Source organism: Culicoides brevitarsis, chromosome 1, assembly GCF_036172545.1.
Source record: "Culicoides brevitarsis isolate CSIRO-B50_1 chromosome 1, AGI_CSIRO_Cbre_v1, whole genome shotgun sequence".
Lineage (NCBI taxonomy): Eukaryota > Metazoa > Arthropoda > Insecta > Diptera > Ceratopogonidae > Culicoides > Culicoides brevitarsis.
This window is the reverse complement of record NC_087085.1, coordinates 29131232-29246372: the sequence shown is the minus strand read 5'-3', so window position 1 is coordinate 29246372 and position 115141 is coordinate 29131232. Positions and strand designations below refer to the sequence as shown.

General features: G+C 26.4%; 3 protein-coding genes across 8 annotated transcripts; 1 reads left to right on the top strand and 2 right to left on the bottom strand.

Annotated features, from left to right (window-relative positions):
- Nucleotides 1–45875: 45875 nt before the first annotated feature.
- LOC134835247 (transforming growth factor-beta-induced protein ig-h3) lies at nt 45876–58991 on the top strand. 2 transcript variants are annotated; one of them, XM_063850129.1, is made up of 9 exons: nt 45876–46297; nt 47828–47898; nt 48126–48342; nt 54322–54486; nt 54631–54898; nt 55653–56169; nt 56600–57192; nt 57255–57380; nt 58264–58991. In XM_063850129.1, exons 1-9 carry the CDS (start codon nt 46230–46232, stop codon nt 58732–58734), a joined length of 2496 nt encoding a protein of 831 aa, XP_063706199.1. In that variant the 5' UTR covers nt 45876–46229; the 3' UTR covers nt 58735–58991. The 2 variants fall into 2 exon arrangements, with proteins under 2 accessions (XP_063706199.1, XP_063706191.1); XM_063850121.1 differs by having other exon boundaries at nt 47696–47898.
- Nucleotides 58992–59548: 557 nt separating this feature from the next.
- Nucleotides 59549–60920, bottom strand: LOC134836781 (uncharacterized). Its single transcript, XM_063851998.1, has 2 exons — nt 60704–60920; nt 59549–60646 (listed from the first exon to the last, which is right to left on the bottom strand). The coding sequence occupies exons 1-2, from the start codon at nt 60844–60846 to the stop codon at nt 59731–59733; spliced, it is 1059 nt and encodes a 352-aa protein (XP_063708068.1). The 5' UTR covers nt 60847–60920; the 3' UTR covers nt 59549–59730.
- A 3873-nt stretch (nt 60921–64793) lies between these two features.
- On the bottom strand, nt 64794–113967 carry LOC134827584 (serine/threonine-protein kinase SIK2). Of its 5 annotated transcripts, none has more exons than XM_063840300.1 (15): nt 113290–113967; nt 102393–103177; nt 84833–84949; nt 83305–83368; nt 81082–81197; nt 80840–81010; nt 78960–79083; nt 72040–72272; nt 71778–71983; nt 70510–70915; nt 69870–70181; nt 67581–67977; nt 66867–67124; nt 66635–66806; nt 64794–66019 (listed from the first exon to the last, which is right to left on the bottom strand). In XM_063840300.1, the coding sequence occupies exons 2-15, from the start codon at nt 102657–102659 to the stop codon at nt 65134–65136; spliced, it is 3729 nt and encodes a 1242-aa protein (XP_063696370.1). In that variant the 5' UTR covers nt 102660–103177; nt 113290–113967; the 3' UTR covers nt 64794–65133. The 5 variants fall into 5 exon arrangements, with proteins under 5 accessions (XP_063696370.1, XP_063696371.1, XP_063696369.1 ...); XM_063840301.1 differs by having other exon boundaries at nt 113627–113967; XM_063840299.1 differs by having other exon boundaries at nt 113631–113967.
- Nucleotides 113968–115141: the final 1174 nt, after the last annotated feature.

The following is a 115141-nucleotide window of genomic DNA, read 5'->3' as shown; positions in this document are numbered from 1 at the left end:
CAAGGATTTCCTGGTTGACGAGTTTCTGTTTTAGCTTTCGAAAAGCCAATCAAAAAAGTATAGAAAAGTAAAATTAGCTCGAAACGAAATTTCATTTTGCTTCAATTTAATTTAACAGACTGAAAAATTTTATCAAAAATTATAAAAAGTGTAGTAAAAAAGTGAAAAATTAAATTAAACCGATTATTTTTGTTTAAAATTGAAAATAAGAAAAATGGCGGACCTGTAAACTTCGTTCTACATGTCAAAATTTTTTTTTTTCATTTTTCAAAAAATATAATTTATTTTTTTTAAATTTTTTTAAATTAATTATTTCATTTTTAATTTAATGACAATATTTTCTCATGCAATCCTGACATTCCACGGTGTCGTACATGCAAATGGCGACACAAGCAAAACACGGCAATGATTGACGACTTTCAGATTTTTCTTCCTCAGAGTCATCGGAATGAACTTGTCCAATGACTTTTTGTGGCAATTTCACATCTTTGCAATATTGAACGATCAACTTCAAGCATAAATTAAAATCACGTAAACAAACGTTAAAAGAAGCTCTGCATTCCATGTCATCGCCGGGATTTTTACCAATTAGCTGCAGTGGACGTTGCTTATTTTTTCCTGGTTTGGCATTCGAAATTCCGATTAAAAAGGTACAAAAAAGGAAAATTACTCCGAAATGGAACCTCATGTTGGTTCACGATTATTTTACAAACTGAGAGATTTTATAGGAAATATTTTGAATTTTATTGAGCAAGTGGAAAATTTAATTTAAGCGATAAAATTTTGATAAAAATATTAAAATAAAAAAAATCATAAATATTTCAACCAAATATTTTAATGTGATTTAATTATTTATTTTTAATTAAAAAATTAATTTAATTTAATAAACAATAAAATAAATCACAACCTTTGTTTAAAAATTTTTTAATTGTTTTATTTGAAAAAAAAAATATTTATTAATTAATTAATTTTTATTAAATTTTTTATTAGAATTCATAATTTTTGCTTGTTTTATAATATTTCTCAAACAATACTTTTCGATACAATCCAGGCATGCTTCTTCACTATGTGTGGCACATGTTAAAATACATGCTGCACAAGGAAAAAATTGTTTGCAATTTTTTTCAGCAATTATTTCTTCTGAATCAGACGACTCCTCGTCAGTACCAAAGACCATGAAAGTGCAAAAAATTAAAATTATTACTGTTTGAAATTTCATTTTGATTTAATTCAGCTAAATATTTCCATCAACTGAAAAAATTTTAAAGAGTTAAAAATTTTGAATACAAATTCAGGAAATCATTTTTAATTGATTAGTAGCATTTTAATCGATTTGTAACAATTTTTAAAAATTTAAAAAAAAAATATATTTTATAAAATACATTGAAAATTCTTATTTAATATAAAAAAATAAAAATAAATAATTTAAAATTATTATTAAAAAAAAAATTCGACAGAAAAAATAAAATTTGATCAAAAATTATTCCAAAAATTAATTAATTTTTTGTTAAATATTTATTTTATAATTTTTTCTCATTTTATAAAAAAAAACTTTTTCATCAGTCATCACTGTAATATTCATCAGAATCAGCAATTCGACTTCTTCTTCCTGTTTTGTGATTTGGTTTACAATATTGATTCATGCATTCGTCACATCTCTCTCTGCTAATCACACAAGCTGTCCATGCACATCTCGTACACTCCCAGGAAGGAATATCTGCACTTTCAGTAACTTTTCCAACCAAAAACGTGCAAAAAAGAACAAAAATCAAGGTTTGAAGTTGCATATTTAGGAAAATTTCTGATATCGACTAAACTGAATTTTATTTGAAAATCAATAATTTTCTGTGAAACCGGATTAAATTAATTGATTTGCAAAATATTTCCTTTGAAACGTGAATAATAAATGTTACAATTAAATTAATTGCGAATTTACGGTTAAATCAAGAGAATTCTCAGAATCTGGTGATATTATAAAATAACTGAAAATCACACAATTCAATAAATTTACAAAATGAAATTAATTTTGACAATTTTGATTGTTTTTGGTATTTTTTGTTTAATTACATCTCTTTCAGGTGAGAATTTTTCGTAAATATTATGATAAAAAATTAAAAAATTTAATTAAAATATTTTGCAGATGTAAGCAAAAGGCGTGCAAAACCATGTCGAAAATGTTTAAAGCCATGCATGCCAATGGAATTTGAGAAAAATACAACTTGTCGAACATGCTTGGAGAAGAACTGTCCATGGATGGTACATAAACCAAAATGATTTTTATTACGTCAATTATTGAAAAATATTTTTGAAAACAAAATGAATTAATTTAATTCACTTTATGCATGAATTTTACTTCCTGACATAATTTTTAATCAATATTTTCTGCTTTTATTAAGCAATAAATGAAAAAAAAATATTTTAAAAATTTATTTAAAAAATATATATTTAAAGTTGAGATAAGGAGTCACTTTTAAGATTTAAATATTTAAAAATATTAAAATCTTATTGAAAATTTTGTTCATCGTTGTACATTTTTTTCTCGAAACTGCTAGAGCACGTAAGAATTTTATTTATAAACAGTTAAAAGAAATATTTTAGAATTTAAATTAAGAATTTAGAATTAAATTTTGAAATTTAAATATTTATTTTTTTTTAATATGTAATATTTTTTAATATTTTATTTTTTATTAAAAAAATATTTTTTTTATTAATAAAAAATCAATTAAATTTACAAATTTGTTTGATTTTATTTCCTGATAAAATTTTTAAATCAATTATTTATGCATTAATTTGAATTATTGACGAAATTCATTAAATTTATAATATAAATAAAAGAAATTCTCGTGAAATATAAACAACAATATTGAAAACGAATAATTTGGTCCGAAATAAAAAATGAAATTTTTTATAATTTTACTTTTCATTGGAATTTTTTCCATGACAACTGCTTTGATGCGTAAGATTTTTTTTTATTTTTTAATAAAATAAATTCTGTTTTTAAGACTTTTTGGTAGTAACACAAGCTGACAGATGTGATCCATGTGTTTGGACTTGCCTAACAGATATAATGGGCGATAGTGGTGATTCTGCTTGTTGGAGATGCATTGAAAAAAATTGTCCAGAGGTCATTCATGGATAAATTTTATGTTTTGACACGAATAAATATTTAAATATATTTTTAAAATAATTTTTATATCAATTTTAAAAATATAAGTAATTTTTTTCAAGGTTCAAAAATGTTTTGAAAATCAATTTTTTACACTTTGATTAATTTTTTTAAAAATTTTTTCAATAAAATAAATTTCTTAGTACAAAAATTCATCATTTTATATTGGAATATTGTCTTGAAAAAAAAATGAAATTTTTCGGTGCAATTATTTCAATTATCGCAACTTTTATAGTTGTACACTGTTATGTTATTCCACGTAAGTATTTTTTTTTAAATAAAACTAAAAAAAAAAATAAAAAATTTTCCTTGAAGTACCAACATTTGGAACCACACCATTACCAAGAGATAAAACTTGTGAGCCTTGCAAACAGTGTACTGAGCCACCATTTTCCGAAGAATGCTTAGATTGTTTCGCTAAACATTGTCCAATGCTCATAGAGCCACGCAAAGCTTGAAAATTCATTAAAGGTCAAATGAAGGTCAAAACTTAATCAGCTTAGAAAATCGATTAAAGGTTCAATATTTTAATTTTTTCGCTTTTATCAAATAAAAATCGAAATAAATTTTCAATTCAATTAAAGTCATTTTGACTAAATCTATCAAAAATGAAGTTAAGTTTTACAATTTTTTCCATAGCTTTCATTTCAAGCCTTCAAATTTTTCCATCAAACTCTCTGTTGTTAGAATCCAACTCAACCATCGAAGGAGAATGTCCCGATATGCCAAAAGAGTGCGTTGAAAACCCCTCCAGATGTACAACTTACAAATATTTCTACTGCGGTTACATCATAGGAAGCCAAAAGCTGCTAAGAGCTGACAAGGATTGTCCAGAATGTACTAAATTTTGCTCAGAAGAGCCCGATTTCTATTGCATGATGTGTAAAGAACTATACGATTGCATAAAAGTTTAGAAAAAGAGAGAGATGATCTGTTCTTACGATTATTTATCTTGATGCGATAAAACACAACGTCAGATCATTCAAAAGACATCCATCTCTCAAACTGCGACAGAAAGAGAGAGAGTAAATAAAAGACATTTTCAACAAATATGTAAAGAGCTTGAAATAACGATAAAATTTACATAAACTGCAATAAAGTATGTCACTATTGTCTTTCTTTCAAACCTACTTCCTAAAGCAGTAGCTGATCAGGGGCGAAGAAAAATTTTTATTTTTATCAAAATTAATTTTTGTAAAAATAATTAAATTAAATTAAAATACGAGATTAACCACGTGACCATTTTATCGTGATGTTTTAAATATCTTGAAATATTGATTTTAAAAAAAATCACGTGGTTAGAGAAAAGTCACGTGGTCAAAATTAGTTAATTGTTCAAAAGCAATCAAGTAGTTTAAAAAAAATTAATTAGTTAAAAATAATCACGTGGTTGCAAAAGATCAAAAGCTATTAAATTGGTTGACTTGGATAACTTTGCTTAGCCAAGTGATAATTTTTGATCTTTTTAAACCACGTGACTCCTTTCAACAATTTATTTCTTCTTCAATAATTGATTATTTTTTAACATTTAACTAATTTTGACCACGTGACTTCCTTTAACAATGTGATCTTAATAACCACGTGACTTTTTATAACCATGTGACTTTATTTAACCACGTGACTTCCTTTACCCACTTGACTTCCTTTAACCACGTGACTTCCTTTAACCACGTGACTTCATTTAACCACGTGACTTCCTTTAACCACGTGACTCCCTTTAACCACGTGACTTCCTTTAACCACGTGACTTTTCCGTAATATACAACTTAAAAGCCCTCTTAAAGTTACATCCCTGAATCAAAACATCGTTATTTGTTTTATTTTGAAACCGAAAAACGATTGTAAAACACACACAGAGGCTGAAACGATTCCTTTTGTGAAATATGTCGTCTTTCATTTATCTCCATATTTACACTCTTGCTTGCCAGATTTGTGTGTCAGCGTCATTTCAAATGCAACATTATCACAGTTTTTGTCCTCTCATTGACAGTCGTTATCGTTGAAAATCCCATAAAACACAAACACACAACAGACATGAATTTAATATAGTTTAGGGATAAAATTTTGTTGTAATCTTCGGCACTAAATTTCGAGGCACTCCTGGCTTATTGTCTAGTTTTTGTGACAAAACTCGTGAAAGACATCAATTCAAATGTGCCGTCATTAAAATTATAATGAGATAGCTTTCATTTTGACTCTCTTTAGAGCTCTTCGTATCACATTGTTTTATTATCTTTTGATTCTTGTCCCTTTTTTCTCTCCATTTTCCAACAGCAATATTAGTCGTGTAATGGTTTTGTGACGCTTTTAACTGTTATATTTATTTGCTCAAAAGTTTTCGGAATCTTTATTGCTTGTTCTTACGACATCAGCTTTCCATTTTGTGATGTGCGTGCGAATTAAAATCTAATGGCGAAAACTTTTAATAAAAAAAAACAGCAAAAAGGGGATTTACGTGAACAAAGAAAGTCAAAAGTGCGATTTGTTTGAAGGTCGTTCTAGGTAGTTAGCGTTCGGGCACAAAAACTTATTGGAAATGCATTAAAAACTTATTGGAGGAGGAAACAAAGAAAAAAAAATAAAAGAAAATACATTACACTCATTAAATTAGCACACCAACAACATCTGCCATTGGTCCCCTCCCCGATTGTTTCTTCGACTTTACTCGCAGGACACCACAAATAAATTTTTCCTTCCTTCCTTGTGTGTGTTTGTGTCTCCCATTCACTTTATTTCATTTTATGCTAATGGAAATTAATTAGTTTTGGAAAATAAAGCTCGCTCTTGTTCATTGTCTTTGTCGTTTTCGCTCTCGTTGCCCATTCCAGATATTGCCTATAATTATTTGCGTCTTTTGTAGTTTCGTTTTGGCTTGTCTGTTCCTTTTTTTCTGCGTTTTTTAAATATTTAAAAAAAAAATAAAAAAATATTTCTTTTGTCCGTGATTTTTTCAAAAAATATTTAATTAATTATTTTAATAATTTTAAAAATTAAATTTTGCTGTTGATAAAGGGACTTTTTTTTAATTTATATCATAAAATAAATTTGGAAATAAATTTAAAAATAATTTTAAAAAAATTTTAAAAAATAATTTTTATTCTGAAAATATATTTTCTTTAAATTTGTAAGAATTTTGGATTTTTTTTACTTTTTTGTGTAAAATATTTTTAAATATTTTTTTTAAATTTCGACACAAACTTTTTATTATTTTTTCAAGGAATTATAAAAAATTGTGTTTGATTCAGTATGAAACAAATTTAAAATAAATAAATAAAATAGTTAAATCAAAGTAAAATATTAAAAATTAAATTTACTTTTATGATAAAAATTTTTTTGATTATTTTTTTTTCAAAAATTTTTTTAATTTAAAAAATAGTACTAACTAAAATAAATTAATAAAAAAAATAATTATGTCGAAATTTTTGAAAAAAATATTTAAAAATAATTTATTCCAAAAAAGTTAAAAAATCTAAAACTCTTACAAATTTAAAAAATATTTTTTTTTTTAAAAAATAGAATAATTAAAATTTTTTTAAATTTAAAAAATTAATTTTTTTAAAAATTTTTTGAACAAAAATATTCAAAATTCTAAATTTTTTTTTTAAATATTTTATTTAAAAAAAATCAAAATTTCTTACAAATTTGAAAAAAAAAATTTTTTTTAATAAATTATATTTTATTTTCATATTTTTTAAATTTAAAAAATTAATCAAATAAATTTATGTCAAAATTCTAAAAAATATGTTTAAATAATTTATTCAAAATATAATAATTTATTTAAAAAAAAATCAAAATTTCTTACAAATTTAAAAAAAATATTTTTTTTTAAATAATTTTTTTTTTAATTAATCAAATAAATTAGGCCAAAATTGATGAAAATTCCTAAAAAAGCGCTTTATTTGTAAAATTCACGTCATTCTTCAAAATTATTTGTCTTATTTTCACATCGTCTTTCATTGTCAGACATTTTATTATTCAAGGGACAAGTCAAGCCATAATTTACATAATGAGCTGACGACTACTGATGACGAACGCCTGCCTTTTTTTTATTTTATTGCAAACGAACGATCGAGTCGCGAAAAAATCTAACAAAAAAAATGAAACATGACTATCATAATTGCCTTTTTTTCCCTAATTGATTTTTTTTTAAATTTATTCTTTTTTTTTAACAAAAGTTTTCAAAGTCACGTCAAAACAAGCAGCACGTCCTCAATTGGCGTCTCATTATTGATGACAATACTTCGCTGGAATTTTTTAATAAATTTTGCTCCCCCAGTCTCCCCTGCATTTCCGCAACTCCAGTGACACTGCGACAACCACACCTATTCCCATAATTCACATGGCAAGACATGCACTTAGACGTTAAATTACTTAAAAGTGACACAATTTACAACGTAATTATCAAAATATTTTAACGGAAAATATTTTTGCGCACACGACGACGACACTAATTGTTTTTCCTTGTTCGTTCGTTTTTTTTTTTGTAGCAGGAGACAAATTTTTGCCACAAAATGTCAACACAGACTATTGTACGTCGCTGTAAAAGTGAAATATGGCAAATTCATTCGTCTTGTGTGTGCGATGTTGATGATGATGATAAAATAACTGTTAAAGACAAAAAGCTCCTCCGTTTTTTCTCTCTGCCATCTTCCTGGTTGGCTTGTCACACGATAACCTTAACCACATCCGAAAACATTAACTTTTCCACATTTTAAGCACACACACTGTAACAATTCGCACAACTCACTCAACATCTGCTTTCGGAGGCATATCATAAACGGAATGACATGCTCGTCGTTCGTTCCTTGTTGGAGCCTAGTTTTTATTTCGTGTAAGTAAGTAAAATTTTATGCATCACATATTATGTGGTATCATCCCTTATGCTGTTTTTCCATCCAAATAACCCGAAATTTCAAGCCTAATAAAGAAACGAGTTGTACGGAGGAGGCACCAACTCGACAAGGAAGACGAAATATATTCAAAACCTATTATTATTAAGGGGTAAGAGGCTAGAAAATGACACAAAATGATACAACAAGCTATTTAATAAATTATAAAGTTTTACACCACAAGTACCATTAGATAGACTCGGTTCTGCTTTTCTACTCCTCCGCACGTTGCTAGAGAGGTTAGCATATCAATTATAAAATGATTAAGGGGATTCTTGTATTTTGAGGAATTTTATCATCATCTCGTGTTTTTGTTTGAGTGATTTAAGACTTTAAGTTGTTCCGCGAAATTTGAGGGATTCTCGATAACAAGATATTTTTAGATGTGGATAATTTTCTGTGGAAATTCTCGTTGACTCAATTTGGAATATTAAAAAAAATTTTTTTTTTTTTAATTAATTAAACTATTAAAACTGAATTTAAAAAAAAATAATTAATAAAATATCAAGTACAAATCTATGAAAAAAAAATTTTTTAAATAAAACTGGCAAATTTTTTATAAAAAATATAATAAAAATGTTCAAGTACAAATCTAAAAAAAAAATAATATTTTTATATAATAAAAAACAGGAAAAAATCAAATTTTAAATTAATTTAATTAAAACTTTTACATATTATTTTTTTAAATTAAATTAAATTAATATTTCATAAATTATTAAATTAAAAAAAAATTATTTAATTTGTTTTTTTATTATTTTTTTTTTTTTTAAATTTTTTTTTAAATATTATTTTAAAAAATTATTTGAATTCCCAAATAATTCCCAAAGCTTTTTTTTAATTATATTTTTTTAATTTATTTTTATTATTAAAAATAATAATTTTTAGCATTTTAAGACTAAAAAAATAATAAACTGAAAAAAACTGTTTAGGATATCCTAAAAAATATAATTGTTTTTTATAAAAAAAATATAAAAATATTTTTTTTTATTTTATATTTTTTTAATATTTTTTTTAAATATTATTTTAAAAAATTATTTGAATTCCCAAATAATTCCCAAAGCTTTAATTTTTAATTATTTTTTTTTTTTCATTTATTTAATATATTAAAATATTAATATTAAAAATAATAATTTTAAATAGCATTTGAATAAGACTAAAAAAATAATAAACTGAAAAAAACTGTTTAGGATATCCTAAAAAAAAATAATTGTTCAAAAAAATTTATAAAAAAAATACAAAAAAATTTTTTTTTTTTTAGAATTTGATATTAAAACAAAAATTTTAAATAATAAATTTCCTAATTATTTTACATTAATTTATAACTTTATTTAATTTAATTCAATAAATAATTCTAAAATTAGTAATTTATTTTTTTTTTATTAATTTAATTTAAACTATTAAATCAATATTATTTTTTAAAACAAATTTTATTTATTTTCAGCCAAGAATTTAAAATTTAATGAGTTTAATTTTCTTTAAAAATCAATAATTCTAAAAATAGTAAATTTAAAAAATTTTCCCATCATTATTTATCATCATTAGTTAAAAATTTTCCTTCGATCATAACCCTTGACACGCACACATACCAAACAAAAAAAAATCAACCCAGTAGCTGCCAACCAACCGACACGTATAGATTGGAAAAAGCCATAAATGATTAAAATTTTAACTCGATCGGAAAATGAATATGATTATTAGCTAATAAAATAATCGATAGACCAATTTACGTGCTTTTACCACAATTTAGAGGTATTTACTAAGCCATTATTATTCCTTATACCGTCGAATCGAATCCAAAAGTATTTATTTCCATAAATAGGCTAAATAATTATTATTGAGCATTCAGTGCTCGGCGTTTGGTTTTTTGTACTAATCAACAGGTAATAAACGCCTACCCTACAGCTTTTTTGGCCAAAAAATATTCGATGGCATGGCAAAGCAGTCAGTTAGTTAAGCATAATAATAATAATGTAAAAGGTTGGCATGCCGTGTCCCAAGTGTTTTCCTAAATAATAATAAAATTTCGAAGAGTGCTGGTCGTGAAAATGATGACGACTACGACGACGAATGGCGAGGTATATGAAAAAAGGTACGTTCGGAATAATTTCGTAATAAATAAAGTGAGTAATGAGCTGCCTCTCGACGTTGCTCCACGATTTGTTCGTTACGTTTTATTAAGTAAGTATTTATTGATGTATTATCGCATGCAGCAAGAGGTTTTTTGTATTTGAGCCATAATTCACAAATGTATGGTGCGAAATAGTAATTATTTAATCTCAACAAAATGTCACTTAATACGGAGAAGTCGATGTGAGGTTGTGATTGCGAGAAAATACATAAAGAGGAATTAACAAGGTTTGACGTAGAAATAAAGGTGAAATAATGAATGGAATTTGTTATTGCTGGGGACGGTGCTCGTAAAAATTGCTTTTTGAACAAAATTCGTTCTACTGAAATTTTAAAAAAAAATCTAATTTAAATTTGACTGATTTCTAAAGAAAAAAACTTAAATTCTGGTTGTTTTGATCAAAAATCTTAATAGTACCTAAATCTTAATATTTTTTAATTAATTCTTTTAATTTTATTTTTTTTTTAATTTTTTTAATATTATTTTTTTTTTTTTGTTAAAATTTCAATTAAAAATTATTTTAATTACATTTTTTATATTAATTAAATTATTTTTAATTTTAATAATTTTTTAAATTTAAATTTTATTTTATTTTTTTTTTTTTTTTTGAATTTATTAAAATTTTTTCAATTTACCTAATTTATTTTTTTTTTTGTTGAAATTTCAATTAAGGCCCAATTTCCATTTTTAACGAATTTTTTCTCAGCCTAAATGATATTTTAATTTAATTTTTTTTATTTTAACTGAATTATTTTTAATCTTAATAATTTTTTTGAATTTTAATTTTAATTAATTTTTTTTTTTTGTTAAAATTTCAAAAATCAAATAATAAAAAATCAAAAGTAAACTTAAAAATTCGATTTTTAAAAAAAAGAACAAAAAAATTTAATAAATCTGATGAAAAAATAAATTTTTCAATTTAATTTCATATAAGAATAATTTTCCCGCGCAAATTTGTTTATAAATCTTTCGACCCAGGTGACATTTCAAATTATTTCAACTGATATTTACTTACGATCTTTTCCAATATGGCGTCGATTGGCGCCTTTTTTATACAAAGTTGTTATTTAATGGATAGAAACTCACCTAAAAAGAGAAAAAAATAAATAAAACTTTAATATTATAATTTAATTTTATTATTTTAAAAAATTAAATTTAAAATTACTTTTCGCAGCACAGTCAAAAAAAAAATAAGTTGTAAAAAGAAATCCACGTGGCGCAAAAAAAAACCTCAAAAAGGAAATTTTCATCAACAAGCAATAAAAGGCCAAGTCACACGCAGACTTGATGCGGCATTTATGTCGTAATTTATTTAAATCCTTTTTTCTTTGCTTTTCTCCTTCATTGAGGAACAAAATAAATTCAGCAGTACACGAAGAAAGAAAAACTGGCGAAACTTTAATAACCACTCTAAAAATGAAATTTTCGACCCTGACACTGTTTCCCTTTAATTTTCGCTTCATTTTTGTTCCATTCAAATACTACGGCAGTTGGTCAGCAACAGTCAAATTATAACTACACCCCCTTCGCATATAAATAAAGAATCATGCGATAAGACACGGTGATAGCTATTTTTCATACTAATTCGTAATAATATTGTTATTACGTGGCGAGCGAGCTCTGCAGGAATAAATTACAGCTGGGAAAATTACGAAAAATGCTACAATTTTCGTCAATTTTGATTTAAATCCGTTTTAGCCTTGCTTTCACATGCGACGACTTGAAACGGAGTCCGGATGGATATACGAAGGAAAAAAATTTGTTTCAAGTCAATCACAGACAAGTTGTTTTTATTCGTCTATTTATTTATTTATTTTTACTTTGCAATCAATTTGACTGTCGTTGAAAGAAATTTGTACACAAAAAAGGTCGATATTGAAATGACTTTTTCAATTGAACTACAAAAATAACGCAAAGAAGGTACACAAAAAAAATCTAAAGGTCAATCAGATTGATTTTTTTTGTGCTTTTAATTTTTTATGTCTCAAGAACGTCGAAATAGTCACAGACGACTGTTAACTTTCTCAAGCCTCGCCTCGAAAAAAAAGCAAAAACATTCATTAAAGTGTTGTTGACACGTGCATGATTTTGATTTTTGTTTTTTTTTCTGTGAATGGCAATTTGCCTTTGGTGTGGTCAGTTAGTTGATTAGGTTTATGGATTATTAGAAAGAGAACAAAAATAGGAATAAACAAGAAATAATTGATGGCAATTATTTTGGACAGACAAAAGTAGCGGACCGCATAAGTTATGAAAATAACGAGAAAATTGGTGGGAAATGAAATGAAGGAAATTGGATAATGACGCGAATAAAATGGGTCTAAATGAGGTGCTTGATTGACGAGAATTGTATAAATGGTATCCGCTGTTTTTCAAGTTATTACGCCAGTGATGAAAAGCTTATTACATTAATTGTTGAGGAAATTAAAGAACAATTTTTGAGTAATTAGAAAATTAGACGCAATTTTTAAGTGGCGTTGTTTAGAATTTACAAGGGCGCCCTCTAGATGTTTGATCCACGAATTAAAAAATTAAGATCATGATTGGATGAATTTGAAAAATTGAAACTAGTCTTTGAATACTTTTAGAATTTTTTGTTAATAAGAAAAATTTAAATAATTTACGTCAAAAAAAAAATATAGCGCCCTCTACTCATCAAAGAAACTTTGATAAAAAAAATTAATTTAAATTTTTCGATTTTTTTTTTTTTAATTTATTTAATTAATGTTTAAGATTTTTATTTTTAACTTTAAAAAATAAAAAAGAAATAGATAAAAATATAAAAAAAATTCAAATCTCTTAATGAAAAAATCAAAAAAAAAAATATTTTGATATTTATTATTATTTTTTTTACCTTTTATTTTTCAAAAGCGCCCTCTACATTTTTTTTTATTAAATTAATATTTATTAAAAAATATTAAAAATTTTTACGAACCTTCACTTATACATTTTATATTAATTTACTAGAATTATTTTAAAAAAATATAGCGCCCTCTATGATTTTTACTTTTTAAAAATTGTCTAAAAATTTACAAACTTTTTTTTTGATCATTCATAAAATTAAAAATTATAACAAAATTAGTTTCAAAGCTTTATAGAACATCGTTGCAAAAAATTATGAATGCTCCTTATAAAAAAGCGCCATCTACAAATTTTTGCGCCCAATCCACAAACTATTTAAGATCGATCTAAATTTATTCCAGAACCGAATTTCTGTTTCAAAAGACAAAATATTCCTTCTAATAACTGATTTTAATCTCCTTTCATTTTACAAGAAAACGCTTTCATCTCTCCTTTTGCGTTTCATAAAAATCCTCCTAACTGCTTCTTTCCTTTCCATTCAACCAACCAAACAAAACAATCTAAACACAAGACAACATCACTCAACACAAAAGACTAAAAATCAAGATTCTTATCACATATTCCATACTTACTCAGTAGATATTAATAAATTTCCTGCTAATGGAAGTAAACTCCTCTTTATCATCTAAAATTACTCTTTGAATTTGAACAAATGGCAACAAAAGGACCTCATCATATGTCACACATCGATCGTATCAAAGAAATGGACAGACTTGAAACTAAATCTATCTTTTCCGTTCCTCACAAAATCGTTTTCGAGACCGGCTGACTTTGAACAATGGATTTTTCTCATGGACACGTAACAGTTCGGACAAGGACCCAGACAGCAAGGGAACGTGTCGTCATCGTCGTCGTCGTCTTGGTCCAAGGATTGAATGGCACTCGTCTTCGGTTTCCTTTTTTTTGTATTTCTTACAAATTGACATAAATATCAAGAAATGCTCCGAGAGATAGAAAGATATTAAAATTCAGCATGATATAAAATATAAATAAAGGTATAAAATTGAATGTATGAATTATTTAGAAAGTGGAGAGGAAACGTTTTTTGCATGCGTCAGATGCGAAAAAAGACGAAAAATAGAATACGTGTCTCTCTCCTTTTTTTGTGCCGTCTGTAAAAACTGTTGTAAGGGTAACGTACGCATCATGCAAAAGACGAAGACGAAGAAAAAGGTGAATGAAAAGAGCAAGCAATTCAATGAATTAAAGATGACGAATGAGACGTTTGTGTTATTACTTTTTATTTTGTTTACAAATGGATCCTTTCTCGAGGATTATCCCTCGTCTATTGTAAATTTGTATTTCTTGTATAAGATTATTTAGTTAAGTGTTTTTGTATTGCATACCTAAGTATATCAAAAAACTGTAAAAAAAAATCCTTAAAAATTTGAACAGATTGCCTCTCTCATCATCTTCATTTCCGACCAATATGACGCTAACACCCCGGATTGTCGAACTGCGTTTCAAGAACAAATGCTAATAATAATCAATCTCCTTGAAAAGTTATTTCTCCTTTTTTTTCGTTCATTCATTCAATCATCATTGATTCGATTTGAATTGAGATCCGAATAAAAGTGGCAGCAGGAGGAGTGTCTAATATCAAAATAAAATTAAATTTTTCACAAAATGAGTTTCGAGGGTGAGACTGTTAAATAACGAGGAATTACGTCACAATATTTATTTATTTTTAAACGACGACGCAAAATTTTGTGTGTCACTCAACGAACGAGGTGAGGAAGTTATCAGCAATGACAACAGTCGAAAATGAAAAAGCCGAAAATAAAAGATTCAAACTTATCTGCAATCTCTTTCAGGAATCTGACAGTGAATGGAAGAGAAAAAAATTTCTGTGGAAAATTTAAAATTTTAAACAGAAGTTGGAAAGAAGACGCTGTTTAAAAGTAACTAAAGCGCCATCTACAAAATTTTGACGTCGAAGTCACGAAGTTTTTGATCTGATTTTTAAAAGATTTTATTTTAAATAAATAAATAAAAACTTTGTAAAAATCAGATCAGAAGCTTCTTGAATTTGACGTCAATATTTGTAGATGGCGCTTAATTAACTTTTTTTCAGAATAAATAAAGATTTGTTGCAACTTTCACGTGCTTATTACGAATTTTTTTCAGAAATTAGGAGAAGTCAGTTTTTGTATTTTTTTCAAACAGAATATCAAAAACTTCATGGATTTTACGTAGAGGGCGCTTATGTAGTTTTCAATCATTGCTTCTTCAGATTTACTTTGTAAATTGGAATTAAAATAAGTTGTTCTGTTAAAAAAATACTACAAAAGCGCCCTCTACAAAATTTAACGTCTAATCCACGAATTTTTTTGATCTAAAATTTTTCTCATTATCATACGAAAAAACGAAAAATGCGATTCATGAAACGTGACTTGACGCGAAGGACAAAAGAGCAATTTCGCAAGCGTGACATATACAAAATCAGGCGGCGTCCGCATAAAAAGCACCCATGAGCATCATTCACAATCTAAAATGAGTTTTAAATTATTTAATAGTTCATCTTTCATTCTTTTTCCTTTTATTTCTCTTTCATTTTTGTATTTTTCAAGGTATTCCCTAAACATTTTTTTTTTGTGAGAGGCATACATGAGCGCACGTCTCTTATCACGATCAAGATGTCCTCATTTTTCATTGTATGTGATGTTCGTCGAGATTGCCAAGGTACATATACGGCAAATGTCTCAGATGGATTTTAACTTTTTTTTTGTGCCTCTCTAAAATAAGAAATATGAAAATAAAATAAATTTCTTCTTCGAATGCAGATCTCTGATTTAACGAGATCATCTTGAATATGAAATATCATCGAAACATATACACAAATAAAAATAAAATAAATATTCTCGAAAACAAAATATGATTACCTCCTTTTTCTGATTTTATTTTTATTTATGGCGTATCTTTCAGAAGCAATTTCCCACAAAAATATTTATAAAATTTATGGATTTCTACACACCCCAATTGTGTACGTTCGTAGATGCTCGAGAAGAGAAATTGTGGCTTTGAACGGAAACGAACAAACAATAGATTGCAGAAAAAAGGTAGACTCCACTCCAATATTTTATATGAATTTTTTTCCCTAAATTGCACTTATTATTGATATTGGAAATTTTTTATTCAGCTCCATGTGTGCTTTTATATTTGTGGTAAAAGACACCGAGATTTTTCTTTCTAATCCCGCACGTGAAGTCCTTACGATAAAGACGACTTTTAATAATAAAAACGGGAAAATTCCTTCATGTAAAGAGAGACGCATCGGTATTTGATGTTTTTTTCGGGAGTATCTCCGGTATGTTTAGTAAAAGGTACTCCACTTTCCGCTTTTATTAAATATTTCATGAAACTTTTGTCAGAAAATGTGCAATATTTCCCTTTTTCTTCTTCCTTTCGACATTTTGTTAAGTAAATTCAAGTGAAAAATAACAAAAGGAACAAAATCCATCGGGAAAACCGAGTAAAAGCGCATCATTGTCATTTGAATCCGGAGATAACAAACGCAAATGGCAACAAATAATAATAAAATTGAATGTTCAATATGCGTAAAATGTTGATAAAGGTTGACATGGCCTGTAAAAAAGTCACAAAATTCCATCCATATATGCAAACATAAATATTTCGCGAGATTTGATGACGAGATCAAAGCAAAATTTGAGGTTATGATTTACACACGTGTGCATTTCCGGTGTAATGATAAAAAATTTACGAGATCAATTTCGTGCGAATAAGGGGAGAAAAAACGCGTTAAAAGTCATTTACTCGTGTAATGAAATAACTTTTCAAAATAAAGTTCGTTTCCTCAGTTTTTTTGCATAATCCACTGTCGTAAATTACACGCATCATTATCCTCTTCGTCGTTACTTAAAACAACAAAACAAGAAAAAAAGCGACGGACAGCTACCTGATAATCCGACATAGGTACCTACGAAAAAAAAAAATGGAAATCACAAGGAATCTCATTACCATCAATTTATGCTGCTAAATCCGCATCAAAAGCCGTTAAAGTTAAACAACTCGAACGTAAATGGCACAGCATGAGGTCCCACACACCGTTTTATTTCTTTATTTTTTGTTGGTTTTTTTCTTTCGTTCGGGGTGGACTATCAGTTTGCGATACACATCAGAATTACAATATGCCGAAACAATATGCTGTGGAATTTTTCGAAAGGGACTGGAGAGTGGAGTTATTTTTAAGAGTAGTATTTTTTTCATATTTTCTGTTAAAGAGGTGAATTCTTGATGTAAGCTGATTAAATTTCATCTTGAGCTCATTCATCATCTCTCAAGTAGTTAAAAGGTACTTGTGTTAATTGTTCTTGCTCTCTGTTTCTCTCTCTCTCTATCTGGTAGTGTTGGGTAAGCGATTGAAATAGGACAAATAGTGGAAATGGGTCTGTCTGAGTGGTAAATTAGCAGAGTTTGTAAGTTGTTGAGATTTGAAGTGATTCTTCATTTAAATAAGGTTAAATCCTTGGATTTTATTTTTAAATTTAAAAAATACATTTTAGATAATTTAATTTTTCATAAAACTTTCAATCAATGATATTTTTAATAAAATGTAAAAATAAAAATTAATTAAAAAATAATTAAAAAAAAAATTAATAAAAAAAATTGAAATAAAATTATAATAAATTATTATAATTTAAAAAAATTTTTATAAAATTACAATTATTATAATTTAAAATAAAAATATTTTTTATTTTTTTTTCAAAAAATTAAAAAAAAAAATAATTAATTAAATGAAAATAAAAAAAAAAAATTTTGGGCGGATTTTAATCAATTTCTGCACTTCATTATATTTTTTTAGCTCAAATTAGAACTAAAATTTCATTTTAAAATTAGTTCAGTAATAGTTATTATTTATTTATTTTTTTTTTTTTTTGAATGATATTAAAAAATTATTTTCAAAAAAAATTGATATACCTATTATTTTTTTTCAAAAAGGAATTTTTTTAATTTTTCAAAACATTTTTTTATTTGAATTTAATTTTAAAATTTTATTTAAATTAAAAAACGGTATTTTTAAAAAATTTGAAAAAAGTAAAAATTAATTTTAAATTTTTATATTAAATTTTAAATTTTTTTAAAATTATTTTTTCAAAAAAAAATAGAAAAATTAGCAAAAATTAGACAAAAATAAATGTAATGGACTCCATTGTATTTTTTAGCAGGATTTAAAACTAGAATTTCATTTAAAATTAGTTTAGTAAGTTACATGCGGTATTAATTTTGATAAAAAAAATAATAGTCATGTATTATTTATTTTAATTATTTTTTTTGTTGCATGATATTAAAAATATTTTCGAAAAAAATAGAAATCATATATTTTGGAAGGATATATTTTTTGAAAATTTTTTTTCTTTGAATTTCCTTAAAAATTGATTTTAAATAAATTAAATAAAAAAAAAAAATTAAATATTATTTTTTTTTTAAATTAAAAAAGTGATTTTTTTTTTGCACAAACAAATTTTAAAATTATTAAAAATAGATAAACTTTTAATCAAACGTTTAATTATATTTTTCCATTTTTTTTGTTAGGGATTTTTTTGAAAAACTTGAAAATTTAAATTATTTTTGGTCTAATGAAAGTCTCAAAAATACTGAAAAAAATTTTTCACTGAACAAAAAACTTGAGTAATTGAGTAACTTGAGTATTACTAATTTTTCAACAATATTTTAGACTTAACCACAGCTTAATAAATCAAAACATTATGACATGTTCACCCATTCTGTCAAAAAATGCGCTTTAATCCTTTAACTTTCCCCTTTTTCTAAGTTTTTTAATATCCAAACCTATCAACGATAATGCCCGACAATTGTTTTTTTTTTATATTTTTTTGTTGTTGTTTATAAATACTTTATTTTAATCGGCTTACTTCATTTCTCATTATCATCTGACTTTTTTTTATTTAAAAAACATGAAACATGATACGCTTGTTATTTAAAAAAAAAGTTAATTCGAATCCTTGAAACGAGTAATTTTCTACTATTTTTTCTATTAAAACAAATTAAAAATCTTAACAAAAACAAAGCAATTAGCGAATGTTTTTATCATAATTTTTTTTCTCTTATTTTCAGAAATAAATCCCAGAATTTTTTCCTGCGCAAAAAAAAAAATCTCGTTGTTCGAAAAAAAAAATTAAATGATCTTCGTGCTCTTTGATGATGACCCCTCAGATTTAATATTTTTTCATGAAAATCATAATCACAATAATAACGGTAGGTACTTGGGAACAAAAAAAAATAACTTTGTAATATATTTAATTTTTTTTTCGTCTCTCTTGTCGAAACATCGAGGAGCGAGAAATATAACGAACGTAATTATCCTTATAAAAACTTTATCCTGACACACATTCACACAACTTGCTTCCCTCCGAAAAAAATTTTTTTTTACATTATTTTGTAATCATCAGCAATAATGCGTTCTTTCTTGATTGACTTTTTTTGCTCTGTGTCGTACCATCGTTTATCTGCTGGCACTGCTGATGGTGTGACGATGATGATGATCGCTCGTTCGTTCCATCATACACAAAAATATGCCACATAAAATAAATAGATATGATAAAACTTTTGTGAACACAGAGAAAAAAATTTGCAACCCAGGGATTATGATGTCAATAGTCGTCCTCTATAATAATAATATAGACATCAATTCGATACAAAAAAAAATCTAGGGTGAAAATTTTTGCGCTCAACGAAAGTAGTTTAAATAAAAGTTAAAAGGAAATAATTTATCCAAAACTCTCGATCCAATTATAATTATGTGAAGTGACAACATTCGATAACTTTTATTTTATTTCATTTTTTGCGACCCTAATATCAATTTGTATCACAAAAAAAAATATAAAAATAAAATTAAGAAATGATTTATTATTGACTCAAATAAAATTGACACTTATGTAATGGATTAGGGAGTTGAGCCCCTTGATGAGCGTTTCACAAAAAAAACGTCAAACGGTTCCTTTGTTGTCACATTGCTGCTTGCTATGCTGATTGAACGCCTTTTATTCTGAATATTTATTTATATAAGTTTTATTGTTCCACAAAAATCCCATTTCTTTGCTACAAACAGAGAGAAAGAAATAAAAAAAATAATATCTTGATTCCCTACTTTTCGTTCCTGATGCTTTTCAACAATCGTCTTGTTATTTTATAATTTTCTTTGTGATATTTTTAAATAATAGCTGTACAATGGAGAGTGGTGAATGGACTTTCTTTCCGTTTTTTAACGCATTTTTAAGAATTTTTAATAAAAATACTGTTTTATGTTTGTCCGATATTGAACTAAAATTTATTTTTTATTTTTAAAAAATTTATTTTTATTTTTTATGTTTTTTATTATAAAAAAAAAACAAAAAAATATTAAAAATAAAAAATTAAATTAAAATTAATTTAAAATAAAAATTAATTAAAATTAAAAATTGTCAATATTTTTAAAAAAATTAAAGAAAATATTAATAAATTTATATAAAAAAATAATCAAATATAAAAAATTATTTAAAAAAAATTCAATTTTAAGTCAAAAGTCAAAAATTTATAAAAAAATTCGATTTTTAAGAATTTGTTTTCGTTTTTTTTTTTTCATAAAATTTATATGCTTTAAAGTTGCAAAATAACTTTGAAAAAAAAGTTATTTTAAAATTGTCCAAATAATTTTGACACCTAAATTTATGAAAAAATTCAATAAAATCTTGTATGTATTATTTTTTTTATTTTATTAGAAGCATTTTTTGCTCAAAATTATATTTAAATTGTAAAATATAAAGAATTTAGTAGAAAAAAATTAATTTTAATTAAATTAATTAATTTAAAAAAAAAATTAAAATTTTTAAAAATTAGAAATTTAATTTAATTAAAAAAATTAATTATTTTTATTCATTAATTTTTAACTTTATTTTAATAAATTTGTCTTATCCTTTAAAATTAATAAAATTTAATTTTAATATTTAAAAAAAATTAATCATCATTTTCTCATTAATTCATGAAAAAACTTTGATTTTTTTTTTTAATTATTTACCTAAATAAAAATTTATTATTTTTCTTTCAATAATTTTTTTTAAAATTAATTTAATTTAAAATTTTTCTTAATTTAATAATTAATAAAAAAAATATTTAATTTAAATTTTCATTCAAAAATGTTTATTTAAAAAAATAAATTGACAAAAAATATTTCAAAATACGCTTTTGTCATTAAAATTTAAAATCAAGACAAAACTTTATCCTTATTTTTAAATAAAATGTAAGATTTATTCATCTTACCTGTGGTGATTTCAACCACTGCTGTCTCCGTTCCTCTTTTTCTCACACAATTGTACAACACACAAAAAATACAAAAACGTCCCCATTACATGCATGCATGAACTGAGCTAAAGAATCACAACAATGAGGGTTACGATGGACACACAAACGATAAATAAGACATCTAAAAAAAATTCCTTTCAATTGAATTTATGCTTATTTTGTTTTGGTTTGAATTTTCTTCCTCTTTCCTTTACTTTTTTTTCTGTCAGGGGTCAAACGCTTTGACATCGGTAAGATGTTGTAAATCCCTTTGAATTAAGATCTTTTCTTGTTTCTTTGCTTTTTACGCCAGAGAGCTCGGGACGGCAACAATGACTTGTTGTTTTATTTGCTAAATTTCTTGGGACACGATGTTTTGTGTACCGAAAAAAGGGTAATAATAATAGTAGTGGAGTCAAATTATGTTACTATTGTCACGGAATAAAGTGGAAAAAATTGCTAAATTGTCCGTCAAAAGTGAATTGAGTGTGACAAAATTCGTGTTAATGCCAAAACAAAATTGAAGTTTGTGAATTATTTTGCGGCTTGAAGACACAAATGACCTTCAAATCCGCAAAAATCCTCGACTAGACGCGGTTAAATTAACTTCATTACAGTCTGAAACTTTTATTGAGACGAAAACAAAAAAAAATCTGGCTTCCAAATTAAATGAAAAAAGAAAAGTTTTATCGTACAATTACAGAAATTACGAGAAAACAAAACAAAGCGAAGAGGACAAAACCCAATTTTATGCGTAAAATATTTTTTTCTCTTTTTTTTTTTTTTGCAAAAATCATGTTATTTGTTAAAAAGAATAGCGAAGCAGAAAATTCATATAAAAAAACGTCAAACAATAAAGTAAAATGTCTGTCTACTGCCTTGTCTAAACTGAGTTTTGAATGTGAGCGGAACGCATAGCGAAAGAGCGACATTTATTATTATTACTTAAATTTCGCATTTTTTTGTTCTTCTACTTTTTTTCTGTGCGAACATAGTAAATTATTGTGGATTGTAGTAAATTTTATGGAAATGATTTTTTCTTTAACAACTTTTTTTTCTGTTTTTTTTTCTACCTTTTTTTTGTAATAATGTAAAGCGAGCCTGGCATGATATTTGCGTAAACTAAAAGCATTGATGTATTTGCTGTGTGTGAGTTTGTGTGTTATCGTCATCACAACAACAACAACGCCGAGTCAGGCAGAAATATTACCCTTTTTTATTAGAAATTCGTTCGTAGCGTGCGATTTTTTGTGTTGAAACGAAGCATATACACCTGTGCGATGTATTCAAACTCAGATGGGGAGGAAATTGGACTGATTTAGTGATATGACTTTTTTAAAGACATTTTTGAACGCACTTTGGAACAATGAACATTAAGGCAGTAGTAACTGATAGCGTTGGTTGCTTTTAAGGTTTTTTTTGATTGCTGAAAAGGTTTTTTTTTCTGTATCGTAGGAGCTTTGGAGGGGAGTTCGTGAATTATTTTTAATGGAAAGTTTGCTGAAATTTTATTTTTTTAGACTTTTTTTTTAGAAAAAAAAATTATTTCAATATTAAGTTATATTTTTTAAAAGATTTTGAATTTTAATTAAATTTTAAGCAAATTTATTTATATTTTTTTGAATATTTTTAAGTTTCTAAAAATTAAAAAGTTATTTAAAAGTTAGTTAAAAATTGTTTAAAATATTACTAAAAAAACTAAAAAAATTTTTATAATAAAATAATTACATATTAAAAAAATAAAGAAAATAAATCAAATGAAAAAATACAAAAATAATCAGAAAAATAGTTAAAGTATTAATTTTTAATTTTTTTTTACCGTTTTTAATAATTTTTTGTATTAGAAAAATTATAATTTCTTTTTTGATGAAAATTTACAAATTAAAATTTGAAATTTAAAAAAAATAAATTTTAAAATTAAAAAAAATTTATTTAAAAAAAAATAAACTTTTGAATTTAATTTAATTAATTGAACTTAATTAAAATGTAATTTTTGACTTAAAAATTTTCTATCAAAATTAAAAAAAAAAATTAAAAAAAAATTAAAAATTTAATTAATTTTCAATTTTTAAATTTTAATAGTTTTTTAAAAATTTAATTAAAAAAATTTCTTTTGTAATTTGCCAAAAATTTTTAAACTTTCAAAAAAGTTTAAAATTTTTTAAAAAATTACAAAAAAAAATTTTTTTTGTTTTTAAAATGTTAAAATAAAAAATTTTAAATGTCTTTAAAAATAATTGAATATTAACATAAAAATGTATGGAAAAATTATTAAAATATTTTTTTATTTTTATTTACTTTTTAACTTTAGTTTTATTTTTTGAAATTGTTTTTTAAAAATTTATTTTAGATGAAAAAAATTAAAAATTTAATTCAATTTTTTTTATTAAAATAATTTTTTTAAACTAAATTTAATTTAATTAATTAATTTAGATTTTTTTAGTTTTTATTTTTTTAATTTTAATTTAATTAAATTTTTAATTTAATTTAATTTTTTTAATTTTAATAAATTTTAATGTTTAATATTTTAATTTAAATAAAAAAATTAAATTAAGTTATTTTGTTTTAATTTTCCAATATATTTTTTTCTTTTTAGATAAACAAAAATAAAGACAAAAAATTTTGGAAAACTAACTTGACAATATTAACTTTTCATGAAATTGCACCCTGATGAATTACTTTCAGACCCATTTCAGTCTCTGCGGAACTAAAAAAATGCAGTAAAACTCCCCCAACTTTCATTTCCAATTTTTTGTCGCATAAAATCCACTATAGCTAGATAACTGCGTGGGTGACACACTCTAAATATCTGTGTCATAAAAAAATCCCCACTATATCAGATATGCGGCATTACAAGGGATAATATGTGCAAATACATACACTCGACACACCGGCGAACAAAAAAAGCTCACATATCAACATAATTTCCAAACATAACAAGTAACATGCGTTCCTCATTTCAGTATATTAAGGCAGAGTTACAGTAATAATAATAAAAACAATTTTACCCCTTTTTGCTCCACACTCCTCCAGTTGTCGTAAAAAAAAATTCTACGATAACGCGAACGAACAAACGATGAAATGCATGCATAATTTGTGTAAAAAATATTTACCTTTCCTCCTTTCTCGGCTTTCTCGTCTTTTTGTCACTCACATGCATGTTTTATTACATGACGTTTTTTTTTGTGACTTCTTGCTAGCAAAGAACAATTGTTCCATGCGTTAACAAATGTACATATTTTGTGCCGGATAAATACCATTTTATTATCATACCTCCGCATCGCGGCGCACAAAAGGTGCTTGACAACAAACGAGAGTTACCGTCGTCGTCGTCGTATAAATAATAAGCAAACATAAGTAAAAGTGGAAAAGTGAATAATAAATGTTTTTTTCGGAAATAAAATATACGACACACGTTCATCATCAACGACGACGAATAAAACAAGCAAAAAAAAAAGACAGAGGGACTTTTACTGACAAAATGAATGATAGATGAAGCGTTTTTCAAGTACGCGGATTGTAGGTGATGAGACATGCTCGAGCAACGTCAGCAGAATTCTTTGAACGTTTTATTGTTATTATGATTAAAACAAAAGTTACGACATGACTCACTAGAAAAAAAAACAAGCGCAATAAGGAAACAATTGAAAGATTGCATTTCATCAAGGTAATGAACTTTTAGCTTGATTGAGATGCAGAACATTTTTTTTGCTTTTTTTTTATTGAAATTTCAATGTTGTCTGTCCGTCTGTCCTTTTGTCACTATGTCCTGCTTTTAGTTCCATATTGAGTAACCAGATGGCGTTATTACTCTTTTTAGCTTAGATAGTTCCCATTGAGACAAAATGACCTTTTTTAAGGCTCTGGGGTCTTGAAAATAAGGCCCTCAAATTTTTCCATGGAAATTTTATGAAATTTTTATTTTTTTTTAAAATAATTTTTTTTATTTTATTTTTTTTTTTATTTTTTCAAAAAAAAAAATCGGAATTTCTCCATGTAAAAGTTTGAGGGCCTTATTTTCAAGACCCTAGGGCTAGGGCCTTAAAAAAGGTTATTTCATCCAACTGGGTTCACAATTTGGTTTGAATACTTTAAATGTGCATTGGGACAAAAATTCAGAATATTTACTGGGGCAAATTTTTAGAATGTTAATTGGAATGAAAACTCTGAATAGAAAGTTACAGAAATTTTTTTAAGCTTTAAAGAATTTCATGAAACCATCCCGAAGCTTCTAGAAATATTTTGAAACTTTTCCAAAAATTCATTAAATATCTAAAAACTTCTTAAGGTGTTTTTTGTTCAAAAAAATGCATATCTTAAATTGTTTTTAAGCGAAGTTTTAAAGCAACTCATCCTGTTATTTTTAAAACCAAACCGTCAATTTTCTTGCTAAATCTTTCTTTTCAAAGCAATCAAACAAAATAACATTGCAAAAGTTACAAACAAACAACACCAGACAAAAAAACACATGTAGGTAGAGTGAGAACGGTAAGAAAAAAACACGCAAACACTGTAAAGATTCCCATCATTTCCTTTTTTTTCATTTCTTTATCATCATTTTCACAGAAATAAGTCAACAGTAAGACAAACATTGCATTACTGACATACCTTTTTGCTCGTTCAGTGTTTTCTTTCTGCCTTTGCCTTAGTTTGGTTTTTGTGTGACGAGAGGAGGTAGTCAGTAGAAATAGAAAACGCAAAAAAAAATAACAGAGGAATGGCAAACAACAACTTTGTTTCACATGCAAGCTTTGCACGGTTTTAGCTGAAAAGTGAATGTTCTAACGTGAATGCTCGAACATTTTATTTGTGTTGACATGGTTTTGGATTTCTGAAAGGATTTCACGATGACAAAGAAGTGAACGCTCAAAGTCTGTCTGTGGTTTTTAAAGTGATCAGTTAAATTATGAAAAACCACGTGACCACATTTTGAAGTCACATGATAAATTTTCCAAAAGTCACGTGACCAATTTCTGAAGAGATACCATGAAATCAATTTCAGAAAAGCTATAAAATCTATCCAAATTGATGTCATGGACTTTTAAAAATTGGTCACGTGGTTTTTCAAAAATTTATAACGAATTTTGTTTTAAATTTGGTCACGTGGTTGTTCAAAGTTGGTCAAGTGGATTCTTTTAAATTAGAAAATTCCAATTGATTAATTTAGAAGAATCCACTTGACCAGCTTGGAAAAACCACGTGATATATTCTCTCAAACCACGTGATCAAATTTGAAAAATAAATGATTAATTTCAAAATTGGTCACGTGGTTTTTCAAAAATTTATCACGAAATTTGTTTTAAATTGAGTCACGTGGTTATTCAAAGTTAGTCAAGTGAATTCTAATTAATTGATTAATTTAAAAAAAATCCACTTGATCAATTATGAAGAATCCACGTGGCATATTCTTTCAAACCACGTGATCACATTTAAAAATAAATGATCAATTTTCTAAGATGAAATTGTAAATCTTTCAAAATTGATCACGTGGTTTTTTAAAATCAAATTTTAATTTCTTTAATTGAATCTCATCACAAATCTATTGAATCTTTTTAAATACGCTTAAGCCTTTTCCAATCTTAGAATATGTCACCCAATAGTTTCCTTTTACGCCCCGCTCTCCGTTCAAACGGAAAAACTTCTTGTTCGCATTTTCCGTGAATTCCTTTATTTGTGTTTTTTTTTGCTTCGTCTGTTCAAACATGTCGCAAAACCGACGAAAACAAAAAAAAATACAAGAATCCAATGATAAGCAGTTAGCAAACAGGTGTAGTTGTAAGGGAAAACAATTTTCTGAATGAATAATGAATTAGTTGTATAAAAGCACACAGTCAGCCAGACTCTCTTCGTGCCTCGTTCGTTCGTCGTTCGTTCCACAGACAAAGACAATAAAACATTTTCTTGTACTTTTTTTTTTTTGCTTTATTAGGATACTCTCTGGCTTTGCTTTTATTCATGCAGCACGATGAAGAAAATAGCAACGTTGTTTTCTTTTTTTTTATATTTTTCCACGTAAATCAGAGCAAAACTTTGAAAATTTATATCGCTCACACTATACGGAGAAAAAGTGATAAATTGCCGTTGATTTTTACACAGAAATAAAACGAGATCCCTGACGTAGTTTTTATTTTATTTTATTTACACAACGCCAGAAAAGTTCAGACAATTTAACGTGTCATTGAGTTTCAATCCAATTTAGGCAAAATTTTCAACATTTGAACTTTTTGTTAAATAATTTAATTGAATATCCAGAGAGAGAGGATGGCATTGGATTGAAAAGTCATTTAAGGTGCCAAAGTGCAATTTGCCAAGACATTTGTTAATTTAATCAGGAGAATTTCGTTCATACTTGGCAATTTTCTTACAAAGTTGTAGTTGCAACTCAGAGAATTCAGGTCAAGTGTTTTCCTTACAAGGCAAAGCAAGAAAATATGTAGGACAGATAGACATCAAAACCAGCAATTACATTCATCATCATCTCCTTTGAAGAATATTTTGAAGCATGAAATAGCTCATAAAATATACAAACAATACACACGAGCCTTTGTCTGTTGCATTCTATTACAATGCTTGGTAACCTTGGCAGGAACAAAAAAAAAACAGACAAACAAAATTGCCTGAGGCTCCACTTTTGCCCATTACGTGCCGCATGCCATCCTTGCATGACATTGCATTTATTTCACAGCCCTTATGTGTGTGAAAGGCAGGGATGGATTGGGTAAATACGCGTTTTAGGCAAAATTGTAAGTCTAGATCGTTAAGCCATTGAAAGGAGTCAGTTTAGTACAGTGGTTAGCGTATCTGGCTGATGAGCGTAAGGTCGTTGGTTCGAGACTCGAAATCATGAAAAACTTTTCTAACTCCAATCGTGCTCAAAATTTACTGAGATCTTTTAGAAACCCTTGCGGACGTCTCGATATTGCATTTTTAGTGAGAACGAGTATGTCAAAGAGGTACTTGAATATACCCAAATGCACTGAAAATGTCTAAAATCCGTTTGGTTCGTTCTAGAATTTTAAATTTAGGTTTTTTGGACTAGTTTAGGCCTAACTAATACAAAACCATCAAAAAATCTCATGCCATTTTTTTTCGATGAATTGCTGATATCGGGTGATGTGGGACCTTCTGGAAGAGCTGAGTGAATTTTGAGGGCGCCTGCTTGGGATGACAGGTAAAAAGCTAAGACCCATTCCTTGACGTTTACTGAGAAAGCTTACGATTTCAAAGTATGAAGCACAATAGGACTATTTAGAGACCACGGTGCGAGCCATACTAGACTAGGTCTACCCTAAGCCATTGAATTGTGGATTTGAATAATTGGTTGAGTTTTGCTAATCCTCCGAAGGTATTTGGAATTCTTCAACGATATGTGTCATTGTTTGAATCTCGCTGCATTCGCATAAAGAGAAAAAAATCTGTAACGTCAGCAATTGGTTTCGTTCATTAATTTCTCGGAACATAGCAAATAAGAACGTTGCAATTAGAAAGTTTTATGCATTCGAAGAATTCCAATCGATTTTCCATCAGATTTCAACTCAAAGTTTTGAAGATCATCGTGTTCATTCCAAAGTGGTTTCCTTGAATTTAATTTTATCAAACGTACATCTGAAAGTTCTTCGAATTGCAAATAATTTTTTTATTGGATGATTTCGCCAGGACGTCAAATCAAATTTTAATGTTCCTAAAATTAAAACCTCTACGAATTTTAATTTCATTTAGGATCAAAAGTAATTTTTTGACTTAAGAATACTTAAAGTTTCTTAATTTTAAGTATAAGTCAAAAAATTATTTTTGACTCAAAATAAAATTTAAATTCATTCATTCAAAATATTTTGAATAGAAATTAGTTTTAAAGAGTCTTATTTAAAAGTAATTTTATTTTTTGAATTTTTGACGAAATTTTTTTTTTGAAAATCTAACTCAATTTTTTAAAAATTTAAAAATCAATATTTTATTTTTTTTCGATTTTTTTCAGCATTTAGGTATTATTTTTTTTTTTTTTTTTTTTTAAAATAATTAAAAAATTTATTAAATTTAAGTCCTGATTAAATAAATATTGTATTGTATAAAAAATAATTTTAATTAAATTAAAATTAATTTTTTTTTATTTTTTTAAAACTTAGGTATTTTTTTTTATTTTTAAAAAAATATTTTTTTTATTATTTAAGAAAGGTAAATTTTTTTAATTTTTTTTTTTATTTTAAAAGTTAGTGAACTAAGTGCCTTACTTGTTTTAATATCCCAATCCATCCCTGGTGTCATGTGTTACGTTTGTATGACTGAAAGATTGAAGTAAATGTGGGTTTTCTGTCTGTTCCTTTTTCCTTCTCTCACTCTCTCTATTTTTCCCTTTTGTTACTGTGTACGAGCAATCTGTCTTTTTGATTTATGCTTTTCAATTGTCTCTGCAACGAGGACACTTTATGACCTACACACACACACACAAACACATCATATGGTCACAAAATTTATAATAAATTGAAAAATGTTACATGCATTTGCAATTATTTCAGTCTAGTGAGTTGAAGTTGGAGGTTTACCTCGATTTTATGGACACAAACTTTTTCCCCCTTTGGTGCACTTACTGGCCTGCAAAGCTATTGGCGAGACAATGAGACAGACACGCGATTGGGAGAAAAAACTATTTTTTTTTCTACTATTAACAACAACTAGGACGTCAACTACTTCGCTTTCCATCTCGAACAATTGCATTTTTTTGCACAACAATGCAGAAAAAAGGATTTTTTCCTCTTATTATTTTTAATGTTATGACTGCTTGGAGCGGGCAAACACTAAAAGAGCTTTCCGGCTTCGTATTGTGCTGTAAATGGCGGAAAAAAAGGAAAATAATAAAAAAAAACAGGATAGAAACGTTTCTTATTGTGTATCTCGAAGCGTTGCAATAATGGTTTTGCAATATTTTGCGGTTATAAGTTGTCATGGAAAATGAGGAAAAGAAGGACTTTTAATGGAGTGAAGCATGACAAAGCTCTTTGTTAAACAAGAGTGACCTGACCTGATCACCTCGGTAAAGTGGGAAGATTCGACAAAAACAGTTTTTTTTTCAATTACGCGTTAAACGAGTGAAAAGAAGAGAGGAAAACTATTTTCTATTAGTTTTTATTCTAAGAATTTGTATGAGAAAATTAAATTTTAGTTAAATGAAAAATGCAGAAAATTCATTTCTACGAATTTCTACAAACTTTTAAATTAAAATATTAAAAGAATTTGTCTTAATAAACTAGTCTTAATATATTTCTTATTAAAGGTCAAATGAAGTGAACTTTTGAAATAATAATTTTTTAGCTAAAAAATATTTTAGTAATTTTAATATGTACATTAAAATTTAACAAAAATATTTTTTCTGTTCGATAATATAAAAAAAAACTATTATTTAAACCAAGATTTAAACAAAATAAATTAATTTAAAATAATTCAAAAATTTTTTTAATTATTATTATTTTTTTTTTATTTTTTTAATTTTTGATTTTTTTATTGCTAAAAATTAATTTTTATTTGATGATTGATTTATTAATTTTTTATTTGCTGATAGTAAAAGCCAAAAAAAAATTGAGCAAATAAAAAATCAATCATCAAATAAAAATAAAAATTTTAAAAAATTTTTTGAAAAATAAATTTAAAAAATAAAATTTTATTTCAAATCTTGGTTTAAAAAAAAAAAAAAATTATGAAAAAAAAATTTATTTTTGAAAATTTTAATGTATTATAGTTAAACTAAATTAATAAAATTGATTTTAAATTTAAAAAAAAATGGTTTTAAAAATTTAACAAAATATCTTACTTTTTAACTAAATTTTTAAGAAATTTTTAAATATTAATTAAATAATGATTTTAAATTAATTAAAAAAATGTAAAAACTTATTTTTGAATTAATCGGAATTAAATATACCTATTTTTTAAGATTTTTTAAATTTTATAAGAAATACATATAATTTTAATTAAATAATAATTTTTTTAAATTTCAAAATTCATTTTATTTTAAAAAATTCATTTAAATTTAAAACATTTTTTTTGTTAGAAAATCAATAATTTTATTAAATTTATTTTTGTACCCTAAAATTAAATTTTCATACTAAAAATTAATTTAAATTTAAAATATTTTTTTTTGTTAAACCAAAAATTTTTGCCTTTTTAACCTTATTATTTTTTTTTATTTATTTAAAAAAAAATAATTTGTTTAAAAAAATTGAAATTCTTTAAAATAAGAGAATATTTTAAATTTCTTCAAAAACTAAGAAAAATTACCCATCTTAATTTTTTTAAAACTTTTTTAAATCAAAAAATATTATCGTCTCCATGCCACAAAAGTCAACACAAAAAACTTTTCCTCATCTGTTGTCACTTTGTTGTCTGTCTGTCATTTTTTTTTCGTACAAACAAAGAGTCAAGTAAAAGTTAAACATTACTACTGCTATTATGCACTTAGAAGAGTCACACACGTTTGTAACTATAATTTATTGCAGTTACGTAGGACTGCGTCACTTTGATAAATAGTCATTATGTGTCTGCATATTTTTACTCTTCTCCGTATTTTACGACTTTCGTTGGCAAATGTCACATAAGTCGAAGAGAAGAGGTGGAATGTGTCTGCTTATTTATTTTTTTTCCTTTTCTATATTAAACTATCTATTATTATTTCATTTCATTTTTGTTCCGTTTCATGATCCTTTTTTTCTTTACTTTTTTCCTCATATATGAACGTCACTTGGCAAGCAGTAACAGACATCCAGTCTATAATTTTCCTTTCATATTATTTATGTTGGTGGAACAGATTGAAATTATATTGTGTTTACTTTTTGATAAGTAAGCAACGGTTTGAGTTCTGTTTATCCTTTTTTATGTAAAAAAAAATTTACGACGACAAGACAAATATTGAGCCAATATGGAGATTCAACTTTTGACAAATAGACAAGCGAATGAAATGCTAATACCTTAATTTTACTTTTGGAAAACTTTTTAATCCTCGTAAATTATGGAACAAGAGAAATTGCGCATAAAGCGACAGGTACGTTAACTTAATCCATGTTCAACAATTTTTATTGCCCTCATTCGAGAAAAAGCTCATCAGTGTCTTCCAAACCATCGAGCCTTCGAGCAACAAATAAACGACAACACTAAAGTTAGTTTTTATTCTTTTTTCTCTGTGTGTGGGTTTTGTTTGTCGCACAATGAAATGACATGTCAACCGAAGAAAAAGGGAAGGAGAAAGGAATTTCATGGCAATAATGCCACAACAGCTAAAGGATACAATCATAAGCACGTAGCAATAAAAGAAGCAAAGCGAAGCAATATAAAAATAGGCAATAAAAGGCATTTTTTTGTGGAATTGATTGAATATGAATGGGTTAAATTTGGTGTGTTTGTGACACACGAGGTTCATTTAAGGAGGAAAATTGAGGATGAAAAAAGGAACCTAATGAGCTTAATTTGCGGTGAAATTATTATTGAACAGTTTTTGAGGTCATTAGGCTCCAATGGGATTTAGATTAATATATTATGAGGAAAAATAGGAGAAAATTTATTGAAATAACATTTTCTATGAGAGGAAGGTAAAAGCGCATTTTGGATATTTTACTCAATTATTTTATTTTTAAATTTTTACTAAAAATTTATAATTGAACGTTTCATAATTTTAGATTTAGATTTGAATTTTATTTTAATTAAAATATTTATTTTTATTTTATTTTTTTTTAATAAAAAATTCGTTAAAAAATAATTTTAAACTTATTAATAAAATTATTTAATTTTATTTTTTGCTATTTTTTTAATTTTATTTATTTATTTTTATTTTATTTTATTTTTATTTATTTTTTTTATTTGAATTTAAATTTTATTTTATTTTTTTAAATAAAAAAATTCGTTAAAAAATAATTTTAAATTTATTAATAAAATTAACTAATTAATTTTTTTTTTGCTTTTTATTTTTTTTATTATTTTTATTTAATTATTTTTATTTTATTTTTTTTTTTTTAATTTTACTCATTTTTTGACTTAAGAAAATTAATTATTTGTGAATAAAAACTAAAATATTTAATAAATATTTTTTTTTATTTTTAATAAAATATTTTGATTCAATTCAAATATTACTTAATTTTTTTTAATTTTATGTTGATTAAAATAATTTATTTTTTTTTTTTAAATATTATTTAATTTAATTAAATCCCAATATTTATTCATGTTTTTAATCAAATTATAATCGTTAAGAAGTTAAAAACATAAAAAAAACTAATAAAATTAAAAAAATTAAAATTTTTCAAGAAAAAATAAATTTAAAAAAAACTTTAAAAACACATGAATTTTTAACAAAAATATTAGTTTTCAAGTTTTTTTCACCTCTTAGACATTTACTCAAAGCCCGATCGAAAAATAAATAAAATTCATAACATTTTTTTTATATTTTTTTCCAAACAAGTTTTATATCAAACAATTTTATTTGTTCGATTATGACAACATTATCATCATGATGATGATGGTAGTTTTCGATGTCAAACTACATACTCCATAAAGCCTCACATTTAATACAGTTAACCAGTCATTCGTACAACCAACAATGACAATCAATTTTTTATACAACCAACTAACCCCCATACTTTCGTAAAATTTGTAGTACAACTTGTTACTTGACAAATTAAATAATTTTTTTTTCTCTCTCTCTACCACGTTTGTTACCTCATTCACTCGCTCATTCTCCCACTTTTATTTCTCAGTAATCAATATTAATGGTTGTAACAAGGACTAAGGCTTTTATGGGAACACAATTCGATTATGTGTCGTCCTCTTTCATAAGGTAAACTCAGTTAGAAAAAAAGTACAGTAAATAATATTTAATTTTAATTTTTATCAAAAATTTGTAAAAAAAAAAATATTCAGACAAAAAAAAACTTTTACATGAAAAATTGGAAAGTACGGGAAATGTAAAAAAAATAAATTTTTCAAAATTCTTATTTTATTTTTTGACACCATCAATATTAAAAAATATTTTCATAATTTTTTTTTAATTATCTGGCGAACAATTTTGAATCAAAAAATAATTTTTTATTTTTTTTTTCACAATGAAAAAATATTAAATTTTTTGAATCAAATTATTTTGTAATTTTTACTAATTTTTATGGTGAAAAGTTTTTCACATTTTGTACTTTTGGCTTATTATTTCTTTATTATTTCTTTATTTTTTTAAATTTTTTTTTTTTTAAAGTTTATTAAGAATTATTTTTTTTAATTCAAAATTTTAAACTTTTTTACATTTTCTTATAGAAGATTTTGTAGAAAAATCTGAATAAAAAATTGTAATAAACTTTCTAAATTTTTATAAAAAAAAAATACAAATTTGTGATAAAAATAAAATATCACAAAATTGTAATTTTTTCATTTTATTTTTTTTTTCTGTTTGAGTAACTAGCGTAATTGATGCCTGACAACGATATTAATTGAAAGAATGTAATAAAAAAATTGTTACATGATAATATTGAAGTGTGAGTTGAATAAAGTGGAAATGAGTCGGTTGAATTTTTTTTTCTGAAAAATAAAATTTTCACGGGAAATGACAAAATTTTCATCAATCACAACGAGTATCGGTCAAAAAAAAATCCCCAAAATAATTGTATATTTTTTGGTATTTTTCCATCTATCGCCACTTAGCATGGATAACAATCATCAAATGTCAAAGCACTCAATATCCATTTTCTTCATTTCATCGAAGACACTTCATCGCGTAACAAAGTGTCATGTCACCTACTCGAAGAGATATCAAGAAATATGGACAACTGTTGACATGTGAACAGCAAAAATGAGCCGCCTTGACATGCTGATGCCACCGAAGGTGTTTACAGATGCAATACGGATAAATGTCAATGATATTGACCCAAACTCTGCGCGCAAACAAGAAAAATGATGTCAAGTGATCTCATTAATGGACATAAATCCATCCGAGCTTTCCGTTTTTATTGACAGTTACACAGCAATAATAATAACAATAAAAAAGCCATACACAAAGGGAACAAGAGAAGATGTGCTCTGATGGCAATAACGATATTAATAAAAATAACCGAACAGAGTTAGTTGTTGTTTAGTTTTGTTCTGGAGACACAAAACGAGATTAAAGGAAACGGCAAACGCAACAAGTTTTTTGTTTGACTTTTTTTTCGCTTTTTATGTATAAAAAGAACATGTGAACCAACACACTTTTATTAAAAAAAATTTTTTTTTGATCGTCATCACTTTTTTATCCTTTCATTTTCTATTATTTTTTCCGTGTTCTCGTTTTTATTATTTTTTTTCCTCTATTTTTTCGAAGAGATAACGTGTGATCGGATATGAGAAAAAAAATCTAGTTTGTAGGATATTTTTTCAAGCAGTGAAAACAGGATCATCACAGTGATGAATATTGAGCAAACTTTTGATATGTAGGTGGTAAATGTGTAGGTAGGTGATGAAACGGCTCAGTTTTACATTTTATCTTTTTTTTTTGCGATGAGATTTTAAAAAAAATGTAGATTCATGATTTTTGATCAGTGGATCATTTTCAGATAAGAAAAAAATATTCGGTTTTGACATCATTAGTTTTTTTTTTGTAGGGTTGCCAATATTTTTTTTTATATTTTTAAATAAAAAAGATTTTTTTTAAATACTTTCAAGTTTTCATCGAAGATTTTTTAAAATCTTTATTTTTTTTTTTAAATATAATATATTTTTTTTAAACATAAAAAATTAAATATTTTTGAATTTTTTTTTTGTAATTTTTTACGTTTTTAAACGTTTAACGTTGATTCTTAAATTAAATATTTTAGTTTATATTTTTTCCAAATTTGAACCTAAATTGAAGAAAATTCAATCAAAATCTTACGAAATTAAAATTTAAAAAAAAAAATTTTTTAGTCACATGACTTGAAAAAAATTTTTTTTTTATACTTCAATAAAAAACGTCTTGTTAAAACGAGTTTATTTTGTTTTTTGTATAATTTCATCGACAACAGTAATTTTTCAATTAAAAAATTCACAAAAATGTCAAAAATATTTAATTTAAAAATTTTTTTCGACAAAAAAAAAAAATTTTTATTTTGATTTTCATACAAAATGACATATTTATTTTAACTATTTTTTTTTCGTAAGAAAATTTCAACTTTAAACGTTAATTTTTAAAAATGAGATTTTCAGCACAGTGATGTTAAAAAAAATTTAGAAATATTTCAATATTCAATTTTCCAAAAAATTAAAATTTAAAGACCGTGCTTAAAAATTTCATAAAAAAAACTAACCGTCAGAGAAAAATTTTTTTAAAATTTTAATGCAAAATAAAAATGAGTTTTCAACTTACATGATATATGATTTTCATAACAAAAATTTTAAAAAATTAAAAATTTTTTTAAAAAATTTTTTGAAATGCTCTTCATTAAAATCCTTTACGCCCTTAACAAATTACAAGATTTCGAAAATTCGGTAATTTTTATTAAAAATTTTTTTTTTTTTATTTTGCCCAAAACAAAAATTATGCATTTGCTGACTTAATTACTGACATCGGATTGTCAATTATTTTTGATTTTAAATTTGAAATTTTTTCTTAAAATTTGTTAAACTTTGAAAAAAAAAATAGAAAACTTATTTAAACGATTTTATTTTGTTTTTTGTTAAAAGATCAAAAAAATTTCATCGACAAAGTAATTTTTCAATTTTAAAAATTTCAAAAAATGTCACAAAGATTCAAAAATATGCAAAAACTCGAGAAAATACAACGAGAAAAACAAATTTTTAATTTCAAAAATTTTTAATTTTTAATCTAATTTTTTTCGACAAAAAATGTGATATATTAAATTTTAAACCTAAGTATAAGAAGATTTTTAAAAAAATGTTTTCTCTTACTAGATATTTATATTTACAATTAAAATTATTAATTAAAAATAATAAAGGAAATTAAAATAAAACAAAAAAAAATAAAAATTTTTAATTTATATTGATTTTATCTCTTCTTGCTTGAAGAAAAAATAATTATTTATTTATTTAAAATTTTGCTTAATTTTTTTTTATTTATTTTTTTTAATAATTTTTAAAAAATTATTTTTATTCAGATTGTAAAATTACCGTGTTGCCAATTTTACTTTATTAATCAAAATCTTAAAAAAAAAAACTCGAAATACAAAAAATCATTGAAAATTTTATTCAACTTTAATTCCTATCTTTCCATGTTTTCAAAAGCTTTTGTATGAAAAACTAAAACTTTTCATTACGTGTCAAGCTCTTAATATATTAAATTTAACTATTTTTGTATGGAATTCATTAGAAGTCTGAATAGGAGTCACTTTTCATTAAATTTTCTTTACATCAAATAAAAGTTACATATCAACGAGAGAGCATAACTTCAGGATAATAAATGCTTTGTATAAAATTTTCATAAACTCGCTCATAATTGTCATTCAATTTGTTTATAAAACCGTTATGTCTCATTCACATGAGACTCATATAGAAAATTTTCTTATTTATAAGTATTTTATGTCAATTAAAAAAGTTTCAAGCTTTTCATTCATCATTCAACTAGTTATGTAGTTTGTTGCTTCATATCAATGAATGACGACGTTAATTAACCCTCTCTTTGTCTTTCTACGTTACATTATTTTATTAAATAAATCCTCTTATGCTTTTTTCTCTTTTTTAAAATTCTTTTTCTGTCCTATAGAGGAAATGTCATTATTTACAACAACCACCATCTCTTTAATTAATTAAAAAAAAAAGTTGCATAATGTTGTCAAGATTCCCAGAAATAATTACAAAGGAAAAAAATATGAATTACTTACCGATTATAATCTTCCTGAAAAGTTTTTCTTTTCAATGATGGAGTAAAATTATTTTTTTTTCACACGGGTCACAAACTGTTCACTCTTTTGTGTTTAATAACTCTTTTATTGTCATTATTAAATTATGATACAATGTCACTCTTTTTCACTGTAAAGAAGAAAAATTTTTTATCTCTTCTTTTTTCGCGATTTTCTTTATTTTATTTATTCAAAAGTTCGTCTTCCTATAAAAAAAAATAAAGAAAAAAAATTAATTGAATCAAAATGAAAGGAAAAAAAACTTTGCGACAATCCAATTAAAATCCGCTTAAAATTGTCACTTTCCTATCAAAAGAAATCTCTTGTCAACTGTTCAATTTGCAATCTTTTTAGCCATAAATTAGCAGCGCGCAAGAAATGCGAACGAAAAAAAAACTTTAAAAACTTTTCCTTTTTCCACATCGGCAGTTACTGCAGAAAATTAATGCTGTTTATTCAATTTTCCACGGAAAAAAAATGAACATTAATAATAAAAGTTTTGTTTGTTGGTTTTGAGCAGACAAGAAGAAAAAAACGAGATCTATATAATTAAATGAGAGATAATAACAGCAGCAGCAACAACAACAACAACGATTATTAGCATCACAAAGAAAGTGATAATAAAAGAAGAAAAATGTTGATAAAATAAACGCGCCAAATATAAAGAGAGAAAAAAGTCGAGGAAGCAAAAAATAAAGAAGAACAAAGTTAAATACTTTACAAGTCCTTCTCGTGATTCCCACCTAAAGCTAATGCCTTTTTGAATGATTATGGCAGGAGATTTTATAAACGTTTGATGGTCGGCGTGTGCCCTCGACGACGACTCCTTAATGAACATAAAGCGAAAAAAAAAACGCTTGGAAAACGAAGATGAAACGAATACAAAAAAATATTAAAATCACTTCCGCTTATTATTATTATTATTTTTTTGTTTGGATCTTTGTTGATGCGAACTAACACGGGAATTAAAAAAAAAATGTTTTCCTTGAACTTTCTAGCGAGCACTTTTTTCCATGACGATGATTATCATTATTATTATTATATTTATTAGGAGGAAGTTAGAAAGTGCTGTGATGGAAATTGAAATAAGCGGTAGGTTCCGGTCCAGAATATTTTGTTTATTTTTTTGTGAAAATATTTTTTTTTATTATTAAAATTTTAATTTTTTTTTTCATAAGATTTTTAATTCATTAAAACTTTTTTTTATTTTTTTTTTTTAAATAATTAAAAATTTACTTTAACTTTTTTTCATAATTTTTTTTTACTTAAATTTGAATTTTTTTTTAAACTTTATTTTTAATTTTAATTTTTATTATTTTAATCAATTTTAGTTTTTTTCATAAAATTTTTAACTTTTTAATTAAATTTTTTTTTTTTTAAAAAATAATTTTATTTTTCTCAAAAATTTTAATTAATTAAAAATCGCTTTGGTTTTCTTTTCATAATATTTTTTTTATTCAAAATTTATATTTTTGAAACTTTTAATTTTATTTAAAAATAAATAAAATAAAATAAAATTTATTTTTTAATAAAAAAAAAATAATTTTAATAAAAAAATTTTATTAAAAAAAATTTTTTTAAAATTTTAAAATTTTTTTTTAAGTTTGGAATTTTTAAGTTTTAAAAATTTTTTTAAGAATTTTTTAAAAAAAATAAAGAATTTTTTAGTTTTATTTTATTTTAAATTAAAAAAAAATAATTAAAATTTCTTTTGATATTATTTTTTTGATTCACTAATGACTTTTTTCTAATAATAATAATATTTTAGTATTTATTTACGAAGTAAAAAAATATTTTTATTAAATTAAAATTTATTTTCTTTAAATTTTAAAAAATATTTTATTTTTATTTTTATTTTTTTTTTAATTAGATAAACATAAAAATTTTATTTAATTTTTTTTTTGTTAGACAATTTTAAGCCAATTTTCCCATTATTTCCCTTTCCATAAAATAATTAAAATTTTATAAAATAAAAACGCAGCCGTACCTTTTTTCCGAGCTCAAGAATGTCCGCACACGTTTTATGTTAATTTTTCCTTAATTTTCACAATTTTCTCAACGACAATAGTATTCAACGTTATTTTTAGTGCACTCACTTTTATTTTTTTTTTTTTGCTACAAAAAAATTGTTACCGTGTCCTCGTCGTTTGTTGATGTACTTTTCTCCTGTATTATTATGTCAAGCACTTTTTCTTCGTTTTTTCCACTTTTCTTCCGTGCACAACAACAAAAATGTACACAAAACTATTCTTTTTGATTGTGTAGTATAATTTTCCTTGCTAGCACACTTTTAACAAGATTTCTCGAGTATCTCGACTCACTTTTCTCGCATACAAGAATGAATGATAATTGAAACCAATTTTCTTTTATGCGCTAATTATTATTATAATTTTTTCTCGCTTTCCTTCTTTTCTTTTTATTTTTTGCTCTTCAATATTCTGCTAAGCAGGATGATGATGGTCTTTTGATTTTTTTATTTTTTTTTTCCACGAGTAAAACCGAGCGGTAATTGTAATAATACAATAAAAATTATGTGATTTGTCTTGCAATGAATTTTAATTTTTTTTACGCGAATTTTTTTCGGTCACATAAATTTTCTTTTTTTTTCACCTGATTTTTTTTTCTGGTTGAAAATCGTATTCAACTATTTTTTTTTTCAATGCTGAACAACACTATATGTGCTCTAGAAATATTTTTCACGAAATTAAAAGACGTACGTCATTTCACCTCAACGGAAAATGTACAACTGAAAATACAAAAGCAAATCAGGAAGAACCGGCGCGTTTATACGGGGCATACTCGTCGTACGCGAAATGTTTCAGATTCTTGTGCGATGAGACTGGAAAGTTGTGTTTATGTTTTTATTATTGTTTTCATCTGGTTGCCTCAATAAAATTCTCGGTGTATGCAGTTTCCAGGTTTCCAGTGCGTGTGATGCAATTACGTAGGTCTATGGCAGCTGTATGGAGTCAATGATTAGGGGAGGCAGGGACTTGATGATGAATGACGTCACGAAACACTTGTGGCATTGTGCGAATGTAGAGCACAGGGGATTCTGGACGAGTGCGCATGTACAAAGGTGTAGAATTGTGTAGCGGAGTAGCAGTGCAGTGTACAGAGGATGAAGGAAAACGATGGAAATGGTAAGAATTGTTAACGTTTGGAATTTTAAATTTTTATAGCAGGGGTTTTTAATGAACTATTGGAAGATAGATGGCATTAAATTATGTTTTATTTCGATTTTGATCGAAAATATCATTTTCATGGAGTTTTATATGATTTCTATTCCGCTTGATAACGTAAACAGAACTCTTGTGGAAAATAGGAATTATTATTTTGATAAAGTATCCTGGAAATATTTGCTATAAAAATATTTCCCCTTAAAATTGAATGGAATGAAAGGACTAAAGGAAGCTCTTTTCAATATATACATATATTTCGTATGAATTAATTATTTTTTTTTTTTAATATTAAAACTTCTTAAAGGTTGATATCAAGATCAATTAGATACTTCTTTGCTAGATTCAACAAATTATGTAACTCTTCATAGCTTCCTTCGAAGAATCTCTTTATGCAAAACATAATGATGTGTGCAATCGTTAGTTCTGTTGCACCACAATCACATTTCGGGTCAGAAGTTACTTTCCATTTGAAGAGACAGTAGTTACATTTACCTTGATTGGTTCTTATTCGGTTTAATTTCGTCCATGATTTTCTGTCTAAATCGTATCCTGGAACTTTTTCAGTTGGATCATTTATTAGAAAACTGTTTACAACAATTTCGTTGTTTCAAGCTAATTTCCATTTTTCTTTTATGTCGAATTCATCAAATGACATCATCCATTCTCGAATAATTTTTCGAGAATTTAATCTTTGCTCTATTTTTTTTTTCTTGTAAAATGTCATAAAGAAGGGAGTTTTCATGAAAATTGCAACTGTTCAATAAAGCTTTAATCATGCGTTTTTAATGATTAAAATTTAATTTAGCTTATTTTTCAGGCTATTATTTAGTGAGTTAAGTTTATTTTTAATTTTTTTTTTAAATAAACTTTAAATATTTTTTTTTTAAATTCTAAATATTTAGTTAGAATTATAGTTCTAAAAATTTTATTTAATTTTTTTAATTAATTTTTTTTTAATTTTTATTTTTTTTAAAATAAATTAAACAGCAAATTAAGATATTTAAAGGAACGAAAAAATAATTAGCAAGAATTTTTTATTTAAAAAATAAAATTTAGAGAAAAAAAAATATGTTTGATATCAAAAGACACCCACCTAAAATGTGCATTGGGACAAATATTTGAAATTTTAGAAAATATCAATTGGTTCACTTTGATGAACTATGTCAAAACGATTTTATGTCAATTGTAGCTCCAAAATAACTCTTAATTATAATATGCTTGAAAATTCACAATTTACATTGGGGGCAAAATTTTAAAATGTACACTAGGGCTTAAATTTAAAATGTGCATTAGGGCAAAAATACAGTATAGGATTTGCTTAAATTTTTCAAAAGTTCCAAAACGTTCTTTAAAAGCATGTTGAATGTTCCAGAAACTTTATGAAAATATCATGAACTCCTCGAAAAAATTAAAATGCCATAAAAACTAATCAAAACTCAATGATCATTTTAATGAGTTCCTCATACGTTAATAAGCTTAGAATGAATGAATTCTCATCATAAAGAATTTGCTTTAAAATGAAAAATTGCTAAGCCGTTATCACTTCCAACACTGCCTAAAGCAAATTGCATTGATTGAATGAAAAATCCTCCCTAATGATCTTGATCATCTCAAGTTCCCCATTCGCAAGTTCATTATCGCCATCGATGATCACTAGAATCACACATCAATCAATGTCGATTGATATTTTAATGAGACAAACACACAATTGAATGATTCATAACCGCTATCCTCTCGTATATGCGAATTTTATGACTAGCATTTTAAAACAGAAGTCAACAAAACTTTATTTGTACACAAAAGACCGGTTTCTACAAAAAGCTGCAAGCCACAGAACATTTGTTATTATAATTATTTACATAACGTAATCAATGTATACGTCCATCCGTTTTGCAGCAGAGGAGAAGAGACGTGTGCTCGTTGTTGTCACGAACTGCCAAGTTCAAGAACACGCTCACGGAGACAGTTTCATGATCATCCAATTAACGCAAAAAAAAAACAATCAACGAAATTAGTGACGGACTTTCCGAGCGACGAAGAGAGATTGTCATTTCTCGAAAGGCAATCTCACTTTCTCTGGTTACCGAGAAACATTAAAAAGATGATATTTGTATCATCAGCTGGACAGACGAAAAAAACATGAATATCGAAAGAAATGAACTGAGTCATCTCTGTTATTAACCTACTGAGACTGGTTTTTGATTAAAAAAAATAAATTTCAAAAAAAAAAAAACGCTTTACAAATTTTTATAATATGAGACAAAGGTTATCAAAATTGAGTGACTTTTCTTATCGAATTGAGTTGTTGCAATTTTTTTCTTCTAGAAATGAAGAATTAAAACAATTTGTTATCAAATTTGCTTGACTCCTTCCTAGAAATGATTGCAAAGTCGCGAATGTTCAAAATAAATAAAAACAAATAATTTAAATTTTTTTAAAATGGTATTTCCCAGAAACAAAAGACACGTAAGAGACTCTCTGGAAGTATCGATATAAAAAATTTGACCGGCACACTTGAACAAATAAATACTTTAAGAAAGAACAATAATAATGAATGAATGCCTTTTTCGTGAAAAGCACTGCATGGTATCGATCAAAGTGACTCATTTGTTTATAAAATATTAAATTTTTTAAGTGATTCAAGACGTTACTTCATTTTACTGATCTTCCATAAAAATAGCAGTAAATTGATTAATTCCACTTTTTTTCTAATATTTTTTTTGCTAATGTCAGGTTAACGTTGACAAAACGAAAGAATCAACAAACTTATCGGTTTTAATTCTTTATTTCAAAGTTTTTGCTTAAATGACAAAAACTGATACAAAACCGTTTTAATTCTCTTTGATCGGCAGATTCTTTGTTTTTATACAAATTTATGTAAAGTTTCTGACGTAGGTCAAAGAAATGTAATAGTAAATAACAATTGAATCGATAGAAGTACGAGAGACCAATGGTCACCGTAAATATAGATTCTAATCTATTCCATATGATTCTGTTTTTGTTATTATTTACTTTGTTTCGTGCTGTTGTTTTGTTGTTACATCTTTTGTATTCGTCAAGCCATTCATAAACAAAATTGCGAGTGTAGTTGTGAGTGTGAACTACCTACCTACCTATTATGCTCTTCTGCGTTGATGATAACGTATAAGCGTGTGTTCATAAGAGTTGAAAATTCGGAAGTTATTAAAATTAAATTAATTTTTAGGTACGGGTATAATATTTTAAAATAATAGAACATGTATGTATACTTTTCTCTCTTTAAAATATAAACTTTAAAATAATTTTACTTAATTTTTATCCAGGGCGGATCCAGAGGGCTATCAGCGGACCACGAAGAGAAGTGCAAATCTATATGAAATCAACTTTTTTGTTAAATTTTGTGTCATTTTTGTGATTTTTAGTGCTTTTTAAGCTTCAAAGGGGGTGCAATTGCCCCCTCCCCCGCTAGATCTGCCCTTGATTTAAATTTATATTTTCAGATTTTGTTAAGCTATACCAATAGATCAACTCTTACAAGCTACTGTTGACAATCAATATCGAAAATGTGGCACGGAAGAGCTTGGAAGACCCAAAAAAAATTAGTTGAGAACTAACTGAACGAGCAGATTTTAACAGAATTTAACAATATTAAAGAATGGAAACGAAAAATTTTCACATTGTATTAATGGCTCAAATAATATCACTCATACCCAATTGCCTGTTTACCAAGTCTTTTTGCTGAAGACAGAGGAGAATCAATGCATAAGAAATTTTACCGGATAAAGGAAAAGCCCAAAACAGATGTCCCACAAAAAAGGCATATTCAATAACGTACTGTATCAATCAGATCCTCTCATTACGTTCGCTTGTATTATTAACAGAGGGACTTACCATCTGAATTTACAAACATATTTAGTTGACAAAAATCATTATCAGAACATCGAAAAACTTGTCTCGATCACAACTTTTGGATTTGGCAGGAAACGAAAAGACATTCTGCCACTCATTGAAGTAAATCAATATCGCTCGACCCAAATTTTTCTTTTGATAATTGAAAACAACATGGAAGATAACATAATGGATAACATCATCTCCTGTTTCAGATTTTTCTTTGCGGAAATAAGAAAAGTTTGAAGTCTTGAAGCAAATAAGAAATATAAGAAGGTTTTGAAAGAATTTTTACAAAGTAACATGATTTTTACAGTAAAACTTTATAAAATCTCTTAATTTGTAAGAATTTTAACAGAAAATGATATGATTCAATTATAACGATTAAAAAAAGCTGAAAAGAAACAAATTTTAATTAAAAAAATAAATTTCGAGGTTTATATTCAATTTACCTCCCGCAACCTCTAATTCAACTGCCTCATCCACACCATCATAAAATTTACAGTTTTACCGACAACGTTTGTTTTGAAGTGTGTACCTATTACTTTATTGCCATGTACCTGCATACACAGATCATAAACATCACATTTACACTCAAACACACTATAAATACGGCTCAACTAAATTTCTTGCTCATCAGTAATTCATTGCAAAGCGAGCAATTTAAATCAAAACGAGAGTAAAATAAAACAAAAAAAAACTAAAGAAATTTCAAGAAGAGTGATAATAAATAAAAATTGACTAACTGACAAAACAAAAGAAAACTGGTGAAATTTTTATTCAATAAAAAAAACTAAAGAAACTTCAACCAAATTATATCAATTCATCTGAAACAGAAAAGAAATTCAATACAAAAAGAGATAAATCAAAAAAGTGACGAACATTGTGGTGATCCACTTTTTAAATTAAATTCAAAAAAATAATCATATACTTTCTTTTGACCTACCTTAACATTGTTGAATTGAAACATCTAGAAATTTATTTTCTGACAAAGTAAAAAAACTAAAATTACACAAAATGAGGGTTCATCCTTCAGTGATATTACTTGTGGCCGTTTTGGCAGTTCATGGCTCTTATGCCTTCAAGTGAGTTTTTTATTATTATTTTAATGAGAGATATATTTCATACACAAAAATTGTTCCGCGACTGAATTTAATGCCATTTTTGTATTTATTTATTTAATTTATTTATCGCTGTGCCCACATATGTAAACTTCCAGAACATTTTTTTTTGTCTTCAAAAATAAACACATCAGTGAATATTTATTAATTTTTTTTGTGTGATGATTTTCTTGTCTCAGACAAACTTAATTAAATCTAATTAAGTCGTCATATTAGTTCAAGTAAATATTAAGACAAACATTTCAAAATTTAAAAAAATATTTATTTTAAATCCATTATGATTTTTTTTTAAATTTAAAAAATGCATAAATTATTAAATTTTTACTTAAGCTGTTTCCAATGTTGAAAACATAACAAAAAATAAAGAAGATTACAACATACCTGAGACAACGGTGCGAAATTATTCTGTTATTGTTAGTACATTTCAAGTTTATTGCAAACCGTTATTTTTGTATTTATATTTTGACAAAAAACAAGCACAAACCAAAACAAATAATGCAAGCCCCAATAGACTTATGGAAACTTTTCAACATATTTCCGTTAAAAGTTCACTTATCGCATTAAAAAAAAATATTTAAATAAAAAATTAAAAAATACATCAAAAATATTTTTTAAATTAAAAAAAATAATTAAAAAAAAATAAATTAAAATAAAAATAAATTCTTCTAAAATACTTTTCATAATAATTTTAATTTAAAAAAATCGAAAAAAAAATTTAAAATGTCGTACTATTTTTTATAAAATTTAAAAAAATCAATTTTAATCCAAATTGTTGGAAATTTTTTTTAAATAATTAAAATTAAATTAAAATTATTTTTTAAAAATTTAAATAATATTAAAATTATATACCTAAATAATATTAAAAATTTTTAATTAAAATAAAATAAATTTATTAAATAATTTAAAAAAAATAAAATTATTTAAAATTATTAATTTTTGAAAATTTTTAAAAATTATAGAAACTAAAAAAATTTTTTTCCACACTGATTCTTTCCTCATTTTAAAAGGAAACACAACATAAAAATCCAAAACATGAGAAATTCATGCAAATCTGTTACATTCGTCACTCACTATTTCAAATAAATCACAAAATGGCATCATTTTCTGTCGTTTATTGCACTTTTGGATGATCTACACTCCACTTATGTTTTATTGTTAATGCACGCTTGAGCAGATTCCATTATTTTTTTTATGATGAACTGCTTTACTTTTAAAATTTAATTTTTTTTTAACATTGCATCGTTATTTTTTTATATTTTTTGCACCAAACTACCAAAAAAACGTTCACCTTTCAAAAAAATGCACGCATTGCTTGATTGCTTGAAAACACACGAACAAAAAAAAATAAATTGCACGATGCAGTCCATTCGATGCAAGTTCAAGTTTCGCGAGCTTTGGACCGCTTCGTTTGCACCACCAAAATCTGTTCAAGTTCACCGATAGTTCCGATAGTAGTGAAGATGATGACTCACAATGGCCCTTTGGCCCATCTAGTATTCATTCCAGAGAAAAAAGTGACTCCGTTGAGGAACGCGAGATCTTGGGACGCGACACGGAACCATTAGGTGAGTTATTTGACACGGAAGGCGTTGAGTCAAGCTGAGCGATTTAAATTTTTTGCACGTAAAAATCGTTCAAGTAGAGACAATTTTTTTAGTTTTCATGAAGATCATAAAATCTTTCATAAAAATTTTTTGTTGTCCTTGAATTTTTTTTTGTGTCGTTCGCGCTTGACAAAATTCCCTTTTTTTTGACAATGACTCATCAAATTATTTTTTTTTGTAAAAAATAGATTTGGACTATGTTAAGGGACCGATCTCCATAAATCCCGACGATCCAGGTTTGGGATTGTCAAAAGTTCCAGAAACTTCGTCGGCATCGCATGAAGAGCAATTCCCGGTACAAAGCTTCAATCAGCATTTTGGAAATATTTTCGGAAATGGATTTTTAGCTGCCTTCCCTGGATTGGGCTTCTTCGACTTCCCACGCTACGAACCTTGGTGGAAAGGGTAAGTTTAAAATTTTCTTATTTTGCCACGTGAGTCGATGACGTATGTTTCGCAATCGATTATTATCGCACTAAAAACATCAGTTTTAAGTCTTCTCACAAGTTTTTGCGATAAAATATTATTCCATAAGCGAGTAACAAATTTATGCGCAATAAGCACGACTTCTTTGACTTCTAAGAACAACTAAAAAAAAATGTTTCAATAAATCAAGTATGGAAAAAAGAAAAAAGTTTCTGCAAAAATGTGATCTCATGTTGCGTGAATTGTATGTAAATTATTTTAATTAAAACCGCAGCAATTATTCTAGGTACATGGAATTTTTTCTTGATGAGCCACGATTTTATCATAAAATGTAACGTTTTTCTTTAATAACTAATGTAACATGTGATGAGATGACTTTTTTTTTGTACTTTGAACTTGAAAATTATTTTGCTCACTAGAAATCACGACTTGAGATGATTTTCAAGTTCAAGACTGTTATGAGGTAACTCGTCATTGCTAATTATAATAAATTTACAAGTTATTTCCCATCCCATATTTCATTTGTTTTGCAACATGTTTTATTATTTTTGCAGAATCAACTGCAAATAATCTCGTGTCAGTCGTAAATATTTTTTTTCGTTCTGGAGAAGAATATTCTAGAAGAAGTGTCGTAGAAAAATAATAATATTTGCACGAACAACCTCATGAGAGTAAAAAAGAGTGAGAGAGATCGTAGTTACTTTTGTGTTGAGTAGTAAATAAATCAGTAATTTCCTCAATTGTTTTTGATGAGATTTGATGTTACTGACACTGACCGGTGGATTTTTCTAGACTAGATTTTTCTAGGGATAAATTTTATCTATTTTTTTTTTATTTTTAAAATTCTAGAAAAACTTGTTTTTTTTCTTTAGAACAAGTTTTATATTGAAATAAATATTTTGTCTTTTTTGTAAAAAATTAAAAACATTCTTTAAATTTATTATTTTTCTATATATTGATTTTTTTTTTTAATTTTTCCCATGTAAAATTTTTTTTAATTAATTAATTAATTATAATTATTTTTTCTTTCATCCAAAAAAAAAATCTTGATAATTTTCTTTTGATTTTTTTTTTGCAAAATATATTTAAGCAAAAAATATTTTTAAAAAAATATTAAATAAAATACATATATAATAAAATTTAAATATTTAAAAAAAAATAAATATTATGTCACCAATAGTCTCGAAAAAATTAATTAAATTAAAATAAAAAAAATTACTCAAACATCTAACTACAAAAAAATTAAATTGCAATCTTACAGAAAATTTAAGTAAAAATATTAATAAAAAAAATAACGTTCAAATATTTATTAAAATAAAAAGTTAAATTAAGAAAAAAATATAAAATAAATATTAAAAAAAAAAATAAAAAAAAACGTAAAAAATCTATTAAAATTTATAAAAAAATAAAAAAATGTTTTTATTTAAACAATTATTAAATTATAAAAAAAATATAAATAAATTAATTTTTTAATATTAATAGGTATTCATTTTATTTAAATGCTTAAAAATTAAAAAAAATATTTTTTTTCTGTGAAAAAAACATTCTTATTAATTCCTATATTTTTTTTATTTTAAAAAATTAAAAATATTTTTTTGATGATTTTTTTATTTATTTATTTTATTTTTTTTTATTTATTTATTTATTTTTAATTTTTTTTTTTTTTGACTAAAATTAATATTATTTTAAAATAATATTTGATTAATTGTAAGCTTTACAAACAAAATTGTAGCAAGTTTTTGTTCGACAGAAAAATCAACGAAAAAATTGAAGACTTTCAAAACAATCGAACCACTAATGACCGTACATCGCCCTCTTACAGATCATCATAATTTGCTAGAAAGCGTTTCGCTTCATATTTTTTTCGAAATTCAATAAAAAATAACAAATAATAACAGTCAATCAACCTACGCCACTGTCTATTTTCAGTTCAGTCTAACTAATGCAGTTCATCGATAGAAGACACAACAGATAACAATTACAACAATTTTCTCTCTTGATCGCACAAACTAATCGTTACTTTACTCATAATCACTTAATTTATCGTTTGCTCAAACAAAAAAACTTCCAAACAATGAAATCGTTTAAAAATAACTAAAAAAGAGGGCGTAAGGTTTCTAATTTTTTAAAAGACATTTCTCTTATTACACTTGCTTGTTTAAATGTTTCATTAGACCTTTTTTTCGTCTCTCCGACATAAATTGCATAAAAAGCGTCATTTCTGGTCGTTGTCGTGCCAAATGATTTACTTTCACCCACTACTCGCAAGTACGGAGATTAGCAGAATTTCACCGCGCGTTGCAGTCGAAACGAAACTTTTTTTTTTGTTCGTTAAATGTGTTAATCATCGAAATTTGTTTGTTTATCAGCCACAAGGTAGTTCATTACCATGTCAATATTATGTGTGAAGATGCAAATTTGGCGAGAAAGTGTGCCTCTGTCGCTGCTGATTATCAACTGTGAAACGAGCAATGTGCGTCAAAGTAAAACATTTAATAGGGGTTGTTGCTTAAAAGCTCTTTTATTACAGACACATTGTCAATTGAATGCGTTACGTCTTTTCATTGTTAGAAAAATATTTGGAGTGAAACAAGCGACGATTTGAGGAGTTTCGTGCTTGTTTCTCATAAATTGAGTGAAAAGTGTAATTTTAGAACTCAAACCCGAAAAAAATATAAATTTGAATAAATTACTTTTTTTAAGACACATTTATTTTAAAGCTCTTTGATCCATAAAAAGAGTCAAAAATTTAAAAGAATAGGGCAAAATGAGAAAAGTTGAAAATTTCATTAAAAATTGATACAAAAAATATTTCTTACTAATTATAAATAAATAAATTATAAAAATAAAAATTAAAATTAAATAATTTTTAAATTCAAACAAAAATAAATATTTTAGTAAAAAATATATTCAAAAAATAATAATTATTTTTTAGGTTTTTTTGTATAATTTTTTAAAATTTATTTTTAATAAATTAAATATTTAAAATTATATTTATTAATAATTTATTAAAAATAATTTTTTAAATTTTTATATAATATTTATTTAATTAATTTTTAAAAAATATTTTAAAAAAATTGAAATAATTGAAAAATTGATAAATGATTAAATATTAATTTTTGTTTGAATTAAACATTTTTTTATTTTTTGTTATTTTTTTTTGTTATTTTTAATTTTTTTTTTTGTTTATTCATTTAAATTTGTATTTATATTTAAATATAAATATTTATTTAAAAAATAATTTTTTTAAATTTTTAATGAAATTAATTCAACTATTGAAATAAATTTTGTATTCAAGAAAGTTAAGATAATACCTAATTAAAAATAAAATAAAATTTTTATTTTAGTTTTTGATTAATTTTATTGAAGCAATTTAAGAAATTTAAATTAAAAAAAAATAATTTAAAAAAAATAATTTATTTGATTAAATTTAAATAATAATTAATTAATTGATTTAATTTTAATTTTATAAAAAATCAATATTTATTTCTTTTATATGAAAAATTACTCTTACAATTTTTTACATTTTTTTAAATTCTCAAAAAAATTTATTCAACACAAAAATTTTGGAATTTTCGCTCTTAACTTCATTTTATTACAACACGAAACGACACCAACCTAACGGTGTAAGTGGATAATTAGGGAGAGTTAATTTTCATTTAAAGCCCATTTAATGAGATTACTGTACTTTTTAACATCTAACATGAACACAGAAAAAAACAAACAAATAGGAAGAGTGCAATCGAGACCGAGTGCGAGAACGAATCTGGTGCAACTATTAATTACAATGTAACAGTCTGATGATTACATGACCTGCGTTTTTTGCTTGCTTGCTACCCAGCTAGACAGACAGCAAAGGCGCTAGTAAACCATTTAAAGTAGATTAAAAAAAATTAAATGAAATGAAAAAAAAGAGACAACCAGCAACAGCGTAAGACCGTCTTATTGCATTGTTTTTGTGATTGTAATTATGGGTGTAACAGATTCACGTGCAGTTCGTCGTTTGTACAGGGAGTAAGTTAGAAGCTCAATTATATAAGAAAAAAGTAAAAAAAAAATTAAATGGAAAATAATAGAAAAAAAGTTAGAATTGCATAAGATTTTTTTTTGTATGTAGAGCGGAATTGAAATGGCATGTTATGCAGGTGAAGATTGTTTTGTCTGATATTGGAAGTAATTAATGCAGTTTGTTGCAAATTTTTTGAAAAACGTGGGATGGGAAGTCTTATTCAGATGATGTCATTCGATTTTTGAAAAATTTTATTTTTAATATAATTTAAAAGAAATTTTTAATAATTTGATTTTAAAATTAAAATTTTATATTTTTATTAAAAAAAATTATTTCTTTTAAATTTAAAAAAATATGTTAAAATTTAAGAAATTGAAAAATTGAGCGAACCTATTTATTTTTATTTAAAATAATTAATTAAATTGATTTTTTATTTTTTTAAATTTAAAAAAAAAAAAATTAATAAAAATTAAAATTAAATTAAATTATATTTTTAATAAAAAATTTTATTCACTATAAATTTTTAAAAATTTATATTTTAGAGTTTTAACATAATTTGATCCTCATTCCTATTTTTTTTTATTAAGGATAAATTTTTGAATCTTATTGTTTAAAAATCTTACATGTCATCTTTTGAAATAACGAAATTGAGCAAATTTTTTTACTTATATTTTTTTAATAAAAAATTTCCTTTTTTTTAATTTAAATTAATTTTTATTGAAAAAAAAAATATTAAAAAAATTATTTTTATTTAAAAGAAATTAATTAATTATTTTTATATTTTGGTGCCAAAAATATTTCACGTGATTTAGAAATTTAAATTTAAACTTACTTAATAATTTTTGTACATTATTAATGAACAAATTTGCTCTTGATGAACCTCAAATTTACCAAAAATAATGAAAAAAAAATATCAATAAAAAAAAATTAAAAAAATATATCAAATAACAATTTCTAATTTTTCATGCTTTTTAAAAATTAACCAATTTTTTTTTATTCGATTCGCTCAAAACTTCAAATTTATAGAAACAAAAAATAAATAAATTACTTCAATTTTATCCATAAAAAAAAATTAACGACTAAAAATCATCTTCATTGACTTCCAAGTCTCATCACTAAAAATTTTTCTCACATCATTATTAAACTCTACTTAATTTACTCGTAACTTCACATGAAAACAAACAATAAAGGTCACGCTAATTTCTCTAATTCGCTCAAATTTATGCAAATTCGGATCAATTTAGAATAAACAAGCAACTAAACGTGAATTAAAGTCAGTCACTTGCTTGATCATTCGCGTCAATTTGATGCGAAACGTCGACAATGTGTCTACTTTGACACTTTATTCCATTGTTTACTTCGACAAAATGACCAAAATGTTCACCACATGACCTTTAATTTATTCACATTTTTTATTTTTATTTTTTTGCTCGAAACGTTAATTTTTGAATCACTCAATTTATGCATAAAATAATTACTGCCGTTATAAAAAATTAATTATTGCTTCCTAAGATCTTAGAAGATAACGAAAAATTACTCGTGATTTATTATTTATTAAATTTTTTAAAAATTTTCTGTTGGAATTTATGAAAAAACAGGAAATTCTCTCAGAACATATGAAAAATTTCATCAATGCTCTAATTTTATTAAAGCGATAAGAATCGGATTTATTTTCACAAAAAAAAAAAATATCGATGATTGAAAAAAATTCAAAAGAGTCAAGGTCGACTGAGTGCGATGATGCAATGTCCAATAATGAGATGTGGAGCGATGAAGTTTTAATGAATAATAAAGCGGCGAAAACAATAGCTGGGAATAATTTGTGGTTTACGCGACTTTTTATGGGCTTACGTGTCGCTTACGTGACATAAAGTCGAGTTATCTCGATTTTTTTTTTAATTTTTAAACCGACTTTTATCAAGATTTTAATTTTTTTTTTTAATTTTCAGACCAAACGTTTGCAAGACTCGTGAAGAAGACATCGAAGCCGAGGACGAAAAAGATGGCGAAGCGAAGGAAACGATTTCCGACAAGGAAGACAGCTTAATTCAAGCATTCCATCTGAACGTCGAGACGTGCGCCGAGAAATCCAACAAGTACCAATGCACAAAGATGTGAGTCATTATCGAATTTTGTCACAAAGTCATTAAAATTCCGTCAGCGCAGTTCTTTTGTTTTTGTCCATAATTCGTCTGACCTCTAATCGACACTTTTTTTAAATTTTGTTTCCTCTTTTTGTTCTATTTCCCGTTCTGCAGTACAAATCAAGCCGGCAAGAAGCGAACGTACAAGATCACCTACAAATGCTGTGCTGGATATGCGCGTCGTCGTTCTGCCGAGAATCCCAATGGAAATTGTGTCAAGTTGGATTTGGCACCGATTGAGAATACAATTGAGAAATTGGGTGGCAAGGAGTTTATGAAGAGTGCCAAAAAGGGATCAGTTGAGAGTGAAATGGATGATATGACGGTGTTTGCTCCAGTTGATGAGTCTTTTACTGATTTTGCGGAGAAAATGTTTGAAAATGTAAGTTTTTTGATGATTTTCAATGATTTTTGAAGAAAAATTTCGATTTTATGCAAAATGTGCACTGGGTGAAAATTTTAAATGTGCACTGGGATTAAATTAAAAAAGATGGAATTCGAAAATTTTTGGCCCAGTGCAAGTTTTGAGATTTATTTTAATTATTCTATTAATTTTTTTAAATTCTTGTCCAATTAAAAATTTCCGAATTTTTGACCCAGTTCGTATTCTGAATTTTAATTTCATCGAAAATTTGAATTTTTAACTTGATTTTAATTTTTTTTCTCAATGAATATTTTTTTAGACATTAGGTTATTCCTAATTCTCATTAGAAAATTAAAATTTTTGTTCGATGCAAATTTTATAAATTTTTGACCCAGTCCATAATGTAAATTTCAACTTCAAGTTCAGTTTATAGTTTAAGATTTCGAATCCAGTACAAATTTTCGAACTACTTTCAATTTTTTTTTTTAATTTTAAAATTATTTAAAATTTTATCTTTTTATTTCTGACCCAATGTACATTTCAAATTTTCACCCAATGCAAATTTGTCAAATTTTGACCCAAAACACATTTTAAATTTGAGTTTTACTAAAATTTTAAGATTTTATATCCAAAGCTCAGTATAATTTTCTCCCCAGTGCACATTTTTTTAAATTTATTGTCCCAGTTAATATTTATAATATTCGTCCCAGTGCAAAATTTATTTTTTTAATGCCTTTTTAATCAAATTTAATTCTAATAATTATTTTTCCAGAACTTGGTTGTCGTTCCTCTGAACAAACGCGAACGTCGCGACACATCTTCAGACGAAAATGGCGTCAACACACGTGATCTCGTGCATGCCCACATGGTCAAAGGCATCATTGACATCGAAGAAATCGAAAATGAGCAAGTTTTGGTGTCGGAATACAACAACAGCACCATTCGTTTGAACATTTTCCCTCGTCCGCCAGGTGATCGCGAACAAGAATTCCCCTACCAATACACGGCAAACTGCGTTCCAATTGTAAAACCGAACCAACTTGCCAGCAACGGAATGGTTCACATGATCAAAGGAGTGTTGATGCCGCCAGAGAAGACTGTCATGGATATGTTAAGGGAACGCCCGGACATGGCGGTGTTTGTAACTGTCTTGGAACGCACGAAACTCGATGAAATGTTGATGGATCCATCGCGACACGTGACAGTTTTTGCACCAACAGACAGCGCTTTTGAGAAATTGGATCCGCAATTGAGGAAAAAATTGAAGGAGGGACGTGGATGTGCTTCAAGTGAGTATATTTCTTATTAAATCAAAAAATTAATTAAAAAAAATAATTTTTAATTTAATAAATTTTTAATTCGATTTAAAAAAAATGAATTAAAAAAAATGTTATAATAAATATTTTATTTTTTTTTTTAATTTAATTACAAAAATACAAATTTAATAAAGAAATTAATCTTAATAATTGATTCAAAAATATTAATTTTTAAAAATTTAAACTTAAAAAAAATTTAATTAAATTTTTAAAAATAATTTGAAATTTAATTTTCAAAAAAAAAATTAAAAATTAATTTAAAAAAAATAAATTTTTAATTTAAATTTTATAAAATTAATTTTGAATTTCATTTAATTTTTAAAAAAATATTTTTTTATTTTTTTTTTATTTAAAAAAAAATGAATTTTTAATTTATATTAAAAAAAATAATTTTAATTTTTAGATATTCTCAAAAACCACATTCTCGACTTAACCTTCTGCTCTTCCGCTGTCGCTGACGACGCCAAAACTTCCGCCTACAACCTCTTGAGTGAACGCATCGAGCTCGAATACACCGACGAAGCCCCCGACACCACCGAAAACGAAATTGCCGACATGACGAACAAGCGTTTCATCATCATCAACAAAAAAGCTCGCATGACCGAAACCGATTTGATGGCCACGAACGGCGTCATTCACATCATCGACAGCATGTTGCCAACGGAATCCGCCCAAACGATTTCCAGCGTCCTCGAGAACAACAATTCGACAATTATGATGAAATTATTGGAACAGGGCAACTTGCGGGACTACGTTGACGATTCCATGAACACGACATTCTTCGCGCCAACGGACAAAGCCTTCGAGCAATCCGAAACCGGAAAATATTGGTTGAAAAAATTGGAGGAAAACCCGTCAGAGCTGAAAAATAATTTGGAATTGAAGAATTTCGTGGATTATCACATCATGCAACCGATGGTAAAAACGTGCGATTTGGTCGATGGCATTGCAAAAACACGTTCCGACAGAGAAGTTCGCGTTAATTTGTATTCGACGGTGAGTTTTTTGACAATTTTTTAGTTCAGGGTGTGAGAAAATAATGAAAATTTTTATTTTAGAACTTCCCCTTCATGAATATCATGAACCGTGCCACTGTTAATTGCGCCCGTTTGGTCCACTTTGATGAAGATAGCTGCGGATCCGTCGTACACCAAGTCGATAAAGTGCTTGAAGTACCAAAGAATGTAAGAAAAAATTATTTTAGGAAAATTTTTTTAGAAAAATTGTTTTGGATTCCCTTCTGTTTTAAAGTTTTTGAAAAATTCTCAGAACTTTTTAGTGCATTTCAGTTTTTAAAAGTTCAAGCTCTTGAAATGATTTTTTTTATTTCTAAAAATGAACGTTCAGCTCTTGAAATGAGTTTTTTAGATCTAAAAATGAACTTTTAGCTCTTGAAATGAAATTTTTTGTTCATAAAATGAACTTTCAGCTCTTGAAATTAATTTTTCAGCTCTTAAAATGAACTTTTTTGTTCTAAAAATGAACTTTGAGCACTTGAAATTAATTTTTTAGTTCTACAAAAGAACTTTCAGCTCTTGAAATGAATTTTTTAGTTTTAAAAATGAACTTTCAGCTCTTGAAATTAATTTTTCAGCTCTTAAAATGAACTTTTTTGTTCTAAAAATGAACTTTCAGCTCTTGAAATGAATTTTTTAGATCTAAAAATGAATGTTCAGCTCTTGAAATGAATTTTTTAGTTCTTCAAATGAACTTTAAGCTTTTAAAATGAATTTTTTAGTTCTCAAAATGAACTTTGAGCTTTTAAAATGAATTTTTTAGTTCTAAAAATGAATTTTTTAGTTCTAAAAATGAACTTTCAGCTCTTGAAATGAATTTTTAGTTCTAAAAATGAACTTTGAGCTCTTGAAATGAATTTTTTGTTCTAAAAATGAACTTTCAGCTCTTGAAATGAATTTTTCAGTTCTAAAAATGAACTTTCAGCTCTTGAAATTAATTTTTTAGTTCTGAAAATGAACTTTCAGCTCTTGAAATCCAAAACATTTTCGACTCTCATTCAATTTTTTCGTCAAATTCCAATTTTTAACCTCAAAAAATCCTTTTTTTCAGAATTTACTTCAACAATTGGAAGCCACTGAGAAATACAGCACCTTCTTACGCTTGGTAAAGGAAGCCAACTTGACCTCACTTCTCGAAGATCACACAAAGAGCTACACCCTCCTCGTGCCCAAAGACGAACACTTCAAAGAAGTCGAAGAATTCTTGTCCGAAATCGAGTCCAAGGAAGATCAAAAGGAATTCCTCATCAAATCTCACATCATTCCCGAGGTCATGTGCTGCGCCGGCATCACGCAATCCCAATGGCCCTTCGTTCGAAGCATTCCCGCCCTCAGTCAGGCCCATCTCCGTCTCGATCGTGATCGTCGTCCCAAAATCCAGAACGCTGGCATCACAAAATGCGACATTATCGCGACAAATGGCATCATTCACGAGATTAACGACTTGATTGCGGTCCAAAAGCAACGTCCTCAGCAACCGCAACACGATCAAAACCCGTTCCGGCATGATTTCTTCTTCTAAAGACGTTACATGAGTGGAAAGACGACAAATTTACGACTGATCTGATAACTATGGAAGAAACATTTTTTTTTGTTAAAATAGTAGTTTACGTCTAAGTTTAACCCTAAATAATAATTTTATTGTATTTTATTTGTATAATGAACGTGATTTTATATTATTATATGTACTGCGTTTTGTTCAGTAGTGGCACACAAATTTATTTGTCATGCGAATAAATGCTCTTTAGGCGATTAAATTTGCTTTTTTTTCAATTTTTTTCCTCAACAAGATTTAGAAAAATATTTTTAAAAACAACTTTTTGTATGATTTTTTTTTTGTTTAATATTTTTTTATTTCGAAAATTTAAAAATAATGTAAATTAAAATTAATTTAATTTAAATTTTAATTAATTAAAAGGAAATTACAATTTATTTTAAAAAAAATAAAATAATTAAAAAATTAAAAAAAAAATTAATAAAAAAATAATAATAAAAATACTTAAAAAACTATAAAAAAAATATTTAAAAAAATAATTAAAATTTTAAATTTTATAAAGTAAAAAAATAAAAAAAAATTAAAATTAAAAATATTTATTAAATAAAAAAATTAATTAAATGTAATTTCCTTTTAATTAATTAAAATTTAAATTTAATTAATTTTAATTTACATTATTTTAAAATTTTTGAAATAAAAAAATATTATACAAAAAAAAAATCATAAAAAAAGTGCATACATTTTTTTTAAATATTTTTTTTTAATTTAAATTGACTACAATTAAGTTCACATTTTCTAAAATATTTTTTTTTTTTTAATTTTTGAAATTTTATTTATATTAATTTTTTCTAACTTTGATATCAACATAAAATGGTATTTTTAAGTTAAAGTCAATCAAAAAATAACGAAAAATTTAAAAATTTTACTCTTTCACAATTTTTTTGTATTTTCCCACTGAAATTTTTCTTAAAAATCAAAGATAAAAGTCATGAAATTAAAAAAAAATAAAATTTAGTCGCCAAATTAGTTATGATGACGCGGTTTTGTCTTCATAAATTCACGATAACGCTCAATTTCGACGCCTTCCCAGTGGCGATGTGTCAATTTTGCGAAAATATTTTTGTTCAAATGATCCAAAACTTGTTTCTCCTTGTCATTAAGTCCATTGAAATACGCGTCCAAATTAATTTCCAGCAATTTTCTTGTTTGCATGCCTACCAAAAACGTCGCCGGACCTCGTAACTGAATAAAATGATACATTGCCAATTTCCCCAACTCCACATCATGCCGAACGCAATAATGCGCCGCTTCTTCGCAAATTTTCTTGGTTTCGTCATGTGCTGGATGCCACGGAAACGGCCCGACATTCGTCAAAAGTCGCATTGCATGCCCGGCGGCACAAATGACACCAACTCCTTCACTTTCGAAGAACGGCAGATGATCCGAGAGCGAATTATCGATCAACGTGTTTCTCGCGTAAACCAGCACGGAGTTAAATCGACCCGGAACCAGCTTGATGGCATCCCGCAAACGTCCAATGGGGTAAGCACTGACACCGATGAAGCGAATTTTGCCTTCCGCCCGAAGTTTTTCCAACGTCGGGAGACATTCGTGAAGCACGGGACGCAAATCCTCCTCGAATTCAATGTCGTGAATCGTAACGACGTCAACGTAATCCACTCCGAGCAGTTTTAAGCTTTTTTCGATGCTTTCGCGAGTTTTGCGCGCGCTATAGTCAAATTGGGTGTACGTGTTGGGCGGATCGTAACGACCTACTTTCGTCGCCAAATAATAAGATTTCCGCGGAACGCCCTTCAGAGCTTTGCCCAACAAGTCCTCGCTGCTGCCTTGACCGTAATACGGAGCGGTATCGATGTAGTTGATGCCTTTTTTGAGAGCTTCATGCACCGCAGCGATCGCTTCTTGCTCATCAAGCGAACTAAAAAAATTTTTTTCTACAAAAACAAAAAAAAATTATCAAAAAAAAATCACTTACCCATAAAACGTTCCAGCCAAAGTGCCACCACCCAAAGAAATTTTCGAGACTCGGAGGCCCGTTTTGCCGAAAGGTAAGTATTCCATTTTGCGAACTGCAGCTTCGTCATGGAAGCCGGGCACAAAAGTTTCGGGAAGGGACATTTTTAGAGGAAAATGAAGAAGAAATTTGAAGAAAAAAGATTTTTTTTCAAGAAATCAGCTGTCTTGTCGTTTCTAATAACATTAATTGACTGAATATTGTCTCAGTAAATACTCTCTTTAAGTATTTAATGACAGTCGAAAAACAATGTTATCAGTTTGCCGATGATGCCTCTCAAAATTTTTGTATTGGTATAAAAATGTTTATTTGTTCGATGATGAGACGGAGTTGCAGCGGGAAATGAGACAAAGTTGCAAATTTTTGATGATGGTCCGTTAGTTGAAGGTAAATTTTTATTTTATTTTATTTTTTGTTCTTTAAAATTTTAATTGAATTAAATTTAATTTCTTAGAAATTCAGCAATTTAAAAAAATTAAAAAAATTATTAAATTAAATCAAATTAAATTTTTATAAAATTCAATTAAAAAAATTTAAAAAAAATTAAAATTAATTTAAGAAAATAATTTTAAAAATTTATAAAAAAAAATAAATAATTAAATTAAATTTTGCAATTCAATTATATAAAAAATGAATGATTATTTAATTAAAAATTTTAAAAATAATTTTAATTGACTACATTGAATTAATTTAATTAATTTTCAAAAAATTAATTCATTGAAATTTGATTTGTCGACTAGATTGCACTTTTCCGATTGATGGCTGCCCGCACATCTCACACATTTCAGAAAATTTCTTTATTTCTTCAGAAAATTTTTTATATGATCTTCAGAAAAATTTTATTTATTTCATCAAATTTAAACAGAAAATATATTTTCGTTAAATTATTATAAAAATGAGAATGAATATATTTAAATCCAGAAAAAAAACATATACTCTTCTATTTAAAATTAAGTGATAAGAAATTCCATACAAAAATTCATTCAATGATGAAACGATATGACGCCTTTTAAATTTTTGCAACACAGTTTTAGATTTCAAAATAAATTATAAGCACATTAAGTTACTCACCTTACAAAATTTTAACAAATTTAAAGAATTTTTAGGATATACAGCCAATTTTTTAAAATATTTTTTCAAATAAAAAAATAAAATTTTTAACATTTTTTTCCAATCACATAAAAAAATTAAATTAATTAATTAGAAAAAAATACTATTCTACATAAAAAAAAATTAATAAAAATATTAATATTAATTTTTTTAATACAAAAAACATAAGAAAAAATTAAATCACAAAAAAATCAAAAATAAAAAAATCATAAAAATATTAAATTATATAATTTAAAAAATTATTTTCTACAAAAAAAAATTAAAAATTAATTTTGAATAATAAAATTAAAAAAAAAATAAATAAATAACCAAACGAAAAAAAATTCTTTAAAAAATTCTAATAATTTTTTTCTCAAGTAATTCATCTTGTAATTTTATTTTTTTCAGTAATTCAGTTAATTTATTTTTAATTGTTTATTTAATTTAAAGTTTGTATACAATTTCACTACAAAATTCTTGTAATATTCTACTTATCAATTAACTATTGTTGTTGGTGTCCTTAATTAATTTCCATTATTTTTTAATTTTTTTTAATGTTTACTATTAAAACCCTAAAGGTACGAACATTTCCTTTAATAATTTATTTTTTATAATTATTTGGTTGTGTGATAGATAATTGATATAATGATGATAATGTTTTTTTTCGCATACAAGAAGCTATTTTTTTTAATTATTATTAATTTAATTAATTTTTTCAGTCAGATGTTAAATCAATAAATAAATAAAAAATTAAATATTTTATTTTTATAAAATTATTAAAAAAGAAAAAAATATTTTTATAAATGGAAATAGGGCATGTAGGCACATTTTCACCCTTGAACCCTTATTATTGATTTTTTTTATTTTTATTTCATTTTATTTTAGTGATTATCTTTAGAAGTTTTTTCATGTCTTTTAATAGACATACCAATTTTATTTATTTTTCATACAAATGTCATTAATTAATTTATTATTTTTTTAACATTTAATGGACTAGAAATCAATTGTACCTTGTTTGGTTATTTTTTGTTACAATTAAAATGTATAAGCTACCACAGTTATTTTATAATACGATTATTTTATTTTTTACTTGCTAATGATAAGTTATTGCTCTGATCAATAATAAATAATTTAATTATTTTTGGTAATTTCTATTTTTTATTTCTTTAAAAGAAATTTTCGGATTATAATTTTTTTTTTGAAACTTGTAACTTTTTAACTTTATTTGAAAGAGAAATAGAAGAATTTTAAGGAAAGATTGTTGCTTGAAGTATACTTGAATTAATTCAATAAATATTTTTTATTGTTAATTATTTTTTTAAATTTTATTGATTAATTTTTTTCTTGTAAATTGAAATCCAAATGGCAGTTTTTATTTTTTAAATTTTTTTGATTGAAATTTTTTTCTGCTGTCGCTCAAGATTCCTTTAATAATTTATTTTTATTGAAGTTGTTGATTAATTTTATTATTTTTATTATGTATAAAACTTTTTTTTATTTAAATGTTAGTTAGGTCATGCTTTGAAATGTATTTAATTTTTACCTTCTATCGCCTAGTTGATTATTTCTAAATTTAATTCAATTTATTTTTATTTTTATTGACTATTTATTGTATCCGATTTCACTTTTTATGTTTAATTTTTTTTTCTTTAATTTTATTTTGCGAATGATTTTCTTGTAAAAATGTCTAAACTACATTTAATTTTGTGTATATTTTTATTTATTTACGTTAATCTAGGTAATTTACCGTCATTTTTGGACAGTTACAATTTTTTTACGTAGCTTCAATTTATTTTTTTTTTATTCCAATATGCTAAATTAAACTTCCGATTCTTTTTTTCCGAGAGATAAATTGACAGTTAGTTTAGACAGTCTTCATCATTGTCCAACTCGTCGCTCCTTGATTTTACTCGCTGCTATTCATCGAGTTTGGACAAGTTATCCATTAACAATTAAATTGACTCCATTTGTTCCGTCAGCTCGAGAATTGGGGATTCGCTGAGTGGCTGCATGGGTGGCGTGGTCAAGTTGTTGCTCCAGTTTGGGTTGAAGAGATTGGTTGATGGAGCGGTCTGAGAAATTTTTTTGAGGTAAGAAATATTGAGTTTTTTTGTGGGATTTTTAAGGGAGTTTTTGGAATTTTTGGAGAACAAATTAAGATTTTTTGAAAATTAATTAATTATTATAAAATTTTTAATTTTGTGTAAAATAATTTTGGGCCAGAGCAATTTTTCAAATGTTCTGAATTAAAATTTATATTTTAAATAAATTATACATAAAAAAAAAAACAAATAATTTAAAATTTCCAACATTAATTAATAAAAATTTAATTCGTTTCTTAGGTTTGTAGGATTTTTTAAAAATAAAAAAAAAATTTATTCAAAATTTAAAAAAATAAATAAACATATTAAAAAAATCAAATTATTTCGATTGATTTAAATTTTATTTTAAAAAATTAATTTAATTTAATTAAAATAATTGTTAAAATTGATTTAAAATTAAATAAGTATAATATTTATTTATTTACCGTTTAAAATTTTAATATAAATTAAATTAAAATATAAATTATGGCAAAAATTGAACAATATTAATTTATTTTAAAATTTTAATTTAATATTTTTTTTTAATGAAAATAAAATAAATTATTTAAATAAAATAATGTTTAAAGTAATTTTTAAAAATTTGAAATAATTGCCTTGACCTAATTTTTTATTTTTACAAAATTAAAAAAAATATTAAATTTAATTAAATAAATAAATTAAATAATTAATTTTAACTAATTAAAATTAAAATATTAAATTACTTTTAAATTAATTAATATAAATTAAAATTTAATTTATTTATTTTTTATTAAATTTTAGGGGAAAAAACTCAAACTCAATTAAGGGTAAGAAAACAAAATAAAACAACATTTATTAGTCATCAAATGATAAAATATATTTTTGGCATAAGCTCTGTGGTTATAATACGATTAAAAATAAAATATATTAAACTAAAAATATGCGTGATTTTCCGATAAATGGTGATTATTTAGTCATTTTTGCGTGAATTTCCTTAAAATTTAGCTTAGTTAAAATTATTATTCAATAACAATAGGATGGATCAGTTGTACTGACTAGAAATACTTTGCATACAAAATCATAAAAAGTAAAATGTGACAATATTAATAACAGTTAAAATTAACATAATCATAAAAACTTAAAGTTTAATCAGGCTTCGAATTCTAGGTGATGTTATTTTGGTCTAAGTAGTCTTTGTTTTGCGTCATTTCCGCCAATGCCGGGGGCAAGGATAGGGAGTAACTAATGATATTGGTAATATACCTGATAGAGTGGCGAATGGGTCCAGGAATCTTGTTGCGTGACACTTCCCTCGCTAATTTGGCATGTTTGCATGGAGCTGGGTAAGTTGGTCCACGTGCAATCGGGCGGCAAATTTTGCGCGACAATATGCGAGGTTTTCATCATTTTAGGCGAGCCCGTAGCCGAAGGTGTCGGACTTCCATTTGCACGAGTGGCGCCCTCTACGATCGTCTGAAATGCCAGCAAATCCTCCGCTTCGTTCTCATTGAGGGGCAACGGGGGCAAAACGGGCGTTTGTTGTGCAATTTTGTAGCTGTGTTGCCGGAACATTTGTCGACGACTGAGATTTGCTTCGAGAGCGCCCTGCTTTTGGAGAATTTGACGTTTTTGTTGGAGCAGGCGGTGTTGCATGAGTTGCTGCTGCAACGGCGGTTTCTGCAAGCCAGCTGTTGATTGTTGTTGTTGCTGCAATTGTTGCTGGATGGCAGTTAGAGCGTCTTGTTTGATGGCAGCTTCCTTGAAGAGATTCAAGTAGGGCGCAGCCAAGTCGCCAGCTTTGTTGTAATAGGACTCCGTGTTGACCGGCAGCGAATTTTGGTGCTTTAGGTTTGATTGGTACAGCATTTGTTGCAAATGTTCGGGCTTTACGTGGAATTGGGAGTGCTGGATTTGGCGGACTGCCATTTCGTCGACGGGTACACTCGATTGGTATTGCGTTTTTAGTTGCGCCGCTTCTTTTTGCAGGAGATGCAGTTCCAAGACACCCTTTGCTTTGCATGCCTCGTGAAGACGTTGACTGTTGAAAGCGACTCCGGAGTTTAAGGGATGATCAGCATTGTTGAGGATGCCTTGAGCGACGAGACCATCACTTGCACGACGACCCTCTCTGTTAAAAAAATTAAATCAATTAAAAATTATTTCAAAAAATTTAATTGAAATTATTAAAAATTAATTAAAAATAATTTCAAAAAATATTTTAAAAAATAATGAAAATTCCTGAAATAGGTGAAAATTATTTAAATTATTTTAAAAAAAAGTAAAAAAATATTACAAATAAGGAAACGATAAAAAATCAATAAACTAAAAATATTTAAAGACAAAAAATAAAATACAAATATATTACAGTTTATACATATTTAAAAAAATATTTGGAAAAAAATATAAAAAATTATCAAGAAAAATTAATAATTAAATAATTAATAGACAATCAAAATTTACTTGAAAAAAATATTAAAATCTATTTTTAAAACAATTGAAAAAAATTTTAAAAAATAAAAAATTATTAAAACTAAATTGAACAAAAACATTAAAAATGTAATTTTAAAAAATATTAAAAATTATTTTATTTTAAAAAGTAAAAAAATTAAGAAAAAAATTTAAAAAAATAAAAAATTATTAAAAATAAATTGAAAAAAAATATTAAAAATGAAAAAGAAAAAAAAATTAATCAAAAATTATGGAAAAAAAATAATGAAAAATAATTTAAAAAATTTAAACTCACCTAAAATCAACAGGCGACCTCGAAACACCTCGACAGGCAACTTTTCCGTTGTGTCCATGGCCATGCGTTCCATTATTTGGATTTCTCGCGAACGAACATGAAGTTCTGCCGGTCATTGAGACATATCCACAAGGATGCATCGCTGAAGTGCTTGTAACTGTGCGACATCCAACTGTAAAAAAAAAAATTTAATTAAAATTTCGTTTGAAAAAATCCAAAAAAATATTTTTACCTTCATCTTTGGGATCACTATCGGTCACCGTTGTAGTAGCGCATGACGGCAAACTTCCCGCCAACTCACTGCAATCCGATAAATTGAGCTCCAAACTCTCAAAAGTGGAAAAATTGCTGCGTGACGAGTCACAACTCAAATTTTGACTCAAACTTTTTGAATGAAAATTCGTCACAACTCCGCTTGACGAACTGCTGCTTGCGTAAGAATTGAGTCGCGTGATTTGTGCGGGAACGGCAGTTGCTTGGTCGTCCATTTCTATAACAGAAAAAAATAATTTTTAATTTTCAGACAAAAATTTTTAAAAGTAATTTAATTTTTAAAAAAAAATATTTTTACAATAATTTAATTTTTGAACTTCTCAATTTGGCTTAAAATGAGATATTTTTTTAAAATTTATAATTCAGGCAAATTTTTCAATTTTCATCAAGAATTTTAGTGACTTTAGAATAATTAATAAATTTTTTTGAAATAAAATAAAAAATTTTTTAAATAAAAATAAAAAAAAAATATTAAAAAAAATTTACAAATTTTATCGGTTAAATTTCTTATTTTTATTTTTTTAATTTTTTTTATTTATTTTTTTTTTTTTTAATCATATGAATAAATATTTTATCATGTTTGAAATATATAAAAATATAAACTTAATTTTAAAAAATATTAATTTTAATTTATTTTAATTTTTTATTAATTTATTATTTTTTTTTAACTCACCTCCATGATCCGTGTCACACCCCTCATCCGTACTCGAGCTATGCTGCTGCGTAATTTGCGTCGTCCTATGTTGCGTTAATGCTGCCGCATCATTCTCCATATTTTGCAAATAGGCATAAGTCTGCAAATTATTCAAGTAATCCTTAAATGGGGGCGTCGTTTTAGCCAAATCACTGAAATTTTGCAACTTTTCCTTGCCAACGAGGGAACTCAAGGGGTCCGAATACCGTTGTGTCGCTGGATCAACGGGCGGTTGTGGCGATACCGAGGGCAACGGCGACACCGAATGCAATTGCGCTACCGAAGACTGCGGCGACGGAGACGTCTTGATGGCATTTATATTCGAGGACGACGCCAAGTTGTTCTGAGGAACGAAACGCTCCATTTGACGTTGTTGCTAAAAATTGAAAAAAAATATTTTTTTTTACATGAAATTTTTTTTTAAATTTTTACAAGCAGAGAAAATTTAATTTGAAATAAAAAAAAAATGAAAACGACAACCAACCAACTACGGTAAGTAGCACTACTGAGAAACGACAAAACATGCAAAATGATACGAAACAGAAAATTTTTTAAGATGAGTAAGATTTTTATTTCTAAAATTTAATTTTTATATTTTTACAACTTTCAGTCTTAATTTTTTTATTTAGTATTTTTTTTACAATTCAAATGTCTTTGGTTTCAAGAAATTCTGAACCCTGATTTTTTTTTACAATTTTAGGTCATTTTTGTTTGCTAATATTGGCCCCTTGAAGGCGATAACTATCTACAAAAGTGCAATGAAAAAAAAAAGTTTTCTAATTAACGCAAGTTTTCTCATCTTGATAAACTTCAGCAAGAAACGTAAATTTGATTAACAATTTTATGTGAGTGTTCATGACGTTGAAAAGTTTGCCAACATAAATACTACATCATGCTACACCGATTTTCTTAGGATTTCATGGAATTACTTCGTTTTTTTCTTCATGCAAACTATAATTTGATGATTGAACTATCGTAGATTTTTGTGCAACTTAAATAATATAATAATAATATTTTCAATAATTAGGCTGATTTAAATGAAAATTAATTAAATTGTCAAATGTTTCATTTTAAAAATTAAATAAAAAAATTAAAATTCATAAAAAGTAAAAAAAAATCTATTTTAAAGTTACTTTTAAGAAATTTCTACGAAATTTTATTTATTTTGAATTTTTTAAATTTTAATTATTATTTTTTAAAACCCTGTAATTAATTTTTTTATTTCAATTTTTGTTCCTTTTATTTAAGAAAATTAGAATTTTTAATGAGAAAAAAATTAAAAGATAATTTTTAACAATTTTTATATTTTTTATACAAGTATTTACATGAAAAGTATTTTAAAAATGCTTTAAAAATTTAAATATTTTTTATAAAAATTTTTTTAACACATAAACTATTGAAATTTAAATAAAAATTGAAAAATAATTATGTGACCAAAATTTCAATCAATATTTTGTTGAAAATTTTTTAAATTAAAAATTTTATCAATTTTTTGTTAAACAAAAACATTTCTTAAAAATAACTGTCAAAAATTTTTGAAAATGAATTTTTTTGAAAAAAATTTAAAATTTATGTTAAAATACGATTTTTATATAAAAAAAAAAAAAATTTTTTTAAAAATTTTTGGAAAAATGTTGAAAAAAATCGTCAAAAAAATCGTAAATTTTTGAATAATTTAAATAATTAAACTTATTTATTTGCATTGGAGCGGCCTAAACTACTAAAATTTAAATAAAAATTAAAAAATAATAATGTGACCAAAATTTCAATCATTTTGAAAATTTTTAAATTGAATTCAATTAAATTAAATCAATTTTTTGTAAAAATTTTAAAATAAAGTACATTAAAATTTATTTAATTTAATAAAAAAAAAACAATTAATATTTAAAAAATCGTCAAAAATCGAATTTGAATAATTTAAATAATTAAACTTATTTATTTGCATTAAAAATTTAAACAATAATTTTTTTCGCATTAAATATTCAATAAATTAAAAAAAAATATCATTGGATTATTTATATAATATTTTTTTTTTATTTTTTCTAAAATTTTTATCAACTTTGAGCAAATAAAAAATTAAATTTTTATTTTTATCAAGAAATTAAAAAAAAAATAAAAAATAATTAAAATAGAAAATTTTAGTTAAAAAAAATTGACAAAAAAAAACTAAAAATTCATTTAAATCAGCCTAAAAAAGTGCAAATTTTACAACTAATTAATTTAAAAAAAAAATCTAAAAATGGACGAAAAATGAAATCAAATCATTACATCATGAGTTGCAATTGGTAGGGGACTTTGTTGCAGAGTCTGGAACAAACGGGCGGCCTCCGCGGACATCTGGTACATGGCAAAGCCAGGCGTTGGCGCGGGCGAATTGGATTTGGCGTCAAAACTGTTGGATGGTGTCAGGATGCGAGAATGCGACAAGTGTGACGACGACGACTTCCCACCGTTTCCAGACGACGACGACTGTTGCTGTGCCTGTTGCTGCTGCTGGAGAACCGCAGGGTGCTGTTGATAGGGATCAAATACTAAGGGATTGGTATTTTGATTGCGCATTGGATCAGCTACAGCAGTTGCCTGATAGTTATGTGTATTTTTTATTTATATGATTTTTTATGATTTTTATGTTTTTTTTTCGTTGAAAAGAAATGGAAAAAAAGAAAAGAGAACAGAGTGAAATGATAGAGGGAAAGAGCACCCAAAATCTTATAATTATAAAGTTATATGCTTGTTTTATCATTTTTTTTAGCTTTAAATTATTTATATTAGACACTGAATGAGATTCTACCAATCTAAGAGTATTCCAGACTATTTTTTAATGAAATGATTTTTTTTTATATTTTTTAGTTTTGACAAAACGAAGAAAGCATATATTTTAATTAATTTTTTTTTCTAGTCAACTCACCTGTTGCAACAGTCGACGACAATCCTCGGTGCTCTGTTTGAGAATCCTCTGGTCCAATCCGGTCGACAAATATCTATTCGAGGCGAGTCTTGCGGCAGTTGGCTGAATATTGCTCGTTTCGCGCAAAACGACAGAATTATTTTCACGCGAGCCCCCATATTCCGCCGGCGTGGCAATACTAACGGGACCATTTTGCATGAAAGGCGAGTTACAGTCGCGATCACGCTTCACGGAGCCCGTCGGTACCAAGGGCGGTTGGTAGTTGTTGTAAATGGAGGAATTGCGAAAACCGAGCTCTTTTGTAGGTAAGTTGGGTGATATTTCTCTAATACTAGTATCACGAAGGGGAATCATCTGCGATGCCATTCCGGGGTCGATTGCGTGATGGCGTGGCGATTGATCGGGTCTGAAAGAGGAAAAAAAGTTTAAAGGTAGGTTATTTAATTATAAATTAGTTTTTATATTTTTTTTTCTCGGATACAAAAATTTATTTATAGTTTAAAATTAAACTAAATTAATAAATAAATTAAATTAAAAAAATAAATTCAATTAATTAAAAATAATTATTTTAAAATTAAAAAAAAAAAATTTAAATTTTTTAAAATTTAAAATTTTTTGCAAAAAAAAAATAAATTATTTTATAGAGTAAGAAATCCGAAGATAAATAAGAAATAAAAAAATTACAAAAATAAATAAATTAAAGATTAATTCTAAATTTAAAAAAATACAAGAACAATTTATTATTAATAATTTTTTTATAGAAAAATTTAATTAAATCAAAAATTAAATAAAAGTTTAAAAATACAAAAATCGAAAATTCATTCATTCAATAAAAAATCGAAAATTCAAGAAAAATTATTTGCAAATTTAAACTAAGTTTTAAATGAAGTTTAATTAAAAAATACTTAAATTTTAAATTAAAATAAAATTAATTAATTGAATAAAAAATTAATCATTAAATAAAATTAATACAAAAAATTAAAAAAAAAAAAAAATCATAAAACCTTCAATTTTTATTTAAACATTTGATTTTTAAGAATAATCCAATATTCTCAATATTTTACAAATTATTTTTTTTTTTTAACATTTTATTTTACTTTTGTTTTAGAATTAGGAAAGTTAAAAAAAAAACTTTTTAAAAGCTATTTTTTTAATTAATAAAGTTAGGTAATTATTTTTTTTTTGTTAATTAATTTTATTTTAATTAATTATTTTTTTGATTATTTTTTTAATATTTAATTAATTGAAAATTTGTTGTCAAAACTTACCTTTGATGATATCCAGTGAGACCAGATTTCCTCATTGCTTGTTCCGCGACAACACTCGGGCGTCGTCGTTGCGAGTCAGAAGACTGATGTTTCTGACCATTTGCTTGATTCAAATTTCCGCTCGAGTTTTCCTGCGACATCATTCTCGAGCGAACCCTTTCCAAGAGAAGTAAATAAATTGCCGTCACATGATCATAGCAATTGTCCTTCGAAACAAAAAATTAATTAATTAAAATTCAATTTTCAGCCAAAAAAAAACTACCTTCAAGCTCTTCTTTATTTTCTGCGTGTCAATACTCATATTCGCCATAATTTTCAACACAACTTCATTTGGTTCCATTCCAGCTGTTCCGCCAACCGCATTCGAGGACGGTGTTCGTATCACAGGTGATTCCAATACTTCTGCCATCATCCAACGATGATGCTTAATTTGTTCAATTGTGTACCGTTTCTTCGGTTCCAACACCAACATTTTACGTATAAGTGACTCGCAATCTGTCGAGAAACAAAAAAAAAATTATTATGAGAAAATTAATTGGTCATTTCTCGAGGAAAAGTGTGAAATGTGTGTGATAATAAAGATTAAATTGCGGCCATTGCACTGCGATAATTTTTTTTTTCGCACAAATTTACGTCAGAAAAATGTCTTGGCAAAAAATTTTTTTTTGTAGACAAAACTCGCATTTTTTCACATATTCTGATAGAACACGAAAGAAAGCAATGACATGTATGACGTCAATTTTTATTATTATTATTTTAATAAGCTTATTTTTGGTGCCGTTACACACCAAATGACGTCATTCACTTTTATTTCATTTTTCTTTTCGACGACTGCCGCACGAAACTTATTGCGAAACACTGATAAGGTCGCCATGAACTTTCAACATTCTGTGTTAAAAATTCATGTTTTGCAAGTAAAAATATCCGCGAATATGAAAATTAGGAAGATTTAGTACTAACTAACAAAAAGTTTGTGCATTGGGGTACTATTTTAAAATGTGAATTGAGCCGGAGTTCTAAAATGTTTATCGGGGTAGAATAAAAAATGTGCATTGGGGCGAAATTTCGAAATATGAAATAGTTTGAAATTTTAAAATTTTCATTGGGGCAAAATTAAAAATGTGCATTGGCCTAAAATTTTAGAATGTTCATTGGGACAAAATTTTAGAATGTTCATTGGGACCACAATTAAAAATTTGTATTGGGGTAATATTTAAGAATGTACATTAGGGAAAATCTTGGTAAATGGGACATGAATGTTTTATCCCAATGCACATTCTGAAATTTAGCCCCAATGCACATTTTAAGAATTTAGTCCCAATGAATATTCCAAAATTTTGCCCCAATGCACATTTTCAACTTTTCTCCGATAAACATTCTAGAACTCTGACCCAATTCACATCTTAAAATATTGTCCCAATGCACATTCTTTTTGTTAGTTAGTACTTAATCTACGTCATTTTCATATCTCGCGAATATTTTGAGCTGCGAGACATGAATTTTTTCATAGTGTGCATGAACTTTTTCGGTAACTCATCACACTGCCGACGCCGACGAAAAGACACACGACACTGTAATAAAATGTTAAATGAAAGCGATTTCGAGCAGCAAGGTGGGTCAAAAAAAGATACATTTCTTGATCTAGGCCAGATATCATTCGCACGTACAGACAGTTTCTTTCTTTTTTTCGTGAAAGTAATTTTCATTCGTTCAGTGACTTTTCAATTTTTCTTTTTTTGACTTAATCAGATTGGCGAGGAGAATGAGAACGTCTGTCATGTCACGAATTTCGATTGAAATTTAATGATGATTGGAAGGGACACACAAAAGACATTTTTTCAGGTGAGCTTAAACATTTTCTGATCCTTTATTGTAATCATTTTTGTTCATGTCTTGCATTAATTCGGCTCTACTTAATTCGAGGTTTTGGTTCTCGTCTGCCACTGATTGCTTCTTTTGGGGAGATACTGAAAAGGAAACAAATTTAAAAGCCACAAAAGAAGGGGTAAGAAAAATTTCTTACAGTCTTTTTTGACAAATTGCTTCAGGAGACCTGTAATTGGGAACTCGATGCACAAACAGAGAACTAAGGCAAGTATATTGGCAAACATGAAAACTGTCGTTGTTCCCATAATCTAAGGAGATTTTTTTTAATTTTTGTTTCAAAGGTAAAATTTAAAACAGAAAACGAACTTACAACCATGAACGTTGATGCATACATTTTTTCCCGAGCCTCGGCAAACAAAAATCTCATCAAATCAAAATGGACCAAGTAGATACAGTACGTTAAACGTCCCAGCGGTTGGAAAATCCTCATTTTGAACAAACTTATGAAGAACGCTACACCCAAGCAAATAAAATAGTTGTCTTGTTATTTAATTCAGAATTCAGAAAACTTACTTTCAATTTTCAGGACCATCGCACATGTACAAAATACTCCAAAGAATCCCCACAAATTCTTGGTGAGCATCGCAAAGAGCGCCATGTAAATTGAGGGTTTTTCAAAATCACAAACGTAGAAAAAGTAATGAGCAAGTACGATTAATACGGAAAATATTGGCACCAAATAAGCTCCCCAAAGGATAATTTTCTTCATACGTTCCGAAGGCATCTTTACTGTGCGCGCATAGTAGCAATATAGCCCAGTTATCATTCCGAAAATGTAGTTGCCCATATTGGTATGCACTGGCACGTACATTTTCTGGAAGATTTCTGCGTGATTTATGAAACGACGATCTCTGAAATGGATTTTTTTTTGACATTTGAAAAGAACATTTTTGAAGAAATTTGAATTTCTTACTCGGGCGTCAATAAAAAGATGCCATCAAAGGCGTAATAGTAAGTAAGGATGCCGGGAATAGCGATTGCTATAACAGCACATACTGTCATGATTGATTTTTTCAACGTAGGAAAGCGCCAAATTAGCATCATAACGGCCAATCCAATGATAAACATTTGCATATCAACCGCCAAATACCACGTCACCGGAATACACGTTTCCTCGATATTTACATAGTTATTGATGTACAACAAGTTGGTCCACATATTCTTGCGGCAGTAATATCGTTCGCTTTCGGCAATGCGTTTCCAGCCGGGCCCATCATTGCTTTTGTACAGCCACGTTGCGTCGAAGAGCATCATTAAGAAGTAAACAGGTGTCAGGCGCAGATACCGATAGATGATGGCCACCCAGAAATAATTGAAATTGAATTTCTTGTGTTTGCTCGTTAGTCCGGCAAATTGGAATGCCATCAAAAAGGCACTGATACTGAAGAAGCACTGAACAATCGAGAAGCTATTCAGCTGAAGATGAGAAATTGGTGTGTGGAAAGCTTCCTCAACTTTATACGGATTAGTGGAAAAGCCTAAGGTAAAGCCCACATAGGTATGGCCGTAGACAATGAGCAGAATCGTGATGTAACGAAAGCCCTGAACGTAACGCAAAGTACGTGATTCCTCGCCTTGTGGTTGCGACAATAAACGATACCAATTGCGTTTCAACGAAAATGCCAACAATGTTTTTTTGCCACTTGCTAAAAATTTAAGAGGAACTTATACCATAACAAGGCGACAAACCTCAAAGTCATTTGAAGGTCAAACGTGTAACTTATGAACGTAAGATTTTAAGTCAAGTAATTTTCATGAATGATCAAAAATTTTTACTGAAACTTTTTTTATACTTTTCTGAAACTTTTTTTCATAACGAAGGAGGAGGGGGGTTAAAAGGAAAATCACGGCAATTTTTAAAAAATATTTAAGTGCTTCAATTCCACAGATTTCAGTAAAAATTTTTGATTATTCATGAAAATTACGCCTTATGAGGAATGACTTAAGATCCTTACGTTCATAAAAAAAACATTACACGTTTGGTCCTTTACTTACACAAATGTTCGATTGATTTCTCGTAATGGGATTTGTCACCGTTTTTGTTCATCATGCTGTCAAAGTAGGAACCCGTAACCACCAAGCCAACCACAGAAAACAAAATCACCATAAAGGTGATGTCAAGCCAGTCTACAGGTCTTTTCTCCTGATTTGTTGTGCAATAAATGATTTTCGAGAAAGTCGTCAGATTATAGTTTTTGCGAAACCGCAAATTCTGACATTGATTTATCATCGTCGCATAATTCTCGTGATAGTAACTAACATTCTGGTAGGTTTCGTTACTTATGGAATACTTGTAATTCACTTCGAAGTAGTCACCTTTGAGGGACTCGAGCTCCGTTTCATTCAAATGAGCTAATTCTCGTTGGCACCAACTAATGCACAGAAAATTCTTGGTGATATCATGCCGGTAATTGAGCTTCGTTTTATTGGAATACTTTTCAATGATGTTCCAGACGGGATTTTCACGATTTGGCTTGATGTAAGTATTGACTGCACAATAAATTTCGAGGTCGTGAGAAGTTTCGAGACACTTGTCAAAGTTGTCGATATACGTGAGATCAGGCATTTGGAAATATTCTGGCACTGTGAATGATTTGTTTTCAGATTTTAATGTCTCAAGAACATTTGAAGGTCACTTACAATTGAAAATGCTTTGAGAAGCGACATTAGTCAATCCCAATAGTAGCAGGAACAGTACACCACAAAAATATTTCATTTTGTGATATTTTCTTCGTAAATTCTAAGAAAGGAGTTTCACTTATAAATCTAACAACAAAAAAAAAATTTAACAGCAAAAATTTTGTTCATCAAACGGAAGAAGAACAGACGCAAACTGAAACAACTTTTTGCAAAAAATATTTTATTAACCCAAAAATCAGTCGCAAAGTCAAGGATTCTGCAAAAATGTCGATACGATGCACCATTAGTTAATTTAAATACCTTCTTTCCCATATACAAGTCAGACAAATTTTTTCAACGTTTAAACCGGTTTTTTGTAGGTTATTAACATTTTTGTTTTGATCATTTCCTCATCAAAACAACAAAAGTTAAAAATCTCTTTATTTGTTTTTTTTTCGGAACCGGTTAAATAACGATGACGACGACGACAATTCATTGATAAAAAAAAAGGTATTTTTCCATTAACAAGTAAGTGGATGATTTTTTGGGTTGTTTTGAAGGTGGATGGTTAGATAGAGAGTAATCCATAAACGAGAGGGATATAAAAGAATAAGAGCTGATCCGGTGAACTTTTTATGTGTCCTGTCTGAAGATATTTCACACTGATTTATATCTTTTTCCTGACTTTGGATCTTTTTCATTTACAGGCGAAGAACGTGATGCCGACCTTTTTCTCTGTTACTAACAAAAATATTGTCTTTTTTTGAAATCATGAGATACCTTTCACCTATTGCAATATAACTAAAAGTAATTTTTGATACTATGAGAGGACATGAAAATTTGATGTGAGCGCTTTTCAAAGGATTTTTCATCATCAGGTAAGCAAAAATTTATTTTTTAATAAATTTTAACCAAAATATTAATTTTTTATTTATTATTAGATATTTCCAGATACGGATTTATTTAAAGCTTAAAAAGCTAAAGTCTTAAGCCTTGAAAAAAAAAACATCTTTAATCTTAAAATCTATTCCAATTAATCCAAATCAAGCAAAAATTTCACGAAATCATTATTTTTGAAAGACTAATAGACTAAAGTCTGAAAATTTAGCTCGTCACTAAGCAACACTCACTTCAGATAACTAAAAATACCGAAAACAGCCTAATAATGACATTATTCAACAAAATGACAAAAACCTGTGATACAAGTGCACTGACTTTGACTCACTTTTGAACTAAAACAAATGCAACGTAATGAAAATTCTTCAAAAAAATCTTTAATATCCTTTAGAACCTAAATTTCAGTTCAGATATTTATTTTAAAACTAGCCTCAAGCGAAAGAACTTTATTATCAAATAGAAGAAAATTATTTTTTCTAGAATTTTCTTATTTTAATGATATTTTTCAGTAATTTAAATTCTTTGAATTTTCTTGTTTTTGAAAACATTCCTTCAATTATTTTTCTAATTCTCAAGTAAAGAGAAAATTCGCGTCGTAAAATACCAATTACGCGAAAATTTCGTTGCCATGCAATAATCGCGACTCAAAAACAAATTAAATTAGGGATGAAAAATCGCTTGAAACGCATCAACAGACAGAAAACCGCACGAGAAACGACCAAAATTAAAAGCGAAATAAGTTTTTAGAATTTTCTCTTTTTAAATTCTTTCCCATAGCGACACACAAACCGAAAAACAGTTGGACCAAAAAAAAAAGGACAAAAATGAAACAACACAAGTCGATATTATCATCTGCACAGAACGAAACAAAAGAAAGCAAGCCCGAAAGATTTTTATCGCATTGACATAAATTGAATTTTATTTTCTGTTAGGATAATATTATCATGGTCCTTTCTCATTTTTATAGGTTTGTTAAAATATATCTTTCCTTTGTGCATTTCTCCTTTCTCACTTTCTCATGATTTTTTTTTTGTTTGTATGCGTGGGTTGTATTTAGCTCCTGGCTCTATAAAAGATTTTTCATCTCTTCTTTTTTTAATGTTGCTCTGTTGCTACAAATATCCCGGTTTCCACCACATAATTTTCGTTTAAACGTTTTATGCGAAGGCGACTAGATCCGAAAGTAGAGAGGATAACAAAAAGAATGAAATTAATAATGCCGGGATTATCTTGAATTGTTCGTATCTTTTTTTTCACATTTTCAAAAAAAAAAAGAACCAACAGGCGTTTTAATAATAAGCAACGTAATTGAGTGAAAACTGGGACGAACAAGGAATTTTTTTTTTTTGATGAAACTTTTTCATGTTTTTCATGAATAATGAAATTTTTCTCCAATTAAGCAGGCAGAAAATTAGCCGTTCATTCATTCGTGAAAGACGAAACTCATTAATTTTGACCGTAGCTATTTTTAGCAAACTACTTAACGTTATTAACGTCGTCGTCGTCATCATCATCCATGAGGTAATCGTTGCTGCAAACGAACCATCAGCTGACGAATGTCAAAGTTCATGTAAAATTCATGCAAACGATGATTGTCCGTAATAACCCGAAAAATAATTAATACCAAGAAAGAAATTACCTCAATTTAGTTCTAGATTTTTTTTTATCAATGAAAAGCGGTTCATTGACTAAGAAAAAAACTGACCTTCACTCTTTATATCTTTATCATCGTCATTATATCACACACACACGATAATTAGAATAATTGCATTCACTTACCCGTACTCATGAAAAATGGTATCCTAAAGCGACCGGATAAGACTCGGTCACGCAACGATTGGAGTGTTGATCCATCGAATGGAAGTGCGCCGCACACGAGAACGTAGAGCACGACGCCAAGTGACTGGAAAACAAGACGGAAATTATGTTTGAAAAAAAAAATTCACGTGCAAAATTAAATTAGAATGAGGCAAATGCGTGAGATATGTTTTTTTTTTGTTTTGTTTGAAAACTAGGGGATTGTGTGGTTTGTTAGAGGGGATAAGCCTCACATAACCATAGACTTATAAAATAAAATAAAATGAAAAAAAAAATAAATATTTTAATCTCTTTTTTTGTAACAAGCGCTCGTTTAGTACCCTCGTCTCTGTTAATTTAATTAAAAATCTTGACAAGGAATTTATTTCATAATTACGATTGGATAAGCATGCATTTTTCACAGGAAAATGCTCTTTTTGGTATTTGACTGTCTCAATTAATTTTTTAGATATTTTTTCACGAATTTTTTATTTTTTAATTTTTATTAAATTTTTATAAAAACAATAATTTATTTTAATTATTTTCAATAAATAATAATTATTATTTATTTTATTTTATTTTATTTTTATCAAATAATTTTTTTATAATTAAAAATAAATATAATTATTTAAATTATTTTTAAAAATTAATTATTAAAAATATAAAATTTCTAAAAAGAATAAAATTTTATAATTATATATAAATTTTTTAATTTTTTGTTCCTTCAAATTTAATTAAATTTTCTTTTTAAAAATTTTGATAAAATTTATCATTATTTTCGTAATATTTTTTTTATTTTTTGAATTATTTTTATTGAATTTTTATGTCAAATTAATTTTAAAAAATTAATTATTTAAATTATTTTAATAAATTTACTAAAAATTTGTTGATTATTCTATTTTAATAATTAAAAATAATTATTTTCCATTAAATTATTTTTAAAAATTATTAAAAATATAAAATTAAAAAAAAAATCAACTTAAATATTAAATTAAATTTTTTTCCCTAAAAAATTAATTAAAAACTCTTTTTAAAAATTTTGATTTATTTTTTCATTATTTTTCTATTTATAAATTCAATTTTTATTTTTAAATTTTTCTTAATTTTTTTTAAATAAAAAATTAAATATGAATAAAATAAAAAAATAAATAAAATGAATAAAAAATTTTAATATTTTTAACTCATATCTTTTATTTTATTTAACCTTTTAAGTATTTTTAGCTTCATTAAAAAAAAGACTAAAAACGCGTTAAAAAAATCAATTAAATTTAATCTATAACCTTTGACCAAAAAAAACTTAAAAAGCGATCTGGTCAATAAAATTCTTCATTAAAACATTTTTTTTTCTTTCGTGATAGCTTCGTATAATTTTTTTTTTGTCAAAACGATTCCAACGATAACGATGTGTTTAACTTTCCAATTAAAGAAGTTAATTGCTCGCTACATAAATTTTCCGAAAAAATGAAAAAAAAAATAAATTGCAAATATTTGTCCTACTAACACGCCGCAACGGCATAAAAAAAGGGGCAACGTTTGAATTATTTTAAAATTTAATTATCTGCCAAACGGAAATTAATTCTATCAGTGACTAATGGAATTGAATTTGAATTCAAAATTTTGACCTTTGAAATCAGAAAAAAAGTAACGAATTAAATTTTATATAAAATAAACACGACGACGACGTGCCAAACTAGTCTTTATCAAAACGTGAATAAATGCCGTAAATTATGCATGAGCGACGATAAATATCGATTTTTCATCAGTCGCTTTTTTTGTTGTCTAAATAATGTTGTTTAACATGTGTGTCTCAAGTGTCTCCTTAATGACGTGCTTTTTTTGCGTGCAACATAAATTTTACTCACCCAAATGTCAATTTCCGGTCCCGTGTATTTTTTGCCTTCGAATACTTCGGGCGCCGCATACGGGGGCGAGCCACACCACGTGGCCAGTAATTCGTCGCGCTTATAATAATTGGAAAATCCAAAGTCCGCTATTTTTATATTCATATTAGAATCTAGTAAAAGATTTTCAGCCTGAAAAAAATTAAGAAAAAATATTTTTTAAAAAAATTTTCAAATTTTACAAAAAAAGGTCAATTTCTTACCTTTAAATCTCTATGAACTATTCCTTTATTGTGACAATACTCTACAGCCGATAATATTTGCCAGAATTTGTGCCGTGCCGCACGTTCACTCAGTCTACCAAATTTTGCAATATAATCTAAATAAAATATTTGTGCAAAAGAAAAAAAAACGGAAAATGAGAAAATCAGCAAATATGATGATGATCATATCAAATTAGATTCCGAAGAAGAAGAAGAGCAAAAAATGCAAAAAGAAACATCTCGAACGCAAAACGTGTTTGTCTCCTTGTCGGAACGGAAGTAGAAATATGCAAAATACGAATTGCTAAATTTAAAAAAAAAACGACTCGCAATCGAGTAAAGTGAAGTTTGATATCAAAAAAAAAACAAAAAAAAAGTTATGAAGAAAACAAGACAAAGTTTTCCATAAAATTTTGGGTTATTGCTCGATTGTTTCCTTTTGTTCCGATGTGAAAAATAAAGGAAATATTTTAGTATTTTTTATTTTCAGAGTGATATCATGTTATTTGCTAAATTTTTTTTAAAGACAAATAAAAGATATGAAGAACAAGGAGCAGGAGAAAAAACATCAAGTCAATATAAATAACAAGAAGATGATGAAAATATTCGCATTATTTACACGAAAAATGATATTATTTATTTTGCAGTTTATGAATTTTTGAAATTTGATGAACTCGTGCCTTCTTGCCTTTTCTTGTGATTTTTTTCTGTTTATTTGGCGGATTTGTTTATTTTTGACTGAGGATTTTATGTTATTTTAAGAAAAATATTTTTTTTAATAAAATGGAATTTCTGGAGTGTTTTTAATGGAATTTTTTTATAGGATCAAGGTCGAATTCTTTTTTTTTTTTTTTGATGAATTTTTTTTATTTTTTTCTTAATTTGATTTTCAATGATTTATTTTTTTTATTTAAATATCAAATTTTTTATTAAAAATTTAATTAAATTATTAATAATTATTTTTTATTATTTAAGGTTTTTTGATGAATTTTTATTTTATTTTTTTAAGGAATTTTATTATTTTTTTTTAAATTTTTCTTTTAATTTGATTTTCAATGATTTATTTTTTTTTATTTAAATATCAAATTTTTTATTAAAAATTTAATTAAATTATTAATGATTATTTTTTATTATTTAAGATTATTTAAACAAATAAAATAACGTAAAAAAGTCAAATTTTTAAAGTTTTTCAAAAAATTTAAAAAAAAAATTATAAAAAAAATATATTGTTTTAAAAATAAAAAAAAATCTCAAAATCTTTATTTCTCATCTATCAAAATTTAGTTTTTTTTCAATTTTTTTATATTTAATTTATTTTGATTATTTTATTTTAATTTAATTTTCATATACAATTTTAATTCTCATTATAACTTTAATTAAATTGGAAAAAAAATTAATTAAAATAAGAATGAGATAATGCTTTCAAAGCAAATTTTATTTTTTTTTATTTTTTAAAAATTGCCTTTATTTTAATTATATGATTTTTTAAAATTTATTATAACTGCCTAAAATAATTTTAAGCAAAAAATAAAATTTAAATCAAAAATAAAGAATTTTTAGTAAATAATTTAAATTAAAAATAAAAAAAAATATGATAAAATTTATTTTTATAGCTTTTGATAAGTCAAATATGACACATAAAAAAAACTTATATTCTCTAATATTTCAAACAAGAACTCTTTTCAACATTCCATAATATTTTATATCATTTTCCGTTACAAAAAGACAAAAAAAAAATCTCCTACGGCGCCATGACCCACCCTAACTCTAAATTTCTTACAATTTCAAGCGTCATATTTTATATGTCATATCTTGTATATTTTTTTTATTTTCCCTTTGAATTTCATATTTAATGTTCATATATATTTTTTACAAGAAATTACGTCCTCATTTTCATTCCTTTCCTTCCGTTATGTCGCTTTGTTTTGCTTAGCATAACAAAAAAAAAAGAGGAAACAAATAAAATGAGATACAATGAAAATAAAACATTGATTATTATTATTATTTTTTGTCGTCGTCGTCTTCAATGTTGTACCCTTGTCGCTGTTCCATGGCCCATAATGAGCAACAAAGACAAAAAAAATTCAATCAAAAAAAACGAAGACAGAACCATATTTAAAATGAATTCATCTGGATGATTTGTTTTGTCATTTTCCTTTGCATTCTTTTTTTTTGCTCTTCAGAGACCTCCACGAAATTAAAAAAAAAAGATAAGAAACTCACCAAATATTTCTCCTTGACTAGCATATTCGGAAACAATATAAATCATACTGCTCGTTTCCATAACCTGCAAGATAAAAGAGAGGAAAAAGGGTGTCAGAAAAATTTATGAATATTTATATCGTGGAATAATTTTTCGTGTTGATGACATTCTGGTTTTTTTTTCTATTTTTAATACAAAAAAAAAATAATAAAATTGCGTCCTTTGATTAAATGAAAAAAAAAAATAAATTTATCCAGAATCTGTCTAATTCAGTCATCATCACACCCGTTGCAAAACAAATTTTCAAAATAAAATTTATTTATTTATTTTTCGGCATGCCGCAACTGTAAATTACATTTTTGTCACACACACAAGCTCACACGTCAATGCTGGTCGTGCGTTTTTTGTGATGTCATTGCCAAGGCAAGACGACAATTTTGGCACCCATATCAAACATTTTTTTTCCCGAGCAAGAAATAACTTTTTTTTTCTCGTGTCAAAATGTAAATTTGTCGTCTATGTTATGACTGACTACGTAATCAGCAATTCCAATCTATCTTCGGAAAAAAGCCATAAAATATGTACCGAAAAAAAACTTGCAGAATTCTCATCGGACTAAAAATAAATAAATTTCAATTTCAACAAATGACACGGAGAACCTGATCAAATAATGGAAAAATATTATCAATGCGTTTTTATTTATGTATTTTTTTTTTTCAATGACGATAAGACGCACAATGGTCCAAAATGAAAAAAAAAATAAATTTAAAAAAATTATTTTAATTATTTCAAGCATTAATATTTATTTATTTTTTTTTTTAATATTTTATTATTTATTTTTTTTTATAAAAATTTAATTAAATTAATTATATTTTTTTTGAATTAAAATTAAATTTAATTAATTAATTAAATTTATTATTTTACGAAATTAATTTTTTTGATTTTTTTTTATTTTTATTTAATTGAATTATTTGGAATTATTTTATTTATTTTTTTTTATATTAAACATTAAATTTGAGCCCATTGTGCAACGCCTGGTATTTTGTGATTTTTTTTCTTTTAAAAGGGGGAAATTCTCAAAAAGATAAATTGTTTCGTTCCGATGACGCACTTGACGTCAAAAATGCTGTGGAAAGAGACGCCCAAGGCACAAAACACAAAAATATTTTATGTGTTAAATTATTATTCAATTAAGTGATGGTTAATGTGTGTTTAGATGAATAAATTATACTTTATCGTGTCATAGACCGACAAGCACAAAAACCATCAGAGAGAGAGAGAGGAATTTTCTTCTTATCTTTTTTGCTGAATTTCTGTCAGTCTGAAAATTAAATTTTACATAAACATTAAAACGAGAAGAAATTCGAGATGATGGCATCATAAATTTGCGTCTAATTGTCTGTCTTGCTATGCTTGTGTAACTTTCGTTTGCGAATAACAGACGAGAGAAAATTGCTTTGCCCCGGGTGTAAATTGTAACAAAGTTTCGTTCAATATTTCTGTCATTTAATTCCGATATGATAAAAGGTGAAGGTCAATATTACTCACCTGATATAATTTAATGATATGAGGATGATCCAATCGTTTCATAATATCCACTTCGCGATGCACTTTTTGCAAATTATTCTCGTCCAATTGCGATTTATCGATGATTTTGATGGCAACCTACGGAAAAAGAGAGAGAAAAAAGGAAATTGTAATTAGCATGGAATATTTTAAACGGTAGAGAGATAAGTAAATGAATGGTGCTAATAAAGACGTCAATTGGAAGTTAATTCGCGTAATGAAAGACAATGTTATTGTGTGAAATGCGATATTTATTCGAGAAAATGAAATGCGTTCGTTGGTAAGTTTGTGAAAATTTAGTGTTTCGCAACTTAAAAAAATTTTCAAGACGAGTGCGATACCAAGCATTAGATATTTTAGAATATCAAGGGAAAATTATTTTTTTTGATCAGACTAAAAAGTTAGTGAAATAAAAAAAGGAATTAAAATCAAAGTACAAACTCTAAGTTCGCACTTGGTTCCATAAAATTCTTCTCTGATAATATTGTACACTGTACAGATAATATTTTAACAGGGAATTTTGTTCTTTTGATCTTGATCTTTTAATGTAATAACATAATGAAATAGTGTATTTTTTAAGAATTAAGAAGTTCTGTTGAGCTTAAGATTAATCCGAAGTAACCTTATGTAATAGGACCCATGAGCTTATAAAGTATTAAATCGTATTTTTTTTCCTCTGATAAATTTTACTGGATCGCACACTGGATTTATAATATTTTTAAATAATTTCATAACATTATCTTTTTCCGACTCTTTCTTGCATTAAGCTCTTCCAATTCTTATTAGTTTGGTTGAAGCGATTTTAAACAAACTTTCGAGTTCTACATATAGTAATTTGAGGCTTACAGCGGCTTAATTTGATCTCCATCGTGTGGCGATGAAGATTTATTCTCTACGTCGTTGCCCACAAATTCTTCCTCATCATCGTCATTTCTAGCTATAAATTTGATTTTAGTCAGCCCGTAATGAAGTGAGTACTTTTTCGACTTGATGAATTTATAAGAATTTTCCGGAACCGATATTAACATCCAAACAATCCCTTCTTCCAAATGGGCCTTTCTTTTGTGACTTTCTTACTTGAATTAGGACTACAAATATTATCTGCAGAAATGTTAACATACATAAGAAAAATTTCATAGATTTTAAACTTTCTCCAATAGTCAAATGTATATCAAATGCCAGATCCCAGTACAGCTACCAGATTTTAAACAGTATCAATACCGATTTCATAGTAACTCTCTTTAGTTAAATTTCGAAGACGATGAGTTTTAATAGGTTGTGGCATTTTCTCCTCTTAATCTGATTTCCTATTTGATTTGTAACCATTTTATTATTCTTTAATAGATTTTTAAGTATATCTCATTTTAATTGAATGTAATATGTAAGAATTGTAAGCTTTTGTTTTTTGAAGTGATTCTGTTTTTGATTTTGTTGCTCTTATTAACGATCCATCGTCATTCCTCGTTCCAACGGTCCATTTTTTGTCTTCTCACAACTTGAACTTTCTTGTCTTTCCTTGGAAACCATTCGATGATTCTACCAATTGTCCAAGTAACTAATGAGGTATTTTGGGTAACGAGTTCTAAAATAATTTTTCAATGGATTAAAATATTTTTTTCGGTAAAAAAAAACTTAGATACGATGAAATTTTTTTCAAACTCTTTTAAATGATCTCAAATTTTCAAAACTAACTCAAATGTAAAAAACTCTATTTTACAAAATTTGAAAATCGCCATCTTGCTAATTCAAACTTCTTTCCGTTGCGAAACATCAACTTTCTACACTGTTTGCACAATGCAGACATTCTCGCAAAAAGCAAAACAGAATAAAATAAAAACTTCATTCATAACAGCAACGATAGTTCTCAATGTCATTTCCATGCACAATTTCTCATGGCGGCGCGGAGGCAGTTCTACTACTCTATTATTCTTGCGTCATTTGATTCGTTATTGATTTGAAATGGAACGCACGTAACAACACAAAACTCTTTAAGAATGCAATTTTTATCCAGAAAACAACAACTAACTGGCAAGCCAAACAAACAAATACACAATAGATCATAATCGTATTACACTCTGCTGTGTAACGCTAGACAGTCGTCGAGTGATTGTCAGTCAGTTGGTGCGGCTGACGTAAAACAACGATAGTTACAATGAAACGACCAAATACGTGACAAGTACACGACGTGTCGCTAGAAGCATGTGAAATCTGATTATTTCTTGTGTAATGTGTGTATTTTAGTCATTAAAGGCTTTTAAAGTAATTAGCCCTGAAGAGAGTCGCAGCTACGAAATTTAATTTGGTGAAACTTTTTTTTTACTTTTTTTTTGGCATGACGTATTTTGAAAGGTGTCGCTAATTGGGGAAGCACGTGATTTTTTTTTTACTTCCGTCTTTAACTTTTAGAAAATTACTTCAAGAACTCTTGTTAAGTAAAAGCCGTTAAAAATTCCAATTTAGGCTGCTAACGTCATTCGGGCGGTAATTGTTTTCAGCGAACGGCAATTACATTGAAAAGTTTCAATTTGAAATCCGAACCACGTCGTAGCCGCGTCATGTGCCACAATATGAACAAAGGGACGAGATATTTCATTGTTATTTTATGATTAAGTGGAATTCTCGACAATGAATGATTAATACGCGTCATTGTATCAAATTTATAACCACTTTGACAGGATTTTGGTCGGAAATTCGATGCTCCGTGTGATAAATTTGTTTGTTTGTTTGACGTTTTAAAACCGTTGATTGTTTTGTTGCGTCAAAGAATTTTAAAGTTTGAAGGAAACTTTATCTACTAATTAATTTTTAAATTAATTTAGAAGCGTTTAAAAAAGTTAGAAAATTACCAGAAAATTATCAAAATTTTTTACTAAATAATTTATAACTTAAATTGGAAGAACTTTAAAAAAGTAGAAAAATTATTATAAAACTTTAGAATTTTTTAAATCTAAAATTTGCATTGGGAAAAAAATTAAAATAAAAATAGAAAGTAATTGAAAATTTATATTGAATCCGAAATTTGCTCTGGAAAAATAATTTAAAATTAATATTGAGTGAAAAATTACTAAATTTGCATTGGGATAAAACCTACAATATAATCTAGGTTTAAAAAAATTACAAATGTGCATTGGGAAAAATTTAAAATGACAACTGGGTCAAAAATTTGAATGTGAATTGGTCTAAAAATTTAAGTTATTTCTTTTTCAAAGGCTTTGAACTCGAATTTAAAAAATGCCCCAAGACACATTCAATTTTTTTGCCCAATGCACATTTTCAAAATTTTACGAAATATTTTCTTTATTTACTGTCAAAATTTTTTCCTAAAAATATTTTTACCGTAAATTAAGGCATATGTCATATTTATTTCCTCTTAACCAGATTTTACTCAGTTTTTTTTCTCACAAACCACTTTTGATTCTCTACAAATAAAAAATTCCCAGAGCAACGTGACATGAGATTTTTCCTCTGTAACTCAAACCGCTGAGACAAAAAAATAAAAAAAGCAATTTCTGCAACTGTCAGCCTGCCAAAAATTAAGTAAAATCACGTCTCCGGAAAACCCAATCGATCAATCCCTCGCAGACTACGTTGTTCATGCATCGCCAAGTCCTTAGCCAAATTTCGTGTTCATGTGTAGCCAAATTGATATTCTTCTCCTCTTTCTTTCGTTCTTCTGCTTCTCATTCTCTGCCATTCTCCAAAAAATTATTTGTTGATAAAACGAAAACTTTTTTGTTTGACGTCATTGCTACGTCAATGCTTACAAAACGCCATATATCACCACGCCACACTACAACTGATTATTTCTACAAAGAAAACAGTCGGAAAAAAAAGTTTCGTACTATAACTAAAAGTAGCACCCTTTTTTGCGTTCATGCATAAATGTCAGAGACACGAATATATTTAAATATATGGCAAAATGAAAAAAAAAAACTGTTGAGCAAAAATTTCACACCGCAACTCATATTTCATTCTGAACGTAAAAATAATAATAATACAATAATGATTATTATTATTATACTATAAAATTACATTGTTATGACTTTTTTTGTCTGAATTTAAAAAAAAAATTAAATGACGTATTTTTAAAATTAGGTTAATTTTTTGCATGCAATTTTTTTGGCTTTAACGAAATTTCGCTGAATCATTATTTTCATTCAGAATCAGATTAATCACCTTACAGGACGTCAGAAGTCATGACCACTGACGTTTATTGCGATTTCAGGTCTTTTACGTCCGTCACGACTCTGAAAAATCACGTTTTAATCGTAAACCTTGAAATTCAGTTCTTTTGGCAAACGATCGCTGCCCCGACAACGCTTGATGTCGTAAACGTGCTTGCAGCAACCACTTCTCCTATAGTTTCAAGTCGTCTCAGCTATTTTCGTCGACATGTCAAAGTTGTGTTCGTCATCAAATCAAAAAAAAAATATGAAAAAAATAAGTTGAATGACTTCATTAACGTAACGTTTCTCCAGCGTCTTTCGAGCGTACACTTAACCTTTAAATCATACGTTCATCATCTTTTTATCCGGCGCGCGAGCATGAAATGAAGAAGAATGAGCCACTAATTGAATGAGTATTTTTTGTTGTTTGTCTCGGAGTTGTGCTGAGTTGACCTGCTTTATTTCAAGCCGTAATTTACAGAAAAAAATTGTTTTTGAAGCAGAAAAAAAAGTTTCGTTAAACAGAAGAGACTGTGAGTCATTTTTTATAATAATAAAACAAAAAAAACGCCGCATTGCATTTTTCGTTACAATGTTGATGGATGGGAAAAAACATTTTGTATGTTACAATTTTTTTTTGTTAATTTTTGATCAGAAAAACTCATTTTCAGGGAACAAAAGGTCACAAAAATGGAAACAAAAATATTCAATTTTAATTAAAGGTTTTAAAGGATTTATTTTTAGAAATTATCTGATATTTTTTTGCAAAAAAAAAATAAAAAATATTACTGTGCGTTTTTAATTGAATAAAAGCTTGAAAAATTGCTGAAAATATTAAATAATGAAAACTAAAAAAAATTAATTAAATTATTATATCAAATAATATAAAAAAAATTTAATAAATTTAAAAAAAATAATCAAAATATATAAAATAAAAAAAGTTTTAATAAAATTCAGAAAAAAATAGATAATATAGAAAAAACAAATTACAAAGAAAATTTAAAAAATTTATTTAAAAAAAAAATAATTTTTTTATGCATTTTATTTTATTTTTATTTATTTAATTATTTTTAATTTTATTTAAATATGCATTTTTACCAAATTTATATTGTATTTTTTAAATTTTTGTTTAAAAAAAATTATTTTTTAAAAATTTTTCAAATATTATTTTTTAAATTTTTTTTTTTTTAAATTATTTGTATAATTTTTTTTCTTTATTTAAAATCTTTATCAAATTTATTAATTTATTTTAAAAAAAAAAATTAAAAAAATATTTATAAAAATTTAAAAAAAATAATAAAATTTTTTAAAGATATTTTTAAATTTTCAAAAATAATTTAATTCTAAAAATAAAAATAAAATAAAAAATAAATAAATTTCAAAGTAATTTTAAATCAAGAAAAAAGTTCCAGAAAGAAAAAATATTTTTTTTTAATTTTAGAAATTTAAAAAAAAAATAGTTTTTTTTTATAAAAATTTAAAAAAATATTTTCTTCGAGTTCATAATTTTTATTAAAACATTCCCTTTATTTGATTTTTTTTTTTCAACCAAAAATAGAAATCATCACCCCGAATAGAGCAACAACAAAAAAAAAACAAGCAAAAAACTTCAATCAAAGCAAAATAATTATGACGAGAGCAAAAAATATCGATTCAATCAATTTGATAAGAGTGTCAAGTTTTTTTTTTGCTTCACTCACTTTCCCGTTCATTCCTCGCCTTTTTCACATATCTCACTTGCATTCACATCACCGCAACCAACAACATCCGTCAATCTAAAAGATAATTTATTTTAAAATAATTCATAAATCGCACTTCAATTGCACGACGACGACGGCGATGCTGATGAGATAATGTTATAACCTCTATCCGGTTCTCACGTGTGGTTTGTTGTTTATATTTGTGCCGCTGGTGTTGCCGCTGATTATTTAATAAATATTCATTTTGTTCCGATTCTCGGTCCAGACAAACTTGAATTGGATTTAGCTGCACCCATGCCGGCTAATTTTTAAGCGAAATACCTTCGCGCGCCGTATACAGCAAGAAAAGATCAAAAAGTGCGATAAATTAAAACCGTTTACACCCAAGTACCTCCATACGCAAGTACTTCCGCTTTTTTCTGGCCCGTAATTTAAAATCTTCATTCACATTCCGCAGCCGTACGTCGCTACGAGACACTCACTAAATAATCTTGACCTTTCTTTATTTTATTTATTTTACATTTTCTACATACACACGACCGTTTCTCGATATCTTACTGAGCCGCATTTGTCTGCAAACTATTTATTTATTTCGCACACACACTCGCTCAATTTACCTTGAAATAAATTTTTACGACTTGTGCAGCGTCGTGCACAGAGCGTCGTTTGTTACAAGATGATGAATAATGAGAGTGTGTGTCGCTCGGCATTATTTTAAGAGCACGAGAGATGAAAGATATTTTTTTTTTATTTATTTACGGTGAACAAAGAAGAGGAAACACGAAAAATTCTTCGGAAGAATCGATACGACACCGACCATAAAAGGGAAGAAGTTGACAAATAATGTCCCAAATGTAAAATTACAGTCTTTGTTGTGGTTTTTTCTTGCATTCGAAGAAAATTTTAAAGGAATTTTTGGATTTGTGGAAAATTCATGTCTTAGAAAAAAAATAGTTTAATTTTATAAAATTTAAAAAAAATATTTTCCAATAATTTTAAATAAAGAAAAATTAAAATAATAAAATATACAAATTTTTTTAAAATGATCTAAAAATACAAAAATCACAATTTTTAAAATAAATCGAAAAAAAAAATTTTTTTAATTAGAATTAAATTCAATTAATCAATAAATTTTATTTTTTTAATAAAAAAAATTCATAAAAATTTTCAAAGAAATAATAATTTTTAACATAATTTAAAATTAGATCTTATTTTAATTAAATTAAATAATTTTTTGTAATTTATATCGAATAGTAAAAATTTTTTTCTATCAAATTAATTTTTTAAAAATAATATTACAATCCTAAAAATAAATAAATAAATAAATTATTATTTAAAATTTGTTTTTTATACAAAAAATAATAATTGATATTTTTTTTTATTTTTAGGGTTTTAATTTTTTGTTTAAAAAAAATTAATTTGATAAAAAAAAATTTTACTATTCGATGTAAATTTAAAAAAATATTTAATTTAATTAAAATAAGATCTAATTTAAAATAATGTTAAAAATTGTTATTTTTTTGAAAATTTTAATGATTTTTTTTATTAAGAAAATAAAATTTATTGATTAATTTAATTAAATTCTAATTAATTTTTTTTTTCTAATTTAAAATTTTTTTTTTTCAAAATTTAAAATTTTTTTAGTTTAAAAAAAATCACGGCGCATTTATTCTAATTAAATTTTTTTTAATAAATTTAAAATTAAAATGAGATCTAATTTAAAATTTTGACAACTTTAAAAATTGTGATTTTTGTATTTTTAGATCATTTTTAAAAATTTTTATATTTTATTATTTTTAATTTTTATTTATTTAAAATTATTGGAAAATATGTTTTATAAATTTTATAAAATTTGTATTTTTTTTTTCAGAAACGAAACACAAATTTTTCACACTACAACCAGGCAAAATTTACTGCAGTAATGATGCAGTAGAGCTGCATGCGTATTGAAGTTATTCGACAGAAGCAACCAGATGTTCATCTTTCAAACAAGGTAATTTCCATTTCCCATAGAGAAGATCAAGATTTATTCCGTAATTATTACAAAAATATTTTGTTTTCTCCTCCTTTTGCTTCTCTTTTAATACTCGGTCTCGTGCAACACTTTTCCGAAACGACGACGAAACTTTTGTAAAAGACAACAAAACATTAGACACCTGGGAAAAATTAATTCTAATACCATTTGTTAAAGTTCACGCCATTTATCAATAGCGACTACCTATTAATTTTGTGCCCCTTTTCCAAAAAAATATCTCCATTCCAGTTCATATAAATGGCAATAAATAAAGCAGAACAAAACTTTTCAGAGAGAAGCAGCTCTAAGTGAATTCACGTGTCGGAATGTCTCGCTGAATAATGAATAATCTAAATAATTGGAATGGTAAATTCTGGTTTTTCCATCTAATTTGTTATGTACACACATTTTGTTATGGACCGGGAGCAGAATAATCCGGACATTTACCACAATAACCAGATTGTCAGATTTGATGAATCCATCAACGAGTGGAGACGCCTGGTATCACGATTTTTTTTCCCGATGAAAATTCCTCACTCATATAAATAATAATTTTTTACAGAAATCGTCTCGAAAAAATTTTTTTTTCACCATCAAATCGTCTGTCGTCACACGCAATAATATTTATCACACTTTGCGAGCGACGAAAAATTTCTCAATTGACGTAAATGCTAAAGCGAAAATGTGTGTAAATAAACAAAATTTTTAAATAGCAAAAAAAAAGTTTGTCTCTGAAAAAATGTTGTTTTGCGGGCGTGAATCAGACGATTGAATTCTTGGCAAATAACATGGGAAGTAAAACGCTGTAATTTCGCAAAGTCAATGTTTTTGGATAGAAAAAAGTCCGCAGCCTAAGACGAGTCAAGGCTAAAAATTTTCTGAAATCAAGAACGCACGTTTTAACATCAAAATTAAAGACGAACAAAAAACAAATTGGAAAAGTTATACCTTCTCTTCTGCTAAGGAAAAATTTCATTGTTCATGTAAAATGCTCCCAATTTGAGCTGAACTACGTGAAAAACTTTTTTTTTTGTTGTTAAAAGTTAAAAGCAAAAAAAAGAAAATTTCAAAGTTAAACAAGGAGATGAAAAAGAATAATAAAAATCGTGTAACTTTAAAAAATTTACAACTTTTGCACTCTAGCAAACACGCAGCACGTCCCGATGTTCAAACAATGTAAAAGACATGTTATTGTTTGCCTACGTTTAGCTCTTTTCAATTTTGCTAATGCACGAACAGACAGGCAGCAAACGGAATCTCGTTGTCATGAGCATAGATTTTCATTTAGCTTGAAAGAGCTTTTAGAAAACGGAACCACTGCTTATCGAGAAATCGCTCTGTTGGAAGGGAGTTGGTTGCCCTTTTCAACCCTAATCTAGTTTGGTGAACAAAAGAATTAACGAACAGCAAAAAAAAAATAGAACGATCCAACACCCTCTTCAAAATAAAATTTTCTTCTTGGCGTAATTTGTTAATATTTTATTTCATTTTCAGGCTTTGCCCTTTTTCCGGCTCATACATGCTTGATGATGATTACGGTGTAAAATTTTAACATGTCTTAATGAACTAACAAGTTTTGAAGTGGATGAGGTCAGGGATTCAGGTGATTTGACTAGAGCGTATTCTTTCAAGTATTATGCTACAGGTAAGATTTTTCGTTGAACAATGATTTTTGACGATAATTACATAAAGCAATTTTGACAATTTCTTTTGATAGGAGATTTGATGTCAGCTGAGGATAAACTTAATTAAGATACAGGTGCTAATAAGGCCACTTTACGGGTCCGAAACCTAACCCACAACCAAGAGAGAGGAACATCAGCTTTGAACGCAAGATTCTCAAAACAGTAATGGGGGCTAAGCGAGATGAGGGGGGTAGATACAACTTCAAACTAGAGCGAGAGTATGGGGAGTCTAACATAGTGGCATAAGTAAAAGTCAACAGACTTCGATGGGCCGATGACTTAGCACAATTGAACCCCGACGTAGTCTCAGCAACACTGTTCCGAAGAGATCCTGAAGGGCATCGAGGTGTTGGGCGACCCAAACCAAGATTGGATCGTTTGCGTTCAAACGGATCTAAGGGCCCTGACCATCAACAATTGGCGGGCAGTGGCACAAAACAGATCCGAATGGAATGACGTTCTTCAACAGACCAAGGCTAAGATATGGCTGTAGGGAGCTTCAGATTATAATATTTTACTTTTGCGGGAATTTCAGGAGCACATAAGACTTTTATCTTTTCATAAAGGTTCTTCTGCCATAGATCGAAAGAAGTTTCGTCATTTCGAGTTCATTAGTAATTTGCTTCATTTCACACAAAAATTCTAATCTTTTTAAATAGTTTTCAGTTTTCACCTAAAACGAATGAAAATCGTAAATGATGATCTTTGCAGATACTGTCAATTGAAAAAAGAAACAGCAGAACACTTGGTATGCGATTGTATGGAACTCTGTGGCAAAAGGAAAGAAATCTTGCTGAACTATTTCTTGGATCCACCTGAACTTGAAGGACATCGGCTTAGAAAAATTTATAAGTTTTTGAAGGAAATTGGACTGACTGATTAAAGTATCAGGACAGGTGTAGCTCGTAAGATCTACACTTGAGCATGCTATGACATTTTGTCATAGCGATCACAATAGGTCTTCGGACCGCGGTGATGCATCCTCGAACCTAACCTAACCTAAATAGTTTTCAGTTCTTGATGATGATCATATAGTGACCCACCTAAGCACATAAAAAAGGGCTTTCTGTGGGTTTTCTTTCTTCCTAACCTGTTCCATATTCTTCTTTAACCGTGCTGACACTCTTTAAGAAAGAAAAGATTTCTTTCAGTAGGAAGTCTATAAATTCTTCAGGATTCATAATGCCATTCGTGTTACCTAAAAGCAACATTTTCAGTTCTTGATTTTCATATAATAAATTTTGCTGTTTTGTATTTTCCTCTCAACATTATTTTTATGCCGGCTGTTCCTCGGTCTTTTTAACTTATGGTTGCTAATTCAGGCTTACATGATTAGATATGACGTCAAAGTTTGTAAGGATGCTTATCACTTTAAGAATAGATCAATCTTAGAATCAGTGGATAAAAGAGATAGAGCTTGATTAACAGACAGACAATTTTCCATCACGTATCACTTTTGTTGTTATGAAATGTTTTACATGGGCAACAATTACTCCATCCAACTGCTTCAACAAAAAATAAAGTTTACCTTGCTGTCTAACCGTCTTTCTCTCTCTCTTCTAGTACCTACTTATGACTTGCTTTGCATCTACTTTAAAATTCAAATAAAAATATTATCCTACAGAAATTTCCAGGCACTAAAAATATTTTTCTTCCTTCCACTTGATCAACGAATGAAAGAAAAATATTTCAAATGTGTTTTTTTCTCCCTCATACAAAGCAAAAAATGTAAAGCAAAACGACAAACGCTAAAATTTTTCCATGTAATATATTAATATAAGAGGATTTACTGTTAAGTGGGTTTTTTCCTGTATTTCTGCTACATCAGCTGGCAACACATTTCGCTTTACACAACCTCCCTTCGGTGGGATCAAAAATGTATTATCATGAGGTACTCTACCCACGCTCCATCGTCGTCTTTGGTAATAAAATATCATCATCAAAAAAAAATTGATGCTTTAACAGGTGCCTCCAATGTCGTCGCACGAGAAGCAAGAAATGATAAAGAGAGAAAGAGTGATTTGTATTGTTTTCCTAATTTCATACATTTCCAAGTCTTTTCACTGTCGATCGTCATTTGTGTGTCTCTCGAGTTATTCAATTTAGTCACAATAGAAAATGTGTCTGAATGATTTATTTTATTAATGGCTCGGAATACAATGAGACCTCCTCGCTTTTATGTGTTGGTGTTGGTTGTTGCTAAACTTTCTACACTCGGGATGGACGACAAAGCTTCACAACGACTCCTCCATTTGAATGGAATGGACAATTGAATGACGCAAATCAGATGTGTTTTGTAATAAAATACAATAGAACAGTAGAATGGGATGCAAAGCATTTGACTTGCGAGATTTTTTCGGTTTTCAGCATAAATTTACATGTCGTTAGGCATACTTTTTTGTCGTGATTTCGGCATTTTGTGACGTCAAAAAATTTGCGATTATTCAGTGAATTGAAAATGTGCCGAAAAACTCATCAAAATCGTAACTCTATTATGATAATTTTCCGATTTTGTTTTGAAATTTGTTACAATTCACGACACGAGTTCACGGCAACAACTCATTAAATCTATGCACAAACGAATTCGATTGGATTTTAATAATAAATAAATGAAAATGCAAGGATAAACTTCATGCGTGGGCATTAAATGCAATGAGCAAACAAACAAATAAGTCAATCAAATGCTGATTGTGTGTCAACCGTTATTCAACACTGAAAAGAGATAGAAAAGCGTCATCGCAAAATTTCTAGGTCAATAGGTGATTATAAATAAAAAGAAAAATGCCGAATGTGGGTTTTTTTTTCAAGCTAAACTTCACCATGAGGTCCATTTTTCAATAAAAATGACGATGAAGCACAAAAGTTAATTGAAAAAAAAACAAATAATTAAATTTTCTTTAATGATGATGCGATAAGAGATAAATGAGCATAAAATTGAAACGAGCCATATATACGCACAATTTGTGAATAAAAGAGGATTTCACATTAAACGCCCACGCCAACTTTTTCTTTGCAATGACTTTGACGAGAAAACTTTTTTTTTTCTTACGCCTTTATGTCATTCGCAGAAATTGAAGATATAGTAGTTGAAAAAGGGGGAGAGAAGAATAAGTTGTGGTGGAAGAAAAATTGATTTCCACGAAAAATATTTGATTTGTAGCAGGAACTTTTTATTTGCATCAACGATTCAATTCCAATTTTAAAGGAAAAAAAATCTTTTGAAGGCAAATTGTTTCCTTGAAGCGATTTTATGACGTGAAAATATTATTTGTGTCTTGTGACCGAAATTTTTGCGTAGTGCTCTGGTGACCTAGTTCTGTGAAAGAAAATAATTATTATTTTGTTTTCCCAGAATTTTTTGGAAATTTATCAAGAATTTTTTCTTTATGAAAAATTTCCTGCAAGTATTCTTTTAATTTTAAAAAAATAATTTTTTAATTTAATTTAAATTAATTTTTATTAATTTTTAAAAAATTAATTTTAATTTAAAAAAAATATTTTATTAGTTAATATAATAAATTAATAAAAAAAAGTTTAAAAATTAGTTGCTAATAATAAAATTATGATTTTTTTTATTTTAATTTTTTTTTAATTATGAAATTTTATTTAAAATAAAATAAGGCCATTAAATTTAATTATTTCACTTTATGTCACCCCCCCCCTCCGATTTTGCCGAAAAATTCAGGGGGAAAAATAAAAATAATAAAAAAAGAGGAAAATTTTTGACACTTTTTGGTACTTTTTAATTGAAAAACGATAATAATGTCCAGTAAAAATTAAAATTATATAAGATATGAACTTAACTTGCTTTAAAAACGCATTATTTATCGAAAATTTGATGAAAAAATTTTTGAGTCACGTGACCAAATTTTTTATTTTTTCTTAAATTTTTATTTTGTGAAATTTTATTAAAGTTTTGACTTAAAAACTTAAAATAAATAAATTTGGTAATAAAAGTAAAAATTATTTTAATGTGTTGAATCAACGATTAACGTTAAAAAACGTCAAAAAAGTAGTAAAAAAAATTAAATATTTTTTAATACCTTTAAAACTATTTTTTAATAATTAATTAAAATTCTTATAAATTTTATTTCACTCCATTTTAATTAATATTTTTTTAAAAAAATTAATTTTATTTTTTTAATTTTAATTTTGAATTTTAAAATTAATTTAATTAATTAAATTAATTTAATTTTAATTAAAAAATATACAAAAATAATTTAATTTTTATGACTCTCCCAGATTTTCTACCAAAAACTAAAGAAATTAAATAAAACACGTTTATAATTATTTAAAATTAATTTTAAAAAAAAATTGAAAAACAATTAAATTACTCCGCATTTTTTTCTCGGTCAATCAATAAAAACCAGAATGCAACAGGCGGAATATTTTAATTAACAACTCGATTGATACTCTTTTTCATATTTTCATTCTTGTCATAAATAATGGAAAATTCCCCGCAAGAACATACAACTCAAGGTCGAAGGTCCGAAAAATTTTCCATAAACAACGAAAAAAAATCACGAACGTCGTCAAATAAAAATAACACTCATAAAAAAAATGAATAAATTTGAATAATGTCCTGCCATTTGAGCGTGTCACAAAAAAATTCTCTTGAGCACTTGAAATAGCAACAAAAATGCAGATCATCATCCAGCCGTCAAATGTGGGCGGATGCCCGTACTTTATGGCAATAAATCATCCAATATTTTATTAAATCATGAAATTAGTCGAGAATCAACGATGAAAGACCAAAGGACCGTAATTATCATACGAACAGTTTTTTATTGCTGCAAATTTGTAAAATAAAGTCCTTTAATGGCGAAATTAAAATGGATCCTTTTGATGCGTGGGTTCCAATTTACTGCGGCAGAAGGCGACTCGTTTTCTCAAAAGACATTCCCTCAGCAAAATTTTACGATCTCTGAAACCAGATGGGACTTATCTAAAATTAAATAATGCTTCGTCTATTAAAACAAACGTGAAATATTGCGCAAAATTTCGGAAAATTCCACAAGAAGAAGTTCAAGGTCGCAGATAAAAGATGAAGAGTTCAGGTGGTTTTAATTGATACATTTTTACGACTTTTGAGCTTCCCTAAGGGTTTTGTGCGTTTTTTATGACTCAAGATGAAGATTAAAGTACATCATTAAAATCCAATTAAATGTCGCAAGTTATGTAACAAGGAAGTACAGAAGAAGCAAATTTATCTCTCTTTTTTTTAATAAAAGAAATTTTTCTGAGTCATCAAATCTCTTGCTGCTGCAGTGCCAAATAAATTTCTCAACTGAACGCAGAATGGGTGAAAAAACATCAGGGAATCCCATTACTCGGTAACCAAGTCAGTGCCATGTTGATTTTACGATGACAATTTCTGATGAAGTTGTCGGCTTGCCGATACCGCAAAAAATTTTCAAGTTTATTAACAACAACCCAAAGTTCATAAAATACATAAAAAAATGATTCATGTAAGAAGTAAAGGATGTCAATGTTGAAAACTTTTCCAGTAATATTTTTTTCTTTATTATTGTGTTTGTTTATAAGGGCTTCGTAAGTGCTGTAAACAATCAAACGACAACAACAGAAAAAAAAAGTTTTTTTTTTGTATGGGAAACTTGTTGCGAAAACAATATTTATGAGGCGCAGTTTGAGTCGAAAAGGAGCAAGGACAAGGATAGTTGTAACTGCGTTGACTTGACAAAAACATAAAAAAAAAATTTTAAGATTTTTAAAAAAATATTTTCGAAAATAAAATTCATAAAAATTTTTAAAATTAAATTAAATTTTAAAAATTATTGAAAATTATAAAAAATTAAAATACCTAGAAAAAATATTTAAACCTACAAAATAATTTTATTTAAATTTTTTTAAAAATAAAAAAAAATATTTAATGAACAAAATAAATTATTTATACAAATTTTTCAACTGAAAAAAAATATAATTTATGTTTTTTATAAAGATTTAAAAATTTTTCAAAATAAAAAAATGGAAAATTTGTTAGAAAATAAATAATAAAAAATTAAAAACTGAAATTTTAACTTAAAAAAAATTTAATAATTTCATAAATTTTTTAAATGATTTTTTTAAAAAATCTTCTTTTAAAAAATTAAATTTTTTTTTAAAATTCAAATTTTTTAAAATATGAAAAAAAATATTTAATAAAAATATTTAAGAGAAAAAAATAATAAATAAATTAGGTTTATTTTTTCTGATATTTTTAATATTTTATTTTTTTCTTATAAAAATTTATAAATTTTCCAATTTAATTTAAAATTTTTAAAATATGAAAAAAAACAAAATTCTTAGTAATTTTTTGAATATTCTTTAAATATTAAATATTTAATTTAAAAAATCGAAAAAAAATTAATTTATATTTTTTTTTATTTTTTTCTGATTTAAATTCTTTTACCGCTATATTTTTAAAAAATGCGCTCAAGCAAATAAAAAAATCATCTTAAAAAATAACGGCCTTTAAATCTAGTTTCGCTTCGATATTCAACGAACATGAACTTCGCTGAAGGTCAAGCACGTGCCTCTTAAAAATGTTACAAAATTGTCAGAAATTCCACCGCCAAAGGCCTTTGCTTCATTACAGGTACTAACTAACTAACTACATCTGTTCCTTCTCAGAAGTCAGTCGATGCGAACCCATATCAAGCAACTGCAACTTTATAAATTTACGTCAAAACGGATAAACACAAGTCACAAAAAAAAAAGAATTGTCTTATCTTCGTCGTTTTGTCGTCATTTCGTTTGATAAAGACCTCCTTCATCTTCCTCCCTTATCAGATCGAAATTCATTAACGCAAGTGAATTATTTACAGTCATTAAGTATTATCGTCGTCGGTCATTCAGACAAGTCCAAGTTCAAATTCACTGCAAACGTCACACGCACATTCGACGGCGGCGGCGTCGCTAAGTATTTTTTTTTCAAAATAAACATTTGGCATCCATTCAAAACTTTTCTGACGCGATATATTTTTGGCATCACACTCTTTGTTCCCAAATATGATTTAAAAAAAAAAACGCTACAATGTCATTGCTGCTGAGTAAGTATGTGCGGCGCGGACTCAATTTTTGGGTTTAACAGGAAGCCGTTTTTGCAGTTTATTTATTTATTTATCTAATTATTAGGCGAGTGCAATTTTGAAAGATGTTTCACGTTTTTTTGATGAAATCAATAATATTTAAAAGTTTTTTAGATTTTTATTTTTAATTTTTTTAAAGATTTAAATTTTTAAAGAAATTTATTAAATTCTTAATAAATTAAATGAATTTTAATTAATTTTTAAATTGTTGAAAAAAATTTTTCGAGGTTTTTTAACTCAAAAATTTGTTAAAAATTTAAATTAAATATATATGTCAATTTTTTAACAACTTAACTTTTTTAAATTTTATTTTATTTTTTTTTTTTTTTTTTGTTTTTTTTTTCATTCATATTTTCAAGAAAAATTACTAAAAATTAATTAATTAATTTTTAAATATTTAAAAAAATAAAATTTTAAATAAATTTAATTTTAATTAAAATTTTTTAATTAATTAAATTTTTGTTTTATTTTTTAATCATTTTTTTAAAAGAAAAAATTAAAATATTTATTTATTTTAATTTTAATTTTAATTAATTATTTTTTAAATTTAATTTAAATAAAAAATTAATTTTAAATAAAAAATTAAATTTAAATTTTAAAAAATTTAAAGAAAATAAAATTTTTATCTTATTTTTAAAATTTAATATTTTTGTAAAAAAAAGATATTTAAATCAAAAAATTAAAGAAAAAAATATATATTTAAAAATATTGAATTTTTCATAATTTTTGACTATTTTTATGAAAATTTTTTAAATTAAAAAAATCAAAACGACAATTTTCGATCTTCAAAAATTATCAATTGTATGAAATGCAAAAAAATATTTCTCAAAATCGCAATTTCCTAACTGACGTCTTTCATATATCGCATCAATTTAAAGTGCAAACTTACCTCGTTTTTCGTCACACGATGTCGTGCCAACTTGACAACGGCAAAATTTCCCTTGCCAATTGTCTTCTCGATGTCGTAAAAGCCAACGCGAACGCATTTTCCCGTTGGTGGCACGCCATTCAAGCCGCCACTGCTGCCGCCAATGTTGCTCGAGGAGATGTTCGTGATGGATGGCGTCCCACTTATGCCGCCGTTAGATGACGTCGTGCACGTAAGCGGATTAACGGAAGCCGTTGTCGAGGATACAATGCAGTCGTGTTCACCCATTTTTAATTTATATTTTTTTTTCTTTTAAATTTTAATTTTTCACTCTTTTTTTCCGTGTAGGTGCGTTTCAATTATTAATTATTTTATGATAATTTAGTTGCTGCACGTCGACGTCGTCGTAAGAACCCATTTAATGTACTTTTTTGGACAGTTTATTGCACAATTTTTACGCGATTCACTTGATTTATTCGCCGCTAGAGCTATAATTTATCTGCGATTACGACGTAATGTGGTAACAACAACAACAATAATAATTACACTACTTATTTTATTTGATTATGCACAACAATTGCATATTAATATTTTTTTTCTCTACTTTTAGAATTACTCAAGTTGCTTGACAGCGCAGAAAAACGAGTAATTTTCTTGTTTAATTCACCAGAGAGGGCTTAGACACACACTTAGAGGTGCAGCTGCGGCAATCTGAAGTCCATGTGGTAGTGCAATGTGTGGCAGGGATGACCATCCATAGTCTTTGTTGGATGCGGCGAAGATTGTGGTTGTCTCAATTTACTCATCTACGAAGAAAAAAACGGAGAAAATCGTTAAATTTTAATTTAAATTGATCGAGAGAAATACTTCGAGTGTGTAACTTTGCTACTAAAGACAATGTTGATGTGGGTTAATATCATTTCACGCGACACTGAATTCGAATAACGAGTAATTTGGTGATATTGAGTTGGTTGAGTTTAGTGATTAGAAGACAAAGGAGTTGACAGTTATTATTGTAGTGACGTAAATTATTATCTGAAGAAGATTTATTTAGAGGAACGGATGTGACATTGAATGTTAATTTATCAAAGGACATCCTCAGGGAGGTTTTTGTTGGGATTTGAGTCATAAAATATATTTTTTTTAAATAAAATATTTAACGCTAAAAATTATTATTTTTTTAGGATTCGCTAAATATTAGTAAACATTTTTTTCAATTAATTTTTTAATTAAATTAAATTAATTTTTAAGAAATAAAATAAAAATTTTAATTTTAAAACTATTTTTCTTTTTCAAAAATTAAGAAATTATTTTCAAATTTTTGGACTATTTTTCTAGTTATTTTTAAATTAAAAAAAAATAACAACTAAAATTTTAAATATTTTTTAATTTATTTAATTCAATTAATTTTTAATTATTTTAAAAGTTCAAATGTTTAAAAATTTAAAAAAAAAAGTTATTATTATTTAATTTATTTTTTAGTTTTTTTTTTATTTTTTTTTTCTTAATTTTTGAAAAAGAAAAAAAGTTTTTTAATTTAAAAAAATTATTCTTATATTATTTTTTTTTAATTCAAATTCAAAATTACCAAAATATTTGACAATTAATAAAAATAAATTTTTGAACCCTTTTTTTAATTTCAGAAAATAAATTGTGAAAATTTAATTTAATTAAAATATTTTAATAATGATATTTACCTAATAAAAACTAAATAATCAATATTTTTAAAAATTATTTATAATAATAATAATGAAAAAATTAGAGATAAAAATAGTTCTGAGTGAAGCTAAAAATTTTTGCTAAATTTTAAGAAAAATTTTTAAAATTTAATTAAATTTATTAAATTTAAATTTATATAAAAATTCCTGAATTCACAAAAAAATCTAATTCTAATTAAATTTTATTTTGAATTTTTGAAGTACACAATATAAAAGAAATTTTTTTCATTTTTATCACTAAAAATCTTTTAAATCATAAGAATTTCTCTCAATTTTATCTCAAACAAAGCTAATTTTTTGTCAAAAATCGGTTAAACACACTTTCATTGTCATTCACCTCGAACACAAGCCTTCCGAATAACAACCTCACACTTTTTTGTCGGTATTTACATTTTAAACGATGTGATTTCACCGCGTGCCTGCCTCACAAAAATATTTATTTACTCAAAGCAAATTCGCAATAAATGAGCAAAAATTCAAAGAATCGTTTGAAGTGGATGTCGATGTGACTTTTTATTAGACACATGAATATTTATAACAAATATTTGCTTTGTACAAGCTGTTGACTGTGATTTCCGAATGATTTCCTACTAACTTTGTCGCACAAGGTTCAAGGCACTTCCTTGGGAATTACTACTCAGTGATTCATCACGAGCGCTTCATTGACCTTGCTGGAAAAAATAAAATCACCTTCGCTAAAATAATAAAGAAAAAAAAAATTCTAAATAGAGCAGCACTTGTGTCAATTTTCAATCAAAAACACTTGAAACACGCACGTAGTTGAGCAAATAGACGTCATTCGTCGAGGCAGAGAAAAAATCAACAATATATGCAATGAGGTTACTTATCAAAGCTTTTGCTACACTTACACTAATCTGTGGTATCAAGGGTTTTTTTGTAAATCTCTTGAAAATAATTAGTGAAGATAATGTAAAGGATGAAAAATAAAAAAAAAATATATTTTAAGTATTTCCTGGATTAAAAGCTCACATTACGCACAATGGTCCAAAAAAATTAAAAAAAAATGTTATGTAGGTAATTGAATTTTATTCTCATTACTGTAAACAAATTTTTTTTTACTTTTTTTTCTAATTTTTTAATAATTTTTAATAAATAATTAATTTAATTTATTTTTAAACATTCAATTTTTCTAGGCTTTTCACATTTTCATTAATTTTCGCTAAGTAAGTACTTTTTATTGTTTTTTTTTATTTTTTAAAAATTTTCTTAACGTTTTTCCTCATTTTTTTATTTTTAAATTCAATTTTAAATTATTAAATTTTTAATTATTTTTTTAATTTATTATTCAAATTAAAAAATTAATAAATTCAATTTAAATTAAATTTATTTAATTACTTAATTATTAATTTTATTTTCAATTAAATTTTTTCAATTTTTTTTTTCTTTTGAATCCTTAAAATTTTTAAATTTAATAGCAAATGAGCAAATAGTATTTATTTTTTTTAAATTAATTGAAAAAAAATTAATTTTATTTTTAATTTTGATTAAAATTTAACTTAATTAAAAATTCATAAAAAAAATCTTCTCATTTTTCTTTTATTTTTAATTAAATTTTAAGTTATTAAATTAAATTAAATTATTTAAAATTATAAATTTTAAATTATTATTTAAATTAAAAAATAAATAAAAATTAATAAAATTCAAATTAAATTAAATTTATTTCCCGGGCGAAAAGGATAAATCGCACAACTAACATTTTTAACAAACTGAGAAAAATCGATTTAAAGTTTTTTACGGTTTTTGAGCTGTAAAATTTTTTTTAAAAACTATTTCTTCATAATACAAAAGTAAATAATTGGCCTATAATAACAATTTTTGTGCAGAAATTTTTTTTATCTTATCTCTAAGGGGTAGTTTTGGGAAATTTTTTATTGACAAAAAGGATAAATCGCACAATTGCACAAAATTTCATATAAAAATGAGATTTTTTAAGTCTTCCAATTTCAAGATTTTTCCAAATTTTTTTGTTCAAGTTGACTTTTTATGTAATAACAGAACATGAACAACACAAAAACATGAACAAAAACCGATTTGGAGAAATTTTTATATTTGACTTATTACCAATTTTCATGCATTTGTGCGATTTATCCTTTTCGTCTATTCTTTCTATTGAAATAAAACTGGTATTTTTTAAAAATTTTTGAAAATATCTCAATGTATCTTAAAATACTCGTCTTAAGGCATATTTTCTCATTCTTAACTCAATTTTGTGAAAAATGTCAGTTGTGCGATTTATCCTTTTCGCCCGGGATTTAATTACTTAATTTTATTTTCAATTAATTAATTAAATTAATTTTTATTTTCAATTCTTAAAATATTTAAATTAAATAAAAAATAAGCGATTTTTCTTTTAATTAATTGAAAAAAAAAATTAATTTTAATTTAAATTTTGTTAATTTTAATTTAAAGTTTATTAATTTTAATTTTATTTTTTAATTTATTTTTTTTTTAACTTCTCAGTATTCAATACTAAAATAAAATAAAAATACAAAACGTTGATAATAATTTTTAATAATATTCTCATAAGGAGAAAATAAGAAATATTTAAAAAAAAAATTATGAGAAAAATAAAAAAAATAGACTCAAGAATTCAATTTAAGCCTACTGTGCGACAACTACGCTTCAACTCGTTTTTTTTTCTACAAATATTCCATATTAAGTATTTGATTTATTGAATATTTACACATAAAGGTCGGGCATTGAACCTCTTCTGCATGTAAAAAATGTGAATTACGTGTGATTTATTGTTCTTCCACTCTTTGTTCACTCTTAAAGAGCACAATTTTACATAGAATTCTACCATTTTAGGGCATCGCGACACCACGTACCAGACATCTCCATCACTTACGCAACAAAATTACGACAAAAAAAAGCTCAATCACCTATTAAGGCCATCCAATTGTGTTAATCATCGTAAGCAATGATGCATTATGAATGCCGTAACTACCACCATTATTTGCTTTAGCTAACTATCTATGTCTTAATTGCATTTTCAATACTATTCATTCGGTTCATTCGTGTGTTTTGAAATCGACATCAATCATTTTTTTTTGAGGAGTAAAAAAGTTTCGTTTTCATTTTTTTTTTCTTTTCATAAAAAGTAACACACGGTTATTGCCTTGAAATTGCTTGAAATCGATTTGAAGCAATAACCAAAAAAAAAGTTTAGCTAACGAAACGTCGAAAAAAATTGCCAAACTTTGTCCATTTTAATGAAAAAATATTACGCGGATCGCAACTTTTTATGATACAATTTCGGGATAATTTTTCGGACATTCACCTTTTTATGCCTGGCATCTAATAGCAAACAGCAACAACAACAAGTTACGTCTAAAAATTTGTTTTTTTTTTTTGTGTTGTGAATGTATTTAGGAGAAACCTTTTAGTAGCATACCGGAATAAATTTGGTTAAATTTTTGGCAGTTTTTTGATGTTTTGTTATTTTGTTTAAAATCAATTTTTTGTTAATCTATGCTGTGAAGTTTGTTTTGGTTTTCGATTGATTTTAGATAAAAAAAAATATTCAAATTTTTATGGAACGTGATGAGGAAGCTCGTTTAACTTTTGATGAGTTATTGGACTGAAATTGATTTGAAATTGGATTTTTTGATTAAATTTGGTGCCTTAAGGAAGGAAATAAAATTAAGTGGAATTTTATTAGAGGAAAATTCAATTTTTTTTAAATTTAAATTATTTAGATAAATTTAGTAAAAATTTTAAAAATAATTAATTTTTAATTAAAATTAATTAAAATTTTATAATATAAAAAAATAAATAATTTAATTTAATTATTTTAAAAAATAATTTAAAAATTTTTTAAAAAAAATTATTCTTTCATTAAATTAAAAAAATATTTTTTAAAAATTATTTTTTAAGTTTATTTTCAAAAATAAAATTACAAATTTATTATTTTAAATTTAATTTTAATTTTTTTAAATTATTTTTAAATAAAAACTAGATTTTTTTAAAAAGATTTTAAATATTTTTTTTGAATTTATATGAAAAATAAAGATTTGAAATGGTCACGTGGTTAACATTATAAACTAAAAATTCATACTGGGTCTAAAATCTAGAAAATTCATTGGGGAAAAAATTAAAATTGTGCACTGGGTCGAAAAATCAATATAAGAGCTAAGTAGTATATTTAAAATGTGTTCTGGGATAAGTCACGTGGTTAATATGGTCACGTGGTTAAACCAATTTTCAACAAATTATTAGAATGAATTCAAAGCTTTGAACAACAAATTTTAAAACTTTTAAGCTTCAAAAATTTTTGAAATGCAAAAAATGAACCCAGTGCATATTTTAATTTTTTCTAGCATCGCCAATAGTTTTATTTTCATCTTTTCAATGCAAAAAAAAACATTAAATTTCACTTTCAAGTGATTCCGCTTCACTGCACTTTAGAACAAAAACAAACGAGGTCAATGTAAGCTGATCAATTACCTTTCAAAGAACGTTTCTTGTACACTGCGAGTGCATTTCATGCTCTTACAACATAATAATGAATAAAACAACAATTACAAAAAAAAACTGAAAAATATTTCATTTAAAACCAATTTAAAATCAATTAAAGACTGAAGGCAATTATAATTCACACGTTTTGCGTTGTTGTTTTTTTTTTTTTGCCTCACCATTTGAATTGGGGCTCAGCTGTTAATTAAAAAGGTAAATAAATTCCCAAGTTTTCGTCTTGCATGAGAACCTCTGTGACTTATTGATAGAAGAAGTTGGTAGGCCACAAAAAGTATTGCGGTAAATAAATAAATAATGAAAAAATTGTTTATTTAATCTGTGTAAGTTGCTTCAATGTTACTCACGATATTTCTTTCATGAGAAATTTTTTTATTACAAAAAAAATTTTTTTTTGCTTTGAAGTAATCCAATCTAGGTCTCGGAGCCATCAAAGTGGAAATGAATAAAGTGATAACACAGATCGAATTTTTGTACACAAATAGACTCGAAAAAATATTGGAATTGATAACGGTGATAAGACACCGCAGACATTTGTACATTTTGTCTTATTGACGTCTGAAACGGATTTTTGTTAGGTCATCATACAAGACCTTGTTCGTCGTTTTCTCTCATCTCGCACGTCTTCGTTCATGCAAAATATTAAAGCCAGACGCTGTCATCAATTTTTTTTTCACATATCTCTCTCGCGTATCATATCAGTGTCTATTTTTACGCAGAGAGATTTTTTTTATTACAATTTTGTTTTTGTTTTTGTCCAGACATGCATTTTATGCGTGCCGTTACAATGCCACGATGACGTTACACGTGTTTTTGATGTAATTATTAATTTTCAGAGCGAATATCACGCGCATTTGTGCACTACAAAAAAATAGATGATTAACCGAAATCATGCACTTATGTAAACCTAAGCATGCAAACAGCTGGCAAAAAAATTAGAGTCATCTTTTTTTTCGTTGTTTGTGCTTAAATGGGCATGTACGTCGCACTAACCACTTAAAAGTGTTAATTGAGTACTACGCACATTCGTGGATCATTTGACGCACGTACGAAATTGATAACAAAAGTAATTGAGTCAGGCAACGGCAAAAGCACGATAAGTCATTCGAGCTAAATGACCTTAGAAAAATGCTGTTGCGTGGCTTCCTATGGAAAATTTTAATAATGAGGAGTATAAAAATATGAAAAAATTAAAATGAGGAATTTGTGATCGGAAATTTACTCAATTTACTCAAATAAGTCAAAAAATGATCAGGTAAGTTTTTTTTAAACAATTTTTTAATTCCAAAAATTTTTTAAATGTAATAAAAAAAAATTTTTGATATTTTTTAAGATCAAAAATAATTTAACGGTCACTTTTTAAATTGACATTTGTGTTAATTTTATTTTTTTATTTAGAAAAGTTTAATTATGTTTGAAAAAGTTTTTATTAAGAAAATTGTAAAATCGTTAGTTTTAGCTCTGAAAAGGTGTATGAACAAAAAAAATTGAAAAAAGTTCCTGAAAACCCCTGAAAAAAGGCAAATATGTAATGTAATGTTCATTGCATACCTCGTAAGTAGCTAAATAGCGAATTATTGAGAATAGCATTTATTGCATATTTTTAGGAGTTGAAATTGTCAAAATTACGATAAAATAAAACTTAATTTGAATCAAAAAAATTTCAGTTTTAAATTTTTTTTTGATTTGATTTGAATTAAGTTTGATTTAAATTAAAATTAAAAAATGATTTAATTTTTTAAAGTGACAAATCAAATATTGATTTGAATTTTAATTTGATTTGCAAATCAATCAAAAATTTTTCAAAACTGATTTTTTTTTTTAATTTGAAAATTTTTTTAAATCAAACTCAATTCAAATCAAATCAAAAAAAAATCAAAACTGAAATTTTTTTGATTCAAATTAAGTTTTATTTTATCGTAATTTTAACAATTACAACTCCTAAAAATATGCAATAAATAAATGATATTCTCAATAATTGGCTACTTAGCTACTTACGAGGTATGCAATGAACATTACATTACATATTTGCCTTTTTTCAGGGGTTTTCAGGTACTTTTTTCAAATTTTTTGGTTCATAAATCTTTTCAGAGCTAAAACCAACAATTTTAATCAAAAATTTGTTCATCAGATTTTAAAGTTATTGCGTTAAAAAGTTTTGTATGATTTTCAATTTTTTATGGTTTTTTAAATCTGAAAGCTAGTTAATAATTTTTTTTTTTTGTATTAAAAAAAGGTAAAAAGCACTCACGCCATTTTTCCCGATATCTTCTAAAATAAAAATATAAACCAGAACCACATTTTATTTCTTAGAATGAAAAATGTAAATAACACACGTTCTCGACAAATATTTTGCATATCTGCTCATTAACCATGCCGCCCGTCGCCGTCTTATTTCTTGATATTTTTTTTTCATATCGCGACTTTGATTTGTTCTGCTTTTTGTTAGCTCTTGTAGTTAGAGCTGTTATTAAATAAGTAGGCACGCGATATTCTGACACATGACCCCAATTAACAGTGCTTCAGATTTTTTTTTTGTTTTTTTGTTCCGAACTTATTATCTCATCTAAAAATAGTGAGAGACTGACTGACTGAGGAAAAGTTTGCATGACGACCATTTTCATTTTCCTGGCCCTACTCGAATGACGCAAATAAAAAACGACACAAAAAAAAGTTGTAGTGGAACATATTGACGATGACTCAAATAAAAAATTCATTTTGCAGATCGATTAAATCGAATTGAAAGATAATTGTTTGAGCACACGCATGAATCAGCAAAAGCGCATTTTGTACCGAAATTTCTTGATTTGAGGTTAAACTTATCACTGACGTCATGCCATCCGCAGCAAAAACCTGTTAATTGTCCCCAAAACGAAAAAAAAACGTGTGCGATAAGCGTCTAAATTAGGTATGTTTTTTTATTATCTGTGTGAGTAAATAAATAAAGTTTTTTTCTTCCAAATTTTTTGTGCGTTATCAGGGAAGCACGCTAACATGTGCGAAAAAAATCAATCAGGTGAGTTTTCTTCGTTCCGTGTAGACTTTTAGGTACGAGGGACTTATCATTGCTCACTTTTTTGTGTGATTTCTGAAAATAGTTTAACAAATAACGATAAAACAAGTGCTTTTTTATAGATGCTGATGATAAGGTAAGTATCAAGATGACGTGAGTTGATAAGAATTCATCGTAGTTTCTCGATTGGAATGTTCACAAAAGCAAAAGATTAAATGTTGAAGACTACCATAGAAAATAAAATACTGGATGTCATGGAATTTTTTTTAATAATTATTTGGTGTCGTGGATCATAAAAAAATTTTATGGATAAAAAAAAAATTTAGCCATTAGATGCACGAAAGATGCGAACTAGAACTTGTCGAAATCGAAGTGAATAAAAAAATAAAGAAGCTCTGGAAATATTGTGAGAAGCATTGAGAGCCACAAAAGATCAAGAATCGTCAAAACTGAATGAAAATCATTGATAAAAGGGACGATTTGGTCTTTTGTCAAAGCCCTAAAAGAAAACCGAAAATAAGGCTCTCCAAATTTTATAAGAAATCTTTCAGATTTTTTAATTTAAAGAAATTAATTAAAAAATCTGAAATAAAAATAAAATTTTGGAGAGCTTTATTTTTAGTCAAGGGCCCAGAGCCTTGACAAAAGACCAAATTGCCCCACCTAAGAGCAATTTAGCAATGATTTTCATCCAGTTTTGACCATTTTTTGTCATCTTTGCCACAAATCGTACTTATAGATGTGAATCAATGCCTTTTATTAATATTTCATTAACAATAATTTTTAACAATTATATTAATAATTCATTCATTCACATCTATAAAGACGATATGTGGCAAAGATGATAACTTTTCTTGTTTTGAAAAAAAAAAATATGAAACATTTAATCAACAGATGGCGCTTTAAGCAGTTACTTGGATGAGTTTTGGGTCTTGCAAGAGTGACAACTGTTCGGGTTACGTTTTCAATTTTTAAATGGGATTCTGTATGTAAAGGCCTTTCCTCCTGCTCGATTAATTGAAAAATATTTGTTCAGAAGAGAAGTTCAATAAAAATGAAATTTACTTACTCTCAGACAATAGCATGTCAATGAGGAGTACAAAATTGTAAAAATTCAGTTTCTTACAAAATTTCTTCTAATATAATTTTTTTTAATAAAATAACCCTCTAATAATATATTACTCAATTAATAAAAAATGTTCAGACATTCAATTTCCGTAAAAATATCCTGATTCATTCATCACAGTAATAAATAATAAATAGCCTGAAGTCAATTTTCTATTGAAACTAGTGACATTTACATCAAATAACTTCAAGCAGTTTATTACGTCAAATCCCGTTATGCAATAAATTGAAATCACGCGTGAAAATTTCCAAGAAATTAAGCTTTAAGTCCTGATTTCTCGATTTCCTTCAAAACTTCATGATAAATTTTTAACTATTTGACATCTGTCAAAAAAACATTTTCAAATTAATCCGTGGTTTCTTCTTTAAAAAAAATCTCTTCAGATCAACGTCTTACAATTTTATTGACAAATGTGTCAATTACCACGCCATTGTAACTTTTGACAGTTTTTTTTTTTTGTCCCTAATCCATTAGTTCAATTCATCATATCGTCATCACTCCATTTCACTGCGAAGCCCCTTATTAACGTAAAACATAAAAAATGCGCAAAAAAAATAATATTTCCACCTGACAACGAAGACACACAACTTGCCATCTGCTCCATAAATAATTACTGAGGGTTTACGCAAATAGCTTTAAAAACGTATTTTTTCATATTTATATTTTTTAATACTTATTTACTCTACATTTTTTTTTTATTTAAACATAATAAATAAATTTTTGGTCGTGACGCACATTTCAACGATAATAATAATAAATATTAAATCAAACAAATACAAAACAGACTTCATAAAAAAATTCTCTTAATTCACGTATATTTGGAAATTTTCCGGACAATCAATAATATTGGTGTCAACCGTGTATGGGTAACTATGGAATTATTTACTTCCTCATACAAAAGTACTCACCTATTTATTAGAATTTTTTTTTGATTGATTTTTAACACGTCTCGTTGGTGCGGTTTTTATTAATGTTTACGAGTTTCCCACATCGTTTCGCATAAATCTGTGACCTCATACAGGAAAAAATGTATGAAATTTAACTTAACATTCCACACGTAGTCTTTGGTGTGTGTTTCTCCCCAGATGACGATGAATGTGATGTGAAGTGAATTGATTATTATTGTAATAATTATCTTTAATTGTTGAAGAAATTTTTTTATTTATTTTTTTTTATTTATTATTTAATTTAATTTATTTATTTAATTGTATTTTTTTTATTTAATTTATTTTTTTTTACTTAATTATTTTTTTAATAATTTTTTTTTATTATTAAGCCCGTTTTCTATTTATTTAATTTTTATTCATTTATTTTTGTGTTTTTTTTTATTTTCTCTTTTTTTATTAATTATTTATTATTGAATTAATTTGCACGAAAAATGGGTTTCTTTGTGAACTTTTAATACAATTATATTGATTTATTATTTATTTTCTCTTTTACAAAAATTTCACATAAATTCCAATTATTTTTATTTTTTCAATTATTTTAAGCTTAGTAGTAATCTTGACCGTGGCCGAGCGTCTCTCTTATTAATAATAGAAAAGTAACTTGCAATACATTGTTCCTTAATAATTTTTTTTTTCTTATTTCATTAGAAGAAATTTTTTTTTCGCAGAGACCTACGAGTCAAAACGAACCGAATGCAAAGACATGACTGTTCGTTATTCACTATTCGCAACCCGGTCCTTCCGTAGTAAAACTCTGAGAGCGACGACGAGTAATATTGGCTATAGTTAGGTATTATCTCTATGGGTTACTCGCTATGTGTGTGAGTACGAAAAAAAGCACATTTATATTATTGTCGATATATTTGTTGTTATTATACACTTGTTTCGTTCGTTCGTTGGTGTTGGTGCAAAATTTGTGTAGCTACAGTTGTTGATGACGCAAATCGGATCTCCCATGCATGTTCTACTGTATCTATGTAGAAATTTTTGATATTTTTTTTAAATTTATTTTTTTTTTCTTAATGAATGTGATAAAATTTTGTCTTTTATTCACTAATTTTTTTTCTAGGAATTCACAATTTTTTTCTATTTTCTAATTTGTTCTTTAAATTTATTTCTTTACAAGTCAAGATTGAACTAAAAAATAATTTTGCTAATCAAAAATTCTACTTCACACGAAAAATCTCCTGCAAATTTCCTTGATCTAATTAATAATTTTTTTCTGTGAAAACCGAACCGATTAAGATGTCTTGAAGTGAGTTGTCGTCTTTTTCGCGTCTTGCTTAAATAATTTAAAAACTAATACTAAGGTCCGGAGTAAGCGACAGAAGAAAGAAATGTCTCTCAGACTATTAAAAAGTTATAATACGCATGGGCTTCGTTTTTTTCCGTACGGGCTACAGAGACTACTAGTCGCTCGTATTTATCAGACGTGATATCACACTGGAGGGCAAATTGATTGTTATTCTCGA

Bases quoted from the DNA above. Each gene is read 5' to 3' on its own strand.
- LOC134835247 (XM_063850121.1), top strand. From the start codon at position 46,230: ATGAGGGTTCATCCTTCAGTGATATTACTTGTGGCCGTTTTGGCAGTT. The intron at 47,899-48,125 runs GTGAGTTATTTG...TGTAAAAAATAG, and splicing joins ACGCGACACGGAACCATTAG to ATTTGGACTATGTTAAGGGA. The intron at 57,193-57,254 runs GTGAGTTTTTTG...TTTTTATTTTAG, and splicing joins GCGTTAATTTGTATTCGACG to AACTTCCCCTTCATGAATAT.
- LOC134836781 (XM_063851998.1), bottom strand. From the start codon at position 60,846: ATGTCCCTTCCCGAAACTTTTGTGCCCGGCTTCCATGACGAAGCTGCA. The intron at 60,647-60,703 runs GTAAGTGATTTT...AAATTTTTTTAG, and splicing joins TTGGCTGGAACGTTTTATGG to TTCGCTTGATGAGCAAGAAG.
- LOC134827584 (XM_063840300.1), bottom strand. From the start codon at position 102,659: ATGGGTGAACACGACTGCATTGTATCCTCGACAACGGCTTCCGTTAAT. The intron at 71,984-72,039 runs GTAGTTTTTTTT...TTTGTTTCGAAG, and splicing joins AAATAAAGAAGAGCTTGAAG to GACAATTGCTATGATCATGT. The intron at 66,020-66,634 runs GTGAGTTTAAAT...TTTTTTTAACAG, and splicing joins AGGTCGCCTGTTGATTTTAG to AGAGGGTCGTCGTGCAAGTG.